This window comes from Vulpes lagopus, chromosome 2, assembly GCF_018345385.1.
Source record: "Vulpes lagopus strain Blue_001 chromosome 2, ASM1834538v1, whole genome shotgun sequence".
In the NCBI taxonomy this organism is placed as follows: domain Eukaryota; kingdom Metazoa; phylum Chordata; class Mammalia; order Carnivora; family Canidae; genus Vulpes; species Vulpes lagopus.
The window spans coordinates 8,619,593-8,741,488 of NC_054825.1; the positions used below are offsets into that span (position 1 = coordinate 8,619,593).

The 121,896-nt window shown below is 43.1% G+C and overlaps 4 protein-coding genes across 13 annotated transcripts; 2 read left to right on the forward strand and 2 right to left on the reverse strand.

The window, feature by feature from the left end:
* Positions 1-21,152: 21,152 nt before the first annotated feature.
* ACADSB (acyl-CoA dehydrogenase short/branched chain) lies at positions 21,153-63,825 on the reverse strand. 3 transcript variants are annotated; one of them, XM_041743072.1, is made up of 11 exons: positions 63,694-63,823; positions 40,568-40,727; positions 40,251-40,351; positions 37,594-37,800; positions 37,003-37,173; positions 35,741-35,866; positions 34,096-34,188; positions 31,498-31,587; positions 27,744-27,881; positions 25,334-25,433; positions 21,153-24,639 (listed from the first exon to the last, which is right to left on the reverse strand). In XM_041743072.1, exons 2-11 carry the CDS (start codon positions 40,602-40,604, stop codon positions 24,569-24,571), a joined length of 1,134 nt encoding a protein of 377 aa, XP_041599006.1. In that variant the 5' UTR covers positions 40,605-40,727; positions 63,694-63,823; the 3' UTR covers positions 21,153-24,568. The 3 variants fall into 3 exon arrangements, with proteins under 3 accessions (XP_041599006.1, XP_041599005.1, XP_041599007.1); XM_041743071.1 differs by lacking the exon at positions 63,694-63,823 and adding an exon at positions 62,830-62,978; XM_041743073.1 differs by lacking the exon at positions 40,251-40,351 and having other exon boundaries at positions 63,694-63,825.
* Positions 63,826-68,478: 4,653 nt separating this feature from the next.
* On the forward strand, positions 68,479-85,704 carry IKZF5 (IKAROS family zinc finger 5). 6 transcript variants are annotated; one of them, XM_041742584.1, is made up of 5 exons: positions 68,479-68,610; positions 70,118-70,266; positions 78,293-78,493; positions 80,225-80,407; positions 81,612-85,704. In XM_041742584.1, the coding sequence occupies exons 3-5, from the start codon at positions 78,361-78,363 to the stop codon at positions 82,553-82,555; spliced, it is 1,260 nt and encodes a 419-aa protein (XP_041598518.1). In that variant the 5' UTR covers positions 68,479-68,610; positions 70,118-70,266; positions 78,293-78,360; the 3' UTR covers positions 82,556-85,704. The 6 variants fall into 6 exon arrangements, with proteins under 6 accessions (XP_041598518.1, XP_041598520.1, XP_041598521.1 ...); XM_041742586.1 differs by having other exon boundaries at positions 78,308-78,493; XM_041742585.1 differs by lacking the exon at positions 68,479-68,610 and adding an exon at positions 69,397-69,527.
* A 484-nt stretch (positions 85,705-86,188) lies between these two features.
* PSTK (phosphoseryl-tRNA kinase) lies at positions 86,189-104,220 on the reverse strand. Of its 3 annotated transcripts, XM_041742593.1 has the most exons (7): positions 104,144-104,220; positions 103,597-103,807; positions 93,426-93,717; positions 92,981-93,179; positions 90,187-90,262; positions 89,631-89,724; positions 86,189-86,401 (listed from the first exon to the last, which is right to left on the reverse strand). In XM_041742593.1, exons 2-7 carry the CDS (start codon positions 103,639-103,641, stop codon positions 86,202-86,204), a joined length of 906 nt encoding a protein of 301 aa, XP_041598527.1. In that variant the 5' UTR covers positions 103,642-103,807; positions 104,144-104,220; the 3' UTR covers positions 86,189-86,201. The 3 variants fall into 3 exon arrangements, with proteins under 3 accessions (XP_041598527.1, XP_041598526.1, XP_041598525.1); XM_041742592.1 differs by lacking the exon at positions 104,144-104,220 and having other exon boundaries at positions 103,597-104,021; XM_041742591.1 differs by lacking the exons at positions 103,597-103,807; positions 104,144-104,220 and adding an exon at positions 96,770-97,850.
* Positions 104,221-104,296: 76 nt separating this feature from the next.
* Positions 104,297-121,535, forward strand: C2H10orf88 (chromosome 2 C10orf88 homolog). Its single transcript, XM_041742582.1, has 6 exons — positions 104,297-104,569; positions 105,280-105,483; positions 106,809-106,881; positions 109,445-109,651; positions 114,900-115,354; positions 120,384-121,535. Exons 1-6 carry the CDS (start codon positions 104,424-104,426, stop codon positions 120,616-120,618), a joined length of 1,320 nt encoding a protein of 439 aa, XP_041598516.1. The 5' UTR covers positions 104,297-104,423; the 3' UTR covers positions 120,619-121,535.
* Positions 121,536-121,896: the final 361 nt, after the last annotated feature.

The following is a 121,896-nucleotide window of genomic DNA, read 5'->3' on the forward strand; positions in this document are numbered from 1 at the left end:
CCACAGTGACTGTGACTCCCCATTTCCTCTCCACCCTCAGCCCTAGAGAACCACAGATCTACTTTTTGTCTCTGAAGATTTGCACATTCTGGATATTTCTCGTAAATGGGATCAAACAATGGGGCAGCCCGGGTGGCTCAGCGGTTTGGCGCCGCCTTGAGCCCAGGGCCTGATCCTGGAGACCTGGGATCGAGTCCCGCATCGGGCTCCCTCTGCCTCTGTCTCTGCCTCTCTCTCTCTCTCTGTCTCTGTGTGTCTCTCGAGAATAAATAAATAAAATAGTTTTAAAAAAATGGGATCAAACAATATGCAGTCCTTTGTGACCGGTCCCTTTCACTGAGCATGTTTCCAAGGTTCATCCGTGTCATAGCATGTGTCCCTATTTTATTCCTTTTTTATGGCTGAATGATGTTCTATTGCCTGGGTAGACCACATTGTATTTACCCATTCATTAGTTGATGGACCAGAGTGCCCCCCAAGCTTCCTTCCCTCGATTCCTCGCAGCTGGCCCGCTGTGTGCCAGAGTGCAGCAAAGCCTGGGTTTATCCACGGCTTTGAGTTCTTGCGACATACACCAGGCACCCCACCAGGTACCATTAGCTCCTGGTTCTTTGACCAAAGCATCTCCAGCCAAGGGAACTGCCTCCTCATCCGACCTGGGGCAGCAGCTCTGAAAGGGACTTTCTATTCAAGGATCGTTCTTCCACACAGGGGCTGATATGCCCTGAGCGGGGGCAGCCTGGTGACCTGGGAGATGTCAGACTTAGGGAGGGGGGGAGGACGGTGGGCTGCTTGTTCTTCAGAAAGGTGGCCTCAGGGGACCCCAGGGCTAAGTGCCCCGCAGAGGTCATGCAGGGTGAACAAGCTGCAGGATGCTCAGATTTGGGGTTCAGCAGGGCTCCTCTCAATACCCACCCTTGGGTGAGGGGCTGGCTGTGACTCCGTCACCATTCTAAGGGTAGAAATCCCATCAGAGGCCAACGGAGACCAAGGAAGGGCTGGTTCTGACAAGGAAGCAAAGCAGAGATTTGGGTACTGCGGCCCTTGCTTCTCTGTGTGCTGCACGGAGGGGGCTGAGAAACCGTGTCCTGGGCAAAGCCTGTGCGTTCCTGTCTGACGTCCATTCTCCCCTTCATCCTCTTCAGCAAAACCCTGACTACATCCAGGCATCAGGATGCCGGCTCAGAGACTACATTTCTGTGCGGGCTGGTCAGCGAGCAAACACAAAAGTTGGCAAGGACCACCAGAACCAAACTTTCATTATGAAAATCTTCCAGCATGAAGATAGAGGAAGGACCCTGGCTGGCTCAGTCCATGGAGTCTGTGAACCTTTGGTCTCGGGGTTATGACTTTGAGCCCCATGTTGGGTGCAGAGATTACCACAAAGATTAAGATTTATTTTAAAGAAATAAATCTTAAAAGAAAAGAAAGAATAGTAGAGGGACTAGGGTAATGGGCATCCATATATACCCATTACCCAGATTCAATAGGTGCTAATAGTTTGCTATATTTGCCTTTTTTTTTTTCTTAAAGTGATTAAAAATAATTATAGACATGGAGCACCTGGCTGGCAGGTGGAGCATGCAGCTCTTGATCTTGGGGGTGTGAGTTCAAGCTCCACGTTGGGTGTAAAGCCTACTTAAAAAATTATAGACCCCAATGACACTTTACATGCAAATATTTTAGGATGCATCTCCAAAAAAGGATATTTTCTTCTTTTTTTTTTTTTTTGGATATTTTCTTATATAACCACAATAACCACAATACCACATCTAGTAAAATAAACAATGATTCCTTGTTATCATCAAGGAATCAGCCCATATTTCAGTTAGGATATCTATTTAAAAGAGGCTGACTCTGATGGGAGACAGGTGTCCTTTTGATCCTTCTCCCTCTATCTTTCTGCTTTTCTAAGTCCCAACCATGAAGGCTGGCGCTCCAGCAGCCATCTTGTGACTCTGAAGTCAACTGGAGGAGAAGCCAGGGGTAAAGTACCACAAAGTAGAAGGAGGAAAGGGTAGATTGCCAGATTAGCAAAACCAAACAAAAAACAAAAGCAAAGGAACAAGCAAATACACTAGCAAAAACCTATAAAATACCAGTTTAATTTGAATTATTTATTGTTTATCTGAAATTCAAATTTAACTGGGCAGGCATCCTGCATTTTGTATGGCTACTGCGTAACAGACCTGTGTTCTTGGTGCCTATAGAGCTGCCACAAAAGCACTGGACTGTTGACCTTCTTGTCCTTGCATCTTATCTAATTAATTAATTTAATGAGCATCTATTTAAGCCTCTAGGATGCGCTAGGTCTCAGGCAAAACCCTGTGGACACAGGCAACTGAGCACACAGGACTCACAATCTAGTGCGTAATACAGATATTAAGGCAAATGCCCAGGTACCATGAGATGAGCAATAAAAAGGGGGCGTGGGATTCTCTCCTCCCCCATACTCATCCATACTGATTACTCCCAGGTCCCTGGTTTGTTTCCCACCTCTGGCTTCTGCCCCTCATTCTGGGATGTTCTCTTTCCATACAGCTGCTCCTTTCACTTCATTCATTCATTCATTCGGCAAACTGATGAAGCACCTGCTGTACCATGTTCTGGGAAACAGAGGGCCCTGGCCTCTGGGGCTCACAGGCTGAAGGCCCGTTGACAGTCTTCCACTGAGGTACGATGAGGCCAAGCAGACGAGGTCACCGCACCCTGTGACTGGTCCAGCCACGGCCCCTCCTCTCCTCTCCGTGGGGAACCGGCCAGATCCAGGAGGTTTTCAGGTCTCCCCAGGGTACACAGAGCCCTGCCAGGGAACCAGACACCGTTTGCCTGCCTCTGGTTACACCACAGTCACATCCTGAACCTGCTTGAGCAAAAGCCTAAATCTGGGCGTGTGAGTCACCTGGTTGAGTGTTGTTGGCCCACTACGTAATTCTCTGCAAAATGAGGCTGGAAGGCCCTGAGTTGGCACATTCTCCAGTCTCCTCTGCCATTTTTGGAGCCTTCCAGGCCGATGCTGGAAGGGATCTTCGCTGTGATCTGGTTCAACCACCTATTTAACTGATGAATAAACAGAGCCAAAACGGGAAAGAATTTGCCCAAGGTCACATCCTGCAGCCTGGTCCAGCTCAGCTCTGCAGGAGCCCAATTTCCCTGTCTTCCCATATCCCCGCACACAGGTCCTTCCGATGGGATCTATGACAGAAATTAGACCCAGTGAGCCATATATATATATATTTAAAGATACCATCCATTTATGAGAGAGAAAGAGAGAGCGAGAGAGCCCACAAGCAGGGTGGGGAGGGGTAGAGGGAGAAGGAGAAACAGGCTCCCCGCTGAGCAGGGAGCCTGGATACTCTAGGATCATGACCCAAGCCAAAGGCAGAGGCTTAGCTGACTGAGCCCCCCAGGAATCCCCCACCGCCCTGTGAGCATTGCAGCCCACTGTTTGGGGCACCCCATCAGCAGTCGAGTCCCCTTACGCACGGCCAGCCCTCTCAGGCAGCTCAGCGTGGTGACTGTCCGGAAGCACCTGCCACCTTAGAGGACGCGGGCTGTGGCTCCGGAGCTGGCTGACTATAGGAGGGGCCCCTGGCAGAGAGCCAGGGCATCCTTGACCCCTGCCCCCGGGGCCGGGGAAGAAGCCCTTTCCAGCCTTATCTTCCTTTCCTTCCCCTGGGACTTGTCCTCCAACCCAGCTGTGGCTACGGCCAGAGACACCCCGCAGCCGGCCGGGCCATCGGAGGCGGCCCGTCTTCCCCGGCGGCGGGGCATTACCCTTCATGGACTCAAAGGTTAGGTGCCGATTCCACCTTGCGGCGGGTGATGAAGAACACGGAAGACAAATGGAAGCTGCTCCCACTCCCAGGATGCTAATCCCGCTAACCAGTGGACCAGGAAATGGCCGGTCATCTGCGCCGGCAGGACTCCGGAGGCCGCCTCCAAGCGCACTTGTCTTTAACAAGCAGGGCCCCCGCCCAGGGTCCCCGGAGCCCCTCTGCAGAGCCGCGGCAGGAGGCCCGGGCCGAGTGACCTCAGTGTGGACCTTCGAAGGGACCCCAGGTGGCCCTGGGCCCCCACATAGCCCCCCTGCTCCTGTGCCCCTGTGCCCCCCTCCCAGGGCGGTGGCTGGGACCAGGGGGCCAGGGGGTGACGGGGCTGCATCCAGGGCTGCGAGGCTCCTGGAAAAGACCAGAATTGCCATTGCCTAGCCTCGGCCCAGCGGTGGCCCCTGTCACCAGCTCCGGGGGCAGCAAGGCCACCCGGTCCTTGCAGATCTGTTTTCAGACAGTGCCGTGTGCCTGACACCGAGTGGCTCCATTCACTGTCCCCGCTGCCCCAGGACTGTGGGCTCGAGCCCAGTCCTTCTGGGCCCCTTCCCTCCTCTTCCTCCTCCTCCTCCTCCTCCTCCTCCTCCTCCTTCTTCTTCTTCTTCTTCTTTTTAAGATTTTATTTATTTATTAGAAAGAGTGAGCAAGCAGAGTGGGGTGGGGGTGGAGGGCAGAGGGAGAAGCAGGCTCCTTGCTGAGTGGGAAGCCTAGACACGGGGCTCGATCCCTGGACCCTGAGATCATGACCTGAGCTGAAGTCAGATGCTTGGCTGACAGAGCCACCCTGGCGCCCGTCTTCCCTTCTGACCCTGTCACAGAGGTTTGCGCTGAGCCACCCGTGGGAGGCCCCCCAGGCTGGGAAAGCCCTCCCTGCCAAGCCCGCACGGCCCGCAGAGCCTGCCCCCCGGGACCCTGGGGACGAAAGCTCGGGGTGCTGGTTCTGCTGTGTGTGCTTCCCCGATCACTCTGGGCAGAGGCACGTCGAGAAAGGAGCTCTGCAGCTCCTGATGTGAGAATGTACGCCTCTTGTCCGGGGATCCCGAGGGATCACCCGGGGTGCGCGAGGGCCATGTCATCTTAGGAAAATTGGTGCTCGAAAGAGGCAATCTTGAATGGAGCTGCTTCAAACCAGGAACTCCTTTCCTGGCAATCGTGGTAACAAAAGAGGCTTGGAGGTGGAATTCATCTTAAAAACTTGAATATAAGATTTAAAATTTGTATGATGACTTATTAAAATAAATGTATCTTGTTTTTCAAATCCGGGCTGTAATTGCATCTATAATCTTAGACGGAGCAAAGAATGAACCCAATGTCGATTGGGGGATGTACATTTTCAGCACAAAATTGTGTGATGCCTTACTCTGTACGCCTTTCTTTGTGGGTGATTTTCACAGCGTGGTCTTACAAAGGGTCGTTTTTGCGAAATTATCCAAAGGCTTCATGCATCTTCATGAGCGCATGTCTTAATCCCTGACACTCAGATCGTTCTTCTTGGGCTGTGCCCACACCCTTGCCTATTTTTCTCTTCAAATCAAGAATGGCTAGATCCTCCTCCGCCAAGGGCCTTGCATTCGAAAGCTTCCCCGGCACCGTTTTCACGACTCCATGAAATCCTGCAACATCGTCACAGGTTGCAATCGACTTATACTTTGCAATTAATTGATAGATGCAGGTTTGCACAGGTGAGCAAAGGTGGACACTCGAGCTCAGCGGGAGGGGAGGTGTGGCACGGGTGGGCACGACTTTTACAGGTGGTCAGTTCCTTAGTGAACAGTGTGGTGATCACTTCCACTGCCCCAAGGAAGCTATGTGACCTAGAGAGAGACTCAGGTACCGAATCCTAGGATAATGAGGACCTATGCGTGGTGGTTCTCCTTTTCTGTATCCAGATCCTTTTCCAGACAAGAGGTAAGGGGTGGGGGCAACATGCTTCATCCTGTCTTATCTCTGCTGGTCCTTTATGGACCATATCTGAGATGCATCCTGGGAGAGGATAGGATCGTGCCTCTGAAAAGGGTCAGGCCAGGGCTAAACAGCAGAGCTCTATCAAAGAGAGCTCCACACCTGACTGGGACCTCCTCCAATTGGGTTCCGGCAGTCTTCTCACCCTTGGACAGGGCATAGGCCTCCATCTGAGATGATGCTTCCTGCGTCATTGTCCGGGGGCGACAGGTGGCGGGACTCAAGGGCTCGAGGAGGCGATGAGGAGTACTTTGGGAAACTCCCTTCCCTTAACACCAGTGGTCTTCCAGGCCATAAGTAATAATAGCAATAAATAAAATTTACTGAGTGCGTACTATGTGCCAGGTACTGCAGTAACCACTTTGCAAGTTTTATCTTAGTTAACACTAACTATACATTCAGTCGCACCCCTATTTTACAGTGGAGCAGAGAGAGAGGATTTTTTTTTTCCAGGTCACACGAGTGGTAAATTGCAAATTGAGGTTTGAACCCAGGCAGTCTGACTCTCGATCTCATACTCTTGGCTAACATCGTAGTGGGAAGTAACTCTGCTCTTCTCTTCTGCATTTGAATAATGTGGGGTGGGGGGCAGAACTGAGGTGTTGGGATTGTCTAGCCCTGCACCCTCATTTGATAAACGCAGCCTCCGACACCCAGAGCAAAGTGCAAATAAAAACCCAGGGTCTCCTGAACTAGTAAGTGTACTTTATATTTAATCATGAATCCATTTTGAAAAGTCTATGCGCAAGTCAAGAAACAGTCTGTCTGTCTTTTAGGAAAGGCGCCCCCAGAAAAGCTATTGTCGCCCAGTCTCAACAGGCATGGGAAATATTTTCTTGATGCCTCGTTTCTGGAAACTAATAAAATAATTGGGTTGAACATGCTCCATGCAGGCTTTCCCCTACCAGCGAGCTCTTTCACAGCCACTGAAAAGTCACTTTTTGGGGGGCTCATTATCCCTCAAGATCTCGTGCTGCTCATTTGCATATGAAAGAGGAAGTTCATAAAAGCCCTTTCTTATTTTCTAACACGAGTTCAAATCAGGGGCCATTATCACCCTATAGAAAGACCCAAATGGCATATGGATCATTCTAGAGAAGGGTGAGCTCCTTTTAAGAGAATTGTTTTAGTTTTTGCAGGAAATTAATCAGAGGGATGGGCTTTGTGGAGCGGGAGCAAATCTAATCTGTCCTTTGTTCGAATTTGCCTTGCTCCAATTCCTAGCAATTGTAGACAACATGCTCTTTTGTTCAGGAGACACTTGTTACATGCATAATTAGAGACTGCAGTAGCTGTGTTTAAAGAAAAACTGTTTTCCAATGTAATGTGTGATCTTGATAATAGTATTTTCATCAAAGGTAGCAATTACATTCATTAAGCTGGGACTGGCGTGGCGGCAAGGAAATTAAGTGGAAAGCGAATAGAAAGCTCCCCTCCCCCCTTTGTTATCTCCTTCTCTTTATAAGTTGAAATGCACCATGGTGAGCTGGGACTGAGAAATACATAGTGAATATAAAAAAATAAAGTCCTCCTTAACCTTTCTGAATAATGACCCTGCAGATATCCTAGGGACGGCAACTGTAGATGCACTTTTCAAATTAAAGGGCTTTATTCTACCTTAATTTCCTATGCAAGTTTTAAACGAGCTCAACATATGATTCAGGTCTTCAAAGGCTGCAGGGCTCTTTAGGATTAATTCACTGTTCTTTGCACCCATAAATTAATAGTTTTGTGTTCTCGAAAAACCCACAACAGGGCATACATCAACCAGTTTAGGAAAGAAACAGGGCCATTTGCCTATTTTTAATTAACTATTCATTTAGGCTTCCTTACACTTTACTTTTAAGGATTGCTGTAAATGAAGTCCACATATCGAGGTGGGACGCACGGCAGGGGAAGGGAGCCCCCCAGCCAGGTTCCAGAATCTCACTGTATTGCTGCGAGAAATTTATTCGGCAAAAGACCAAAAAAAAAAAAAATGTGCGTGTGTTTGAGTGCGTGTATGTGTGTGTGTCTCCACAGATGCTCTGTGTCCTTCCCCCCCCCAACCCATCCCCGATTAAAAGTCCTGCTTGAAAAATGTCCTTGCAATGCCTCAAAGGGCTTTGATGATTTCAATTTTATTCAACAGAGCACAATGATAGCCAGACATTTCTGGGCAAAAGTAGATGGAAATATGCCACCTCCTATCAGCACCCCAGCTCTGGCCAATGTTTGACCTGAAAAGCTTTCTGAGAAAATGAAACCAGTCCACAAAAATCAATTGGGGACCCCTATTTCTTGTGATTGGACACGCACAGCTCTGCGGCAAGAATCATTATCTCTAAATTGATTGACCCAAATGTCATGCAGATCATCTTGGAGCGGAAGCCAAAGTGCTTGAACAGGCTCCGCATTTTCTGCTGGCTGCACAGCCAGATGCGGCAGTGGCCTTCATGCCCAACCTCTAACCAAGCGGGTCAGGGTACTTCATCCTTGGCTGAGGGACTTGCTATAATTTGGGAGAAAGTGGGACTTCAGAAGTTTTCAACTCTACTTTCTGACCCGTTAGCAGCTGGTTTGACTTTATGGGGCAGGAGGAGCCAGGAGACCGGCTCGCGTTCCAGCTAACCTTTTGCAGAATGGCCTGCTATACGCCGGCCGCTGGGCTAGGGGCTAGGGGCTTACGTGCACTGTATACCTTCTTCCTGACAGCAAGCTTTCGAGCATAATTTCCATTTTGCTGCTCAGAAAACAAAACGTTAAAAAAGAAAAAAGAAAGAAAGAAAACAAAACATTAGGGGAGTCAACTAAGCCGTCCCAGTTGTACAATTAAGTTGGGGAGCAACATCCATACCCCGCCAGGCTGCTATCAGAGTCCGAGCTCTTGGTCATCCCTGAGCGATCACGGGAGCACAGGCCTTCACCTACCCCTCTGGGCTCAGGTCCCCTTGATGTGAACGAGAGGGGAATCACTGCCACATCCCCAGCATCCCAAGTAGCAGCTTAAGACTACAAGATTTTTCAGAAGTGTGCATCTCTGTGCACCTGCACAGGTGAGCAAGAAGGAAATCGTGCATCCCATTTGTTTTGATTAGGACGAGCTTCTTGAGTTGCAGCATTCGGGGATCTTTTCTAATAATCATTCCCAATGACCCTGGACCCAAGACCTCGCTTCCGCCAGGGCGGCAGCTCTCCTGACAACAGTAGATCTCAGCTCAGTATGAGAGCGTCTTAGTCACTTTAGGTTCATTGAACAGCTGGGTTCACTTACGGCTTAGCTCTTGCTCACTTAGAAACCACAATCTTGTGTCTATTTTGTGCCGTGAACTTCAGCACTGGCCATGCCTGTCTGTGGCTCTAGCAGCTTGGGGGGGCGTGTGTGTGTGTGTGTGTGTGTGTGTGTGGTGGAGCAGAGAGAGTGCAGGGTGTCTTTTGACTTTTTCCTTTCCTCATCCGGTGCTGGGGTTGGTTGTGGTGTCGTGGAGGAGTGGGGTTGGGGAGGTGGTGGACAGACACGTCTTCCCGTGGCCGGGCAGAGTGTCATCCCTCACCCACCTTGCTGGGCCAGGGCTTTCTCTGTGCACGGGTCATGAACACGTGTTGGCTACAGCAAATCCTGCTATCAAGGGGACTTGTTTTCTGGGCCCTGGGCGGGGGGTGTCTCTCATGAGAGTGGCTACACTTTACTGCTGGCTGTATGCTTTCCTCTTCTGTGCAGACCTCTCTGTCCTCAAGATAAATGTTCCAGGAAGATGGTGGCGCACAATTGCATCTACCTCCGGAACTCTCAGGCCTGCAGGCACAGGCAGAACCCATCTGCCTTCACTTTTTGGAACCAGGCGCTCAAGATAGGACATTCCTGGCTCTCTCTGAGGGTTCTTTCACCGTGCAATTGTTTCTCTCCTGCTCTCAGGGGAAAAATCAACACTCCACTGGCGAAGCAAGGCACCCAACTGTGGGCAGGCTGCCTTCCTTGTGTGGACCTTCAACCTTGGCTTTGGGGAGGGAAAGCACCTGCCCTCCCGTCAGCCTGTGCTTCCCTACATTGATGATGGCTTCTGGAGCTGAGGCTTCTCCGAGGCCTAGGAGGTGGTTTTCTGAACTTAGAATATGAGGTATGTAGGTATGTGAACTTCTAATTTATTGCCCAAACTGGGAGGCCCTTTTGAAACTGAAAGATGGCCCGTGGATAATTATTCTGAGATGACGGGAATCAACTGGGACTGCCTGGGGAGACTGAGACACGTGGTTCCCCCGTCCTGAGCACCTCTAGACTCCAGGTCTGCAGAAGGGAAAACCCACACCCCATACCCTGTGTGCCACCAATCGGTGTGATGTCAGCTCTGAGTTCCATCCCAGCAATTTCAGGGGGGGTATCCCCAGAGTTCCATCTGGGTTCTGGGGTTTCCCGCAGTGACAAATGCTTCTGTCCTCTACCTCACTGCCTGCCTCCACCAGAGAGGTCTATCTCCTGGCCCTGGGCACTTTCTCGGGTGGCTTCTCTGCTTTGTCTAGGACATGCTTGAGATCAAGGCCAGACAGAGGTCTCTGCCTGGGACCCAGTCTCCCTGCATCCCTTACACTTGTCCTGTGGCACACACAGTCCCAGGGTGCTGGTCTAGGCTACATGTGGGACATGAAGACCTCTTTCTTCTCCCAACCTGGGAAATTGCTCTTTAGTTGGAGGCAAATTCCCCTCCCCTCAAGCCTTATTCTCCACATTGGATTTAGGTACCCTCTTGCCTTCAAACTCCGTTTCCACTGAAAACAGGAACAAAAGTCAGGAAGTGCTGCTACCTGCCTTATGCGAGGCAAGGAGCATAGAGCCTATTTGAGTGAGGAGAGAAAGGAGAAAATACTAAAACAAAAACAAAAACAAAAAAAAAACTCTGAAAATTAATCTTGCCATACTGCTTCAAAGTCAAAAGTTCTTGGAAAATAACAGTGTTTGCTTAGGCAGTCTGGACATCATTTGCTCTTTTTCTTTTTTTTAAGATTTGTTTATTTACTTTAGAGAGAGTGTATGCATGTGTCAGCAGGGGTGGGGGAGAGAGAATCTCAAGCAGACTCCACGCTGAGCACAGAGCCCTACGTAGGGCTTGATCTTATGACCCCGAGATCATGATCTGAGCTGAAATCAAGAGTCGGACGGCTAACCAACGGTGCCACCCAGGTGCCCCTCGGTTATTCTTTTGAGGGAGCAGCTGCTGCATCTTCTAGAGCAGCCCAGATCTATAGAACTTTCTGCGATACTGGAAACGCTCTGTATCTGTGCTGCCCAGTGTGGTGTGAAACCACAAACTCCAAGTGAGTGCTTGGAACATGGCTAGTGCTACTGAGGAATCAAATTTTAAGTTTTATTTATTTTTAACTAATTTAAATTTAAGTAGCCATTTGTGGCTAGTAGCTATCATATGGGACAGCACAGTTCTAGAAAAATCATTAACAGGAGAGACATAACCCAATTTACATTTAGAAGATTGTCTCAGGTCGATTGGTGGAAAATAGGCTGGACACTGGGAAGAGAGGAAGCAGAGAGCTAGTTAGCAGGCACTGTTCCCAGATGGAGGTCACACCCTGGATCGGACTAAAGTGTTAGGAGATGGGAAGATGTATAGATGAAGAATTGTTTTGGAAGCAGAACCAGTGAAGGAGGCCCACTGGTGGCTAGGCTTCCTCAGGCCACTCTGAGGACCACATTTGCAGCTAAACAGATCCACTCTCTAGAGAAATCACTCTAGAACCATGCATTAGTCATCACAGAGGCCCTGGACACATGACAGGTGTCAGTGGCAGACATGGCTGGTTACCACATGTACCAATTTGAATAGTATCTCCCAAAATCCAGCTCCACAGAGAACCTATGAGTGTGAGCAACCTTATAAAGAAATGAGGTCTTTGAAGATGTCATCAAGATGAGATCATTGTGGGTTAGGGTGGGCTCCAAATCCAACAGGACTGGTGTCCTTAGAGGAGGAAGGAAATTTGGACACAGACATTCACTTGGAAGGAAGATAGCCATGTGACAATGAGGCCTAGGTTGGAGCTGTGCTGCCATGAGCCAAGGAACCCAAGGATAACTGGCAGCCCCTGGAAGCTAGAAAAAGCAAGAAGGATTCTCTCCTAGAGCCTCCAGAGGGAATATGAACCTGCCAACACCCTCATTTCACACTTGTGACCTCTGAACCATGAATGTATTTCTGTTCTTTTTAGTCACCTATTTTACGGCATTTAGTTACGGCAGCCCTAGGACATAGATGCACTGAGCCAGCATCCACTCCCTGTTTTCTTCCCAGCAGATTTTATTCTGGCAACTACCCCTCCCCCAGTAGCCATGGACCTGAGGAAGCTGACCTTTCCTGGGTGGGTGCCATTGACCTAGAGGTAGTCCTTCCTTCTTGCCAGGGATGATTTTGGAGTAGGCATGTGACCCAACATTGGCCAGGAGTATATGAAGAGGAGTCTGTAGAGGCCATCTGCTTCCATTGGTTCTAAGTCTTCTTCCCTTGGACATGATTGTGTCGTTGGGCAACACCACTAGCTGCTGCAGCAAGCCAGGTACCAGCCTGAGGATGATGTCCATGGAAGGGTGGCAGAGCATAGAAATGGGAAGAGCCTGCGCCTATTGACCTCAGTAAGCTCCTGAATTAACTGGCCCTGAGTCCTGGGCTTACACCTACATGGTGTAACCCACATGAGGCTCCTCTCTCCTTCATCCAACTGGTTTATCAAAGTACAAACCCAAAGAGTATTGGCAAATACCATTGTCCCCATCTGGCTGTTTCTCCAAATGATGTTTTAGCATCTCCAGCAATTCCCAGCTGGTAATATCCACCTCCTGAGTGGAAACAATGAGTAAAAAGAAAGGAGAAATATTCACTAAGCTGCTACTCTTTAAAAAAAAAAAAAAAAAAAAACCACTAACGAGGGGCACCGGGGTGGTTCAGTTGGTTAAGTCCAACTCTGGATTTCAGCTCAGATCATAATCTCAGGGTCACGAGATTAAGCCCCATATCCAGCCCCACATGGGGCTGGATGTGGAGCCTTCTTTTCAGAGTTTTGGTTCCTCCCTTATGTCCCTGGCTATCCCCAAATTTTCTCTCATTCAGAGGGAAAAGAATGCATCCCGTAATTTCAGAAGACTTCACAAACCACCTGACTTTTAATTCCGCCAACTTATTTTGATGTATCTCTCCACTTTTTCTCCTAAGAAGAGGCACTCATTTGTCCCTCAGGCTACATGAGCCCAGCAACCTCACAAATTCAGGCTCAGCTGCAGACACGCAGATCATTGCCTGGAGTCTGCCTTGGACTCTGCCCTGGAGACTATGATGCTTCCCCAGAGCCCGGACTGCTGGAGGCCTTCCCTCTACATGTGCTGCTCCCTTGTCACCTCCACAGTCAGCATCTCGGGGCATCACCTCAGGCTGCCTCCTTGTTTGTTCTTAAGATTTGGGCTTCCCTTTCACCCCGTACTTGAAAGCCACTTCTCAGATACTGCTTCAGAGGTAAGGAGGATTTTCTTGGGAAAAAGACAAATTCACTGACTTGTCAAGTCCTTCCTCTCAGGTCACAAGAGTGCAATGCATTCTTGGCAAGGCCAGTGGTCACTTCCCAAAGCACTGAGCTTCCCCTTTCTGGCTCCTCTGTGTTCCCATGAGCAGTTCCAGAATTTTCCATCAATCGGCATGGCTTTCTAACAGTTCTACGTGGTGGCTGACGTTATATAATGTTAATAATTCACATGACTCTTAACTTTGATTATTTATGTAGGTCTAGATACTTGTATGGCACGTGATACCGATTCATTACATTAGCCGACAGCAATTGGATGCTAGAATTGTGAAGGGCCTTTTCTATAAAAAGTATTTAATAAATAATTAAAATTTCAAAAATTAAAATTAAAGTCTTATAGTTAGAATTTTATTTTGCCTTTTTATATTAATGACTTTAAATACTTTAAAAATAACTTGTGAAGACAGATAAAAATAATTTAATTGAAACATTTTCCATTACCTTTAATTTGCATTTTTTATGAAAATACATTCCACTTTTGTACGCGGTGAATAAAATTATTTTTTAAAAAATCCTGTGGCTCATGAGTACCTATAAGATCATAGTAAGAATAGAACATGCAAACCTAAAAGTCAGAAAACACAAGAGCTAGAAAGAAATGAGAGAAAATCTTCATAGAGTTGCTCCACTTAATAATAACTCATAATAATCAAGTGAGCACAAACATTACACATTCCTTTTTGTTTTTTAAAAGATTTTATTTTTAAGTAATCTCTCCACCCAAGGTGGGGTTCGCACTTAAAACCCCAAGATCAAGAGTCGCACGCTCTACCAACTAAACCAGTCAGGCACCCCTTACATATTCTTTATTTAATGAAGATTTATTACCGATCAGAACAATGAAAATGTATATGAAAAACATTTTCAGCGGATTCACCTGAGAAAAAGGAAATCCCTGCAATTTTACCCTCTTCGTTAGTTAAAAATGTAATTACTGATCAAAACAATAAGACCACAGCTGGGTTTCCATTTGTAGGCTAGCTCCAGGCCCAGGAACACCCAAGACTGGTCTGCTCAACCTTCAGAGGGTATTTGCAGAGATGCTGAGGGGTCCTGAAATTTTACCTTTATTAGCAAGAGATTTAATGAAGAAACTACTGATTAGATTACCTTAGATTCAGTACTTTAATTCTAACAATTTTTCTTAGAGAGAAATGGATTTTTTTTTTCCTTTTGGAGATGTAAACTAACAAAGTAGGGCATGCTGAAATTGCCATGGGGTCTCAGAGGGCAAACCCAGGGTGAGGTAGTAGCAAAAATGGTAGAGGAATAGAGGCCAAAACTGTCAGAAGTTAAGGGCCTAGGACAATTCCCGAAAAATACAAGAGAAATGAGTCTTGAGACAAATTACATAGAAGCCTTAAAACTAACCAGCCAACCAACGAACCCACCCTGAAATTGTGTTGTTTTTTAATCTAATGAGTTTTTTAAAAGATTTCATTTATTTATTCATAAGAGACAGAGAGAGAGGCAGAGACACAGGCAGAGGGAGAAGCAGGCTCCAGGCAGGGAGCTCGATGTGGGACTCGATTCCAGGACCCCAGGGCATGCAGAGGCAGACACTCAACCACTGAGCCACCCAGGCGTCTCAAGAGCATGTTCTTCTGCTGGGGATTAACAAGGAAGTGTGAGGATTTTCTTTCAGGAGAAACTCCTTTTAGATGTCTGTGGAACAGTCTGGCATTTGCATAATAAGGTGCAATTCTTCGAATGCCACAGTCTTTGATTTAGATTCAGGCTCTTTTTCATCTATACTCTTAGAGGTGATGAAGCAAACTTTTTGGAAATTTTTATTCTTCTGGAAAATTACCCTGAGTTGCTGAGGCCCAGTACAAATTTCAGATCAAAAAAATCAGCTGGCATGAGACAAACATCTCTCTAAACTTGGGGTCACCTGAGGCGAGAAGTGTTAACCCAAAGACAGCATGAACGTCCATACCCAATGAGACCTGTCTTGCAAGAACAAGACCAGATGAACAGAGCCGAAATTTCTTTTTACGTGATGTTAAAAGGAAGAAGAAGAAAAAAACCCAACCCACAGTTTTCTGTATCTGGCAACTGTTTGAACATTGGTGCATTTCAATCCGAGTAATTCCCAAGACTTGCCCACTGGGTAAGTGCAGGGTTGTCTCAGTCTCAAAATGCTCTTTATTATAAAATACACTTAAAATGAGCGTAGTGGCAATCAATAAGCATATCCTTAGCCTTTGTCTACTTGGAAAAATCAATTGGGTTGATCAGATGGAGTATTAACATGTGAAGGAACCATACATACGTTATATAGGAATAGGGTTCTGTTACATGACCGGGTGCAAAATAATGCAAGACTCAAAGAAACTGTCCACTCACACAGATATACTCCCTCGGGGCTCCCTGACCCTCCAAAGGTGCAAAATCTTACAACTCCGGAATTACTTTGTTAGTTTACATCTCCAAGAGGAAGATGAAAAAAAAATATCCATTTTTCTCTAAGAAAAATTATTAGATTTAAAGCACTGAACCTAAGGTCATTTATCCGTAGTTTCTTCATTAACTCTTTTGCTAATAAAGGTAAAATTTCATTAAAGCCAGCCCCCGCCGAGCCTCCTATTTTGGGGTGAGAGAATTGTGATGAACACATTGACCTAAATTGCTTTTGGTTCCACAGAACTAGGAAAACAGCTGGTGCATAGCTTCTCAATAGCACATTAGGAGAGAGAATGGGCGAACTGTAATGAGCCAGTCACCTCTGAACTCAGGAGGGTGAAGGGGAAGGTGCCCTGTCAGCTCCACCTTCTGCTTCTCTGTCCTTCTAAGCAGGTGGGGGTTTAGGCAGTTCTGGAGTTTCGTTGGGTGGTTCTGCTCTCCTGGGGGCACTGGGAAGTCGGAAAGGAACATAGACTCTGGGGCTGGAATCACCAGAACCCTCAACGTTTAGTGTGCAATGAAAAATCCCGAGGGATTCTGGAACAGCTAGAGTCTAGGCCCAATGATCTGACTGGTAGATCAGGATCTCAGTTGACTTGAGGGCGCAAAAGGCCCATGAAACGTCTGTTCCACTGTCCCTGAGGACTTCATCAGTCTTCATACCATTATGAACTCTGCAAGACCCCCAAATCTGTACCTCCCACCCAAATCCTTCTCAGGTGTTTTAGACCTGAATCTCCAAAAGCCTGCTGGGCATCCTGCCGGGGTAGATCTGAAAAGAAACACCAGACCTAAAGGGCCAGCAAATTCTGGGGATGGCCTGCCACAGTCTGCACTTTTAAGATTCTCCAAGTTATCCTACAACTCAGCGAGGGCACTGGAACACTGGAACTTACTATTGTAAGAGGTACAATGGTAGGGTCTTGATAAATGGTAGAGTTTCCATTTATGAGAAAAGAAACCAGTAGAGTCAGTCAAAATTTGGTGTTCTGTCAAAAAAGCAAAGGAAGTAGAGCCTTAGAAGGCTTTGGTTTGGAATGGATATAATAAGTCACCAGTTAAGGGTAAAAAGGTTACTTTTTAAAAAGATTTTGAGAGCGACCAAGAGAGTGAGCACAATGGGAGGCGCAGAGGGAGGAGAGGGAATCTCAAGCAGACTCCCCGCTGAGCACCGAGCCAGATGCAGGGCTCGATCTCATGACCCGGAGTGCATGACCTGAGCCAAAATCAAGAGTCAGACACTTACCCGACTAAACCACGCAGGTGCCCCAAAAAGAGAACTTCTGAGAGCATCGTCTAAAACTGGTGACAAACATGAACAGCAGGTAAGAAGAGATGAAAGGAGCAGATCCTGAGAGGAGGGGTGGCTGAGGTTGGCGACCTGTCAGCGCTGTGGGGCTAGTGGCCACAGGGAGTTCTATTCTTTAAGGACAGGAGACTGGAACCCTGTTGTAGATTGAAGGAGGGAGCCAATGGGTCCACATAGGCTACAAATGAAATTGAGTGAAAAATGTTCCTCAAGTTCCTAGTTACGTTGTATCTTCCTTTATTATTATTATTCCTAGGTACGTTGTATCTTCCTTTATTATTATTATTATTATTATTATTATTATTATTATTTTGGTGTTTTCCAAACAAGTTCCTAGGTACGTTGTATCTTCCTTTATTATTATTATTATTATTATTATTATTATTATTATTATTTTGGTGTTTTCCAAACAGCCTAACTGACCGACCTTCTCAGTAGAATCTGATTTAAGAGGCAATAATTTAATCAGGGGCTGGCGAACGTTTTCCTAAGGGCCAGACAGTAAATATTTTATGGGCAAGAGGCAAAACTGAGGATATTATGTACATATTTATATGTCATTTAACATGAAAAAAATTTTTCATTTGCAGGTCATAAATATTATATTTGGAGATCTCAGGTCAAATCCCCTCAAATCTAATTATGACAAAAGACAAGATGCTAATCCCAAGGCCAGCACAGATGGCCCAGTCTCTACCTGAACGTGAGAAGCCATCCCGGTAAAGTCGTGCTCATCAGAGCAAGACACACAAGGCTCGTGCAGGACAACTGTTTACACTGGGTCACTGTGAACTGCCCACAGAGGCCAATCCTTCAAGGGACCAGGTTTTAGATCCCTTTTGGGCCTCTTGTGTCAGTCCAGTGTCCTGCGTGGCTGGATGGAGCTGCCTACTTGGCTGTGGCTAGTTGAGAAAAGCAGGAAAATCAGTGAAAGGTAAGACGATGCACACAAGTGAAAATTTTCAGCAACCCTACAAGTAGCTTTAATCTTATTTTCAATGACACAAGTATATTTATTTAATTACAATTATACAAGTATTATTATACCCCTGTTATAAAAATTCCAACAGTATGGAGGATTGCCAATGACCTCCAGGGCCACCTTCTTCTTCTTCTTCTTTTTTTTTTTTTCAGGGCCACCTTCTTGACCCCCATGCCAGCACCAGCCCCGCACACCCTCAAGGCAGTTATCAGAGTGGCCACTACACTTGCTGAGTTTATTCTAAAGATTTCTATACATGCTTGGACTTACAGAAATATGTAGATTGGTACCGGTGTGCAAAAATATTTGATGTTATTTTTTTAAACAAAAAATTTGGTGAGTATTTAAACTCAGTATATGGATTTTATTTTATTTTTTTTAACATTTTATTTATTCATGAGAGACACACAGGGAGAGGCACAGACATAGGCAGAGGGAGAAGAAGGCTCCCTGTGAGGAGCCTGATAAGGGACTTGATCCCGGGATCCCAGGATCACGACCTGAGCTGAAGGCAGATGCTCAACCACTGAGCCACCCAGGTGGCCCTGGATCTTAATCTTTTAAACTCCCACATGGGATGTAGAGTGTGTAGTTCCATCATTTATTTATTCTCTTAAGCATTTCTAATTTTTCACTATTACAAACTTTGCTGCCTTAAAGTCTAGGACACGCCTTCTTGTCTGTCATTACATAAGTGCTGCCCCAAGACAGCTGGGCTTCCCACACCTTTGTTGACAATCCGTAATCTCTATTTTTATGTTTGAATTATCCAAGTTATTTATTTATTTATTTATTTTTATTTTTATTTATTTATTTTTTTATCCAAGTTATTTAAAGGTATAGTTAGCTTCTTTGCATCCTACCTTTTGCTATGTATTTACTTTCCACTGTGTACAGTGAATGTTGCCTATAAAATTTCATGTATCTTGGGGGAATTTGTAGAAATTTCCAAGGGCCGTTCATTTGCATTTGGAAATAACGTTCTCCCCCTAAGACCTCAAACTTGCTAATTATGCTGTCCCAACCCTCCGTGTCCTGCTTACCTGTTTCCACTAGGTTTGTTGATTTCTGAGTCAGCGCCCCCGATGATGGCTTTGTCAATGTTTTTCATCGTATTTCTATTTGTTTTGCTCTATATAGTTCCAAGTTATGTTGTTAGAGACATAAAGTTCATGACTACCGGGCCTTCTTGGTGAAATCTTCCTGTTTGCTCGTGGATATCCTTTACAACTACCTGTGTCCTTCATTCAGCGCCGGCCCTTGAAGCAGTCCTATGATCTTCCTCGTTCCTTTCAACTCTCCCATGCTGCTGGGTTTTGGTGTTTTTAACTGTATGTAGCTCGGATTTATATTTTCCCTTTGTCCCACCTTAACATCTTTTTCATAGGTGAGTTTAACCCATTAATACCTCTAAGCACTGCTATGTTGGGCTGTCGTCCTACCTTATTTTGTTTCCTACTTACCACAATTTCTTTAAAACCAAGTAACTTTTGTTTTTGTTTTTCTAAGATTTTATTTATTTGACAGACAGAGTGTGAGCACAAGCAGGGGGAGTGGCAGGCTGAGGGAGAGGGAGAAGCAGACTCTCTGCTGAGCAGGGGGCCCGACACGAGGCTCGATCCCAGCGCCCTGGGATCATGACCTGAGCAGAAGGTAGACGCTTAACTAACTGACTGAGCCACCTGGGTGTCCAACAAGTAGCTTTTGTAAAGTTAGCTTTTTCCCTTTATATTGCAACTATCCGTACAAATAACTGCAGATTGAACATCCTGTACCACCCACTCAGCTTTTATCCTGCTCATTCTTCCTGCATCATGGTAACTTCCAGACCACTTCAGAGCAGAGGGGAGGACATTTTCTGGTCCTGCTTCAGTGCCCTTTTTGGTACTTTGCTCTCCTTCTAGCTGCATCTTTCCTTTGACCTACCCCCGCCGCCTCCAGTCTTTCTTCCAAACACACGGCTCCCACCACCCCTACTGATTTGTCTTGCAGGTCCTCTTCCCAGCTAGCTTCTCTGTTTGAAAAGATCATGGTGGCACCTTCCTGGAAGCCTCCTGAAGGTTAACAAACGCATAAGACCAGAGGAACGAACCTGGGGGCCCTCATCAGCCAGACTGCTCAAGTTTGCATCATTACTCTCATGTGCCAACAAGCATCTTATTTAACCTCTCCATACCTCAGTCTCTCACCCTGCAAAATGGGCTAACAGGAGAGCGCCTACTGTATAGTGTTTTTGTGAGAATAAGAGTCAAGAGTATAGACTTACTATGCACCATAACAGCCGGCACATGGTAAGAGCTAAGAGAGGTAATGCTCAGTGTCATCATTCTCAAGGATCTAAAGAAATAGCTTTGTATAGGGTTGTCCTTGGTACTTTTCTATTCAATCCCTGTGTGAGGATGTACTAATGAGAATAGAAAAATGACACCTGAGATTAACAACACACTTCAGTAGGTATCTAGGCTTTCTCGTCTCCGTATTACACTTTAGACCCTTGGACCCTGTGAATGCTCGGCCCATGCCACTGAAAGACAAAAGAAGAAAGGGACTGATATCTAGATTTCTAAACTAATGTAGGAAATAATGGGGAACAGATAGGCTGAATTCTCCGATGGCGTGAGCCATAGTGTATCGCTGGGTAAAAGGCACAATAATAGAAAATTTCCAAAAGTAGTAGTATAAAACACAGGCATAAACATCAGCTAGATAAAATCTATACTGTGGAGATGTGCTCAAAAGAAGTGGCCTCTCTACTGAAGAGCTGCTTTATTTTGCTTTTTTTAAAAAAAAGGGTCCTCCAGTAAAATTTTCTTTAGCATCAGAATTTAAACTTGGTCTATATTGTACGACCTCTTCTCTGAAAACAAATGAAATTGGCTTACATGAGAGGCAAGCCATCAGCACGGGAAACGAAGGTGTTATCTGTTTTGTAGGAAGATTACATGATTTTGTTACTTCATCTGTATGTGTAGCAAACAACTTTGCTTTGTCAGAGTAGCAAGGATCTCTAGTTAACTTAGTGCTGTATTTTTTATTCTCCATAGAATATTGATTTTGTAACACTGAATAACATTAAAATGAAACTTGCACATCAGGAAAGATCAGCAAGGATATAAACTAGTACATTTATTAATATATGTCATAATCAAAAACCCCAATCATACACGGAAATCTTCACATCTGACATGCCAGCTTTAACCTATGAGAACTAGTGTCTTTGTCAGGTGATAAATATATAAGCAATGACAGTGGTCAATCGCGACACTTTTGAAATGTTAACTCTTTGTCAGTTAAGCATAAAATAAATCTACAAGAATACTGAAATCTAACAAGAATGAAATCCAAAAATCTGTTGAACAGAGATGATGTCAAGTAGGAGGAAGAGCACTGAATTGGGATCCTGTACATTTAGATTCTTGCCTTGTTTTGTCCCTGGTAGATGACCGTGGTCAAATATTCTAGGCTATGAATCCTTCACTTTTAAAATGAGAGTTGGCTGGATAATTCTTTAAGGTCTTTCTAGGTTTAACTTTCCATGATTCTAAAATCTCTGACACTGATTCATTTTCTGTTGTATAATAAATCTCTAACAATCCTGACTTGGCACTTGGGCTGAATCCAGCTCCACCCACACAAAGACAGCCAAGTGTTTCCTTGGTGTTTGGGTTCACCAAGAATCACGGAGGCCTGAACCTCAAATTAACAAGGAAAAATGACAGTCTTCAGGAGGTGAACAAGCTCATCCTGCACTAGACACTAATTCAGCATAGACAGTTTTAAAGACCCCAAAGTCATGCTTATTAAGAAAAGATATAAGGGTTGGGTGAGTGGGTGGCTCAGTTGGTTAACCAACTCTTTTTTTTTTTTAAGATTTATTTATCTGAGAGAGTGAGCAGGGGGAGGGGCAGAGGAAGAGAATCTCAGGTAGATTCCCTGCTGAGAGTGGAGCCCCCCACATGGGGCCTGATCTTGTGACACTGAGACGCGACCTGAGCTGAAATTAAAAGTCAGACACTCAACTGACTGAGACACAAGGGTGCCCCAAGGGTCTAAACTCTTGATCTCAGCTCAGGTCTTGATCATGCTAGCCACAGAACCTACTTAAAAATATAAAAAAGGAAAACCCCACAACATCCTCTTTGGCAAAAGGTAAAATAATGATGATTCATTAATAATAGTAGGTAGATACATTAACTATAACATATAATTAATTTTTAAACTGGCTTTTGTGAACATGCACCACATATATACAGACCATTAGATTTTTATCAATACTGAATATACATTCAAGGTCTGGATATACACAGGAGTTTCTCCAATGCTACTAATTTGAACACAAGGTTTATTCTAGTTTCACATGTTTATAATTCCACAGGAACCAGCTGGGATTTTTTTCTTATTGATGTTGGCTTCTACTGCATTACTTGTAAAGCCCACCTCTTTTTTATATAATCACAGACATTAAAGATGTCCAGCTCCATTTTAGGGCAATTCGTCTATTCCCCTACTTTCCTTATTTAAATATTCATCATTCATTCGAGGTGGGGGGAGAGAAAGAGCATGCATAAGCTGGGGGGAGACGCAGAGCCTGATGCGGACTCGATCCCAGGACCCCAGAATCATGACCTGAGCTGAAGGCAGACACTTAACTGAGCCACTCAGGTGCCCCTCCCCTACTTTCCTTATCTAATCACACTGTCTTTTTGTTTGGAAAGACTGAATGAATGAGTTTCTATCATCTCCCTATTTGAAAGTCAAGTAGACTTTATCTCTTTTGATCCAAGGTCTAAATCTGTCTTTATTTCTTCCTGATATTTTAAAGTAATCCTAGCTCTTTGTATTTACCAATTCTGAATATTTAACTGTGATTTGTGTTATAGAAATTAAGCCAATTCAAGAAACATCAATGTTCAAACCAAAATTACTTTTAAAATGTCAAGTTTTCTTAATAAACATGATCCTTTCATTTACGTACTAAAATGCTTCCCATTTGCACTGAACCTTGAAACATTTTTTAACATCTCTAACCCATGACACTTTTTCAGAAAATATAAAACTCTAACCACTCTCTTGTCCACTTCCCTGGGTGGGAGGGCCAGGGTCCTCTTCTCCTGATTGAGAATCCCCAATACCGAAGAAATGGCTTCACCAGCTATATGTTTTGTTGAGCTTTGCCCTTCTATAATTTGTACTGTGAGACAATAGATTAATTTTTGCCTTCCTAGATATAAAATAATTTCTCTCTTATTTTTTACACCACAGAATATGCTTTTTCAAACTCTATAGGCCCCGTCTCTCTCTCATTCCTTATAAGACTTTGATATACTTCTTTATAGGAACAAGACTTCTCTCTCTCTCTTTTTTTTTTAATTTTTATTTATTTATTCATGAGAGACACAGAGAGAGAGAGAGAGAGAGAGAGGCAGAGACACAGGCAGAGGGAGAAGCAGGCTCCATGCAGGGAGACCAATGTGGGACTCGATCCCAGGTCATGCCCTGGGCTTAAGGTGGCGCTAAACCGCTGAGCTACCTGGGCTGCCAAGACTTCTCCCTCTTGAGAGTCACTGAACCAAAACATAATTTCTGCCTTACTTTATCAGGCCCAGTAACTAAGTTTGATGAATCATTATTCAATTCAAATATGGAAAGAAATGATGTTGAAAAATAACAGAATAAAATACTATAATATTGAATATGTTCTGATTATGAAACCGAGTTGTTTAAGCTTTATGTGCGAAAACTATTAGACTTGCTTATAATTTTTTTTAAGTGAGCTTTCTGCCCAACGTGGGGCTCGAACTCACAGCCTTGAGATCAAAAGTCACATGCTGCTATACTGACTGAGCCAACCAGGTGCCCCGAGAGACTTGTTTTTAAAATGATCTGCTGAAATCATCATGAAATGCATCTTTTATGCAGGTCAGTTATAGTAAATTATATTGCTTCATTTTGTCAAAATAATACTTTGATCATATGATCCTCAGAACGATACACTTATTTTCCACCTACTTCCAGATATTTAGAACTTGAACTTTCAGATTTTTTTAATTCAATTTTCTTTAGGTTCTTCTAAATGCATTTTCAGTTTCTACCTAGTTTAGAAACTTAGAACTGATCTGTAGAATTGCCAACTATGACAAAAGCTCCTCTGATTCCAAGACATAAAGATGTAACAGGAACATAAAATAGCCACGTCTGTAAGTAATACTCCAAATGTATTTTTCCAAATGCTGACAGAGTGAAACTTCTGTCTTACCCGAAGCTAGAATGTGTATGCAACTTTAAAAACAGTTCTAGAGAAAATATGGATGCATTTCTTCCCAAATTTGCAAAATGATTTCCTGTGCCTATTTAATGCAGACTGGAAAAACAGATAAGAGAGTAAAGGTCTTCCCCAAGAATCAGGAATAAAGGGCTTCAACAGAATACTTCAGTGCTGCAGAGGTTTACTTCCCCAACAAGGCACGATAGTTTAGAATTTTATACCAGCAACAAGGGGGAGAGGCCTCATGCCTGAGGGCGTCAGTATTCCCCGTCAATGCACTTCGCGATGGTGTTCAGCTGGATATTTGAAGTTCCTTCATATATTGTGCCTTAAATAAAAGGGAACAAAAAGAACAATGAGAAGAGCACCCAGAACTAGCGTCTACATAAGAAATCGCTCTTACACGTTACCTCTGTAGTCGTTGTAACACTGTCACCAGTGACATCTTTCAACGTCCCTGAATGTGGGGCTATGCGACAGTCATTCTAAGAGATGAGAAGATTCCATTTGGAAATTGGATTCTGATTCCAGAATCAGTATGAAACAGCTGACATCTCTCATTCCTAAACTATCAATGCATAAGCTTTTCAAAGCCCCTCGTTTTGGTCTTCCTATCTGGCAGTGGAGCACCAGACGCTCAGGCTTGACAAGGCACGAGGCTTCTGAAACTAGAACTTCCAAGGAAGCTAAGATTCGCCATTTGATGACTCAAATATATTAACGTTTTTAGTAAAAGAAAAATTACAACAGTTACTCTTGTTGCACCTTTACTAAAAATCTGTTGAGGCACCGAACAAGGCAGTTTGAGGTTTTAAAAAGATATAATCCATCTTTTTCTTGGAGGAAGAGGTAGGGGGCAAAATATAGCCATCGAAAAGGAGAAAGCCAATAAACACAACACTGAAGAGATTAAAATTGCCTTTGCCTAAGTACAGTAATATAAACCCAAACACATACAGCAGCCCAAACAGCTACAGAGGCAAATAAAAGAAAGCAAAATAAAACATACAAAATCTATTTACCAATTTTTGCATCTCGAAAGTATTTTTCCACAGGGTAATCTTTGGTGTAGCCAACTCCTCCCATCCACTCGATGCACTTACTAGTTGTGAGGCCCGCAACCTGCCAAAACCAAGCACCAAATAACACGCTGAAACCAAGTAACTCATGCACCCTAAATGCTCCCGCAGAATATTTTAATAACATTTTAATTCACTGCTGTTGGCAAGTGAAAGGACTGAAGTTACTTGGTAAGATAGCATCGTCACCTTATCTACATCATTTATACAAACTGTCCTATTATTTCACAACATTCCTGTTTTCTGAAGAAAATCAGGGTATTGCTAAGACACAGTCACATGCCACCAGGCACCATCTATTCAGCAAATATTTATCAAGGGCCTTCCTTCTATCACACATTCTGTCAGCGTGGGGTAAGCCATGGCAGGTGGCCACCACCCCATGGTGGCCAGTCACTGCCCTTCTGGTTCACATGTCGAGCCAACAGTTACAGAAACAGATCAACTCTATGGTGCAACAGGAGAGCTGGCTAGAAAAGTGGATGGACTTCAGAGGTGGGGGAGGGGGGCATGCGAGGAGATGACAGCTTCGCTGAGGCCCAAGGACAAGTTAGGGAACATTTCAAGTTGGGGAACACATGGGAGAGCTTCAAGGGGAAGATGGGTTTATCGACCTCAGGGACTGAGGGGGCAGTGGGCTGGGGTCCAGGCAAACTGTGAAGAGAATGGAGAGGCAGGCGGGCCTCACTGGGGCAGGCAGGCTCAATACTGTAAAGGCCCCCCAAAATGTCCATGTGCTAGTCTCCACAAACTGTAGTGTTTGTTACCTTACATGACCATGAGACCACAGATGTGGTAAGTTGAGGGCTTTGAGATAAGAGATGGTCCTGAATAGCCTGGGTGTGCCCAATAGCATCACAAGGTTCCTCATAAAGGAAAGAGGGAAGTGGGGAGGGGGCTAGGGTCAAATTTGAACACACTGCCCCGTGGGCCTTGAAGGCAGAGGACAAGACCATGAGTCGAGGAATGTGAGCAGCCTCTGGAAGTGGGGAGAGTGAGGAAATAGATTCTCCCCAGAGCCTCCGAAAGGCAGCTTTGCTAACACTAAGATTCGATCCCAGTGATAATTCATTTCAGACTTCTGACCTCCAGAGCCAGGAGGTAATAAAATTGCATTGTTTTAGGCCGCTCGAGTTTTGGTAATTTGTTAAAAGTAGCAACGGGAAACGAATACAAATATTGTTCCCTTTGCTGTGAGAAGCCATGAAGGTTAAGCTGGAGCGACATGGCCACCCGGATGTTCTGAAAAGGGAAGGCTGGACCAGAGGAAGCAACAGGGACCTATGAAGCAGCAGGGACCTATGGAGCAGCAGGGAGATGGGTGCGTCGTCTGGTCAAGAGATGGGACAGCTAGGACAACAGGAGGCAGTGGAAAGGGAGAAAAATATATTATATATTATAAAGTATTATAGTATTATAAAGTATTATAAAGTATAAATATATTTATATATAATATACTTGGGGCAGAAGCCTCAGCAACTGATGGTGAGTTCAAGGTGGGGACGAGGGTGAAGAAGGTGACAGGATGGCTCAGGCTCTCACAGGTATAATCGAGTGGGCAGGTGGCGCAGACACTGGATCTATTAGTCTGGACCTCAGAAGGGAGGCTGAGGCAGGTGATCGAATTTGGGGGCTGAGAGGCTAAGGGGCTATTCCTTTTTTTTTTTTTTCTTAAATCTTTATTTATTTATGATAGTCACAGAGAGAGAGAGAGAGAGAGAGAGGCAGACACAGGCAGAGGGAGAAGCAGGCTCCATGCACTGGGAGCCCGATGTGGGACTCGATCCCGGGTCTCCAGGATCATGCCCAGGGCCAAAGGCAGGTGCGAAACCGCTGCGCCACCCAGGGATCCCCCTAAGGGGCTATTCCAAGCTATGGAATGACCAAGGCAAACTGCAAAGGTGGGGACGCAGCAGCCAGTGATTTGGCAAAGTTTTCCAGCCAAAGTCTACTGGGTTAAACAGAAATATCAACAGGAAACATTCAATGAAAACATCAACAACCTCTTCTTGGGGTTTTCATTTCACATGATCTCCCTGGTATTCACTGTGCCCCAGCCGGAAACCAGGGGTGGGATGCTATCACTCAGATGAGGCTCACCCAGGGACTCATGAAGAGTGTTCTATCTGAATTGGGTGACTCAGTTTCCACTGAAGAGCCTGTGATAGCACTGAGACCCCACAGAATTAAAGCACTTTCCTCCAGAAGCTTTTCTGTTGTAGGAACTAGAAAGTCTCCTATTTTATTTGAAAAACAAATGTTTAATCAATACACCTGAGAGAAAAGGTTAATACATACATAATCAGGGGGTTGGGGGAAGAAGGCTGAACTACATATTTTGTTTGTGTTTTACCTCTGCGGCATAGTATTTGGCCATAGATGCTTCTTTTATGATTGGCTTCCCGATTTCCAAAAGCCTAGCAGTGTTGTATGTCAGCAATCTTGCAGCTTCCAGCTGGGTGGCCACGTGAGCCACTTGGTGTTGGAGTCCCTGTAACATTCAGGCCGACGTTAGAGAATGATGATTTCTGGAAATGCAACTTATCCTCCAAGTCTTGCCTGGAGATGGACCACTGACAGAACAAAAATATACCCCCTAAATGGAATTTACATTCGTTTTGTAGAAACACTTGAAAATCCCAATACTGCAATCCAAAATGAAATTTTTAGAAAACTCAAAGTTCATGTAATTCTTTGTAATTGGCAAGATCTAAAAAAATAATCACAGAATTAGGTTTAAAAATTTGTAGTATTTAATAATTAATTTAAACCTGTTTTATGATCAAAATTAAGGTAAAACTAAGTGTTGGCAAAGCAAAAGTATGAATATGGTTTTTATTCACTTGAATTCACAAAGTTTTGATTCTGCATACAGCCTCAGAGCATCAAGGAGATGTTGTTAGCTACAAAGTAGTGAAGGAATATATGAAGCTCCAATTATCTTTAAGTAACTTCACTGAAGTAACGCTGCTGCAATATCCTGGAGCAGGTACCAGTCAGGGTTACAGAAACAGAATAATAATTAAAAAAAAAAAAACCCCAAAACACCCTGAAAAAATTACTACTACTCTGAAATTTTAGAGGGTAACGGACCACACACTAAATGTTAATCAAATAAAGAAGTGAGTTGGTGAGTGAGGGTATGAATATTATTTACTTTTTTTTAATTTTAATTTTTAAAATATTTTATTTATTTATTCTTTCATGAGAGACAGAGAGAGAGAGAGAGAGAGAGAAAGGCAGAGACAGAAGCAGGCTCCATGCAGGGAGCCCGACATGGGACCTGATTCTGGGACTCCAGGATCACAACCTGGGCCAAAAGCAAATGCTAAACTGCTGAGCCACCCAGCAGTTTAGAATTGTAAACAATTTTCTGGAAATATGGGCAGAGATACATTTATTACAAAAGGATGTGTTTCCCACGCCTGGTGGCTCTGTACACTCAGGTACAGAGTGAGCACCACTATATGCCAGGCACTGTGCTGAGCACTACAGATACCACACTGAACAAGGCAGAGTTCCTTGCGCTCATGACTTAGCCCAGCAGGGAGAACAGACAGTTAAAACAGTATTGTTTGCAAATACCCTACAAATTGTCCTTCTCCTTCTATAATACTTGATATGCACAAAAAAACCCTGTGACATGTACACAGTTTATGAAGCATAACAATAAACTGAACACCCACGAACCTATGCGTAGAGCGAATATCATCTGATTTGTCTTTTTACTTCATGGTATGTTTTGAGGAAAAGAAACTGGGTAAATGCAGCATTACTATTATTTTCCTACAATGAGGTCACAAAAATATTCTATGTTTTCTCCTAAAACTTATAATTTTTGCTTTTTATATCTTTAGCATATCTGAAATCTATTTTCCAGGTATGGTGTGAGGTAGGGATCCAGGCTCATTTTTTAAATTTTCTTCCACAAGGAAAGAACAGTCCTACTCTGTGATCTACAATGCTATCTTTATCCTGTATCAAGTTTCCATACATGAATCAATCTATTTCTGACCGTTCTGTTTTGTCCCATCAGTCGATCTGCCTATTTTGATGCCAGTATCAGTTTTAGAATTGTGTATGCAGAATGCAGAGATTCTAATTATTTTTGAAAAGTACATTCAGTTCAAATAAACCAACAATCGCCATCCAGGTTGTCTACTCCAATGACATGGAGTAGGCATAAACAGGTACCATGAGAGGCATAAAAGTGACTCTGGCATGTCTCTTGCTCTAAGAAAACTAAGCACTGCTGGATCCTGCTTCCCTGACTACATTATGAACACAGGGCCTGGCATAGAGAACATTCTCAATGAATCTATGCTAAATAAATGACTGGGAGAAATAAAGATGAAGAGGCCTGATCTCTGCCCAAGGAGCTTGTAGTCTAGAGAAAGACATAAATGAGTATATGCAAAACAAAAACCAAATCATTCTAATGAGATGAAAGCAGTTAGGGAAAACTAATAAAAGCTTCAGATATATGTTATATAAAATGAATAACACTGCTTTTTAAGATAAAATTTCTAACAGTTTTCTTTTAATCACTCACATCAGGCATCTTTAGAAGAGTCGGGATTATACCTATTAGTTCACCTGATCCCGTATCCCTCCCTCGCTAACTCCAGACACAGAAATGCTGTTTCCTGTGTACAAAGGAGATCTCCCACAAACCGTCTTCATATTCTGTCCCTTTCCTTGTAATCTATGTGGCTCTGAGAAAGTACTCTAGTGGGGGCGTCTGGGCAGCTCAGTCAGTTTAGCGTTTGCTAAACTGGGTCCTGGGATCAAGTCCCGCATTGGGCTCCCTGCTCAGCGGGGAGTCTGCTTCTCCCTCTGCCTCCACCCCTCTCTCCTGTTCAGGCTCTCAAAATCAATAAAAAAAAAGTCTTTAGAAAAGGAAGAAAGTACTCTAGTATAATGAAATGAAAACCAGACCTGAAGCCAAGATAAAACACCTATCATTTGACACATGACTCCCTGCATGTCTTTGGGAACTCAATCTCTAGAAACTTCTGTCTCCCACGTGTAAGATACCCTGACAGCACGGGTTGGGGGAGGCCCTGGCCAGGCCTGACATGCTTGTTCTTTCCAGGCTTTAAACTGATTGCACACATTCATTGCACTGAACTGGGTGCACCCAGGCCAGAACTTGCTATGCCTCGAAATATCTACGCACATGCAATCTGTGTGTGCCTGTGTGAGGCCACGTCCTTATTATACCACCTGAAGACAATGCAGCACAACAGAGCTGGCGATGTAACGAGAAACTGTTCTTGGAGCCTAGAGCTGCTTACAGGGAGGTTTTGCCAACATGTAAAGTAATTACTCTGGATTTTTTAGGTAAAGGGCTTGAGTAAATCTGGTAAGCTGCCACTCTGGGCCTTCCCTAACCTGGTGAGGCCTCAACATGGACTGAAGATGCCATTGCCACCAACGGTCCCCTTATCTGGGGAGCCTGAAAAGACACATCCTTAGACCAGGCCAGTATCTTTCTCAGCGCTTGGCTGAGAACACCTCACTTGTACTCACTGCAGTGAACTATACCTTCTATAGGCAAGAAGTGTCAAAGTGTAGTCTTTGGAGGATTACTGTGTGGCTCTGGCCTGCACAGGGGACTCTGGATAAATGTCAGCATTTACCAAGCACTCATTACACTCAGGCAACGTGGTAAATACTCTACACGTCTACCCGATGCAAAGTCACCCTCATATATCTTTAGAGATATAGCAGTTGGGGCTTGGGGGGCAGCGGGTAACTTGCCCATGGCTGACAGCTGCTAAGACAGGGAGCTGGGATTTGAGCCCTGGAAGCCTGACTGCAGACGCCATGCCCCAGAACTTAGGAAACAGGGCAAAGACAACTCTGAAATGCTCACCAGGAAATCTGGAGTCATGCTACAGGTGGCCCTCAAGGACTGCTTTCTGTCCTTGGAGAAGGTCAAGGCATTCACAGGTATGTACCCGGAGACCTATTCCTTCCTCCTTTCTACCTCTCCCATTAAAATCCCCCTGAGGAGGCCCCCTCCACAGCTTTATGACACAGCTCTTCATTAACAGGAAGCCACGAGAGTACAGTTTGGTACAAAGAAGCTAATAATGATATACCTGAAAATCAAATATCCTTTTGCCAAATTGCATCCTTTCTTTCAAATATGGAACAGTATAGTCAAAACACCCTTGAGCCAGTCCCAGCATCTGTTAAAAAAAAAAAAGGGACAATTTCTTATTTTGTTATAAGTTTACATTTTTAATTATTCACGGTATAAATTCCTTTTATAGGCATATTGAAGAGCTGGGGTTAGGGGCAGAACTGGAGGCATAAAAGGGGCAGAACTGGAGGCATACCTTCGCCCACTGCATCTGTAGAACTTAACTTCCAGTGACTGGGAGAAGATTTGAGCTATTTCATATAAATAGGAATGTATTTAATTCTAGCAGAGGTAAATCCTCTGGCTTGACTGTGCTCATACAACCAGGTTACTTCTAAGGAAGCTTCTAGTTTAAGCTCTGAGTCTCTAGGCACAGAGCGAGCCATGGCAATGTTGCTCTCAACTGGCCTCAAAGACTGTAGAGAAACTCCCTCTAGTCCTTCTAGAAGGCCAGCATGGAAGGTCACTTGCTAACCTTCTATCTTCTTGTCCATTTTGCATATTATCAGGATTAATAAGAGCTTCAGGGGAAAGGGCATTGAACATAAAAGAGCAGTGTTTCTCAACCCTGGCTGCACATTAGGACCATCTGTGGGAACTTGATTTAAAAAAAAAAAAAAAAAAGCACGATGTGAGGTCTAAAGAGTGGAGGGCGCGGGTGGCCTGGACCTTAGCATTTTCAAACCTTCATGGTTTCCTGCAGGGCTACAGTGAGAGCATATGGTAAAATCACAGATTTATGCATTGGAACAAGTAAGGCCATGGTGGCAATCTCAGCCGAACTATCTCACTGCTAACCACCTTTTTGAATCAGCTTGAAGGATTCAAGCTTGGAAACGGTTTCTAAATTCCAACACTAGGTGGCCATTAAAGTCAGGATCTCATTATGTCAAACTATGTGGGTTTTACAAAAAGGAAAACGAAATCAATAATGAAAGCTTTGGGGGAAATGCCCACAAACGTATCAATATTTCATTAGTGTTCATTCACATTTTCCTTCAGCCTTTTATTTTGCATTTTCTGGAGAAGAGAATTTTGTGCTAAAAGTTAAAGGACACCACCCCCAAAGACCCCCAAACAGGGGGCAGCAACCCCCTGCACTTTTGGCTGAGATAAGATGATGTCACCAAACTCTTATGACTAAAGTTTATAGCTGATAATATCCTACGTTGACGTGAAAATTAATATGACCAGCTGTCAACCACAACAGGCTTTTTCATCTCTGCAAAATGTTTTCACTATCAATACTGGAAAGCTAAATGGTCTTCGGCTGCAGTTTTGAGGATAGATGCCTTCAGTTCACTGTTCTATGTGACTCTTTCTCTACAAGGCATCCACAATGTTAACCAAGAAATAACTCCCTGACCTTAACTTTTAATTAGGTTATAAGATAACTTGTAGTAATTAGACAAAAGCCCAGGCTGTGTATTTTACTGCCAGAACATGTATATTATTTATACGTCTGAGAACAAGGAGAGCCAGTATTATGGTTTTTAATGCCACAGCTGATGAAGTTGCATCACAGAAAAACATTAAAAAGAACAGATAGGCCATTTCTCTCATTATCTCGCTTTGTGAGAAATATGGGTTAAGTCTTCATCTAAGAACATTGTTAGCAAATTAACAGCAGCAAAAAAAAAAATTTTTTTTTAAATCTAGAGGAATAGTATAGTACAACATTTAACTATTCCAATAGCTAATATGTGTGTAACATCTTCAAAATATAAATGCTGCAAGTTTTTTAATTTGGGATATTCATTGATTAAAAATAAATAAATATATTCAAAATGACATTTAAAAAAAAAAGATTTTACGTTTAAGTAATCTCTACAGTCAACATGGGGCTCAAATTCATAACTCCAAGATCAAGAATCATATGCCTCATAGACTGAGCCAGCCAGGCGACCCCAAAATGACATTGATAAGAAAACCAAAGATGCTATTCATTTTGTTAATCAAGAAAACAACTGATTTCACTTCACAGGAAAATGTAATGTGCATTAAAAAGGGCAAATTTGGTTTAAAAAAATGGAATAGTTCTCATATGTATCCACTTAATTGTGGCTATTTTATTTCAAGCACCACACCCATACAATTGCCTGATTTTCACATGCAAAACACTAAGCAACAAATCTTTCATTCTTTACAGATTACAGGCCCTTACTGTATGGAATATTAGGTATTCTTAGTTGAAAAAAATTTCTTCTAGAATGAACTTCAAAAATTGAAAAGGTGATTTTTTTTTAAAAGTCATATTTAATTTACAATATATTTGAGAAGTTATCGATCTAGGTATTGGATAATACTTAACGTTCTCAAAGCAGAAAAAAGCGTCACCACTAAGCCATTGTTTGGTTCTCGGGGCATTACATAATTGACTAAAGTGGGATCTGAAAGAAATGAGAAGCCATTCTTTCACTGCACGGAAGGGAAGGGCGCCATCTTGTGTTCACAAGCTTCCAATACTCATCACTTTTATGTATTTTTTTTCTTTCTTTCTACTTTTTATCAACCCACACTGTGAGTCAAGCAAAATGGCTACAATGTGACCAACCTGTGCAGCAACTCCTATTCTGCCTTCATTAAGAATCCCTATGGCATGCTTATAGCCGTGTCCAATTTGTCCCAGGATATTGCTTTCTGGAACCTGAAAGGAAAAACGTGCAGTGATTTCTACTTTTAATTTTATACAACTCATTTTGATTATATAGTTTTATATATACAACATTTCCAATTTGTGTGACAGGACTCTAGCCCAGGACTTGGTAAACTCCAAGGTGACTCCTCGCCTCCGTCTCCCTCTCCACGGCTTTCCTCACAGCTCTGGGAGAGGACAGGACTCACGGCAGTGCTGCTTGCTATGGCTTCCGCTAGCACCCAGCACAGCCATGTGTGGAATGAATGAATGAATCTATAAGAAGGGAATCTCATATCGATGACAAGTGAATAACAATTTTCCCCAATTCTTGCCTATATGTTCTAGTATGAGACAGAACATACTGGGAGTTACATGAAACATGTAAGTACTTGGGTAAATCAAGGGCGTCAAACCTTTCTTCTGTTGAGACTATTATTTATGGAGACATAAATATCAACAGAGGTATGTGCACATACACGCATGAGCATACAAGGGAGGGGCGGAAGGAGAGAAGAAACAGATTAAAACGTTTATTTGTAGTTAAAATAATCTCGACTAGCAACAATAAAATAATACATTTAGCCTTATAACCTTAGGAGAGGGAGTGGGCAGACCAGAGAAAGAAAGGGCCGGGGGCATTAGTGAGGCTTGAATATCTACCTGCAAAGTCCCCCATGGGCACACACATGTGTCACTCACGAACCCATGAACTAAAAGATCAAGTTGTAATACGAGTGGTAAGAAACCTGTCACAACCTGTTCCATCTGTGTCAAGTTCTAAAACATTCTGGCTGTCTTCTCTTCCTCATGTTTTTTTTTTTTTTTTTTTTTTTTGGTTTTAAATTCAATCTAATTAGCATATATTGCATTTAGTTTCAAAGGCAGGGTTCAGTGATTCATCAGTTGCATGTAACACCCAGGGCTCATCATATCACATGCCCTCCTTAATGCCCGTCACTCCACCTCCCCTCCAGCAACCCTGCTGGTTTCCTAGAATTAAGAGCCTCTTACGGCTTGCCTCCCTCTCTGATTTCGTCTTATTTCTCTTCCTCACTTTTAACAGATTCCACTCTAAACTGTGGGGCACTGCCTGATGGTTTCTCAGGCTCACTGGGCAACATCCCCACCTTGTGGCCTTTGGTATGTCCACAACACATGTCCATCTCCGAAGTCCGTATCAATAAAGTATAAATGGTTCCTAAGCATGTAAATTTAAAAGTATAAATGGGATTAATTCTCAGCATTGGCTCTGAGGTCACCTGCTGGTCAGCAAGGTTTCCACTCTGCCTAAACTTGTGAAAAGTACATTTAGTCAAGATCTTACTCGAGAACACCATCAAAGTTTTACAAAATATTCTCCTCTGCATGCTCAATATTGTGACACTTTTTTTTAATAAATTTATTTTTTATTGGTATTCAATTTGCCAACATATAGAATAACACCCAACATATAGAATAACACTTGCTCATCCCGTCAAGTGCCCATCTCAGTGTTGTGACACTTTTCTTGTGTAAAGCTTATTTCATGCCAGTCTTCTGCTGGAAAACCTAAGATACCCACCTTGACGTTTTCAAATGTTAATGCACAGGTGGAAGAGGCTCGGATTCCCATTTTGTTTTCTGATTTCCCTATGTGAAGGCCTTCAGTGTCACGATCGACCACGAAGCAGGTAAGGCCTTTATACCCCTAAAAAGAGGATTTGAAATGCTAAGAAAAAAATGCTATTACCACATTTGAACTGGTAAGATCCCTTGTTTCCAAGAGTTGAAAGTTACAGAACACTAAAATTGAACGTTAGTATTAATATTAGTTGGCTCAGAGCTGCCATGTGTGCATTAGGAAAAAAGAAATAATTGGAAAACATTAGATTCACAATTAAGAAGTCTGTAATTTCTATTACTTGTTCAGAAACCATTATGACTATTAAAATTATTAAGATACCCTAAAGTATTATTCTGTGATCATGAGCATTCCATGTTTTAAATTTAATTTTGTTCAATACAAAGTTTCAAAATTTAATTCAGTGTATGTCAGAGAAAAGACAAAAGAGAAAATGTATTTACCTTTTTGCCATGTATCTATTTTCCAACTAAACAAAAAATTTCTTAAAAATGAATGTACTATGTAGGTACTTAATTCATTCCTAAATAGAAAATGTGAAATCCTACAAAATGAAAGATCAACTTCCTATATAATTAATAATGGCAATACATGAACCTCCAAATAATTACTAATCACATCAACTGCATATATTTGAGGAGATGAGTAAAGAAGACATTGAAAAGATGTCAATCATCTAACATTTCAGTATTGAGGAGAATAAGGAATTTAAGACAAAGCTTCATCTACAAAGGAAATGCAGGAGTGCATGAGTGGCTCAGTCAGTTAAGCGTCTTCCTTGGGCTCAGGTCATGATCCAGGAGTCCCGGGATTGGGCTGAGTCGGGCTCCTTGCTTGGCTGGGAGTCTGCTTCTCCCTGTCCCTTATTCCACTCATGCTGCCTCTCTCTCTCTCAAATAAATAAATTTTTTAAAAAATAAAAAGGAGGGGATCCCTGGGTGGCTCAGCGGTTTGGCGCCTGCCTTTGGCCCAGGGCACAATCCTGGGGTCCCGGGATCAAGTCCCGTGTCGGGCTCCTGGCATGGAGCCTGCTTCTCCTTCTTCCTGTGTCCCTGCCTCTCTCTCTCTCTGTCTATCATAAATAAATGTATCTTTTTTAAAAATAATAAAAAATAAAAAAATAAAAAGGAAATGTAAACAGGAAAGAGATATGAAGAGAAAAGGTGAGGGGGGTAAGGAAGAAATTCTGCTTTCAGACTTACAAGGTCAGGGTTGACGTTCGCCATCACCAGGAAGAGTCCTGCATACTCCGCATTGCTGATCCACATCTTCGACCCATTGATGACATAATAATTTCCCTTTTTATCAGCTCTGGTCTTCAAAGCGAATAAATCACTACCTGCTCCAGCTTCTGAAAGGCAGACACTTCCTACCTGCAAGTGCAAACAAAAAAATTCCAAGTTAATAACGGCATTTGTAGTCTCTGTAGCAAAGATTTATGGTAAAGTAAACATGTCGCTTAAGGCTTTGGTCACTTTTAAAACCCTGTACTTATCAAAATAGTAATGGTCTTTCCACAGCATTATTTTATAAAATATACCCTACTACTTGTCTAAGACAGATTTAAAGACTTAAGCACACATAGTCAATGTTAACTTTAATTAAATTAATTCTAATAATTGCAGTTTTCTAGACATCGCACTGTAAATGAAACCAGCAACAAAAGTATTAATATAATTGGGGCCAAAAAAAGGATTTTTGTGTCTGATGATTATTCTTTGAATTTCCAAGCAGAAATGATGTCGTAAGTTCAGAAGAGATCAGATCTATTTCAACAACTCCTATCAACTCACTTTTTCTGTTGCGAGCTTGGTCAAATACATAGCCTTTTGTTCTTCTGTTCCATATTTTCTCATCAGATTGTTAATCACTGTGTTCTGGATGTCACAAACCAACGCGACAGATGCATCGACTTTGGCTAATTCCTCTATCACAAGGATAGAGGAAAAAAAGGAAGCTCCTGTTCCTCCGTATTTTGTTTCAATTTCAATACCCATCAACTAAAAGGAAAAACAAGGAAACATAGATTAAGAAGGCTCATTTCTATATGGGAAAATTTCTTGCAAGAACTTCAAAATTAAATCTTAACCATATAAATTCCTGATTTTAAAACTGTGTACGTATATTTCATTTTAACTTGGTATGGTTATTGTACGATCCTCTAAGTAGGAAAAACAATAGCAGACACTCTATATATTTGAGAAGGAAGTAGTTGCAGGCAAGAACTGTCATTTGTTTCCTCATGGAACCTAAAAACACAGAAATCAGTAAAATGCTTTGCAGGAGGATGGAATGGAATCATGAGAAAGTGTCTCAAATGGTGAGGAAACGGAGGAAGGCAGTGGGGCACAATCTCTTCTAGGCGGGCTCCTCGCCTGGACTCATTCAGCCAAGATAATAACTGAAGGACCATTAATTCTGGGGCATTCTAACAAGTCCCCGTGGTTGGCAGACATCTGGTGGTGTTTCCTGGAACCACCACAGACAAGGCAGAGGTGCCTGGTAAACACGACCAGATGCTGGCCAAGCTCTCCCATGACTGTCTCATTGTTCGGCCAATTCTCCTAAGTCGAGAACATGAAACTCCCATAGTTCTCCATTTTTAAGGGTCCTCATCTCAGAGAATGTGTGTACCTGTAATTCAAGACCCAAAGCTGCTAACAGGTAAAAGGATAATGCTCCTCTCTCTTCTGCCCAGACACTTCTGGAATTGCAGTGTGCTATGGCCTGGGTTTCGGCTGTTATGTTTCAGCTGATGGGAAGCTTAGCGGATATGCAGGTAGAACCACAAAGTGGGGGGAAGACTTAGAAGGTGAGATCCAGAAATGCTGTTCCACCAGGAAAAACTGAAGGATTCGGGCGTGGCTTAAGTCTGAAGAGGGCGTGATAACTGATACAGTATCTTGAACAGTTGTCAGAGACAACTGCTTCTCCCAAAAAGTCACCGATTTTTTTCTGCGTGGGAAGTACCATTTTTGTCAGCTATTGCTATGGCAGGTGACCGCAGAAGAGGGACAAGAGGAGCCTCAGAATAGCTGGTGTAGGATGTGCAACCAAGCAGATGCTCCAGGTGGTGCTACGCCTCCTAAGCAAGGCCAGGTGGTGGGGCTTCAGAGAACCCTGCCTGCAAGAACCACCCCATCAGGGGAGTGATGCTCCCAGCCTGGAAGCCCAAGACTTCTCAGAGCAGCCCAGGGACTCTGCCAACAATGCAGATGAAGCCTGCCTGGAAAATGGGACTCCTAGATGCCCTCTGACCCACGGGGGGGCTTCATGGAAGATTCTATGTTCCTAAGCAGTTCATCGCTTTAAAAAAAAAAGAAACAAGTGGAAAAATCACTAGTAGGTATGGTATTAAAAAAAAAAAAAAAAGCTGGTCTCTTTACAAGGGGAAGAAGTAAAGACTATTAGGTTCAGTGGAAAAGGCAATTTTTCCAGCACGGTAACAGACAAGATTTTAGCCAATGGCTCTGAATAGGAGCTACTAGTTCTGGGATATCCCTAGTATTCAAAATAAAAAGTAAACATCACTTCACACCTATGGAGAGGAAGAGATGATGAGTAAGTGCAGTGATTTTGAAAATGTTCTCCTTGGAGCCCCCATGCTGACAACGTAGAGCTGGAACAGTTCTACTTTTGTCTATTTTGTATACTGGGCTCCTATCAAAGGGCTATGTGATTTAGGAAGTTGCAAATTGGTTTCCCTGGTTAGTGTGGAGCTCAGATGTCGCCTCAGCTTCTAAGTTTGCCACGTGCAGAGGGACTCAGGTAGAAAGCATGGTCTGCTCTGAGGTTTCACTAACTGAAGTACGCTTCTTAATCCTGGTGGTGCTGAGCGGGATCATTCTTTGTTGGTGCCGGTCCCGTACACTGTAGGCTGTTTAGCAGCATCCCTGACCTCTATTCCCCTAGATGCCAGGGTCACCCACAGTTGTGACAACCAAAAATGTCTTCAGAGACTGCCAAAAGGGACAAAATAGCCTCCAGTTGAGGATCACAGATCTAAAGAAATCATTCTCTTGCTTCTGAGCCCTTTTCTTAAAAAGCAGCATATTTTTTAACTTAAAATGCCCAATCAATTTAAAGGAAATCTGTGACTAGGATCTCAGTCTAAAAGAGAAAACAGAGGGGTTCCTGGGTGGCTCAGCTAGTTAAACATCTGTCTGAGGCTCAGGTCATGATCCTGGGGTTCTGGGATCAAGCCCCACATCTGGTTCCATGCTCAGCAGGGAGTCTGCTTCTCCCTCTTCTCCTCCCTCCTCCCTGCTCATGCTCTCTCCCCCAGGTAAAAATACAAAATAAAAATCTTTACAAGAGAACACAGCTAATTTTGACTAGGAAATGAAGAGTTCATTATGCCATCATTACAGTTCCTGAATTTAAAAGTATGCATACATTTTAACACTGGACAGTATTTATGAAAGAATGAGAAGAATTGTAAAGTATATACCCCTTGTTGAAATAATTCTTCTATTATTGATGGATCCATTTTTGAATTTTCATCCATCGTTGACACCAGAGGAGCAACCCGTTCTTGGGCAAATTTTTTAACTGTAGGGGGGAAAAAATACTGATCTGTCTTTATTCTCTTAATATGACAGGCTTTACTTTTTTTCAAAAAAAAAAAAAGTTTTAAATTAGTGTAAAAAAAAATTCCATTTACAAACTGAGGTGGACATACCCCCCAAACATGTCATGGAACTTCACACTGTCGATCCAGCTGGTAATCAGAGGGATCTGGATGTGACACTGAGCCAGTCTACTCACCGGTGTTCTTTATCATCATCTCCTCAGCTGTAAACATCTGCAGGGGGGCACCGGGCAGCCCGGCATTTGTTAGACCAAGGGCAGCTTCTGACTGGGAAGACTTTAGGACGCGGGGAGGAGTCTTCCAAGAAGACAGGCAGGTTGGGAAGCTTCGTCTGAGCTGTAGGAACAGTCCCATTGAAGAGGGGAAACACACACACACACAAAAGATAAAGAGAAGTATCTCAACATCGGTTTCTTTGGGAATAACTTTTTAACCCCTTTCTTGCCTCTTGTGTCACCAAAAAAGAGGAGCAGGAGACTGGCATGTTTGAAAATTCACTGTCTTGTGAACAAAAACACAAACTTGTTTAACTTTATGTCCTTTATCCAAGCAGTGAGCTCTTCTAATTTTTTTTTTTTTTTTTGGCTGGGTACAGTATACTTTATTGATGGTACATGACAAGGTAGAGCTCCCCAAGCCTCTCCCCTTCCTCAGGGTCTAGGATGTAAATTGGAGGTCAGGAGATTCTCAGTGTGTTGGGGGATTAAGTTGGGGCAGGGACTCCCCAGCAGCTGAGGGCCTCTCTCTTCCTCTTGTTCTTGCTGGGGCTGGTGGTCCAGGAGGCTCTTACTCCTTGGAGGCCATGTGGACCATGAGGTCCACCACCCGGTTGCTGTAGCTGAATTCATTGTCATACCAGGAAATGGAGCTCTTCTAATTAAACGAAACTTTCCCAGATGATTAGCTTTTACCTTTAAGAAAATACTTCTAGATGGACATTCTAGATGTAATTCATTTTTTTTTTAAGATTTATCTATTTTTGGGGGGGGAGCAGAGTGAGAGAAAAATCTCAAGCAGACTCTGTGCTGAGCACAGAGCCCAACTTGGGGCTCAATCCCATGACTTGAGCCGAAACCAAGTCAGACACATTCCACCACCGTGTCACCCAGGTTCCCCAAAATTCATTCTTAAAATGTCACATTTCATGGACTTCTTCAAAGGGGAAACCTGAATATAAATAACACTACTGGGTGACCACTGCAAAGAGCATTCTTGAGGAGGGTGGGAATAGGTGAGGGTGCGGGGACAACAAGGATGAGAGCCCCCTCTCCTGCCCTGCCCTGGTGGCTGTAGATAGCAGTTCTCTTTTGGTTCTCCTGGCTAATCCTGTTTTTTAGCTTCTCCTTAGTCAGACTCGGAGCAGCATTAGGGTTAAGAAAACAGACTCTGCAGTCTGAAAGAACTGGTTTCAAATCTGGCATCTGGGATTTATAAGCCACGTGATCTTGGACAAGTGATTTCAAACTTAACAGTTAAGATCTCTTGATCTGTTTCTTTCTCTGAAACATGCAGATAATAATCTCGAGTTTTCTAAGGATTAACATCATAACCCACCTGAAGGGTTTAGCATGCCATCTGCCATACAGTAGGAGCTCAATAAGCAGTAATGGCTATCTCTACTCCGACCCCAAAGGACACAGTGGTGGTGGTCCTAACCGAGCAAGTGCCAGCAGTAGTGACAGTTAAACCACATTGCCATTAGTGTGTCTCCCTGAAGCAGTGTCCCAGATCCTTCAAATGTGCCAATTTCTACTCAAACAATGGATTTGCTCCAAGTCTGTTGAAAAGAAACCTTCCAATTTGAAATGCTTGCTAGAGCTTTCCGATTTCATTTTGTAGAATTTTATTACAGGGGAAACAAATAAGTTATTAGTCTTTTAGTGAACCTACAAACATGCTAAGTGAAAAAAGCCAGCTACAAAAGATCACATATTATAGGATTCTATCCATATGAAATCTCCAGAAGAGGCAAATTCAGAGTCAGAAGCTAGTGTAGTGGTTGCCTGAGGGTGGGGGTGATGGAAATGTTCTCAATTGGATGTGGTGACGATCCTACAACTCTGTAAATTTCCTGAAATTCATTGCACTATACACTTTAAAGAGTGAGTTTTATGGTAAGTTATACTTCAACAAAGCTGTTTCAAAAAAAGAAGTAGTGTTTTCCTTTTATTCAGCAAGATTCAAAACGAATGTTCTGAGCATCTGACAATTGTCTGAGAGCACAGGGTACCAAGGGGAACATTGTAAGGTTCACAGAATAGGCAAAAAACAAAGTCAAGTTCTGCAGGATTAAAATGCATATGTGGTGGGGGCGCCTGGGTGGCTCAGTTGGTAAACATCTGCCTTCAGCTCAGGTCATGATACCGGCGTCCTGGGAGGCGTCCTGGGTTGAGCAGCATCAGGCTCCCTGCCCAGCGGGGAGTCTGCCTCCCTCTGCTTGCGTGCTCTGTCAAATAAATAAAAATCTTTTTTTTTTTAAAGTGTGTGTGGTGTTAAAAAAAAAAAAACAAATGTGTTAGACCCATGGAGGGGATGTGGCACGCCCGACGGAAGGGCCATGCTCAGCACTCTTCCCTTTTATGTCTATCTCGGGTACCACAGAGATCGCAGGCTAAATCCCACCTGTGGAGGAGGGGAATACTTCTATTGTAAAAATTGGGGGTGCGAGACTACGGGGGACACAGGATGGGAGGCCCTCCTCCTCCTGGGATTACACCACTGTCAAGGCTAACTATACTCACCCGCGGTTACCAGGAACTCTGCAACACTACCGCCCCGATTTTAGGGACTGACTCTTACCTGGAGCCCCAGCCGGGAACTTGGTGGGCATGCAACAAAGTCCTCACCCACTGTGTGTCACCTAAGGTTCTAAATAGCTCAAACGACTTCTGTGTCATGGTGCAGATCATACCCAGGGTGTTCTATCACCCTGCTGAAACTCTAGAAAATCAGTATGATGAACATCCCACCCGTTTTCAGCGCGAACCTGTCTCCCTAACCCTAGTCGTTATGTTGGGACTAGGGGTCGCTACTGGAGTGGGTACTGGCGCGGCTGCTCTGATCCAGGGCTCACGATGTTATATAGAACTCCAGGCAGCTGTAGATGAGGATCTACGGGCACTAGAGCAGTCCGTTTCTAAGTTAGAACAGTCCCTCACCTCACTTTCAGAAGTAGGACTTCAAAACAGGAGAGGCTTGGATTTACTACTCCTGAAAGAGGGAGGACTGTGTGCAGCCCTAGGAGAAAAATGCTGTTTCTATGCAGGCCATTCTGGAGTCATCAGGGACTCCATGGCCAAACTCAGGGATAGGCTAAATAAAAGACAAAGGGACCGGGAGGCCCAGCAGGGCTGGTTTGAAAGCTGGTTCAATCAGTCTCCCTGGTTGACCACCCTAATCTCTACCATTATGGGCCCTCTAGTTATCCTGCTCCTGCTGCTAACTTTCGGCCCCTGCGTCCTCAACCGGCTGCTCCAGTTCATCCGAGAAAGATTGTTTATTACCCAAGCTCTGGTATTAACTCAGCAATGTCGGGCCCTCCAAACTGAAGAAATAAATGTTCCCTAAGATTTTAAGGTTAAAATCAGCCCAAACAAGAGGAGGGAATGAAGAAACCTCCCCCCTTGTAAGTAGGGCCAGCCCTAATCCAGAGGCAGCCCATCCAGGCGCCTTCCTGAAATTTTAGCAACTAAAAGCATTCTGTTTACAATAAGAAAACCATTTCCCCCCACACCCTGATTGGAACGTCCCTGAATAGGTTCATGTTGACCCTCTGTGAAATCAATAACCTGAATGCTATGCGACTCCTGAGGTTCTTTTGTCTTTAAGCGGTTTTTTTTTCCTTTTACCTTTAAAAGATACCTGTAATTGCTAATCGGGGCTCTCTTCCTCTTCGGAGGGGAGAGCCCGTTTGCGCAAACGTCCAATAAACCCTCTTGCTAATTGCAAAAAAAAAAAAAAAAAAAAAAAAACCAAAAAAACAAAAAAACAAATGTAGTAATATATTGCAATATATTTTTTTCTCAATAGTTTTGATTACACATGGAAAAGCTTATTGATGAAAAGAGAACAAACCAACCATGAATTAATCTGTTAATCTTTCCCAGATTTGGGTCAATCTTTGTAGTTAATGTCCCCAGGAGTAGATGTACTCTGCTCTAGGTTGGGGTGGGGATGTGGGGGGGGGGGGGTAGACAAACATTGGCAGTTAGAAGAAAGACACCTATCTCTCAATTTTGTAATTAACTCTGTTTTGTTTTTATTCGTAGGAGGCGGACAGTTTAGGGCAAAGTTGCATGGAACATTCTTTCCTTGTTAAAAGACCTCACGGGGACAGGAAGACTTTAGACCAGAATGAAGGAAGGGGTGAGGGCATGCACATGAGGTAATAATGTCTTCTCCCTGATGAAACAGATGGAAGAACTGAGGACAAGAAGAAAGGAGGTTAGAAATGGAGATGCACAAGGGCTTCAAGAGGGGAGCCATGGTGCCAAGAAACGCAAGGACAGAGTGATCATTAGCAGCAAGCACCAAGGACCCGCAGGGCCTGGGAGAAAGGATGGGATGATGGAGAAGGAAGAGAGGGACATGTGGCATGCGTTCTGCTCAGTGGTTGGTGGGGGGAGTCCTGCACAGGACCCCTCAATAGACTTAGGATTTAAATGAGAGAATGAGCCAACTAATCTTCTCCACAAAATGATCAGGAAACCTGCCTGTTGTTATTTTAAAACTCCAACACATGGCCCAGGATTCCTCTTTCTAGGGGAGATTATTTACTTCACTAGACCCCCCTACAGAGTTCTTTGTGCCTCTGAGTCAATGTATCACCTTTGTGCTGGAGGTTAACAGAAAGCCCACCACTGAGAGACTTAAGGAGCCAGCAGGTATTACAATAATACCCATTTTTTTTTTTCCTGCTTGACACAATTGTGATCCACTTAGTCTCAAAATTGCTACTGACAAAGTGTACGGCTGTTCAACACATAACAATTATTTTATTTCGTTATTTAAAAATCTCATCTATTCATTTAGAGAGAGAGAGAGGCAGAGGGAGGGAGAGGTAGAGGGAAAATCCTAAGCAGACTCCAAATTGAGCGCAGAGCTCGACTCAGGACTCAATCTCACGACCCCCAGCTCATGTCCGGAGCTGAAATCAAGAGTCTGATGCTTGACCAACTGAGCCACGCTGGTGCCCCGGACACATAACCATTATTTTGGATTCACAAGACCACAGGGACAAATGTGCTTTACAAAGGAAGTAGCTGCATACAAAGGTAGGGCGAGCTTACTCAAGATGCCATCATAAAACACGGTGGGTACATGCTAAGTGGATGGAATCCCTTTCTAACCAAAGCACTGTTACTACCGATCCTTTTGGGCAGAAAAACATGGTCCTTTTAATAGGACAATCTTTAATAAAGAAAACATTTCCCTGCCTTGCCTTTAAACGTGAGGCCCGAGGTTTCGATGATGCTTTTCAACTGTCCCCTGCCCTTTGGTGTTGACCTCAGCCTCTGCAGCTTTGGTGTCCGCTCCATCAAAATGATTTTCCACAGTTATAACCCATTGCACCACATCATCACATTTTTTTGTATAGAGCAGCAGTCACTACTTGCGTGGAATAATAGTTATTTATGCCTTGCCAAATGCTTTCCGTAGCCTGAGTCTCATCTGTTTTCTACTCAACGGATCAGAGCTCTGTTGCCCTCAGAAGTAGTGGTGATCAGACCTGGGGTCTGCAGACTCCCGTGGGCAGAGCAATAAAGTCCATGAACTCAGGTGGGGGCAACTACATCTTTGTTTCACTAACCTCTAACTGAAATAAAGCATTTCCTCCAATTATGAAATGTAGGCAAACAAGTTAAAGTTATCTGTGACTGCCACGGAAAGAAATTAGGTATTTTTATATCAAATAACAGCAAGCATCTTGATGTTCAGCACTACTTCAAAACTGTAGATCTTATTTAAGCAACATATATTACCATGATCACAATTAAAATTATTCTTACGACTTTTATTTCCTCTGTCGTCTTGCATATTTTGCGTATTTTAAAACATTTTGAGAAAGGGTCTGCTAAAGCTCACCATACTGCTGTATACTTGTCATCCATGGCATAAAAAAGGGGTGAAGGACCCCCTGACTGCTGAAATGTTCCGGTAGTTTTGCTAAACCCATTAAGTTTAGCTGTTACATAGTCATAACCCTTCTCCATTACGTTCCAGCATAGCGAAATATCATTACAAACATTTTTAGAGTGGTTCAAGCCTACAGGCTCTTACAATGTTTGGAAGGTAAAAAGAAGACAAGAAGTTTGCTAACCTGCGAAGTTCTTCTTAGGCTTTCCCAAAGGAAATGTTTTTACGGAACATGGAGGGCTTCACCTTAAATGCCTATATTCAGGGGTTCCCACTAAATGTGCCCCAACTCCTGGTTGTCCCTCCTACATGTGTGCATGAAGCTGTATATTTTTCCTTGTGTCTCCATTCCGGCACCCCAGAGTTCTGATCGTCCAGTCTTCTTTTCTTACTGGTAACTTCTTTCTGACAGTGAGAAACCTGGCTCTCATGATCTAGGAGGACTCACTTGTTCGAACCTAGTGCACATTGATAGTTTTTTTTTTTTTTTCTCAATCAATGGCAAGCTTTTATTTAAAATATAGAAATCTATTGTTTCATTTGAATATTTCCAAAGAATCAAACTCATCCTGGGCAGACCACATGGTGGCTATCCAGAGCACTGAAAAGGGATCCATTTGGTCACCATGATCCAGCAGTAAATTCTTCGAGCGGGGTTAGGTTTTAAGTTCTTCATGCTGCTCTTGATCAATCAGCAACTGTGACTGGGGTTCAGAAACCAACCTTAACTCATCTCCAGATGGATTCTAGAATTGCTAACCCATACCACTGTGAGAAACCAGTGTATCCCTTCTAGTGTGGTGCTTGGTTACAGTTCTTTTCATCTTTGGCCTTAAAGGTACTCAATCAGAACACGGTTTCTGCAACTTCTTCTTTCCCTTCCCCACCCCCTTTGTGTGGTGATGTGATTCTCTGGTAATAATTCTGGGACCAAGTCAAACATATGGGTTTTTTCCCCCACACCAGCTGCCTGTCCTACCATTCAACTCAATTTTGACTCTATCTGCCTAGAGATGGCATCGATCCCAAAGGTCAAAGGGGCCCAGTCCCATAAGATGGGCCCCCGGCCCCCATCCACACAACAGTGGCAAGCCCAGGCTGTCCCCCATGCTTCAGACCCATGGGTTATCAACTGCAGGTTCCTAGCACTTGCTCCGTGGGGGCAGTCTTGTTTAGTCTTCAAGAGCAGCTCACAGAACTGAGAGGAATATTTTACTTACTGGATTACTGGTTTATTATTAAAGAATAGAACTAAGGAACCATCACGTGAAGAGATGCACAGGGCAAGGTTGGGGGAAGGTGTGGAGCTTCCATGCTCTCTACTCAGGGGCTCCTCTCCCAACACCTCCCTGTGCTCATCATCCAAGAAGCTCTGGGAACCCTGTCCTTGTGGGTCCTAGGCTTCATTACGTAGGCCAGATTGATTAATTCATTGGCTACTGGAGCCTAATTCAACCTTCAGCTCCCTCTTCCTTCCCAGGAGGCTAGGGGCTCAAACAGAAAGGCCCAACCCCATAATCATGAGGTTGGCTCCCAGCCCCTAGCCCCCACACCCTTAGCTGCAATCCTGAAGTCACCTCATTAATATAAATTCAGGTGCAGATAGAAGGGGGTCTGGTATGAATAACAAGGCACCCATTTCACCTTTGGGGCTCTCAGAGGATTTCAGGAACTGCAAACAAGAGACCAAATATTTCAACCAAAGATGCTCTTTGCTCTTAACTGCCTAGGAAACTCCCAAGGCTTTGGGAGCTGTGAGCCAGGAACCCTGAAGGAAGACTCAATAGATATTTATTATAAATCTCAGTATTGCAACGTGTAATACAGTTAGATTCATCTGCCACAGCAGCATTCCATCTTCCCCTTCTATCTAGTTCGATTTTACTTTTATATATAAGATAAAACTATTTGTGGCATACAGTTTAAAGGGTTTTGACAGACATGTATGCCCACCACCACCACCACCACCACCACTGGCCACCCGGCACCTCCATCACTCCCAAATTCCTCGCGCTGGCCTCGGTGCCATCCACTTTTCCCCCAATCTGTCTCACGGCACTTCTGATTACAACTCTCACTGTGACCGCATCCAGGGCACAGTGAGGAGACACAGACATGCATGTGGCCTCATTTAACTACAAGTTCATAGTCACCAACCTCCACTTGGACCCTTACCCATTCTCTGAAACGATTATGGGATCTCAACGCCCACCCCACCCCCCAGCCCCGCCAAGCTCCACCCCTTACTGTTAGCCGATGAGTCACCTTCTACCAGAAAAAAATGTCAACAAATGGGGACAACCTCAACCTGCTGCCACCAAACCCACCTGGTGTCCTGCGTTTGCACCGCTCATCCTTCTTCCCTCCTAGTGCAATGGACATGATTTTCCTCCTCTTAAGAAAGGCCTGTCCCTCTCTCTCTGGGTCCCACCTCTCCCACCTTCCCAGGATCCTCAGCCATCCCTTTGGTCTTCTCACATCTTTCCATTTTTTCCCCTGCTCGAATTTTTAGCATGACAACCATCCTTGAACCATGCATCCATCTTGCTAGCACCCTCTCTCCCCTTCCCTGCACAGCCAAATACTGCTGAAGGTGTGCTTTACTTGCCCTCTTTGCTTCCTTAGGACCTCCACCACTCACCAGCACCCCTCCTCAATAGGGTCTCCACAAACATCTCCATGTTCTTCAGGCTCCAACTTCTTGCTCTTAGCAGATGCAGTTCAGGTAGGCACACCCCCCTCCTTCCAAATGCTCTCCTCTTGTTTCTTCCCTCTCCTGCCAGTCTTTCTGCCTCTTGCTCTAGCTTCACTCCCACCACCTGACCCTCAAGTGTTGAAGATGTTTGACAAAGACTCTCTCCTTAACCAAATGAGGGTCAGCTCCTCTGTGTCTCTCTAACTAGGCCCTGACCTTGGGCACTGCCCTTGGTCCACCTAGTCCAGTTTTAGCAAGGATCCTACTGCGTCAGGTTAATGAAAACCCCCACCCTTGGTATCTGATCACTCTGGCCAGCCTCTAGCAAGAATCCTGGTGAGTCTGAATCTGGTGAGTGTTGGCATGGGAGAATTTTTTTCTACTCTTCAGGGACCTTTTACTTCGCCTACGAATCAAATTGAGAAGAGACAGATTAACAAGAGAAAATCAAATGTAATAGTGTAGACACAGGGAATCCACGCAGACATGGAGACTGTAAAGATTGGCAACATGATGCTTCTATGAGCTGGGGAGGGGGTGGATGTCTGAAGGTACACAGGGAGAAGACCATTTGCAGGAAGGTGAAAGATGTTTGGAAAACAAAAGACAGCCTCTTTTTTGTGTGTGTGAGCTCTACACCCAATGCAGGGCCCAAACTCGACCCCAAGACCAAGAGTCACATGTTCTATCAACTGAGCCAGCCAGGCACCCCAAGGGTTCTTCCCCTACTATACGGTGAAGTTTCTTGAGTCCAGAGAAATCTCTGTTAATAGCTCTCTTCCCAGTATAAGCAGGCAGGTGAGGGGGAGGTACAGAGCTTTTCCTGAACTTGCTGGGTTTGGGATGCTTTGAGTTCATGGCCAAAATGGTCCCTGGTGGGGTGGCCTGCACCCAGCCCCCCCCCCCCCCCCCCCCCCCGCCAAGAATCCCGCTTAGCCCTCATGTTTTTTCTCAGTGATTTTCTGTCCACTGACTCTGACCCGACTTGCTGGCTATAAATCTCCACTTGTCATTGTGGTACCTGGAATTGAGCTTGATCTCACCTCCCTACCACAAAATCCCAATGCAGTAGTTCCTTCTTGAATAAAGTTTTCTTTACCGTCTTTAACAAGGGTCATGAACAATTTTTCTTTAAGTGGGAAGAAACCCTTCCATTCTGTAGTTGAGGGTAAAAACAGGTGTAATCACGATTTAAGCAAAAGTAAAGATAAAGACATAACACCAAAGCCCAGCAATTCCACTTAAGTTCCTACACCTGAGTACATGCTTTGCAAGCAGGGCAGTGAGACTTATAAAGGTGAAAAATTAAAAAGCCAATGATCTGTCAACAAAAGAATGGGGGGTAAGTTGTAGTATGCTGATTCTGAAGGGGAGAAGAATTCGCCAAGGCAAAAATGTCTCTTTGACATAAGGATTTTCTCGAGCTGGCAATTTTTAAGAAACAGCAGACAGAGAAGTTCTGAAAACTGAGAAGACATTTATCCTTTTTTTTTTTTTAAGATTTTATTTATTTATTCATGAGAGACACAGAGACAGAGAGAGAGAGGCAGAGACACAGGCAGAGGGAGAAGCAGGCCCCATGCAGGGAGCCTGATGTGGGACTAGATCCAGGTCTCCAGGATCATGCCCCTGGGCCGAAGGCGGCGCTAAACCACTGAGCCACACTGGCTGCCTGACATTTACCCTTTTATAGGAGACACTGATCTACAAGCATAGGAGAAATTTCCCCACAAACCAGGAAGAGATGACTAAGTCCCCAGAAACTTATCAATGGAAAAAGCAAGGTATTAAATTTGCATAACCACCCCACTCTTGTTTACTATGCTTTTCCTGCCAACCTCCCATAATTGCACCCCTCGATCTTGCCCCCCATCTTTTGTATTTAGCTGGTAACAGTATTTAAGGGGATGGTGGCTTGGGCCGTTTCAGGGTCACTCAGTTTTCCTGGGTTTCTCCCATTTATACAGAAGGTACACAAGTTATTAAATTTCTGTTTGTATTTTACCCCCTGTTAATCTGTTGTTATGGAAGGATCTCAGCCAAGAACCAGGAGGGTAGAGTGCAAAATATTTTTTCCTCCCCTATAATTCAATGGGATATTTTATAGCGGTTAAAGTAAACTAGGGAGCTACATATATCAACATGGATAAACCCTGAAAATATAATACTGAGTTAAAAAAGCAATTTGCAAAAGGATTTGTTTCGGATGATAGCATTTATATACACTTTAAAAACACACCAAATGATAGTATATATTCTTATGGAGACACATAGATGCAGTAAAAGTTTAAACACATGAACAAGAAGCATACACATCAGCGTCAGGATTATGGTTTCCTCTGCAGAAGAGCTAGAAATGCGGGGTTTCTGTAGTGTTTTATTTCCTTTTTTTTTTTTTTTTTTAGATTTTATTTATTTATTCATGAGAGACACACAGAGAGGCAGAGACACAGGCAGAGGGAGAAGCAGGCTCCATGCAGGGAGCCCGACTTGGGACTAGATCCTGGGTCTCCAGGATCACGCCCTGGGCCCAAGGCAGGAGCTCAACCGCTGAGCCACCCAGGGATCCCTGTAGTGTTTTATTTCTTTAAAAAAAAGTAAACAAACCCAAAACTATAGCAAAAGTGGGTGGTGGGTATAGGGTGCCAGTTATATTGTTTTCTGCACTTTCTATGAGAAATATTTTCTAATAATATTTAATGTTTTGGCTTTTTAAAAGTACGTGCAATGGTTTGAACCATGTATGCTCTGGATTTTCGAAGTAGGCTTGCCTTTAAAATGCAAAATGTAGGTTTTAGATAATGTGCTCAGCATTATACTGCAGAACCATTTTATGGATTTCTTAAGAACCTGTCAAATGTAGTTACACATAATTAAACTAAAGAAAATGGTTTACTCTGGAACATGTGCCAACTCTACTGGGATCTTGGAAACAAGTGCTCCTGAGATTTAAATCAGGGGTTGCCATTCTTGGTTACATACCAGATCACTTGGGGAGCTTACAGCAAAGGAGAGTACAGCCCTACCAATTAAGACTGATTCAACAGACTCCGGATGAAGCCCAGGCCTCTGTATTTCTCAAAAGCTCCTCAAGATGATGCTAATTGTAGCCTGGGCTGGCATCTGGTTTATATGCATGATTTGGAAAGTAAAAACTCAACCCCTCCTACAGCAAATATTCAAAAGCCACACCATTCATTTGTCTACAGAAATGATTCATGAATGTGCACCCCTGCTCTCTCCCCTTGCCCACCCTCACCCCCAAAGCGTCTGGCTTTAAAATGTTTTTGTGTTGGGGGAATCCCTGGGTGGCTCAGCAGTTAAGCGCCTGCCTTCGGCCCAGGGCGTGATCCTGGAGCCCCGGGATTGAGTCCCACGTCAGGCTCCCTGCATGGAGCCTGCTTCTCCCTCTGCCTGTGTCTCTGCCTGTGTCTCTCTCTCTCTGTGTCTCTCATGAATAAATAAAGTCTTTAAAAAAAAATGTTTTTGTGTTGAATACGTAACAAGTCTCAAAAAGACCGTTGCCCCCACATACCTGGAAAAAAGCTGTTACCCCATCCCCATCCAGCCCACTTCTCAACCTCTCTCACAGGTGACCACTCTGATCAGCTTATGTATATCTTTATATATTTTTTATATACAAATCTAAGCAAATAGGAATAGACTTCCTTATTCTCCTCCCTGCCCTTTCTAAAAGGTAGCATACTATGTACCCTATTCTGTGCCTTTTATTCATGTGGCAATATATTCTGGAGAGGTTTCTGCTTTAGGACTTAGAGAATACCTTCATTCCCTTTTTTTTATAGTTGCAAAATAGTCCATTGTGTACAAGATCACTCTTGTTTTTATTTAAACCAGGGCTGCTTTAGGGAGCCAAAGAAACTAATCAAAGGGCAGAGATGGGAAAGTGCAACCAAAATCTCTTTTAGTATTATGAATAATGCCCAATGAGGGGAACTCAGGGTCACTGTGTCAATCCATATCTCCACTGCGGACAAGGTTACACAAATCTGCAAGTGAAAAAAACCCAGATCTATACATATATAGTGCATTTCTTGGCAAGAAAACTTTCCTCTACCCACAGGAAGGGTGGGGTAGAGGGGTGGGGAGGGTGCAGCTGAGAACTGTCAATAAACAGATTAACAGGAAAAAGTTTCTTTATCCACACTAATGTTTGTTTAAGATTTTATTTATTTATTCATGATAGACATAGAGAGAGAGAGAGAGAAAGAGGCAGAGACACAGGCAGAGGGAGAAGCAGGCTCCCTGTGGGGAACCTGATGTGGGATTCTATCCCAGGGCTCCGGGGAGCATGACTCAAGCCAAACAGAGGTAGATGCTTAACTACTGAGCCACCCAGGTGCCCCACTTACACTTGTTTTGCGTTGTCATGGAGAAGTCTGTGATTTTTATGTTGCCCAAATTATTACTTTTCTTTGGGGGATGATATCTGGCTTTTAATTATAATGATCTTCCTTACTCTAAGATAATAAAGGAATCTGCTCATGTTCAGTTTTAGTATTTTATAGATTTTCTAATTTATGTGCATTTTAATACTGCCTAGTAACAACAGAATGCATGAATAGATTTTATTTTTTCCAGTTTTTTTTTTTTAATGAGCTCTATGCCCAGTGTGAGGCTTGAACTCATGATCCTGAGATCAGGAGTGGCATGTTCTAGTAACTGAGCCAGCCAGGTGCCCCCTAAGACCTTTTGACCTACAGGCAATAAAAATCAAGATAATGATTCTACAGCTAGGTAGAGTGCTCACCCGCGGTAAACAGATTTTGATGGTATTTTTCATGTCCTTCTGCACTGTTAAAGAACAAAACTTAACCAAGTAAATTTGAAGATCTAATTGCTTGTATTAAACAATTCACGAATTGGGCAGCATCCCATCCAGCAAGCAGAGGGGACCTCCACTGAGCTAAATAAAGAAAGGTTTTCAAAGGCAGGGAGGGCATTAGAAAAAAAGAAGAAAGTAATTTATTATCAAGGAATGCACTGTTTAAGCAAGGTGGCCCTCCTTCCTAAGGGGAGCTGAATGGGTCTATCAGTACATTTCCTAGCTGGACCAGGAAATTCCAAGTTGATCCGTGAAAGGTTACATTCCTGAGGGGTTGAAACTATTTAAGTTAGGCATTAAGTTTTGGTCTCCTGCCTTGGGGCCCTTAATCTAAACAACACCATTTTGGGCCTCCGTTTTCTCTTTCACAGTACTCATTCAACTTCACAGACCCAGAAAAGGTAAAATGATATTATTTTATGATACAATTAAATATGTAGAATACATGAAAGAAGGATCTTTGAACCATCAACACACTAGAATCTCTTCTGATCCTGTTGGAAACTAAAAAATATTTCAAAAGCAAACCAACGCAGTGAGATATGATCAGAATGGTTAAAAGTAAAAAAAAAAAAAAAAAAAAAAATCACAGTGACAATGCCGACTGCTGGCAAATGGGGCAAAACAGGCTCTCTGACACACCATCACCTGGAAACCTGTTCTCCTAAAAACCCATGCCTTTTCTAATAGAACCCTATTGGTTTTCCCTTAGAATCAGTTTCTGCCCCTTCCCTTTTCCCAACCAGGATATGTAAGCATTTAAGTTCAACCTCTGAAAGAGCCAGCTACACTTCTTTTGTTGGATCCGCTAGACAGATGAAACAGACCTTTCCCTTGAGTTAATGCTTTTTGTCAGTTGAATTTCCAGATTCTGGCTCCTGAACCCAAGAGGGCAGAGAAGATTTTCCTTCTCTATAAAGGAATATTGCTCAGCAGTAAAACAAACAAACAAACAAAAAAAAAAACCAAACTACTGATCTGAGCAACAACTTGTTCAAACCTCTGGAGAATTATGCTGAATGCAAAAGCTAATCCCAAAGGTTACGGAGCTAGGATTTCATTTATCTAACATTCTTGAGATGATACAATTATACAGAGGGAGAAGAGAACCACTAGGTTACTAGGCCTTATGTCATGTGGTTAAACAAGAGTGACCCAAGAGACCTTTATGAGGATGGAACCGTCCTGTAGCTGGATTGTGGTGGTGGATACATAAACATACACGTGATAAAACTGCGCAGCACTAAATATATAAATTTACACATGAAACTGGAGAAATCTGAGTAAGTCCTATGGATGGTTTCTATATCAGAACTTGGTTGTGACACTGTACTGTAGTTTTTATAAGTGTCACCACGAAGGCGGATTGGACAGAGTACCCAGGATTCTCTCTGTGTTACTTCTGACAACTGCATGAGGATCTACGATTATCTCCTGAAAATAGTTTAAAAAAAAAATCTATGGGGATCCTTGGGTGGCGCAGTGGTATAGCGCCTGCCTTTGCCCAGGGTGCGATCCTGGACACCCAGGATCGAATCCCACGTCGGGCTCCCGGTACATGGAGCCTGCTTCTCCCTCTGCCTGTGTCTCTGCCTCTCTCTCTGTGACTATCATAAATAAATAAAAATTAAAAAAAAAAATCTATGGCACCTCCTCCTCACCAAGTTAAATTAACCAGGTTATGTTAAAATTAGAGAAACCAAATTTTATAGCTTTACCATTACAGAAATTCATACGGTTTATGAGAGTTATATCAACAATTTAGAGGACTGAATGAATAAAAACTTAAACATTCTATCTCTTATAAATTTGTACCTGTTTCTAAAACATGTAAATTTAAGAAGTATTCCAGCAGGAAGCAGTGGCCAAGAGGGGCAGGTCCTCTGCGCCAAGATTTCATATAATAAACACAAGGCAAGGTTAAATGCCAAACTGCTTAATTATGCTCACTGCTTGTTATTGCTTTAGCTTAATTAACCTAATCAAATGAAAACAGTGATTTTTTTGGTAATGCTTTTATGCTCCTTGGGATATAAGGATCAATATAGCATGTAAATAGTTCTGCAGGTTTATAGGACAATATTTATTTAGTGCCTTATTATATAATCAGCTGGCCACATTTTTCTTCTACTGCCTTAGGCTCTGTGGTTGGCTAAGGCAGATTCCTGCCAAGACAGCCAGTTTCCCTTACAGCAAAGCAAAAAGAGGAGGAGGCAGAGGTAAGAGGATATACTTCTTAATGCTACTTTATTGATCATGGTTTATACATTCTTTGGTATAGTAGCTAATACATTGTTCCTTTCCCACTCTCTTAGAGAGGATTCCCATCTTCTTCTAGACAGATCTTTCAATGAATTCTCACTAAATCCAAGATACCATTTTAAGATCAGATTTAGGTATTGCATATCTCACATTAAATTTTAAGTCGATCCTTCCTCTGCTTTCATATCCTTGAGCCAAAACTCCTACACCAGAACCCCTCTGACCTCTGCTTGCTTTCTCCATAAACAGTAGCTTCTGTTCTAGGTATTCTCTGGAACTACTAAAAAGGTAGCCCTTCCCTTCCACCAGTCTCAGGCTACTCCTTCCAATAGTACTGGAAGTAGTATTACTGGTAGTACTACTGGTTCCTTTTTGTTTTTTTTTTAAGATTTTATTTATTTATTCATGATAGACATAGAGAGAGAGAGAGGGGAGCAGAGACACAGGCAGAGGGAGAAGCAGGCTCCATGCAGGGAGCCCGAAGCGGGACTTGATCCCGGGACTCCAGGACGGTGCCCTGGGCCAAAGGCAGGCGCTTTCATTCCAGGCTGCTCCCTATGGGGTCTTTTCTTTACTCTATCTGGCACAAGGTCTGCTGGTACTTTTGCTCTTAAGACTGGACTTAAATATCCTTTTCCTTCTTTTGCTCCAGTTCTGAATATAAAGCCTGTTTGTCACAAATGCTCCTCGAAGGGATATCCTATGTTAATTCTCCTCTTTGCTTTGCCTGTCTCCAACATTCCCCCAAGATGGTCTGTAATATGCTCCAAAGGCTCAGCCCTGTATCTCTAGCTCCGATATTTCTCCTAGTTTCCAGATCCCTTTTCTGCTCGGCTTCCAAAATGCTTTCAGTTGACACTTTTAGAAGCCTGGAATCTAAAGCAGAATGAATGCTTTTCCTTTCTGTTCCCGCAAACTGTCTTCCCCCAGACAATCTCTGCATATCACTCAGCTAACTCCATTCAAAAATGTGGTGTCCATCTAATTCCTCCATTTTTAGATAATGACCAAATCTTCTCAAGTTTTCCTTTGTGAATGCGTCTGCCTTTCTAGCCAGCAGTAGTATCACCCTAGCTGAGGGCTTGTGTCACCACAGGTGAACTTCTGAAGTGGTCTAAGTGGTCACCTATCCCTTTGGGTTCCTTCTGCAAGCTATTAACCTTTTTTTCTGTTTGCCTTTGGCAAACAGCAGCTCAGAATCTCAATGGCTCCGGTTGAAATCTGGAAAATCAATTCCTATAGTCAACAAACTGAGTGTGGCAAGTAGTAGTATGATAGTTTTCCACCAGCCTATGAGGAGAAAGGCCACATTCCACCTCCACCCCCCCTAAGAACACAGGGGCAGCACAACAGGTCTATACCAGTAGTTCTCAACAAGGGGCATTGTTGTTTTGCCCCCAGGGAATATCCGGCAATGTCTGGAGACATTTTCAGTTGTGTGGGGGTGGGGTGCTCACCATCCTGTAATGCACAGGACAGCCTCCCCACCACAGGGAATCATTTGGCCTCCAGATCATTCTGGACAGGCACTGACCGACAGTGCCAAAGTCAAAGCAATGTAAGCCCAAGAGCAGGCTGGTATGAAAGGATCCTGAAAGAAAGGAGAAAGCATTTTATGGCAGCCAGAGAAGACTGTTTTGGTTACTTAGTCTTCTTGGCACCAGAGAAAAAGAAGGGTTTGGAAACAAAGACCTATTTGCATTTGCAAAAACAAAACAAAAAGAAAACCCACAAAACAAAACACAACCGCTGCCATTTCTGTACTGATAAGTAGTAACATTATGAATCCTTGCATTTTAGTCAACAAAAAAGTGCTGTTATCTGGAACTGTGGGCAACCCTAATGAACCAAGACTCACTGCTGCACGAACAAGTGTGGACCTAACCATTGAACGTTATAGACACCTGTCATTTAAACTCATTCTGTCGGGCAGCCCGGGTAGCTCAGCGGTTTAGCCTTCAGCCCAGGGCCTGATCCTGGAGACCAGGGATGGAGTCCCACGTTGTCGGGCTCCCTGCATGGAGCCTGCTTCTCCTTCTGCCTGTGTCCCTGCCTCTCTCTCTCTGTGTCTCATGAATAAATAAAAATAAAATCTTAATAAATAAATAAATAAACTCACTCTGTCAACCTGCAAACATCACATCAGCAATCCTAGAATAATTATTTCTCAGACAAGCGCAGTACAGTCCTACATCTACACTGTGGTTCACGCATCTCCTTGGCCCATAATGTCCACCAATCTGTTGCTTTACCTAAATCTAAGCCATCCCCTTTTATGATGCACAGTTCCAACCTCTCCTTCCATAAGCCCATCTGTCCAGGCTATTTATTTTAACGCTGGCAATAAATAAAATCTTCTACTGTTCCTACTGGCACTTCTTAACACATCTACCTTGTCTCTCCAATTAAAAATGTAATTTCCTTGAGGCCAAAGACCCTGATGTAAACTTGCACACCCCTGAGACTGATCAGAGAGCTCTCTGCATAGAGCAAAATCACCCCACCCCGTCCTCCCAGTTACTGGTAATGGATGCTGCCTGTATTAACAGTGAGCCTTTGCTGAGTATTACCTATGTGCCAAGAGCTGTGTTAAGCGCTTGACATCTAACATCTCCCTCAATACTCCTGTTCTCCCCACTTTGTAGTAAAGGAGACAGAAGTACAGAATGGGGCAGCAGCCTGTCTTAAGGTTGTCCAGCTAAGAGGTGGCAGAGAGGATTCAAACTCAAGCACTCTGGCTCCAGGGACCCGGCTATGGCACATGAACAATTTCTGTTTTTGTTTTTTAAAGATTTTATTAATTTATTCACAAAAGACACACACACACACAGAGAGAGAGAGAGAGAGAGAGAGAGAGGCACAGACAGAGGCAGAGAGAGAAGCAGGCTCCATGCAGGGAGCCCGACATGGGACAAGATCCTGGGTCTCCCAAGATCACACCCTGTGTTGAAGTCAGCGCTAAACCGCTGAGCCACCTGGGCTGCCCACGTGAACAATTTCTGCTTCTGCATGTACTAAGCTCTCACCGTCCAGAGGCCACATATGTCCAAAAAAAAAAAAAAGACCTTTATAGGATTAACTGAATAATATTACATCAAGAATATTTTTTATGAAGAATATTTTTTATGAAGAGTATTTTTTAAAAAATGATCCCTTGCAAAATATCAAGTGGCTTAAAATGTTTTGGAACAAAAGGTGGCCCGGTCAATTCCTCACAAATTTGGTTGCCCAATCAAAATGGACAGGTTAGTTCTAATGCATTTGCAGGGACAACTGAATCCTTCTGAGAAGGCAAGCGTGGTCGAGCGCCCAAGCAGTGGCCTGACTCCCGGGTGACACAGAGCATGCCTACCACCGCCTCCCAGGTCCTCATCTGTGAAATGAAGCCACTGACTCCTGCTTAATAAGAGTCTATCGGGTGGATATAAAATGCTTTCCCTGGTCTTTTGTAAATCCTCAGTAAATTCTTCCTTTTCATTGATCTTTTTTTTTTCTTTAAGATTTTGTTTACTTGAGAAAGTGAGAGAGCACAAGCATGGGCGACAGGGAGAAAAAGCCTCTCCCCAAAGAGCAGGGAGCCTGGCTCGGAGCCTGATCCCAGGGTGACCTAAGCCCAAGGCAGACACTTAACCCACTGAGCCACCCAGTCGCCCTCCATTTATCTTTGAGAGGAACCAAAATTAGCCCTACTGTGGAATTCTCTACCCTCCATACCACCTGCTGTGACAGCAATAAAACTAGATCATAGCTGACTGCTTAGCTACAAGACTCAAAACCTTCAATGGCTTTTGACAATCCAAAGGATAAACTCCAACACTCCTTAAAACTCCCAGTCTCCTTTTGTTACCGTGTTTTCCCTATTCTCTTCTCCTAAAACCTAAACCCAGCTCCTGAAGAACCTCTCTCCCCCCAATGGTCCTGATCATTGTTCCTTCCTCTGAACCTACAGGCAGACTGTGAAACCCCTGGGGTTTGTACCACACCTACATAATATCAGATTTGTTGGATATAGTTCTAAACTCTCCATTAAAAGAGAAACTTCTATGGGATGCTTGGGTGGCTCAACGGTTTGGCACATGCCTTAGGCCCAGGACGTGATCCTGGGGTCTCGGGATTGAGTCCCACATCAGGCTCCCTGCATGGAGGCTGCTTCTCCCTCTGCCTGTGTCTCTGCCTCTCTCTCTCTGTCTCTCATAAATAGATAAACAAAATCTTAAAAAAAAAAGGTAAAAGGTAACTGTTCAAAGTCCTTATTATATCTGCCATATCAGAAGATGCCTCATGCATGGCAATAAGAACTAACATTTAATGACAACTGACCTTTCATCAGGCACGATTTTTAAGATTTTATTTATTTATTCATGATATATATATATATAGAGAGAGAGAGAGAGAGAAAGAGAGAGAGAGGCAGAGACACAGGCAGAAGGAGAAGCAGGCTCCATGCAGGGAGCTCGATGTGAGACTCGATCCCGGGACTCCAGGATCACACCCTGGGCCAAAGGCAGGCGCTGAACCACTGAGCCACCCAGGGATCCCCTCATCAGGCATGATTTTAAGTGTCTCACATCCCCCTATAGCTAGGGGCTATTGGTCTCCCCATTTTATAGATTAAGAAACTAAGAGCCACAGAGATTAAGTAACCTGTCCAAGATTATACTGCTAGTAAGTGACAGAGCCTGTATTCAAACCCAAGTATTCAGGCTGCAAAACCCACATTCCTAACCTGGGTGCTATAGTCAACAACCCATCAATTACATCAGCTAATTAATGTAAACGAGCTTTAAAAACTATGAAGGACAATAAGCCCCTATTAATAAACTAACCAATCCATATAAAATAGGTCTCCACTATCTCCAAAGAAGGGGAGGCAGTAGTGCATTAAGGTTAGCATCAAACTGGAATTTGAATGCCAGCTCTATCACTTTCCAGCTGAGTGATGCTGAGCAAGTTACCTGATCTTCTACAGCATCAGCCTCTGCAGCCAACAGATTAGCTGACATTGTGTAAGTGGCAGTAAGAAATTAAGTGGGTGGCTCAGTGGGTTAAGCCTCTGCCTTATCACTTGACGGATGAGCACTGGGTGTGATTCTGTATGTTGGCAAATTGAACAGCAATAAAAAATAAATTTATTATTAAAAAAAAAAAAGCGTCTGCCTTAGGCTCAGGTCATGATAGAGTCCTGGGATAGAGGCCCCCACGTTGGGCTCCCCGCTCAGCGGGGAGTCTGCTTCTCCCTCTTCCTCTGCCTCTCCCGTCACTTGTGCCCTTTCTCGCTCACTCTCTCTCAAATAAACAAACGAAATCTTTAAAAAAAAAAAAAAAAAAAGGAATTAAACGAGATGACACAGGTAGAGCACCAAAAACATCTGCCACATAGCACGTGATCAGTATAACTGCTGGCTCTAAAACAAGAGTCAAATTGTGAAGCCCTGGTAATTATCTTTGCTCAACTCATAAAAAAAAAAAAATCATAAAACAGTACTAATACCAAAAAGACTCACTTCTTTGCAACAATATACTAATTACGACTTCAGTAATTTTCTTAATAGCTCAAGCCTGTAAAGCAATCAAATAACATTAATTACCTCTAATTAAACAAAAAACAAAACAAAACAAAAAAAGAGTCCTGCCTCTGGGCACAGCACTCACTGAAACTGTAGTCTGAAGGGCCTTTTAACTCCTCTGAGCAGTTACGAAGGAGGTAAAAGTTCACAGCTAAGCAGAGGTCAAGTTGCTAAAGAAGTGGAGCGTATGGAAGGGTGTGAGGGTGTTCGGGAAAGCAAGCTCAACAGTGGAGATCCTGACAGAACCCATCAAAGGTTTTGTCTGCGCTTTTGGGGCAGCCGGGAGTGCAGAATTAGGTGCAACAGGTGACTACTCCCGGGAGGCAGGTGTCATCTCAAGTGCAAGGACGCTCGCTGCTCGGGGAATGCGCGCCCCCGAGCTGGGGTGAGCTCGCCCACGGGAGATGCTGGGCCCGCGGGCAGCAGACACGGGGCAGAGGGGTCCCCATCCCCGGACGGGCCGGTAGGTCTGACCATCTCCAGGGGCGCTTCCTAACGTTGGAGCAGGGGCTGCAGGAGAGAGGACAGGGCAGGGCAGCAAACGCTCTGCTCGGAGAGCCCGTGCCTGCGTTTCGACTGCCTTTTTAGATAAAATTGGGAGGTGGGGGTGAAATGGGATAGCGGGGGGCACGTGGCATCGGAGGGGACACGTCTCTGCACAATGCCCCCAAAGACCCCGGGCTCCGGGGCTCCCAGGGCCCGACGGCTCGCGGAGAACTCAGGGCGCGCGCGGGTCTCCGACGCCACCCAGGGCTGCGGCTCCGGCTCCGGCTCCGGCTGCGGCTCCGAAGCTTCTAGAACAGCTCCCACCCCCCTTCTCGCCAGCTGCCCGCACTCCGCACAGGAGCGGGGACCTGCTCCGCCAGAGGCCTGGAGGGAGCTCGGGGGCCCCCGGGTCCCGTTAGGAGAAGCCCCCGCCGCCAGCGCACTCACCAGCGCGCCTCCGCGCAGCAGCCGCGCCGCCGCCGCCTCCATGACCCCAAGCGGCCCTGCCAACCCGCGAAGTCGCTGCTCCGCGCCTCCGGGCCCGGCGCCAGCGCGCGGGGGCGGAGCCAGAGCCCGGCCCCGCCCCTTCCCGCCCCCCAACACGCCTCCCGGCCCCGCCCCTTCCCGCCTACGGAACCCCAAGAGAGACACACAGCCCCCTCTCCGCCTTTGCCCTACGTCCTGCTCACGCGAGACTTGGAGGAGGCAGCGGGGGCGGGAAGAGAGTCGGAGACACAACAAACATGGCGGCGGCGGCGGCGGCGGTGGTGACGAAGGCGGCGGCGGCGGCGGCGGCGGCGGCGACGGCAGCGGCGTTAAACAAGGCGGTGGGAGTTACTCGGTGCGGTGGTCCGGTGGTAAGTAGCGGGCTTCCGGCTCGGGCGGCAGCGACACAGAAGAAGGAGCGGCAGGAGGAGGGGAGAGCCGGGGTTCGGGGCCGGGAGTCAGTCTCGGCGGAGGGTTGGGCGTGGCCGGCCGGCCGGCGGGTCGGCAGGGTCACGACCCGGGATGTTCCCGGCCCGAGCGCGGAGTGTGCTGTCGGTCGGTTCCGGGAGCCCCGAGGGAGCGGCGCCTGTGGGCAGGGGCTGGAGACGCCCGCGTAGGGACTGCCTCTCGCTCTGACAGGTGGTCGTGGGGGGGTGGGGGCGGGGGTGGGGTCCCCCCGGGGTCGCGTCTTCGCCCGGCCCCGGGTCCTGGGGCTCGGCGGAGGCGCGGGGCTCCTGGGTGCTCCGAATGCTGATGAGGATGCTGCCCCGACGCCAGTCTTGGGCTGCTCCTCGGGAGGACTTTTTAAAATCTCCGTTTGTTTACCTGATGGTCCCGCCTGGGTTAGCTTCTGCTGTTGGTGCCCCCTCCAATTCCGCGGAGATGTGAGGTCTGGGGAGGGCTTCGCAGCAAACACCTCTTCGGGCTCATAAACCAGGAGTGCGGGTAGCCAAGCCGCGCACCCACCAAGGGCTCTGCAACTGTGAATTTGAAATGAAGTCAAAAACCAGTTCTAGCTACTGCTAACCAACCACGTGGCCCGTTTAGTGTGTGTCCCCCCCACCCCCACCCCCGCCTCGTGTGCGGTTCAGGAACCCCAGCGAGGAGTGACGAGCGGGAGGAGGAGGAGAAACGGGCGCTTTAAATTGTGACTTCTAATGGAATTTCATGTTCAGGAGAGACAGAACTTACTTGGAAACAAAATGGAAAAACGTCCGGACTGACGGTCTGAAATTCCACTTAATTTCCATTTATGATGTGCCTTCCACACAGCTAACAGGTTATTGTTGGGAAATCGTTCCAGGGAATGGAAATGTTTTGTATTTTTAACCCCCCCCCCCCGGGGGGGGGGAGCTCAGACTGGTTCCTGGAAGACCCTGTGTTTGGGATTGCGATAGAAAGCATAATAAAGATGGGAATCAAATGTTCCCTTGTGGGGGATGCCCAGAGGTTTTCTTTTTAAGCCTTTCCCACAAGTGTTTCCCTGCAAGGCTAGCACGTTGTTTTAATGCAATTCTAGTTGGGCAGTACTGAGGCTGACCCTTGTGAGTGTACGATATTGTGCACAAATGAGATTAATAACTTGAATTAAGAAAGATACTAAGAGCTTGCCAAAAGTGAAATCTTCACAGATCCACCAGAAGAGGGGAGGGGAGTCAGATTGGTGCGTGTTATTATTTTTTGGTGATGCTTCGGGACTTTTGATGACGTGAACCTGTTGCTCTGTTCTCCAATCACCTGTTATATTAGTTTTCTTTTCTGGTAATGGTAAAATTGGTAGAAGTTCTTTTCTTAGCTTGTTAAACCTGTAGATGCGAATTAACTTTTTCTCATAAAGGTTTTGATTCGTGGTGTGCTTTTCTTTGCAGACCTCTGTATGGCTTTTCAATTTTAGTTGAAATTCCCTCCATGGCCTTTTGGAGTCCCTTGGTGTGTCTCCAGAGTAAATTTCGATTACTCTACATTTCATCAATGTTGGAGTGGCAAGAAAAAGGAGGAACTGATTTGGGGTGAAAAGGTTAGAATGTGTAGCTTCTGTTTTGGATATCTTCTGACTTTGTATTTTACTTCTGTGTTATGTTTTCTGATTTCTCAAAGCCTCATAATGTCCCTTTTTGCGTTCAAGGAATTTTTTTTTTTTTTTTTTGGACAGTTCTGTAATCAGAGAAATGTGTTCTAATTGTCTTTGAAGGACCATGTTGCTCTTTATACTAATCAGTCCTCATTTATCAGGCTTTTCCATTGACGTGTATTCTATGGCAGAGTAAATCTTTGAGTGACCATAATTATTGGGCTATAAATTAAGCACACCTATTGAACTGCAGTCGCTTTATTTGTAGAGGCCTACCTAACGGCCAAATTAAGTTATTACATAAGTTAGTTGCTTAGTGTTCTACCTTATGGTTAGTAACCCTCAAATGGTAGGTGAATAAAATAGATCTTCTATTCCCTAATCATGTTCTCAGAATTCTCCCATAGCTTTTAAAAAAGATCGACGTTGGGAAGAAAGTAGGTTATAGAGAATTCCTGTGTCACTGCTCTTTCATAGTTGTGGCTGTCTTCTAATTCACATCACAATGCCTGTTTTGTTAGTTCCTGGTTAAGAGGGTATGTGTGTGTGTGTCAGCAACTTCCCATTTATAATGTGAGATTGAAGAAGTAGTGTCAGAAGACTTCATTACAAATAAATCCTTTATCAGAAACCAAGGAAAGTCAGAGAATAGTTTTAAGTTCTGTGGCTCAGTGGTTGAATGTCTGCCTTTGGCTCAGGTCATGATCATGGGGTCTGGGATCGAGTCCTGCATCAGGCTCCTTGTGGGGAGCCTGGCTCTCCCTCTGCCTGTGTCTGCCTCTCTGTGTCTCTCATGAATAAATAAATAAAATCTTTAAAAAAAAAAAAAAAAGTGGGCATCCCGGGTGGCTCAGTGGTTTAGCGCTGCCTTCAGCCCAGGTTGTGATCCTGGAGACCTGGGATCTAGTCCCACGTCAGGCTCCCTGCATGGAGCCTGTTTCTCCCTCTGCCTGTGTCTCTGCCTCTCTCTCTCTCTCTTCTCTCTCTCAAGGTAAAAGGTAACTGTTCAAAGTCCTTATTATATCTGCCATATCAGAAGATGCCTCATGCATGGCAATAAGAACTAACATTTAATGACAACTGACCTTTCATCAGGCACGATTTTTAAGATTTTATTTATTTATTCATGATATATATATATATATAGAGAGAGAGAGAGAGAGAAAGAGAGAGAGAGGCAGAGACACAGGCAGAAGGAGAAGCAGGCTCCATGCAGGGAGCTCGATGTGAGACTCGATCCCGGGACTCCAGGATCACACCCTGGGCCAAAGGCAGGCGCTGAACCACTGAGCCACCCAGGGATCCCCTCATCAGGCATGATTTTAAGTGTCTCACATCCCCCTATAGCTAGGGGCTATTGGTCTCCCCCATTTTATAGATTAAGAAACTAAGAGCCACAGAGATTAAGTAACCTGTCCAAGATTATACTGCTAGTAAGTGACAGAGCCTGTATTCAAACCCAAGTATTCAGGCTGCAAAACCCACATTCCTAACCTGGGTGCTATAGTCAACAACCCATCAATTACATCAGCTAATTAATGTAAACGAGCTTTAAAAACTATGAAGGACAATAAGCCCCTATTAATAAACTAACCAATCCATATAAAATAGGTCTCCACTATCTCCAAAGAAGGGGAGGCAGTAGTGCATTAAGGTTAGCATCAAACTGGAATTTGAACTGCCAGCTCTATCACTTTCCAGCTGAGTGATGCTGAGCAAGTTACCTGATCTTCTACAGCATCAGCCTCTGCAGCCAACAGATTAGCTGACATTGTGTAAGTGGCAGTAAGAAATTAAGTGGGTGGCTCAGTGGGTTAAGCCTCTGCCTTATCACTTGACGGATGAGCACTGGGTGTGATTCTGTATGTTGGCAAATTGAACAGCAATAAAAAATAAATTTATTATTAAAAAAAAAAAAGCGTCTGCCTTAGGCTCAGGTCATGATAGAGTCCTGGGATAGAGGCCCCCACGTTGGGCTCCCCGCTCAGCGGGGAGTCTGCTTCTCCCTCTTCCTCTGCCTCTCCCGTCACTTGTGCCCTTTCTCGCTCACTCTCTCTCAAATAAACAAACGAAATCTTTAAAAAAAAAAAAAAAAAAGGAATTAAACGAGATGACACAGGTAGAGCACCAAAAACATCTGCCACATAGCACGTGATCAGTATAACTGCTGGCTCTAAAACAAGAGTCAAATTGTGAAGCCCTGGTAATTATCTTTGCTCAACTCATAAAAAAAAAAAATCATAAAACAGTACTAATACCAAAAAGACTCACTTCTTTGCAACAATATACTAATTACGACTTCAGTAATTTTCTTAATAGCTCAAGCCTGTAAAGCAATCAAATAACATTAATTACCTCTAATTAAACAAAAAACAAAACAAAAAAAGAGTCCTGCCTCTGGGCACAGCACTCACTGAAACTGTAGTCTGAAGGGCCTTTTAACTCCTCTGAGCAGTTACGAAGGAGGTAAAAGTTCACAGCTAAGCAGAGGTCAAGTTGCTAAAGAAGTGGAGCGTATGGAAGGGTGTGAGGGTGTTCGGGAAAGCAAGCTCAACAGTGGAGATCCTGACAGAACCCATCAAAGGTTTTGTCTGCGCTTTTGGGGCAGCCGGGAGTGCAGAATTAGGTGCAACAGGTGACTACTCCCGGGAGGCAGGTGTCATCTCAAGTGCAAGGACGCTCGCTGCTCGGGGAATGCGCGCCCCCGAGCTGGGGTGAGCTCGCCCACGGGAGATGCTGGGCCCGCGGGCAGCAGACACGGGGCAGAGGGGTCCCCATCCCCGGACGGGCCGGTAGGTCTGACCATCTCCAGGGGCGCTTCCTAACGTTGGAGCAGGGGCTGCAGGAGAGAGGACAGGGCAGGGCAGCAAACGCTCTGCTCGGAGAGCCCGTGCCTGCGTTTCGACTGCCTTTTTAGATAAAATTGGGAGGTGGGGGTGAAATGGGATAGCGGGGGGCACGTGGCATCGGAGGGGACACGTCTCTGCACAATGCCCCCAAAGACCCCGGGCTCCGGGGCTCCCAGGGCCCGACGGCTCGCGGAGAACTCAGGGCGCGCGCGGGTCTCCGACGCCACCCAGGGCTGCGGCTCCGGCTCCGGCTCCGGCTGCGGCTCCGAAGCTTCTAGAACAGCTCCCACCCCCCTTCTCGCCAGCTGCCCGCACTCCGCACAGGAGCGGGGACCTGCTCCGCCAGAGGCCTGGAGGGAGCTCGGGGGCCCCCGGGTCCCGTTAGGAGAAGCCCCCGCCGCCAGCGCACTCACCAGCGCGCCTCCGCGCAGCAGCCGCGCCGCCGCCGCCTCCATGACCCCAAGCGGCCCTGCCAACCCGCGAAGTCGCTGCTCCGCGCCTCCGGGCCCGGCGCCAGCGCGCGGGGGCGGAGCCAGAGCCCGGCCCCGCCCCTTCCCGCCCCCCAACACGCCTCCCGGCCCCGCCCCTTCCCGCCTACGGAACCCCAAGAGAGACACACAGCCCCCTCTCCGCCTTTGCCCTACGTCCTGCTCACGCGAGACTTGGAGGAGGCAGCGGGGCGGGAAGAGAGTCGGAGACACAACAAACATGGCGGCGGCGGCGGCGGCGGTGGTGACGAAGGCGGCGGCGGCGGCGGCGGCGGCGGCGACGGCAGCGGCGTTAAACAAGGCGGTGGGAGTTACTCGGTGCGGTGGTCCGGTGGTAAGTAGCGGGCTTCCGGCTCGGGCGGCAGCGACACAGAAGAAGGAGCGGCAGGAGGAGGGGAGAGCCGGGGTTCGGGGCCGGGAGTCAGTCTCGGCGGAGGGTTGGGCGTGGCCGGCCGGCCGGCGGGTCGGCAGGGTCACGACCCGGGATGTCCCCGGCCCGAGCGCGGAGTGTGCTGTCGGTCGGTTCCGGGAGCCCCGAGGGAGCGGCGCCTGTGGGCAGGGGCTGGAGACGCCCGCGTAGGGACTGCCTCTCGCTCTGACAGGTGGTCGTGGGGGGGTGGGGGCGGGGGTGGGGTCCCCCCGGGGTCGCCTCTTCGCCCGGCCCCGGGTCTTGGGGCTCGGCGGAGGCGCGGGGCTCCTGGGTGCTCCGAATGCTGATGAGGATGCTGCCCCGACGCCAGTCTTGGGCTGCTCCTCGGGAGGACTTTTTAAAATCTCCGTTTGTTTACCTGATGGTCCCGCCTGGGTTAGCTTCTGCTGTTGGTGCCCCCTCCAATTCCGCGGAGATGTGAGGTCTGGGGAGGGCTTCGCAGCAAACACCTCTTCGGGCTCATAAACCAGGAGTGCGGGTAGCCAAGCCGCGCACCCACCAAGGGCTCTGCAACTGTGAATTTGAAATGAAGTTAAAAACCAGTTCTAGTTACTGCTAACCAACCACGTGGCCCGTTTAGTGTGTGTCCCCCCCCCCCCCCCCCCCCCCCCCACCCCCGCCTCGTGTGCGGTTCAGGAACCCCAGCGAGGAGTGACGAGCGGGAGGAGGAGAAACGGGCGCTTTAAATTGTGACTTCTAATGGAATTTCATGTTCAGGAGAGACAGAACTTACTTGGAAACAAAATGGAAAAACGTCCGGACTGACGGTCTGAAATTCCACTTAATTTCCATTTATGATGTGCCTTCCACACAGCTAACAGGTTATTGTTGGGAAATCGTTCCAGGGAATGGAAATGTTTTGTATTTTTAACCCCCCCCCCCCCGGGGGGGGGGAGCTCAGACTGGTTCCTGGAAGACCCTGTGTTTGGGATTGCGATAGAAAGCATAATAAAGATGGGAATCAAATGTTCCCTTGTGGGGGATGCCCAGAGGTTTTCTTTTTAAGCCTTTCCCACAAGTGTTTCCCTGCAAGGCTAGCACGTTGTTTTAATGCAATTCTAGTTGGGCAGTACTGAGGCTGACCCTTGTGAGTGTACGATATTGTGCACAAATGAGATTAATAACTTGAATTAAGAAAGATACTAAGAGCTTGCCAAAAGTGAAATCTTCACAGATCCACCAGAAGAGGGGAGGGGAGTCAGATTTGTGCGTGTTATTATTCTTTGGTGATGCTTCGGGACTTTTGATGACGTGAACCTGTTGCTCTGTTCTCCAATCACCTGTTATATTAGTTTTCTTTTCTGGTAATGGTAAAATTGGTAGAAGTTCTTTTCTTAGCTTGTTAAACCTGTAGATGCGAATTAACTTTTTCTCATAAAGGTTTTGATTCGTGGTGTGCTTTTCTTTGCAGACCTCTGTATGGCTTTTCAATTTTAGTTGAAATTCCCTCCATGGCCTTTTGGAGTCCCTTGGTGTGTCTCCAGAGTAAATTTCGATTACTCTACATTTCATCAATGTTGGAGTGGCAAGAAAAAGGAGGAACTGATTTGGGGTGAAAAGGTTAGAATGTGTAGCTTCTGTTTTGGATATCTTCTGACTTTGTATTTTACTTCTGTGTTATGTTTTCTGATTTCTCAAAGCCTCATAATGTCCCTTTTTGCGTTCAAGGAATTTTTTTTTTTTTTTTTTTGGACAGTTCTGTAATCAGAGAAATGTGTTCTAATTGTCTTTGAAGGACCATGTTGCTCTTTATACTAATCAGTCCTCATTTATCAGGCTTTTCCATTGACGTGTATTCTATGGCAGAGTAAATCTTTGAGTGACCATAATTATTGGGCTATAAATTAAGCACACCTATTGAACTGCAGTCGCTTTATTTGTAGAGGCCTACCTAACGGCCAAATTAAGTTATTACATAAGTTAGTTGCTTAGTGTTCTACCTTATGGTTAGTAACCCTCAAATGGTAGGTGAATAAAATAGATCTTCTATTCCCTAATCATGTTCTCAGAATTCTCCCATAGCTTTTAAAAAAGATCGACGTTGGGAAGAAAGTAGGTTATAGAGAATTCCTGTGTCACTGCTCTTTCATAGTTGTGGCTGTCTTCTAATTCACATCACAATGCCTGTTTTGTTAGTTCCTGGTTAAGAGGGTATGTGTGTGTGTGTCAGCAACTTCCCATTTATAATGTGAGATTGAAGAAGTAGTGTCAGAAGACTTCATTACAAATAAATCCTTTATCAGAAACCAAGGAAAGTCAGAGAATAGTTTTAAGTTCTGTGGCTCAGTGGTTGAATGTCTGCCTTTGGCTCAGGTCATGATCATGGGGTCTGGGATCGAGTCCTGCATCAGGCTCCTTGTGGGGAGCCTGGCTCTCCCTCTGCCTGTGTCTGCCTCTCTGTGTCTCTCATGAATAAATAAATAAAATCTTTAAAAAAAAAAAAAAAGTGGGCATCCCGGGTGGCTCAGTGGTTTAGCGCTGCCTTCAGCCCAGGTTGTGATCCTGGAGACCTGGGATCTAGTCCCACGTCAGGCTCCCTGCATGGAGCCTGTTTCTCCCTCTGCCTGTGTCTCTGCCTCTCTCTCTCTCTCTCTCTTTCTCTCTCTGTTTCGCTCTGTGTCTCTAATGAATAAATAAATAAAATCTTTATTTTTTTTAAAGATTTATTTATTTATGATAAACATAGAGACAGAGACAGAGACACAGAAGGAGGGAGAAGCAGGCTCCATGCCGGGAGCCGGACGTGGGACTCGTTCCCGGGACTCCAGGATCGCGCCCTGGGCCAAAGGCAGGCCATAAACCACTGAGCCACCCAGGGATCCCCAATAAAATCTTTAAAAAAAAAAGAAAGAGCTGCTCAAAGATAAAGAGGTTTCCATGTTCTTCTGGGATATCATGGCTTCCTTTTTATTTTTTTTAAAGATTGATTTGTTTATTGGAGAGAGAGAGTGGGAGAGAGAGAGCATGAGCAATGGGGAGAGGACAAGCAGACTCTTCACTGAGCCGGGAGCCCAACATGGGGCTTGATCCCAGGACCTCAGGATCATGACCTGAGCCGAAGTCAGATGCTTAACCAACTGAGGCACCCAGGAGCCCCTCAAAGCTTATTTCTTAAGTACTTCTTTCCTTCACTAGTGTGGGTAGCCCCTGGTTGTTTTGTGAGAACCTTATTTTTGAGCCTTGAATGGATAATTTAGGAGAAACTATTGGTATAAAGATAGTTCGGGTACATTCTACCCAGTTTATACAGACATGGCCCTACATCCCATGGAATCCCATACTAGACCCACCTTAACTTTAATCAGAGTAATCACAGGGAGGACTCAGAAATTTTGCCATAGCAAAAGGAATGATAATCATAGAGTATAGGAATAATTCTCTGGTTGGTATAATTAGATATCATTTAGTAGAAAGAGTAGATCAGGCTAGGAATATACCACCCAAATCTGCAGTAAAGTTGGGAGAACTCACATATGTTTCTTTTTCTGATGATATGATCTTAACATATTGAAATTCTATGTGAGTTATTTTTTGGCTAACAGGCTCCAAGATGTTGAATTTGTGGCTCTTGGAAAAGATATCTTTAGTAAAAACATTATAGTTTGCTGAAGTCCCAAAGTAGATTTTTATGGTATGTTTGTAAAGGTTTTTAAACTTATCAGTGTTTTAGGGGCATCTCTGGATTTCAGTTAATTTGTGGAATTCTTAGATTAAATTCTCAGAGACTAATGATTACTTCAATAAGGACAGGAAGATGGCTTGTATATAAAACCTTTATTTTCTTTTGATATTAGGAAGTCTTATATAGTTCCACAGTTATTGTTCTTTTTCTACTTATTGTTGCTTGAAAATAGTGACTTGAGGTGGAGATAGCTGGATTTTGAACCAAAGACTATTCAGATTCAGGTAAGGGCCTGTCGCGAGGTGTGTGTGTGTGTGTGTGTGTGTGTGTGTAAAAGAGATTATGTGAGAGAGATGTGATGAAGGTCAAGTGAGCACAAAAAATGCTTAGGGATGGAATGATGCTTATTTTTTAAACTGCAGAATATCTGAGGTTGAAAACCATTTCAATATATTTAAAACTCTTAATTTAAGAACAGATTGTTTTATGTTTACAATATTATCTTCCCTTTTCTCATTGGCATTCTTTATTTTGTTGTTGTTTTTTTAAAGTCCTTCATGCATTGTGATTGAAAATCACCGCACAATTTATGGCAGAGAACGCAGTGAAATTTATAATGTGACAATGTGATAATAGCCAAGACTGTCAAAATATGCCAGCCATCCTCTGTAATTAGGCTCATTTGTGTTCTTAAAACTTGAGATGCATGTATAAAAATACCATTTTCTTCTGCTTGCTTACTGGCAATCTCCTGCATTTTTTCTGCACTATCACATGTTTCACCATAGCAGTCTTAGGCTTTCTAATCAGGAGTTGGTCAGATTTATCTTGTATTGAAGCCTACCAGAGTATATTCAGATATTTTCCAGTGGAAGCATATCTCAATTTTCTTATAGATTAGCAAGAAGTGATGCTAAGTTGCAATGTAAATACCAGGAGTTCTTTCTTAATTATAACTTTCATAATTAGGACACAATCTATAGGGCCCAATCCTCATACCATTTATTTTCTTTTTTCCTTTTATTGTGGAGGCCTCTTCCTCTAGTATTATATTAAGTAGCAGTAGTAATAGCAATCATCCTGGTCTTGTTCTTGATTCTAAAGGGAATGCAACTAAATTTTCTCCATTAATTGGTGTAGATTTTCTAAAGATAGCCTTTATCGGCTTGAGGAAGTTTAAACATTCCAATTTGAATAAATGATTAGTCTATTATTTTCTAACACTAATTAGCCTAGTGTTGCCTTTGGCACTCAGATATCATTCTGATTGTTTTTCTTATGTGAGTGGACTGCCTTTTTTTTTTTTTTCTCTAGGGAGTTTTATATTCTTTTTGTGTTCTTTGAGATTTTAAAATATCAAATGTGTAAGTGGTTTTCTTATATTCTGTTTTGCATTTTATGATCCTTTTCCATCTGAAAGGGATCTTTAATTTTGGAAATTTCTTGATTGTTACTTTTTAAAAAAATGATTTCACTTTTGTTTACATTTCTTTTTTTCTGGAACTCATTTTATAACTCTATACCTTTAATGTATATTTTTGCATTGTTTCCCACCTGTGTGTGTTTTGTTGTCCTTCTTTCCTTTCCCTTTTGTTGAGATATGATCTTATAGATTAATGTTAATCTTTTTCTTCTACAGATTATTGTTGATCTTATTCTTAATAATATTTTTCTTTGAAGCTGACTGGCTCACTTTTTCCCCCACTAACCAGAGGGCAAATTTTAAAGGACAAATGAACAGAATCAACAGTAGTCACAGAACAAATAGTAATAAACTGATTAGGAAGCAGAGAGTGAGTTCAGATAAGCCTGGTAAGATGAGAAAAAGCAACGGAAAAAAATCTGTTCAGAAACCAAAAATAATCCTTAAGATTAAGAAGTTTGAGCCAGCCCAAAGCAAGTGATTTAAAAGATGGTACCTAGAAGAGTCAAATAAGATATGAGTTTGGGAAATTGCAATTTGTACTACATGGATTAATGAGACAAGGTAGACCACGTTCATTTCATTGTAACTAAAGAACATTAAAACGATCTTTTACCATGCTCAGTTGATGAGTTTGTTGATAGAAAAAAGGGAAAATACTGAATCTGGGACAGAGGAATGTTTTGACCTGAGGTATAACTATTTTTGCTGCAAAAATAGCTGAGAACATGCCATATGTTACAGGTATTGGGAAATACTTTACATACAGATACTTGTAAAACTTAAACCAGCCACTGCCCATTGGTATTATTATTCTATTTTACCAAGTAAGAAATTACAGCGAGAGAGGTTTCTATTCAGAGTCTTCAAGCTAGTAAGTTTGGCATAATACTGTGATACTCTGTTCATTCCAATGATAGACTTTCGGTGGCCTCAGCTTTCTAGAAAACAGTGAAAAGAGGTAATAATAATAATACCTTTTAAAAACCCCTAGACATCTTCCAAGAAGGGAAGAAAAGAACTATTCACAAATGTTGCGTTAAGAACAATGAAAATTTGCTCTCTGCACATTCTTATTTCGATAAATATGTTCAGAATAAAGAACAAGTTAACTGTGAACAGAGAGGAAGACAAGAAATACAGAAATTAAATCAACCTGGGGCCAGTAAACAAGAGAAATAAAAAACAGCCCTGTGTCCTTCATTAGTTGCTAAAATATCACTGCATTGTTGTACAGTACCGCATTCTCTAGGAGGAACATAGTCAGGGTTAGTATATATCTAGAAGAGTACAGTTAGTTGAGGCAGAAGTTTTGGTCTTAAAACATTGGTCAAGGGATCCCTGGGTGGCACAGCGGTTTAGCGCCTGCCTTTAGCCCAGGGCGCGATCCTGGAGTCCCGGGATCGAATCCCACGTCAGGCTCCTGGGACATGGGGCCTGCTTCTCCCTCTGCCTATGTCTCTGCCTCTCTCGTCTCTCTCTCTGTGTGACTATCATAAATAAATAAAAATTAAAAAAAAAAAAAACATTGGTCAAGCTACTGCTGTCAGTTGGTAAATGTGCCATCAGTGGAGCCCTCTCATTTCTCAACTCTACAACACTTTCTTTGGAAAACAGGCTGAAAAGTACCCAGAGTAGTCCAAATATTCTCAAAGAAGAAAAATTTAATGGGTAGACTTAAACGACTGAGATATTAAAATTTTTATTATTGGGTACATGTAATATTAGTGTGAGAGTACACAAAAATAGACCAGTGGAACAATAGAGAATCTAGAAATAGGGTGACATATCTATAATCACCTGATTTAGGAAAGGAAGGTGGTAATAGAGTCTAATGGAGAAGTGCATGTTGCTAGGACAGTTGGCTCTCTCTGGAAAAAAGTATATTTTGACTCTTATCTCACACTGTACATACACAAAGCTCAATTCCAGATGAAAATATGAAAGGTAGGGACGCCTGGATGGTTCAGTGGTTGAGCGTCTGTCTTCGGCTCAGGTTGTGCTCAGGTCTTGATCCTGGGGTCCGGGATCGAGTCCCACATCAGGCTCCCTGCGAGGAGCCCACTTTTCCCTCCGCCCATGTCTCTGCCTCTCTCTCTCTCTCTCTCTCTCTCTCTGTGTCTCTCATGAATAAATAAATAAAATCTTTAAAAAAAAAGAATCAAATATGAAAGGTAAAAAATAGTAAAGCTCTTAGAAGAAACTGCGGAAGAGAATTTCAAGAAAGATATTGGCAAGGACACAACTCAATGTAAAGGAAAGAAATGGGTAAATTGGACTATGTTAAGAACTTCTATTTATCAGATTATCTTTAGGAAAGTGAAAAGGCAACCAAAGAGTGAGAGAAGACACTGAAAAAATATATATCTAATAAACAACTCATATCCAGAATATTATAAAGAACTGTTACATATTAATTAGAAAAAAGAAAGCCTAATAGAAAAATGAGCAGAAGACTTTAACAGATACTGAAAATAGAGGGTAGCTCCATGACTAACATAAAAAGTAAACAACTTCATTATTTATCAAAGAATAGAAATGGGGCAGCTCGGCTGGCTGGCTCAATGGTTTAGAGCTGCCTTTAGCCCCAGACGTGATCCTGGAGACCTGGGATCAAGTTCCACATCAGGCTCCCTGCATGGAGCCTGCTTCTCCCCCTGCCTGTGTCTCTGCCTCTCTCTCTCTCATGAATAAATTAAAAAAAAAAAAAAGAAATGAAGACCAGTGTGATACTAACTTCCACCCTCTGGAGTGGGTTCAATGAAGAAGACAAAAACTACGCGTGTTAGCAAGGGTGTGGAAGAACAAAGTTCTTATTCATTGCGGGCAGGAGTGTAAATTGGCATAAGCACTTTGAAAAACCATTTTGCGTTGTCTAAAGCTGAATGTATTGCAAGTCCTGTGACATAGGAATATCATAAGTCAGGGTAGCAGAGCCCTTGCCCTGGCTCTAGGGGACAGTACTGGAAGGGTCCACCAGGGGGCTCCTGGAATGCTAGTGACCTGTTCCCATCGTGGGTCAGACTTCATGGATACAGTTCACTTTGTGACACTAGTTGAGCTCTCCCTGTACAATTGATGTGCTCTTCTGTGTGTGTGCTGTGCTTTGAGAAAAAGTTAAGCATAAATGTTGAGAAGTGACTAATCTTTAGCTTTAGATTCACTCTACTGGCTTTTAAAGATGAGAACTTTTTAAGATAGAAATTACTCATGAGGGGATCCCTGGGTGGCGCAGCGGTTTGGCGCCTGCCTTTGGCCCAGGGCGCGATCCTGGAGACCCGGGATCGAATCCCACGTGGGGCTCCCGGTGCATGGAGCCTGCTTCTCCCTCTGCCTGCGTCTCTGCCTCTCTCTCTCTCTCTCTGTCTCTCATGAATGAATAAATAAAATCTTAAAAAAAAAAAAAAAGAAATTACTCATGAAATAGTTGGAATTTAGGGAAAAAATAGCAGAAGACATATTTAGGAAGACCTTATACATTTGCATAAAAATATTTCTACTGGAAGAAATTTGTCTCCTAAGTGCTAGACTTTTTTTTTTAATCTTGTTCTGACTAAACAACTTTTTGGTTATTTGATTTCTGAATTCCATAATATGGGAGGGTGAATTTAGTTTCTGATTATAATATTTCATATGAGACTTTCCTCTACATTAGCATCAGAATTTTTTTGTTTTCTTTCTTCATTACCCCCCCCCCCCCAACCCATTCTCAGAGTGAATAGGATCATGGGTAGTGGCAGAGGTGGTGATTTGGGTTTCTAAGGCAGAGGTCCATAAACTATGGCCTATAGACCAGTCTGGCCCAAGGCCTGCCTTATGCTCAATTTGTTTATACATTATTTGTGCCTGCTTTTAGCTATAATGACAGAGTTGAATAGTTGCAACCAGAGACCTCATCACCTGCAGAACCTAAAATACTGTCTGGCCTTTTTATGGAGAAGGTTTGCCACTCCCTTTTCTAGAGCACCTATTTCTAGAGTAGTCATTCATGTGAACCCTATGATTTGAGGGCCTTGCTGCCTGAAATCATAATCACTAGCTATATATAGCTATTTCTATTTAAATCAATTGAATAAGACAAAAAAAACTCAGGTCATTTGTATTAGCCACCTTTGAAGTGCTTGTTGTTATGTGTGGCTAGTAGAACTCTGCTGGACAACAGAGACATGTAACAAACATGTCTATCTTTCAGAAAATTTTGTCTGACCCTGACTGAGCCTTTTTTTTTTTTTTTAACTGTCTCCTTTATTGATAATCCCTGCTGCTATGCCTGTTTCTTTCATACAGACTTTCTTTTTTTTCAGTCTTTGTAATTTTGTCCATCCTCTTATGACTGAGTTTAAGTCCTAGTTTATTTAAATATTAAATATATTGAAAATTTTATGTCTGTGTTCCCTAGTTCACCAAGAAGATGATAAGATAGTTCAAGGCAGGTACTATATATACTCTGTTGCTTTGTATATTGTCTTGCACATAGTAATCTTTGTCACTGTTGTTTTAATACGTACCAGATCTCCCTAAGTAGTGTGAAATTATTTCAGTTTTATTCCCCCTAGGCATAACAAACTAAACTTCAAAAGAAAAAAGAAGAAAAAAAAACAAAGCAAAGATGGGTGAAAAGAAACCAGAGCCTTTGGACTTCGTGAAAGATTTCCAAGAATATCTGACTCAACAGACTCATCATGTGAACATGATTTCTGGATCAGTTAGTGGGGACAAAGAAGCAGAGGCTCTTCAGGGAGGTAGACTCATTTTAATACTATTAAAAAATTGATTTCTTACAAATATATTAATGCTTGTGTATAATTTTCCATACAGTGAAGACCACTATTCACTTATGTGAATCATTCCATTCTTACTTAGAAATAGGACAATTTGTTTTCCTTCTGAAACATGTCAGATTTTTGTTGAGGGAGAATGAAACTTCTCAAGGGCCTAACCTGATCTAGGGAGGCATTATGGTCCTGTTGGAAGGTTAGGAGTTCTAAATATCCTTCCCATAGTCTAAGTTCTGTGAGCTAACGGTAGACACAAGGAGCCCACAGAGGGCAGAGCATCAGCTTCACTACACAAAGGATTTGGCCATTAGGAAATCTGGATTAGATTAAATCAGAAACCAGAGACACAATAGGAGTTTTTGTTTCTTCTCTTGAAATGAAAGGGCTGACCACATTTCCTTCTCTAGACAGAGGACCAGAATAGAGAAAGCAGAGACCCACTTGGAGCCTGCTACAGAGAGACTTTTGTCTGGTTTACTTACCACACAGACTATTACTCTATTTCTGAATGTATCTCAGGGGTCAACAGACTACTCCCTATGGGTCCAGTTTGGACTGCTAATCATTTTTGTATGACCTGCAAATTAAAAGTGATTTCTACATTTTAAAATGGTTGGGGAAAAAAAATCAATACTATATTATGGGGGGAAAAAGAGTAATATGTACGAATTATATGAAATTCAGACTGCAGCATCCATAAATAAAGTTTTAGTAAAACGTAGCTACACTTACTTGTTTACATATTTTCTGTAACTGTTTTTGTGCTGTAATAGTGGACCTGAGTAGTTGTGATAGAGAACAGATGGCCCACAAAGCCTAAAGTACTTAGTATCTGATCCTTAATGGGAGAAGTTTGCTGACCCCTGACATAGATAGTCTATAGCCTTGTTGTCCAGGGACTAGCAGCAGAGAGCAGGCATCACCTGGAAGGTTGTTAGAGGTGTAAAATGTCAGTCCCCACTACAGATTCTACTGAATAAGAATCTGTGTTTTAATACCAGGGATGTAGTACCCACTGCTTGGCTGCTTTTCTTGGTTATGAGCACTTGCCCCTTCAGTTTCTTTATATGGATAAAGAAGTAGTTGGGTTAAATTAAAAACAAAGGACTAGACAGACATCTTTTAGTTTTCAGATTCTTACAGTTCTAACATTCAGAGGTATCAGATACAGTATCTTCCTTTTACACGCTGTTAGAATTTTAAGATCTTAAATGCATCCCAGAATCTAGAACATGTGTATAAACCAAATGAAACAGTGCAAAGCTCAACATTAATTGCTTTAGACTACAGTAAACTGAGTTAGGATTTGGGGAAATTATCTTGACTGCTAATTATAATACTTGTAGAAGTGGCTAGAATCTTAAACGTTTATAGTTTTGCCATTACTATTTGTCATTACTGCCCTATGTTTTCTACACCTGTCAAATGAGGATAATACCCTCTTCTCTTCTTCAAAAGCATGTTGAGGTCTGATAAAATTTATGTGTAATTGGAGGTTCCCCTATAAAAGGTTCTCAACGGAATACTGCTTTGGTATGAAATTAACCTCTGTTCAGAAAATCTGTATTTTCTGAGCTTAGCTTTTGTGTTAAATTATCAATTTATGAAATATTTTCTCAAGACCACTCAAGACTAAAATGCTAAATGGAGTTGATTCTGCAATGCATAATTTCTTTTGCTATACTTTGTTTATAGCTGGAACAGATGGTGATCAAAATGGACTCGATCACCCATCTGTTGAAGTTTCCCTGGATGAAAACTCAGGAATGTTAGTAGACGGGTTTGAAAGGACCTTTGATGGGAAGCTCAAGTGTCGGTACTGCAACTATGCCAGCAAAGGAACAGCCCGGCTTATTGAACATATTAGAATCCACACAGGTAATGGAAAAATGGCTGGAGAAGGCATTTCTTTGGGGGCAGGAGAGGGGCCAAGGAATGCAGGTTGATCTGATGTATAAATAGTTCTGATAGTTTAAAATTGAAGGTTGATAGAAGGTATGATTAAATGGGGAAGTTACTCCATTTTTTCAAAATAGTGCCGTAACAACATACAAATAGGAATTAAGGCGCCTTCTGGAACTTCCTCTTCCTTAGCCATCTTCTTGATCCACATGATCTTTCAATATCTGTCTGCTTCTTTGTTAATGCTGAAGGTAGTGTGAAGTGAGAAAATGTTTTTATCTTTATCCTTACTAAGTATATTTCAGTTGTCCACCAGGGATGAAGCTTTTATACAGCTGCTAATCCCCAGCGCTCATTTTTTAGCCATCTCCCCTTCTGAGAAACCCTCCTAACTACTCCCTGCTCTGGCCCAGGACCTGATCAGTCCTACCTGTGTGCCCTTTGGGTTTTCATGCTGTGTCGTGGTGGCCTGAAAACATTTGAGGACAGGGCTTGTGTCAGGGCCATGTTTGTGCCCATAGACCCTAACAGAGCATCTGACCCATAGTAAGTACTCAGTACTTATTTGTTACATTAATGACTCCAGATCTCCTATTCCAAATACTTACATTACATGTGTGCCATTTTCAGCTAATGGCACTAAAATTGTCCCTTTCGGCAACTGAAGAGGAGAGAAGGTAGAGGTGAAGCACTAGCCATTTTGAAGGGACACTTTGCATAATTCATACTTGGACTGGGAAGTTCATTTCCATTTTGAGCTTTCTATTTAATAGAAGAACTTTTTAGAAAACGTTTTTGTATTTTTCCCTGAGGAAGGGGTATTTGTGTTTGTGTGTGAATACGTATGAAGAAGTGTTTCATGTATGGATGTGTACATAAATACATAAGTGAGGCATGCTTTATATAGTCATTATTATGTAGGGAATATTGTCAGTTTTGCTGTTCTTTCCCCAAATGCCAGTTGAAGCCATAACAATTTTTATATTATTGACTAATAGAGTATATCTTGTATCTGTATATCTCATATTGTTGCTGATGAGTTCTTAAGCTGTATTTAAGGTGACAGGTTTCTTTGCAAAGAAATCTGATCAATATCTAAGTCTAATGAATGGATGAAACGTGAAACTTTCCATAAATGAACTACTCTTGCAGTTTCTCCCCTGTTTTTCTTTTTAAACAGGTGAGAAACCTCATAGATGTCACTTATGTCCATTTGCATCTGCTTACGAGCGTCATCTGGAAGCCCACATGCGTTCCCATACAGGAGAAAAACCATACAAATGTGAATTATGTTCCTTCCGCTGCAGTGATCGAAGTAACCTATCCCATCATCGAAGGCGCAAGCATAAAATGGTACCAATTAAAGGTACTAGGTCTTCCTTAAGCAGCAAGAAAATGTGGGGAGTTTTACAGAAGAAAACAAGCAATCTGGGCTATAGCAGAAGAGCATTAATCAACTTAAGTCCACCTTCCATGGTGGTTCAGAAGCCAGACTACCTTAACGATTTTACCCATGAAATCCCAAATATCCAGACTGACTCCTATGAAAGTATGGCAAAACCCACATCAACTGGTGGCCTACCAAGAGACCCCCAAGAACTCATGGTTGACAACCCCTTAAATCAGCTCTCAACCCTGGCAGGACAGTTGTCTAGTTTGCCACCGGAAAACCAAAACCCTGCATCTCCTGATGTAGTTCCCTGCCCCGACGAGAAGCCTTTCATGATGCAGCAGCCGTCTGCCCAAGCAGTGGTTGCTGCCGTGTCAGCGAGTATTCCTCAGAGCTCCTCTCCCACAAGCCCTGAGCCTCGGCCGTCACATAGTCAGAGGAACTATAGTCCAGTGGCAGGTCCGAGCAGTGAACCAAGTGCCCACACGAGTACTCCCAGCATAGGGAACAGCCAGCCGAGCACCCCGGCTCCGACCCTGCCTGTCCAGGATCCGCAGCTTCTACACCACTGCCAGCACTGTGATATGTACTTTGCCGACAATATCCTTTACACCATTCACATGGGATGCCATGGGTATGAAAATCCTTTTCAGTGTAACATATGTGGTTGCAAATGTAAAAACAAGTATGATTTTGCCTGTCATTTTGCAAGGGGACAACATAACCAACACTGAGAATAATCACATTATGCTTTACTTGGTTTTACCTTTTGGTGTTTTATAGTTTTGTTTATTGTTTTTTTTTGGGGGGGGGGGTGGGGCTTATTCCTAATTAGGTGACTGCTAATTTAAAGTCAGTATATTTATAGAATATAAGTTTGACGGTGGAAACGATTTTTTTTTTCCATAAAAATCTGGTCAGGCTCATTTATGTATTAGAGCAGTGAGACACATTGGTGTCTGTTTTTCCCTTTCACTTAGTTGAGAATTGGAGTGCAATCATAATCCCAACAGGTATTCATTTAAATTTCCCATATTTATGGTCCACAAAAGCTTCAGAGCTTACTGATACTCTTGGTATTTCAACATATACATTGCAGCTAGATATTATTTCTGCCATATTTCAGCATGGTGGAATAACTGTCTCTTACAAAGTCTGTTAGCAGTTTATTTCAGTGTTTCGTAGAATTGCCTTTAACCTCATTCTTTGTCGGCGTGCTGTTTCATTCACATTGCTGAGCGTTCGCAGCACTTTCATTTCACCTGATAGTCACAGAGCTATTTATTGTAGCAGATCCTTCTTTTTTTTCCTCCCATACGGGGAAATGTAAAACAGGTCATTCTTTTTAAAGTTACAAAAATATGAGGTAAAAGTTTTGAAAAGAAATGAAAACGAAATTGAAAAAGTGGCTTAATACTTAAAATACCTGTTTATTCAATTTCTAGTTTAAATATGTGTCAGTTTTCTATTGGGTTCTTTTTATTCTGGTTTATTGTAAAAAACCACATGAGAATGCTAGAAATATCAGAGGATTATCTAGAAAGATGCCTTTTTTTTTTTTTTTTGAACCTTTCATTTAAATTCTTCACTCTGACATCATTTGTGTCAGGTGAGGTTGATAAGTATACTGAGAATCTGTTCTTCCTCCTATTCCTTTGATGACCAAAGAGGTACACTGGGAGTCCTCCATCTTACTCCTCGGAAATGCAGTCCTTCAAAAGAAAAACAAAAATCTCTGAAGTTTCCATTTCCTGCCTTCTATCTATTTACTACCTGTAATTTCCAAGAAGAGGTGGTTATAGAAACACATGGGAAAATAGAATGGTGAAGTGTAACACTTAAAAAAATGAAAATGAGAATGTGTCCAAAACAAATCCTGGTTTTCCCTCTAGAATTGGCCATTTAAAATATTTTCTGTGAATTCAATTTGTAATGCTTATTTGCAGCTGTCAGTTTTTCATGTACAGAACTATGTGGAGACTGAATCATCGCCTTAGTAGGAAAGGGTACAAAAGTGGGAAAATAGATATAAAATGCATTTAAATGTGATATTTAATTTGTTTACAAAAATAAGACTTGCTAAATCTAGAATAATTTTGAATAGGAGGCTATTGTTTTTATATTGTGTAATAACTAGCTTACTCTAAAGAGAGCTTGGTCAAACAATAAAATATATTGTTACTAACTGTTGGTTTCTGTGTACTTTACAAAATTTTCATTTTTAATTTGGTTCAAATCTTGAAAGTGTTACTAATTGGCTTCTTAAAGAGAATATTCTAACTATGAAGCATTTATTAAGCAAAAAAGAACTTCACTCAGTTCAATGCTGAAATAACTGTATCTAGTGTGTAGTTCCTATTGTGAATGGAAAGGTAGGCGTCTGCAAAACCCCCATGTGCCAACTTAATGGAGCTCCTGCCCTCTCTTCCAAATGCTAGAAAGCCATTAAAATGAGTTCTTTGTTTAATATCAATCGAAACTAACCTCAACAGCATTGTTCAAAGAGCAGCAAGGAGTCTGTCCAAACTATAAATAACTCTTCCTTGTCAAATCTGAGGCTTCTGAATCTACCGTTGTTTCTCTTGTTGCTTAAATCACTCATTGCTCAGATCAGCTTGAATGCAACCATTTCCAAATGTGGAACTTGGCTCTAGTATTTATTTATTGCCAGAAAGAAACAGGTTGCTGTCATTTGGAAGCTTTTGTAATTATTTTCTTCCTTCTTTTATTCTTCACATAAAAGCAATACCCGAAGATAGAAAATGAAAGCTTTCATTAAAGAGAAAGAACCCTCTTGTTAAAACCAGTTTATTAACTCTATATTCTGAGCCAAATAGTGACAAACACTTTTTTTTCTGGCAACTAAAGACAGATGTTTGAAGGTACATTTTTAATTTAAACAAAATCTCTTTTTTCGTAATTATAAACTAGAATGTATAATTCTAATTTTCCTATGACTTAAAAGAGCACAGTTGGTATTCCAAAGGTGGCAATGCTTGAGAGCTACAATTAATTCTAAATGCACTAAAGTCTTTGAATCAAATCTACCTTATAAACTTTTTTAGTAGTGTATTTTTAAAAAGATTTTAGGATTTTATTTAAATTTTCTGTGAGTTAAATTTTATACATGGAAAGATACTATCTTCCATTAAGTGTTGAATATGTTTCTCCCATTTTATTTTTAATCAAATATTTTATAGAAATGAGCTGCTAGGAAAAGTTGAACATGAACTATTTATAGTACTTTGCTGTTAACAGGCAATGTTCTGAAACTAAATGTATTTTTGTTCAGTGAACATAAGTTTAGATTTTTAAAGTTGGTAGATAATTTATCTCCACTAATATTTTTTTAAGAAACTGTGAAGAGATTAACAGGGAATAATTTCATTTCAGATTTTACTAATATAGTATGTAGCTGCAACTTCTTGAAATTCAAGTAAAGGCTAGACTTTTACTTTGAATATTTTCCAGTGCTATTTCATTTTAGAAATAAGTGTTTGCCATTCATCTGCAGAATTATTTGACAAAGGGAATATTACTTTAAAAATGTTGAGATAAACCTCATTTTAAGTTCTACAAAAATATTTATCAAGTGGATGTATTATTTAAAAAAAAAAAATTCCCTGCTAAGGACTTTTTCATTATATAGTCTTAGAGGGTATATGATTTTTAGAACTTGTTTTTGTTAATATGTACTTTGATGTAAAGAACATATTTTGTATGCAAAACCTAAAACTCGAGTATGGTTGCAAAACACTATATTGTTTAGGGATTCCAGAGAGCAGTTCAATGCTGAAATAACTATATCTAGTCTGTCGTTCCTATTGTGAATGAAGCTTTGCTTTTGTAATACATAAATAAAAAAAATAACACTTTCTGTTGATCTCGATTTTTCTTCTTTGAAAGCTAGGATCCAATTTTTAAGTAATTTTCCAGTATGTAAACTGCTAATAATAATAATTTAAAAAGCAGGTTTTATGGCTACATTGGTTTGAATTTGTAGAACGCTTTACCCATGAGAATACCGGTCACATGAGTTAAAAACAAAAACGGTTCCTTGCATCCACATCTTGTCTCCTTCCTACTTTCTGCTTTCCTGAGGATCCACTCAACAAGACCCCTGTCCCCACCAGCCCTACCCTGAGGGTTCTGACACACATGAGGAAGCCTGTTTCTGATGCCTAATTACCCATGTCACGTCTGCCAAGTGACTGAGGTAATTTCTGTTATGACAAATCTTTAGGGTGGAAGGTTACTTTTTTTTTTAATAAGTCTTTGGCAATTCATGTCATTGGGTGAGAAACCACCTAGTAGCCCAAAACAATTTTAGTTCACATAATCTTAACCAAAATTGGACATTTGATTGGAAGTTCAGAAGTTTTAATGTGGCTTTGAAAAATATTTCCGGACAATGTTATCTTTCTCATAATGAAAAAAAGAAATAATATCTGGTATGTGGACGGTTTCTTGAGAGCACAGGTATTTTTTGTTTCCATGTTTTAGATCTTCCAAAAATTCTGCTTTGAGCTTGTTGAGTTCTTCTGCTAGAAGCTTCAAGTTGAAAGGAAGCACTTGTTCATCTAAAATGAAAAGATACTCAAATTATTTGTGTAAGCAAGTTGGGCTGTCTAGTAACATCAGGAAATGAATTTGAATACTTCAGACAAACCAATCAGCTTATTATGTTAATAATCACAGTCAAGTAGAGGTACTATAGAGCTATAGAGACAGGGTCACACTGACGTGACAACCAATCTTTCCAATACCTGGCTATGAAATGCATGAGCAGAAAAGAAGCCGGAAAAGGATTTTTGTTGTTGTCTGACAAGATAGTTGATTTAGAATCTTCTTGAACTAACAGGTAGGCAAAAAAGGAGAACTGAAAGATGACAATTTGTTTTGAAACTGATAAATAACCTCTAGAGCAGTTGTCCCATCTATAACTTTCTACAATGATGAAAATGTTCTGCCCCTAGTCAAGCCAGCAGCCACGAGTCATGTGGGTAATGTGATTGATTTATTACAGCTTTATTGAGATGAAAGTTGCATACCATACACTTTACTCCTCTAAAGTATGATTCAGTATACCTGCAGATACGTGCAGCTATCCCCACATCCATCTGGGAACACCTCATTGTCTCAGAACCCTGCATTAGCTCCCACCCTCCCACCCTGTCCCCCACCCTACCCCAAATCCCTAAGCAACCACTAATGTACTAGCGTGGCTCTCGATTTCACATGACCGACTCAAGCAATAATATGTGGCCATTTGTGATGGCTTCTTTCACTTTGCGTACTGTTTTAAAGGTTCATCCTGGCTACCGGGAATAATGCTGACATAAATATTTGTGTACATATTTTTATATGAACATATGTTTTCAATTCTCTCAAGCAGATAACCTAGGAGTGGGATTGCTGGGTCCCAGGGTAACTATGTTTAATCGTGTGAAGATCTGCTTGGCTGTTTGCCAAAGCAAGTACCCACTTTCCATCCCCACCAGTCCTGTACAAGGGTTTGCATTTCTCCACATTCTCACCACCACTTGCACTTTTTGATTCTGGCTGGCCTGGTGGATGGGCACTAGCATCTCATCATGGTTTTGATTTGCATTTCCCTGAGGACTACTGATGTCAAATGTGTTTTCTTGTGGTTTGGCCATTTGTGTATCTTCCCTGGCGAAATATCTATTTAGACCCTTTGCCCATTTTTAAAATTGGGGTGTCTTGAACCCTGGGTGGCGCAGCAGTTTAGCGCCTGCCTTTGGCCCAGGGCGCGATCCTGGAGACCCGGGATCGAATCCCACGTCGGGCTCCCGGTGCATGGAGTCTGCTTCTCCCTCTGCCTATGTCTCTGCCTCTCTCTCTGTGTGTGTGTGTGTGTGTGTGTGTGACTATCATAAATAAATAAAAATTTAAAAAAATTTTTAAAATAAAATTGGGGTGTCTTTATTGAGTGGTGCGAGTCTTTTACCTATTTTGGATACAAGTCTATGAGACACATGATCTGCAAGTATTTTTCCCAATCTGTGGGTTATCTTCACTTTCTTGATGGTAAGGGAACTCATTTTCTACTTTAAGGATAGATCTAGAAGCTAGTAGCACCTCCTTCACACACACACACACACACACACACACACACAAGTTTTTTAACGGGCGGAAAGTGAGTCAAGATACTCACTGAGTCAAGCTCATAATCCTAGTCCCTTCCCCCTTCTCCCCCTCTCTTCATTTTATTCAGAAGACAAGAAAGGCAAATGGTTGAGAGAGAACTCCTACAACTGTTTTTGTTTCCAATCTAATTGTGTTGCTGTTTCTGTTCCAGGCCTCTAGTTTTCAAGCTTTGGACCGTAACCTACAAGCGAGATGCAGGTTGCAAGCAGTGTTTTTCTAAAATGAAATCAAATGGAATTCAGTAGAGCTCACTACACATGTGAGGGTTTTGTGAAACTTGTTGCTACACATGCATGTGGTCATATACTGGGCTACACACTAGGGTACAAGATAAGATCTGCTTATGGATACAAGATAAAATCTGCTTATGGATCGTGATAAAAAAAAAACGTATAAAAACCACTGTATGGTTAGGGTTCTGTTTCCTTTTTCAACATTCTAAACTTTTGTAAAGGTATTAAGTCAATGCTAGAAAGGTGCCTGGGTGGCTCAGTTGGTTAAGGATCTGCCTTCTCAGGTCATGATCCCAGGATCCTGGGATCAAGGCCCACAATGGGCTCCCTAATCAGCGGAAAGTCTGCTCCTTGCTCTCCCTCTGCCCCTCCCCTGACTTGTGCTCTGCTCTCTCTTGCTCAGTGTCTCAAATAAAGTCTTTAAAAAATACATAATCAATGCTGGTGACGTGGGAACCATAAGAGAAAGCACTCACTAAAGTCAGCCTTGACTCTGAACCCAGGCTGTCCAAGTATCTTCAGCCTTTGGCAAGTTACTTGATCCTCCCAGAACCTTCATGTCCCCATCTGTAAAATTACACTCACCTCATGGGGCTGTAAAGACTGGCAATAGGATGTATAAGACACCTGGCATATAAAAGCTCAAGAAATGTTAAGCTGATGTTAGGTTTTGAATCAAAATTTAAATATAGCAAGAGTTCAATATTTAAAACCTAAAGGTTATTTTCTAGAACTAGCCCATCCTGCATCCAAGATCAGACTGATGGTATGCTAAGCTTGCCAATTTGACGTGTGGTCCCTGACCACCTCTTCTGGTTCCTTCGTCCGACTCAATAGCTTCTGTTCTGCTCTAGAACATACTAAACAACTTCACCTCTGGACTTCTGCATTTGTGTCCACTGCCTGGAATGATCTGCCACCAGATAACTATGCTTGCCCTTTCGGTTCATTCATCTCTCGGCTTACAGGTCATCGCTGAGAAGCCTTCCTCACTACTCTTTAAAAAAGATCTTAAGCCAGTAGGGAAGAATGATGAAATGATTTGGAAGCTACCTTCTACTTCTCCCATCACTCTCTGCTACCTTACCCTACTCTATTTTCCTGCAGGGCATCAGCAGATACTCCAGTATTTGGCTGTCTGCTTAGTATAACGTGCTGTTCCCTGCTGATGCCCCGGTATCTAGAATAAAGTCTCACACAGAGTAGCCACTCAACAAAAACGTACTGAATGAATACTTTGTTTTAGGGGTAGAATTTTTAGTTTTATATAACCAGGCTGCATACTGAAGCTGAAAACATGATAAAAACATTAGGACGGAAAACTAATAAGCCACCCAAAGGGTCAAGAGAACAGGACCAGCAGCAGAGTGGTATCAACTACACCCCATGCGAATATGCAACATACCTTTTGCTTCCTTCATTGTCTGAGAGACAATCCTTCGGAGCATCTGATCAGCTTGATGCAGAACATTAGTTGAGCAAATGATCCTGTCCGCTTTCTATGTGATACAGACATTGTATAGGAAGTTTTATAAAAGAGATGGCTAACGGGTGACACGTATTGGATAAGACTAAAGGGGGAGCTAAGGTGGCTTTTCTGTTCCAGTTGTCCCTCCCTAGGAGATGGTCCCATCTGGGGAGAGGGTGCTGGTAAATGTCTACTAACGGGCTCTCCAGAAACAACAGCAACACAACCCGTTTCCAGTGTTTGTCAATATCTGTGGTGCAAATGTTCCTGTCCTTGCCCGTTTCAAGTTACCAACTCCACCATAATGTCAATCGGCTCTGACCAGCTGGTACACCACTGCAGGCAGGTGTCAGAAGCTGAATGCTGCTGAGATGCCAAGGCAGTGACAAAGCATTTTTCACATTTTACTCATATTTTACACTCCGCTCAAAAAGACCTTCCTTCAAAAAGTCATGCCTTCCCGTTTATACTAAATCTATACTGGAAGATTTACCTTTTGTTCCACATTGTCCTCAATATATGTTACTGGATTTTCCAAAGCAGTAAGCAATAAGTCAGTCAACTTCAGGCTATAAGAGAAGGTGAGATAAAATAAATCCTTGTATCAAACCTTTTTTTTTTTTTTAAACTTGTATTTTTGAATACTAAATAGCATTCTAGAAGAATAAACGTGCTATAACCCAAAGGTCTTAAGCCAAGAGGGAAGAACGAAATGATTTGGAAGCTACCTTCTACATGCAAAATCTAAATGCAGAAGCTTAAAACAAATTATAAGGCAAAAGATTCTCCTTATTTAAAATATACGAATTTCCTAAGACTCCTTTCAATAAGCTTTCAAAAGACATTGTTTTCCCTCATTAAGTGCTAAACTCTAGGCTACTACAGGTCTATTTTAGTCCCTACGGAAGGATACTGTCTGTACTTTCTGGCCTTTGCTTGTTTACTGGATGTAGAGTAGCCACGTTCCTTACTGGTCAAGGAGCCACAGAGCATTGAGGTAGAATTCATCCCTTCATTTGATGAGACTTTATTCAGTATCTTCTTATATGAAAAATATACAACCAGGTATATGAGACTATGTGCTAGGCTGGGGGAACAGCAAAATCCCTACCCTAAGCCTAGTAATGATTACATTATTGGTCTCAATAATTAAGAAAAAACTGTAATTTCAGACAGTGACAAGTGGATGAGTGAAGAAAATAAACAAAATGTTGGTATTAAAGGAGTGACGGATTAGTCCAACGAACACTCTTCACGTTGGTTACGATGGTTGGGAAAGTCAATCATAAATAGGTGGGAAGGGTAGGGGGAATCCCAGGTACAAAGGCCCTGAGGCAAGATAAACCTCCTCACATTCATGGAATAAAGGCCAGTCTGGCTGAAAAATAGCAAGGGCGGGATGTAGTAGGATGTGAGGTTGGAAAGTTAACTGGGGTCAGAGCATGTTATTTATGGTAATGAGTACGGATTCTACTCAGAGTGTAGAGGGTGGCATTGAAATAATTTAGGCCAGCCTGAGTGATGAGTAAACACAGTTAAATCTCAACCTCAAGATGATCTTTCTCACGCTGAAAAGGGACTGCATGGGGCCCAAACCTTGGGTCTGCCACCTACTCCCTGGATGTGTTATCTTACTTGGGCTGGTTATCGCATCCCTAAAATGGGGATAATTCTATTTATCTTCAAGAGTTGTTTTGTTAGGATTGAATGAGATTATACATAGGAAGTGTTCAGAACATGCCCAATACGCAGTATCTGCTGAACAGCTGTTGCTGTGAGCAGCAACACTACTAGCAGTAATGGTGGTTAAGTAGGAGCATTTCATAAAGGCCCAGAAAAGGTACATTTGTCAGATCATCTTTCAATTTCTAATGCAGGGCCACCAGACTTGCAACCACCCCTTCACTGATGCTGTGACTATTCTGGATATGTGAGAACAGGTAGCCGGGTTCCGAAGACTCAAGACAAAACAGATTATGCTAAGTGTGGGCAATAGCATGGGAGAAACTCACACCCTTTCTTGCTTTTGGCAAGAACTGGCCCTCTTGGTCTCAAAGCATTGGTAACAGTAGGACATTCTCATGGGACAGATATCTCGATGTCTCAGCCGGCCAATCACTTCCAAAGGAGAAAATGTTAAGTATTCCAGAATGAGTGGCAATCAGCTGTTATGTGCCCGCTCAAAGGTTCAGGATAAGTCAAAATTAGAAACCTTAGCAGTAGCTTATTTCATAATCCTTATAAACTATGGTTACTTATATCTACCTTTTTCTTAGTACGTTCAAGTATATGTTTGAAGCCCATGGAAACTATCCTGGGAACTGAATTTTGACGAATGAATTTTTAAAATGAGCCTTTTAAAAACTGCTGATCCCCTGTGGACAACACTTAGGCAGGGGCGAAGGAAACGTGGGCAATACAGCTCTAGAATTCTGCTCTCTGATACAAGAGCCAACAAGCCACAAGAGGCTATTTAAGTGGGAAGCAATTAAAATAAAGTTTACAATTTGGCTGTCAGAGGCACTGGCTATGTTTCAAGTTCTCAATAGTCGCATGTGGCCAGCAGCTACCACGCTGGATAGCACAAATACAGAACATTTCCATTACCCCTGAAAATTCCATTAGAAATGCGCTGCTGCAGAACTCCCAAAACATAGATTGTGAGTGAAAGCATTAGCACTGCAGCCTACCAGCCTCACATGTACACAGGGGATATCAACAGGGAGGTTTAAGGCAAAATTCGGACTCCACCACTTCTACTCTTTTTCTTTCTGTAGCAAAGTTACCAGACAACCTTTTTAGACTGTGCTACTTTAGCAAGAGTTTCAAAAATGCTTCCTACTCTGCATCCCCTGCTCTGATCTCTGTGACAACACAGTCTTAACAAGAGTACATGTGGGCCGCCCGGGTGGCTCAGCAGTTTAGTGCTGCATTCAGCCCAGGGTGTGATCCTGGAGTCCCGGGATCAAGTCCCACGTCGGGCTCCCTGCATGGAGCCTGCTTCTCCCTCTGCCTGTGTCTCTGCCTCTCTCTGTGTGTCTCTCATGAATAAATAAATAAAATCTTATTAAAAAAAAACCAAGAGTACACGTCTCAGCTGCCACATGCTCGATGACGTGGGGCAAACTAACTTTCTTACTTAGTGGCCTCTTCTCTGTAAGGGAAAGAAGATAACAGTCTCTCTCCCAGACTTGTGTAAAGATTAACCAAGTGGATATGAGTCAAGCAATGAACACAATGGCTGGCTCAGGTAGGCACACAGCAAAGGTTGGCTTTGTGTGGGATACCTGGCCTCGGAAGAACATGTTGTACTTGGAATTATGAGGCTGTTGTGCTCCCAAGCATTTTTCTCAGGGTTGGGCTTTTCTATCTTTCCTTCCATCAGGTGGATGGTCTCGGCAGGCAGGGCCTGGGGTCTCTGGCCATTCCTCTGTAAACAGGTCTCAAGAGAACAATCTAAAAAGAGCTGGCAAAAACCTAATGAATCTGAAAACAATATTAAACCACAAAATTACTGGTGTGCTGTTTTTTTTCCCAAAGTGTGACATAAACAAATTAGACAAATTATCCTGGTGGCAGCAGAAAAACCATTTGCAACGCTGAACATCTAGCTTTGAAAATTAAGTACATTTATACTCCCTTCCTGATCCAATTACATTCTCATTAAAAACAGTAGTGATTTTGACATGCAAACAAATGTCTGTGTGTAAGGAAACAAAATATTTTAATTACATTTCCGAGCCAGTTGATAGACTTCGTATCTCATACTTTGGTAATAAAAGTTGTCATCTAGAATCAAAAACAAAGGTCTAGAAACCGCAGTCTTCGTTAAGAGGTAGCAAGACTGGGTTTCCAGCGTAGCAGAGGATACCAGATCTTGGTGCTTCAAGCAAGTTATAAAATCCTCCCACATGGCTGCAGTCCTGTTGGGTGGGGCAGACACCTGACACCCATTAATGACAGCCATCAAGAAGCATTCTAGGTACTTCAACAGTTCTTGTCGAAGCAATTTCCATTGGGATGGCTAGAAAAGATGGAAGAAGTACAAGTTATATTAGGCTTTGGCCAGTAAGGTGGTCATGCTTATTGCCACCCACCCCGCATGAACATTTCAGCTCACGGTGCCACACTATTTGGAATTCTCTGAGCACAACCTGTTTTGCCATGTCTCCATATCTCCGCCTATACTGTTTCCTCTGCCCCGAAACTCCTACTCATTGATGTTAGACCTCTGCAATCTCCTCAGACTCAACCACATAGGAGGCAGCTCAGACTCTCCTTTGTCTACAGGATATCCTGGGTCTCCACTCAGGAGGGTGTTTAGGTATTTGTTTGCACATCTCTCTCTCTCTCTCTCTTTCTCTCTCTCTCGGCTAGGTCAATAGTCCACTGTATACCCAGCCTCCAGCAGAGGGTCAGAAACCTAACAGGAGCTCCAGAAATGTAAATGAAATGAATAAGTGACTAGATCAAAGAGTGAAAAACTGTGACCATCCAGGAGAAATAAAAAGCCAGAATCAATATCCTGCCAAAATAAAATAGTCTGTCTTAGATATAGCTATGCTCATTTGCCCTTGAAATGAGAAAAGTTGTGGACAGAAAAGGTCAGCTGAAAGGTGTTTGGGGACTTCAGGCTAACAACAGAGTTGAAATGGGATGGGGAAAGATAGAGAAAGTAAACTGAAGGAAGAGACTGATAGGAAAGTAGACTGAAGGGAAGTTATCTCTAAATAACTTGAGAATACAGGTAATCTTATGCTGCTCAAGGGCTATGGGCAGCAGGGACAGAGTTATGAGGTCCAGGCCGGAGAGAAAACAGGAACATGAGATAAGGATCCCTATCCCACCTGTCCATCCCTACCGCATCACTGAGATTACAGCACATATAACAAATACATCAGCTAAACCTACTAAAAAGGAAACATGATCACTTCCTAGAAGGTTAAGATTTCCTACCCATGGTGACTGGAAGAGTCCCATGGCCTTTGTCTCTAGGGGAGAGTGGAAAAAATGTAACAATAAAAGTGAGTGAAAAAGCCCAGCAAATATAACGATCCTTCTCAACAACGTCCAGCATTCACTCAAGTGGTGAAAATACTATCATCCAACTAAATCTAGTGCCACCAGGGACTTGATGCTGTATTTATCCCGAAATTAAACAAGAATAGGAAAGTATGGGCAGCTCGGGTGGCTCAGCAGTTTAGTGCTGCCTTCAGCCCAGGATGTGGTCCTGGAGACCAGGGATTGAGTCCCTCATCAGGCTCCCTGCCATGCAGCCTGCTTCTCCCTCTGCCTGTGTCTGTGCCTCTCTCTCTCATGAATCAATAAATAAAATCTTAAAAAAAAAAAAAAGAATAGGAAAGCATATATAAATTTTGCTGGAGCAGTCCCCAATTTTCCATCCACCACATGTACTATATTTATGCATATATATTTACAGAGTGGAATCACATCACATTTACATGTTATTTAGGTGCGTCCATCTGCACTGGGATATTAAGCCACAAATATTTAAAATTTTCAGAATCTGTTAAAGAGGATTTGCTCTGGAGTGGGAATGAGATGGGAGACATGAATCTATTCTTCCCTGAGAGTTCTGTTTCCATGTGCTCCTCCAAAGGAGGAGCCGGGCTCAGCGTGATTTGAAGGATTAAAGAGAAATATCCTTGGAACACGTTGGTCACTACACACAGGCCCACTACCTTGTCTGGTGGTCACCTAGGAAACGACCACTTTCTCTTGACTGGCAGATGCAGATTTACCCTGAGATAAATGAGGAGTGAGCTCCAGAAGCCAGGCCCTTCGTTGGCACAGCTTTCTACTGTCGTGGGAGGGACCCTGAGAATTTTGTTATTTAAAAATTCTGTATCCTTTTTCTTAAAAAAAAATTTCCCCGAATTGTATGAACTTGGAAGACCCACAAAGATTCGCACATGGCCAAAAAGACATGAACAGAAATCTCACAGAGGAAGACACAGATGTGGCCAACAAGCACATGAGAACATACTCTGCATCACTTGCCATCAGGGAAATACAAATCAAAACCACAATGAGATACCACCTCACACCAGCGAGAATGGGGGAAATTAAGAAGACAGGAAACCACAAATGTTGGAGAGGATGTGGAGAAAGGGGAACCCTCTTGCACTGTTGGTGGGAATGTGAACTGGTGCAGCCACTCTGGAAAACTGTGTGGAGGTTCCTCAAAGAGTTAAAACTAGACCTGCCCTGCGACCCAGCAATTGCACTGCTGGGGATTTACCCCAAAGATGCAGATACAGTGAAACGCCGGGACACCTGCACCCCGATGTTTCTAGCAGCAATGTCCACAATAGCCAAACTGTGGAAGGAGCCTCGGTGTCCATCGAAAGATGATGGATAAAGGAGATGTGGTCTATGTATACAATGGAATATTCCTCAGCCATTAGAAACGATGAATACCCACCATTTGCTTCAACGTGGATGGAACTGGAGGGAAATAAGTCAATCGGAGAAGGACAAACATTATATGGTCTCATTCATTTGGGGAATATAAATAATAGTGAAAGGGAATAAAGGGGAAAGGAGAGAAAATGAGTGGGAAATATCAGGGAGGGAGACGGAACATGAGAGACTCCTAACTCTGGGAAATGAACTAGGGGTGGTGGGAGGGGAGGAGGGCGGGGGGTGGGGGTGACTGGGTGGCGGGCACCGAGCGGGGCACTTGGCGGGATGCGCACTGGGTGTTATGGTCTATGTTGGCAAATCGAACTCCAATAATAAAAACAAAAGGTTCGCCCACGGCGGGATGTTCGGCCGGCTGTGCTGGAGCTTCCCGCCCGCGGCTGCGGGATTTTCCCAGGACCCCCACCCCCACCCCCCCGCGCGCTGCCGAACCCCACGCCGCCCTCAGCCTCAGGACAGACCGCGCAACGCACACGTGCCCCAAGGAGGCTCGCGAGCCTCTACAGAGAATGACTGACTCCAGGGCGGAGTCACAGGCCCCACGCCCGGCGCGGCCCCCCACGCCCGGCGCGGCGCCTCCGTCCCCCTCCGCGCAGGCGCCGCGGCCCAGGCCCCGCCCACTCCGTCCTGACCAATGGCCGCGCGCTCGCTTCCTCCAGGAACGCGTCCGGCATGACGTCATCGTAGGCGACGACGCCGACGGCCCAGCCCTGCTCCTGGCGCAGCCGGTGGCGGAGGGCCCGCGCCAAGGTTGACTTTCCTGCTGCCGGCAGGCCGCAGAGGAGACAGAGGCCTATCCTCTGCGGCCGCTCGCCGCGCGCTCCCTTGGCGTCCTGGGCGGTCTTCATGCTGTCGCGGGAGACGGCAGGCGGCTGGCAGCGTCGTCCCCGGCACCGCCCGCCCAGCGCGCACGCGCAGTCTGGCTGCTGCGCCGCCGGGTGGGGAGGCCGGGCGGCGCTCCCAAGGCCGGCGCGGTGCGCGGCCCGCTGTCCCCGCGGCGTCCCCGAGGTCCGCGGAGCCGCCGCCGCTGCCGCCGACCGCTTGGGGGGCCGAGTCCTCGATGGCGGGGACACCTTGGCGATGCACTTCCTGACCCCTGGACATCTCCCAACGGGTCGACACTTGGACTAAGTGCTCAGTTAGACTTAGCTCAGCCTCCCTGCTGCAAACTTGCAGGTCTTCGAAAGGTCAGTTGGGGTCAGAATGTGAGGCTGCCGCTGCCTGCCCGACCCCGTGCTCGGCGGCCCCTGCTGCACGTGACGGGCGGAAGGACAAAGTGAACCCACACTTGCAGCGAGTGTGAGAAGCGGGGGCAGGATGGCAACATCCCGAGACCTGCGTTCCAGTGCATTCACTCAGAGGATAGTATTTTGGTGTTAAAAGAGAAATACCAAGCTGGGGAGAGGTATAAAATTCCTTGTATGGGGTTGTGATGTAGAGAAGTTGAATTCATGTTCTGACTTTCACCTTAAAGGGGATTCTTAGTCATAAAGTGGTGAGTTCAAAATGTGTGCAAACGAGGTAGAATGGAGGGGGGGGGGCGGGCAAAATGCAATCAGTAACGCGGTGTGAAATCTGACCTAATTGGACCGCTGAGCACGTCCACCTACATGTTCTCTGGAAGGTGAGCCACGAGTTACACATACTCCTGATATTCGGTCGTTGGTCCCGTGCAAGAACAAGTAAGGAATGTTATGACAACGGAGCAGCAAGCCCAAGGTCTCCCAGCTGCAAGGCAGTGTGGGGGGTGGTTGCTGAGTGCCCAAAGCCCAAATAAATGACGTCAGCAACAAAGATACAGAACTTTGGACAGAAATCTAGTCCATTTATTGAACCTCAGCAGGCAGCTTCTTGGAACTTAAAAAGCTTTGCATACTGACAATGCGTGTCTACCGTTTACTTCCCTTCCCACCTCTGTTGACTTAAGGAAAAAGATGAGAATACTAACAACTTGGGGGAGGGAAAGGACCCAAACTTTCATTGCTGTTAGATTCTAGTATCCGTACCAGACGGATCTAATCTTTAGCGTCACTGCAGTATTACAGGGGCAATAGGCGGGACCAAAAAACAACCCCATCCCCAACGGACGTTTGTGGCCCATTTTACCTCCCTACAAACCTATGATCTGAAGGGGCACAGGTCACTTGTACTTGGGATGTTAAACTTGGTTTAAAACGCTCTTAGATTGGTGGTCACCGTGACTAAGTGCAGCCTCAGCTGTCATCGTTCTGTCCCGTCTAGTCCTCAGACGCAAGGAGGTTGGCCAGTACCCCTTCATGCTGGAGCAGTCACTCTACTCTGAGCTTGGGGGGAGACGGCTTGACAGACCTCACCTTCCTAGTTGTCATTTCTGCCCCTCAGAGCCATAGGCATTGCCCGGGACCTTCGCCTTGCCTACGTCTCCTGACTACCACGCAGGTTTTAGGAGGTGCCCGACACTCAATGCCAACTTTTGCTTGGCTAAATTGTCCCATGTTGGAGGCTGTTCAATTAGTTTCTTCTCAGGAGAGTTTTCAGTTCACTTTGATTCAGCTGCCTGTTCCAAATACGTTAATTGTCCTTAGGGGGAACTGGGACCAAGTGAACACAGAACTATGTGTGACACCTGGGTTTGTCTCCTGATCCGTATAATGAGTGAAGTCCTCAAAAGGGCACTTGAGAAAATCTGAGATTCCACCTTCTGTCACCTTCAGGATCTTCAGAAGCAGGATTCCTCCTCTGGTGACTTTAACATTGTTTTTTTTGCCAACTCAGGACTTGAGTTCTTCAGCTGCTAACACACCACTAACAGTCTAGCTTGCCAAAGCGCAGATTTCCTTAATCACAGCAACAGTAGTTAAACCTCACCCCTCACCTCTAGCCAATTTCTTTTTGCTTTACTAATTCATAGAGCAAAACCTGGAACCTCTTTCTAGTCAGATTTTTAAAAATACCTTGACCTGGGCACCTGGGTGGCTCAGTTTGTTAAGTGTCAGACTCTTAATTTTGGCTCAAGTCATGATCTCGGGGTCAGGGCCTGAGACCCATGGGGTTCCTTGCTCAGCAGGGAGTCTGCTTTACGATTCTCCCTCTGCCTCTCCCCCCCCCCCACGAATAAATAAATCTTTACAAAAAAAACTTTGAGGTGCTTTACCTTATTAACCCAAACATGGCATTGCTAGCATGGTGTTCATGACTTGTCCAAACTCTATCCCTTCAGCTGCCACGTCTCCATGGGCCTGTGAAAATGAACTGCCTTTCTTTGCTTTCCAGTGAGGTGTTTATTCATACCCGTTTAAAAAAATCCTGTAAATTTCAGACCAGGGTAAAACTTGTGAGCTTACTGGCTCCTTTTCTATACTAAATATTTACAGTTGGATCATCGTCAAGTCACCAATCATCTTCTTGGGTTTTTTAAAAACCTAACAAAGGTATCCTAAAATGTGAGCCAGATAGTGAAATGTTACCAGATCTTGAAGTAATTTTACAATATGTACTGTTTCTGATTTCGCAAAGACCACTCTGCCCTTAGTATTGTAAGGTGAGGAAATGTGGTATTGTAAGAACAAGTAAATGACATACTATGCTGAAAGTAGGTAGTTAGACCCAGAATACTCTTATTAACTCTCATTAATGACCACCAAAGTGGCTGAAAAAGACCACAGGTACAGGAAGCAGTTTCTTCTAAGGAGGATCTGGGCCAACCTCTGATTTCAATGTCTTGGGTTTCTTAACAAACTTTCAAAACTCTTGGAAGAAAACACTTCCTAGAGATTTCCAATGAGCTTTCTCATTGTGTCCTTACTTCCTACCACTATTATATATTTAAAATAGTTAAAAAGATGTTTTAACAATCTCAACAGTCTAATAAATGAGCAATATTTTAACGCTGTAGAAGTTACTCAATGTTCATTTGGTACCAGATACTGTGTTATGCTGGGTATCCACCCATAAATAAAGACATCTACTGTTAAAAAAAACAAAAAAACCCTCATACTTTGAGAAAATTAAAAATGTCCACAGCATATAAATATAGCCACTATTTCAGAAAATTTGGCTGTTCACATTATATTTCATATAAAAGTACAGCTGTCAAAGGTGAAACTGGTATAGTTTCCCTTACCTGAAATCCATTATAATAACATATCCCTGGAGGAACATTAATAAATATATCTCAAAATTCTGTAATTTTGCATAAACATGGGCAATTTTTATAGGAAGCATGCAATATTCAAAATGAATTAAGAGCATATTATGTAGAAATTTTGATGGGTTACTTCTTCAGAATGTTACAAGTGTCAAACAACAAAAGATAACAAAATACATTTTATGGTTCATTTAGCTCAGATGCTACTTTCCTTCATTATAAATTTACCAAAATTTATCAAGAAGAGTTGGTTTACCCAGACCTTAAAATTCTAGGTAAACAAGTCACCACTGAGTTCCGAAAAATGTGGACTAAAACAATCCTATGAAATGGATGCATTATGAAAGTTTATTTAAAGCCAGGTATTTTGAAGCCTGGAGTTGATTTTTCCATACATACCATGTTACCCCATGCTGGTTACCTTTTCAATATATTTTACTGGATCATTCACATCTGTGTACATTACTGCAGCTCCAAGCAGAATATGTTGTTAATTTTTTTTTAATTATCAAGGTAAAACATACAAAATCTCCTCGCAGTTTTCAATAATTTAAGGGAATAAAAGAGTTCTAATATCAAAATGTTTAAGAAGGGCAATGTTGTAGGGCACACACAGCAACAAGACAGTTACATGATTCCTATCTACCTCATTCCCTAATACCTCTATTTGTATTTTTAAAGAAATCTTTTCCCCTAAATTTAAATTATTCTCTTTAAGACTCTAGGGTAGTGATGGTGGGCAGAGGTAGGGAAGAAAAGCATGTAACAATAGCATGGGTTCTTTTTAAAAGCCACATACACTATCTGCTAATAAAACTCTACAGGGGCACCTGGGTGGCTCAGCCAGTTAAGTATCCGACTCTTGACTTTGGCTCAGTTCATGATCTCAGAGTCATGGAATCGAGGCCTGCTAAGCACAGAACAGGCTCATGCTTTCTCTCCAAAATAAATAAAATCTTAAAAACAAACAAAACCCACCTTTACAACTCTCCCTACTTAGAATTTAAATGGTGTTACTAATGGAAGACTATATATCAGACTATATACTGATGACCACAGGTGTGTTGTGGTCGCCATGGCCACCCTGATTCAGTGATTTACTAGAAAGACTCAGAAAAGCTTTAGACTCGCGGTGATGAGATATAACCATGTCTTGTTGCTGTGTGTGCCTTAGACTCTTAAACATGAAAGGATGCAGGTTAAAACTAGAAAAGTGGGGATCCCTGGATCGAGTCCCACATCAGGCCCCCTGCATAGAGCCTGTTTCTCTCTCTGCCTCTCCCTCTCTGTTCCTCTCATGAATAAAATCTCTTTTTCTCTTAAAAAAAAAAAAAACTAGAAAAGCAAAGCTACATAGGGCAGAATCCAGGGGAGACCAGATGTCTTCCAGTTGTCTTCTCCAGTGGAGTTGTACTGACAGCACTTAATTTTCCTAGCAACGACGTGTGACGACATGTGCAGAATACTGAGTAGTGTCAACCAGGAAGCTCCTCTGAATCTTGGTATCCAAGGTTTTTATTGGGGGGTCATGCAGGCGTGGAGCACCCATGTGTTGACAGTTACTTAGTCTTCAACCCTTCAGAAGTCAAACTAATAGAATGTGGCCCTTCATTATAAATCCTGTTCAGCATGACCTAGAGATGGTGGAACCCAAGGCCCCTAGTTAAAAGACAATGTGATCTAGCAGGATAGTCCAACAGCTTAGAGGATATTCCCAGGACCTTGGCAAGCATCAGGTTTTTGGGAATGTGCAAGTTCTGAGCAAGTTAATCATTTTACTGAACAAAACAACTTCAGAATAAGATGTCACATAGTTGATATCATGGATGTGGCCACAGATCCACCTCTAGATCAAGAGCTTCCCCATCATTTCCACATTTCCTTGCAAAGCTTGATGCCAGGCTGTATTGAAAACTGTACAGAGTACAGTAATGTTGCTAACCAGAATAGAGATTATAAATGAGATGGCGCGGGAAGCACCTGTAAATGAGGGTTGGGGGAAAAAGAGTAGGGAAGTCACTCTTTCCTCCACCTTCCATATTATAGGTCCAGCTGGAGGCAGGGTGAGAAGAAGGAATTCCTGTCAACTGTAGGATATTCCAAAAGTCAGAATCAGAAGGGAGGTGAAGCCCAAGTGGTGGTGCTTCCTGGCAGGTAGTATCCCCCAGGTGCTGTCTCATCATCCCTCTGTTTCATCAGCAAAAATCCCATTAATCTGGTTTAGCCAGAACTCCCCTGACCCCTGGTGATTCCTCTCAGTAATTTTCCACCACAGACTCCCTACCCTGCTACTTGGGCATGAATTCCCCTTTGTCCATGCTATATTCAGACTGGAGCCTGGTTCTATATGGATGTCTTTCTCCTACCGCAATAGTTCTGAGTAAAATCTGCTTTTACCACCCAGCTCTGGTTTTTTGGACATACTTAGAAAGGGCAAGTGTAGTACAGAGAAATTAGTCTAATTCTATAGGAAAGTGGTATCTGTCTGGTTTTGAATCATAAACTGGGTGCTTTCTACTGCCCCAAAAGGGGCATTCCAGGTCAAGGGGAAAATATGTGCGGGGGGGGGGGGGCGGGAGACAGTAGTAGGTGGGAAGAGGCAGGCAAGAGTCACTGTACAAAGGACTTTGTATGTCATGCTAAGCACTAAAGATGATGATGATGTGAAGCACCAGAAGGAGCAGAGGACTGAATGGAGGTCATGAGAGTGAAGGCTTCTGACAGTAAAGAAACCCTGGGAATTGTCCAGATGAAAGCTAGCGCTTGAAAACAGAAGACCCAGAGATGAAGAAAGATGAGAAAGGTTTCCTTTAAGAAAAACCAAGACCTGCTGATGTACTGAATGATGGGAAGGAAAGAAGGGTAAACCATAAGTCTTTAGTTTCTTGCCTCCTAGTCATTCATCCTATTTAAGGAAGTAAAAATCCAGTTGATAACATTGTTCTCCCTCTTTATTTTATTTTTTAAAATTTTTATTTATTTATGATAGTCACACACAGAGGGAGAAGCAGGCCTCATGCACCGGGAGCCTGACGTGGGATTCGATCCAGGGTCTCCAGGATCGCGCCCAGGACCAAAGGCAGGCGCCAAACCGCTGCGCCACCCAGGGATCCCTGTTCTCCCTCTTTAAATTGAAGATCGCTGTTTTTGAAGAAAAGTGTATTTTCCTTTGGACTCCCCCAAAATGTTACCTTGAACAAAATGGAATTTATGACCACAGAAGCAAGATATATAGGTAGAAATACTGGTGTAGACGACTTAGAATGAACCTGGAGTACTGAAAATCTTTGCAAACGTCCTAGGCCCTTCACATTTAAGGACTCTGGAACTTACCTGTGGACTGTTTTCCTTTTTTCTGTCAAAAGATGAAAAACTCATCTGCACAAGCCTTTCCAGGAAGAGAGTCGGTGGAGGTGGTGGGAGGCACCTCTTCAGGCCACGTCGGGTTAGGAAAGCTGTTTTTTTTCCGAGAACCCTCTACTTTCGGGACGAGGCAGATCTGTATTCCCGGGAGGTACATATCCTCACGTAACTCAAATAAGACCTTAAGAAACACAAAATAAAAGCTATTTGGCACCGAAAACAGAAGTCCCAGAAAAGCAAATCCTAAAACAAAAGTAACAGGAGACAGAGCGAGATTTCTATTCTCCAGAGAGGCTGCTGTCAGCCCAAATCTGAGGAACCCTCACGTTCCCATTTTATTTATTTTATTTGAACGCCATTATCCAGTTTTCTCAAGGTGATGGGTGACAGGAAGAGGCAGGGAGGCACCTGTCACCGCCCCCGGGCCGCCCGGCAACCGTCGCCCACGCCGCCCGCTCGCTCCGCCCGCCCACGTGCTAAAACCGCCCGCGCCCGCCCCCGCGCCGCGCCTGCGCACAGCTCCCTCCGGGCCCACGTGCCGCCGCGCGCATGCTCCGACCCGGGCTCTCCCCCGCCCGCCGGCCGCGGGGCTAGAAGCGCCCGGCCCAGGGCTACCGGCGCGCGCATGCGCGTCTCCGCTACGCGGCTTTCCTCCCCACGGGACCAGGAGCCCGGGCCTGGGGCGTGAAGCCCGCGGCGCCGGAAGTGGCCGTGCTCCTCCGCCTCGCCCCGGCCCTGGCGGAAACTGACGCCCTGGAAGAGAGGTTCCGGGGTTGGCCGGGGCTGGCGGCGGCGGGATGGAGAGCGGGGCCGAGGACCCGGTGCTGGCCTCGTCCTGGGATGCCGCCTGCGGAGCCCTGGCCCAGAGCCTCCGTCTCACCCGCGCTGACCTCGGCGCCCGGGGGCTGGACTGGGACGAGCTGCTGGCGCCGCCTGCCGCGGGGTGCGTGGGGCCGGCGGGGCCTGGGGCGGCGGCTGCCGGTGGTCGTGCCCGTGGGGGAGCGCCCAGGAGGGCAGGTGGGGGCGGAGGGGGAGGGGGGAGCGGGGAGGGCAGGTGGGGAGAGGGGAGGGGGGAGCGGGGAGGGCAAGTGGGGGGAGGGGGAGCGCCCAGGAGGGCAGGTGGGGGCGGAGGGGGAGGGGGGCAGCGGGGAGGGCAGGTGGGGGCGGGGAGGGCAGGTGAGGGGACGGGGAGGGGGAGCGGGGAGGGCAGGTGGGGGCGGGGAGGGGGGAGGGGGGAGGGCAAGTGGGGGGAGGGGGAGCGCCCAGGAGGGCAGGTGGGGGCGGAGGGGGAGGGGGGAGCGGGGAGGGCAGGTGGGGGCGGGGAGGGGGAGCGGGGAGCGCAGGTGGGGGCGGGGAGGGGGAGCGGGGAGGGCAGGTGGGGGCGGGGAGGGGGGAGCGGGGAGGGCAGGTGGGGGAGGGGGAGGGCGGGGTCCGTCTCCGGGGCACACGGAGGGGCCCGGGCACTTGCTGTGTGGAGATGCGGGGCCCGCGGGGTCGCGCCCTGGAGTCCGCGGGTGCTGGGGGCGGGGCGGGGCGGGGCCCCAGGGCTCAGGGGAGCGGGCGCGTCAGGACGACCCGCGGCCTCCGGAGCTCGGAGCTCGGAGCAGTGCGCACGACTGGCCCCAGTAACGCGTTGGGCGCTGTTCTCTGCAGCCGAGATCTGGTGGTTTTGAGGACCAGCCCGAGCAGCCCTGCCGAAAGGCCCTGCTTCCTTCACCTGCGATGTGACCCTGAAGCAGGTGAAGAAATCGCTTCTGTTGGCGTTTTAAGTTCAGCAAGAAACATGGAAGTGTACGCGGCAGAGGAGTACTGTGGCACCAGCAGGGGCAGGAGTGTGTGCGGTGACCTGGACGGCAGGTGGGTGACAGGCCACCTACAGGTGCGGTCCCCAAGCCCTGTGACCGCCCTCAGCTTCGCTGCTAGTCACGACGCCCTGAGCTGATGCCAGACGCCAGGGGGAGAAGATACAAACAGCAGCGGGAGTAGAAGTTTCTGGCTCCTACGGGTCTTTGAGACAGTCTGGGTCAGCTTTCTCCTGGTATAAATGTGCAGACCTGGAGCCGATGGAGGGAGGTGCCTGGGTGGAGGGTCCTACTAGTAAGTGGAGGACTTTGATTAGAATTTAAGTTCTGATTGTGTTAAAAAAAAAAAAAAAGAGTTTAAGTTCTGAGATCAATGTTTTTTGACTGTCTTCTTAACTCAGAAGGGTCTGTTTTCCAAAAATTAATCAGTCTGGAAAGTTGAACACGTGTTCTTGTAGGAAGCCCATTAGGAATAGTGTAGAAGTCCCACACTGTGCCATACCACTATATTTAATGTGAGATTGTTTTTGATTTTTGATTTTTATTTTTCTTTTTGGGGGGAGGAAAGCGGAGGGAGAGAATCTGAAGCAGGCTCCATGCAGGTGTGGTGTCCATGGGATTGGATTTCAAGAGCCTGACATCATGACCAGAGCGAAACCAGGAGTCCAACACTTAACCGAGGAAGCCACCCAGGCACCCCTGATTTTTTTTTTCTGAATTCTTGAGTCTGTCCAAGTCTTTCTTTAATAGAACTCAGAATATGAACTGTTTCATATACCATGTATATGGTATATGGCGCGTTTGGTGGAGGAACAAACTCTTGGTTTGGCTCAAGTCATGATCTCAGGGTTGGGAGATGGAGCCTCACTTCAGCTCTCCTCTCAGCCTGGAGTTGGCTGAAGATTCTCTCTCCCTCTTCCTCTGGCCCCACTGTGCAGTCTCACGCTGCCCCCCCCCCCCGCATAAATCTTAAATATGCCCTGTGCTGCATGATTATACGTATTATCTAACTTAACTTATATAAGTAGTAAGTGACAGATGTAGTCTTTTTACCCAGTGCAATTCAGTTTAAAGCCACAATTCTTTATGCCTCACCAGGAAAACTGAATTCTCAGGATTTATGTATTGTCCTTGAAACCTTCATTTGTTTTTTTTTAAGATTTTATTTATTTATTCGTGATAGACATATATAGAGAGAAGCAGGCTCCATGCCGGGAGCCCGATGTGGGACTCGATCCTGGGACTCCAGGATCACACCCTGGGCCAAAGGCAGGCGCTGAACCGCTGAGCCACCCAGGGATCCCAAAACCTTCATTTTTAAATGTAACTATTAAAAGTGATAATGTATGAAAATTTTAAGAACTTCTTTTTTATTTGCAGTGAAGATGAAAAGATTATTTTGTACAAGAAATACCTAACATTGGAGTCCTCCGTACATTCTTGTAAAATAAAGGTAAGTAATCACTCAATTATAACTAATTTGAAAACTACAGTTATTTTTGTGCTATATAAACTTATCTTCTGATGGTTCAGTAATGCCATACATTCAGTGTGGTCCCTGGTTTTAGTTGAGAAATACTTAGTGAACATGTAAGAAGAAGTTTTCTAAAAAAATCAACATTCTTCTTTTAAAATGTGAACATTTATTAGTTATGGTAATGCCAAGCCATATACTATTGTTCATACAGTATTATTGTACTTTTAAACCTTGGGAAACTGAATTTAAAAACATTTTTTATTTTTATGTAAAACTTAGGTGAAAACCATAAGCAATTTTTGACCCAAAACACCCCAAAAAACACAGAGAAGTTTCAGACAAAGGCACCACACAGTTAAAAGACTTTGGACTTTAGCATGAAAAATATTGTTGAAGTGAACTTTAATGATGTCACCAGAGCCTAGGGAAAGAGTCCTGAGCTGGAAATCATAAGCCTTGACTTTAGGAGCTTTGTTCCTGACTAGCAGGATAGGCATGGGCAAGTTTCTTCACCGCTTCAAACCTACCTTGTAGGTTATGTTAGGAGGCTGAAGACAATACATCTTTGGGTTATTTTCATCCCTAAAATATTTTATCTATGTGCTTGTTATTGCTTAGAGAAAGTCGCAGAACTGTTTGTTCCAAGATGTTTTAGGTAGTAAATGCTAGTTGTATCTAAAGACAGTTAAATAAAGTGATTGATTCATTACCCAGGTACTAAGTGCCATTCAGTCCTATACCCTATAGTAAGTATTTAGGAATTAGCAGTAACAAAATAAATTGGAACAAAGCCCTCACTGTGTTGCTGATATTATAGGGGGCAACACAGATAATATGTAGGTTGCTGATATTATAGGGGGCGACACAGATAATATGTAGGTGCTGATATTATAGGGGGCAACAGATAATATGTAGGTTGCTGATATTATAGGGGGCAACACATAATATGTAGATTCAATATGTACTGTTTGGGAATTAAAAAGCAGAAAAAGGATCATAGGGAGGTGGGCATGTAGATGTATAAATTTAGTGAAATGTTTACTTAATTGCTGAAGACCGTCATATTTGGTGCCACACTGAGTTTTTAGATCATGGATCTGTATTCACCTTTGTCTTTGTGTGATATATGGGATTATGTGTCAGTGAATGTTTTTTTGTAACTGTTCTTTGGAAGTATGTGGGAATGCAAAGTCTTGTTTCATTTAGGGGGTTCTTATAAAGACATCTGGAGCAAGATTATATGAAAGTTAAAAGCTACAGGTGTGGGGCACCTGGGTGGCTTAATTGGTTAAGCAGCTGACTTTAAGCTCAGGTAGTGATCCCAAGATCCAGGGATTTAGCCGTGCATCGGGGTCCCTACTCAGTGAGGAGTCTGCTTCTGCCTCTCGCTCTGCCTGCCGTTCCCTCTGCTTGTGCGCTCTCTCTGTCAAGTAAATAAAATCTTTATTAAAAAAAAAAAGTTACCGGTACATATTTTTGAGTCCTTAATCAGTGATCAGTACTAGAAATTTTAACACATAATCCTCAGAACAACCATGTGAAACATTGTTATCACTCTCCCTCATTTTGTTCCTCACTCAAGTTTTGGCATTTGCCCAAGGTCACATAGGCTATGCATTGTGGCAGCATCATTGTATGCAGGTCTGGCTGATTCTAAATCCTGTGCCTGTTCTACTTTTCTACTTTGTTGCGCATAGCAGGCAGAAAATGTTTTTGGTTCAGAAACGTGGACAAAAATGAGGCAGTGTAAAGCATTGGGAAGACTACTGTGGTCAGACTGGAAGAAAAAGGTTCAAAGCTCGACCTTTATTACTTGGGTGTCCTTTGACAAATTAGAAATCACTCTTGAACTCATTTATTTATTTATTTATTTATTCATTCATTCATTCATTAATTTATTCATTCATTCATGAGAGACAGAGAGAGGCAGAGACACAGGCAGAGGGAGAAGCAGGCTTCATGCAGGGAGCCCGACATGGGACTCGATCCCAAGTCTCCAGGATCATACCCTGCGCTAAAGGCGGCACTAAACCGCTGAGCCACCCGGGCTGCCCTTGAACTCATTTTTTTAATCAGTAAATGATCAAGCTTTATTAGATCATCTTGACATTCCCTTACAGTTCTAACTTCTAAAAGACTGACTTATATGTCAGTAAACACTTAGCATGGGCTCTAGGCAGCCTTATTTTGTATTAAATATATTTATACTGCAAGTTACAGTATGTTAAGGTCTCAGATTGGTACAGTTTATTTTCAATTCCTTAAACGGAGTAAATGTTATTTTATGTTTCCCACCCCCATTTGTTATTTTATGTGTAATCTCTTAGTACTTCTGAGCCTCGTGATAAATTGAATTTTTTTTCTATGACTGTGCTAGAGAAAACTTAAATATAAAAACATTTTTGGTTAATTTTTTGATTCTCGAATGCTTCACTCTTAAGTGATAACAAGAAATGACTTTATTTATTTTAAGAAGTGACTTTAAATGATGGTTGTTTTTAATATCATTATTTTCTGGAACTCTTTTGTTTTGTAATAGTTGCTCTCCTTTGGTGAAAAGCAGTGTGTGTTCATCAGTAAAGTTGTGGTACAGTTGAGGCGGGTTTCAGCAAATTCTTCAACAAGCTCTCCTGCTCTAGGATCAAGGATAGACCTGCAGAGGGTCCAAACTCTCATGGAGGCTATGGGGTCAAAGTTGTCACCTGGCGCTCAGCAATTGATGAATATGGTTCGATTTCAGCAGCAGGTAGGTAAAGTAGGATTCTGTCCAGGTACTGTTAAAAATATCAAAGTGATGAGTTTTTATAAGGACATGTATTGATTTAAGTTTTTTTCTTTGAACTTTTACTGTTGATTAGATTGTTACCTTTATTTGCTTTTGTAAACTAGCATTTTGTAGAATTTCTCTTCTGTAAAATATCTTACTACAGATCTTCACAATTTTCCTTGAATTTACTTATTCGTTCATTCAGCAGGTATTTTTTAAGCACCTTCTCGGTGAATAAGGCACAGTTTTGAGCACTTTAGAGGGTTTTTCTCAAGAAGCTTAGAGATAAAGAGAAAATTAGAAGATAGTTGTGTAAAGGAATATTGGGGAACAGTGGAAGAATTTGCCAAGCTTGTGAAACTTCAGCTGTTTTAAGAGTTTGGGGTGTTTTTTAAAGTACAAGCCACGGAACACCTGTATCAGAATCTTTCCAGTGTTTACAAAATGCATATGCCAGCCACACTTTCTACCTACTCAGTCTTGGAGAGTGGGGTCCAGGAATTAGTACCGTAAATAAGTATGCTAGGTTAATTTTATGCACTCTATGGTTTGAGAATAGCCCTTTCAGTGCAAAGATTCTGTGGAGAAACAGATTGAAGATTTTAAAAAAGGAAGAAATTTTCAAAAGCAAGAAAAAATTTTGGAAATAATCAGAAGAGATGAATGAATTAAATATAACTAGTTCACTGACTGATTTCTATCTTTTAAAGACTTGACTTTGGGTGAAAAAAATGGTGGTAGATTTATTTTGGAGGGGGACATGTCTTTATTAAGGCTCGAGTCCTAAAATACTACGTTTTCTTTGCCATGAATTTGAATGAGTGCCAAATGTATCGAATAAAAAATAAAAGTGTTTTCCCAGCTGTCCTTCTGTTCTCCAGAGGTAAGTGCTGATAACAGTTTGGTGTGTGTATCCTTCTAGAGTTTTCTGCATGTAGAAACAAATGGAAACTGTCCCAGCTACCACTCCTGGGTTAATACGAGAGGCACTATGTTGTAACTTGCTTACAACCAAGTCTTACATGCCAGGAAATTTGGGGAACACCCCAAATTTTGAGAGGTGGTTTGTTCAATCTCCTCTTAAACGTGCTAATGAAAGACTGCCTTTATTCCTTATTTATGGAGTGTATCCTGATTGTCTAGGGTGGATTATTGTTAACAAACCAGGAATCTCTAGATTTCCAAGGCATAGCTTCTTGGAAAAGTCCCTGTGAGCATAAAATGGGGATGTTTCATGACCAGAACTACTCTTTCTGTGGAGGTGATTAACCGCACACATTACTTAGAACCTCCATTAATCTGGATGGGCCTGTCCTGAAGAGGAAGGAAAGGACTTGGGGTACAAGTCCAAGATCTCTCCTTGCTTCACCTGTATCTTGGGATTACTTGTTTTCTTGAAAGTTTCATTAAAGGTTAATACTCTGCGTCATGTGGGTCTTATTTGACAGTACAAACTTCTGCTTTATCACAGTAAACGTTAAAGTTATTCCTCATTCCTTTGTATTTGAAGTTCAGATTTGCTAGCTTTGATTTGGTTTTGCTCTAGTAACTTAGAAATAGCTGAGTGGAATTCTGTATCAAAGTACCTAACATAGCTGTCGCTTAAAGTTATCTGAATGAAAGGATGTGCCCCATTTTCTCAAACATTAAATTGTTCAGGACTTGTACTCTATTACTTTTTCCTCTGTAAAATAAAAATGGCTTTATAATTTTATTTTTTTCTAATTATTAAAGGTAATACATGTTTGAGGTTTCTATAGTAAATAATTGCAGGAAATTCATACTTGTATAATTCCTACCATATATGAAGAGATAAGCTTAATTTTTCAGAAATCTCTGTGTGTGTGTATACATACACATGAATGAAGTTAAACACACATAGCTCTTTATATATTCATTAAATATATGGGCTCAATTTTTTCTAAATGTTTTTATAATGTATATGTTGCTTAGTAACATTTGCATTTAACAGGATATTATGGGCCTCTTCCTAAGCAATAAATGTATATCTCTGTCATTTTCTGGATATTCTGTGGTATGTAATCAGTCCTAGACTCATGGATATTTAAGTTTTTTAGATTTTTTTTTTTTTGGACCTGAGTAGCAGGACACTGAAGAAATTTGAATATCTATTTTTATATACTGGTTCAAATAGCTCTTCAGGGAAAATTCTTTTTTCTTTTTTTCAAGATTTTACTTATTTATTAGAGACAGAGAGGGAAAGAGGGAGCACAAGCTAGAGGATAGGCAGAGGGAGAGGGAGAAGCAGACTCCCCACTGAGCAGGAAACCTGAGGTGGCTGGATGCCAGGACCCTGGGATCATGACCTGAGCTCAAGTCAGACACTTACCCAACTGAGCCACCATGTGCCCCAAGGGTAAATTCTTAGCAGTAGAATTATTTTGGCAAAGACTAAGTCCTTTAAATTATTTAATATGTATTTAGCTGTCCACTTTCAAAAGGAATTGATGTGACTTCAGAACAATTTATGACAGGACAAATAACAAGAATTGAACAAATTCACATAAAAAGCAGAACAATAACCACCAGCACCTGAGGTTTGTTCATTTATTTAGTGGCATGTAAGCTTATCTGTGAATATTTTGATATTTCATACAAAGAAAAAAAAATCACCTGAAGACCTCTTATCTGGAAAAAAAAAAAGACTAAAAATAAGGGATTTTCTTAAAATCAGAATATTAAGATGTGTCAGGAAAGGAAATTTTGCATAGCAAATACCTTTACATTTGGATTTTTCTGTTACATTTTCTGCCTGATGAATGGTCACAATTTTGACATTGACTTTGATGTAAATATCCTTACTGTTAATGCTTACGAGTTTTCTGCTATGCATTTTTTTGAGGTCCAATAGAGAAATAAATGAATTTTTCCATTATGACTGAGTAAAGCTCCTTTCAGCTAAAGGAGAGTTGTCTAAGTCACAATTTTGGAAATATAATTATGTATAATCCATCATGTTCCAGGAGTAATTTCAGGTTCGTTCAAAACTTGGATTCGGTGGAATAAGGTTAAGTTGATAATAGAGTAAATTTCCCTATAAAGAGGCACCTGGGTGGCTCAGACGGTTTAGTGTTCTACTTTTGGTTTTAGCTCAAGTTCTGATCTCAGGGTCGTGGGAATGAGAGCCTCATTGGGCTCCACTCTCAGTGGGGACACACTCTTTCTTTTAATAAGTAAATCTTTTAAAGAGTATGTTTCATTTATTATTTTATTTTTTAAAAAGATTTTACTTATTTATTCATGAGAGACACAGAGAGAGAGGCAGAGACACAAGGCAGAGGGAGTAGAAAGCTCCCCACAGGGAGCCCAATATGGGACTCGATCCCTGGGCCCAGGATCACGCCCTGAGTGGAAGGCAGGCACCCAACCACTGAGCCACCCAGGCATCCCAACAGTATGTTTTAAAGAATAATAAAAAACTAAATATCCTCATAAAGAACATTCCTCCAAAGTGCAATTCACTGAAAGAATTTCTGTGGGGATTTGACATGCACACACACTTCTTTGCCTTCATTATTCCCCCTTTCTGCTTCATTTTTTCCTAAAGTATTTATCACCACCTCCATCCACATGACTTTTTCCTTCCTTTCCTTTCCTTTTCTTCTTTAGTCTCTCCCTATTCCCTTAGCATGTAGGCTCCATGAGGTCAGAATTTTAATCTTTGTTCACTGCCATATTCTTTTTCCAGTGTTTGAAATAGTGTTTAGCACAGAGTTAATTCCTGGTAAATATTGAATAAATGAATGTTGGTTTAGCTCAGTCTAGAAATATTTTTTAGCATATCTAGATATGCTAATATCTAGTTTCTTTAGCTAATCTTAATACTTTCCAAACTGTCTCTCATAAACAATTATTTATGTGTTTATTTTTAAGTAGGCTCCACACCCATCCTGGAGCACAACACGGAGCCTAAACTCACAACCCTAAGATTGACACCAAAATCAAGAGTCAGATGTTTAACTGACTGAGCCACCCAAGCGCTCCTCTCACAAACTATTGAACAGCAGAAACTATGGGATGATATATCCTGATAAGAATCTATAGTACAATTCTGGGGTACCTGACTGGCTCAGTCAGTGGAATGTATGACTCTCAGTTGTGGAGTTGTGGATTTGAGCCCCACACCTGGGCATAGAGATTACTTAAAATCTAAAAATATATATATGTATATATATATATATATATAGAGAGAGAGAGAGAGAGAGAACAATTCTATTGGTTTGATTTTAGGATAGAACCTTATACCTTAACACTTACTTAAGCTAGAGATTGTTTTGCTTTTCTCCTGTGGAAAAAAATTGAAGAGCATAATAGATGATAGCCTTCCCTTCAAAGTAAACCAGAATTTTCTCAGGAACTAATACTGTATGAAAATTCTTATTATCCTGGAAATTCTAAAAGAAACACAGCCAAAAGGTAGCTCATTTTAGTCATTGAAAATGTCACAAATGTACCAAATATACATATAATTTTAAATGACCTGAGTAACCTCCATGAGAAACTCATAGCAAAAGATATGCCTAAGTAAAAATGAGTAGTTTACCATATGTGGAGGGTTGGTGAATGATATTTAATTCTGAAAATCATCAATTACTGTGACTTAATTGAGTATCACATTTTATTACTATAAATTAAGAGGCCTTAAAAAAAAAAGAGGCCTTTGTAGTGGAGACATTAATGCTAATGCAGTTTTACTAAGCATGTTAATATTTAATATTTCCGTTAGGAAAAACTATAGTGAAATCATTAAAAGATAGGCAGCCCGGTGGCTCAGCGGTTTAGCGCCACCTTCAGTTCAGGGTGTGATCCTGGAGACCCGGGATCCAGTCCCACATCATCGGGCTCCCTGCATGGAGCCTGCTTGTCTCTCTGCCCCCCCCTCCCCCCGCCCCCATGAATAAATAAATAAAATCTTAAAAAAAAAAAAAAAAAAGCCTTGACTCTGGAGTTAGGTGGCCTGGGTTCATGTCCCAGTTCTGCCACTTACTAGTTGTGTTACCTTCTTCGCCCGGTTACCTTTAGCCCTTGTTTTACCTTAGCCTTGATCTCCTCAATTTAGGATTAGGGTAGTAATCTAATAGCTTCCTTCCTATGGATGCTTTGAGGATTGGATGAAAGAATGCACCTTGCCTGACTTATAGTAATTACCCCCAGAGTTAGCTGTCATTACTATTAATAGTAATGTGGACTTATTTATCTTGCTTAGAATTGTGTTCCCATTGGAGAGCAGCTTCAGTCAGTTTTGGGAAATCCTGGTTACAAACGTATGATGGACCTGCAGTCGTCATCTGCTTCAGGAACCTTGGACAAGTCACCCTCCACGCCTTTCCCTTTTAGAACTGGATTGACATCCGGATCCGTGGCTGAAGACTTAAAAGCTTATATTGATAAAAGTCTGCAGCCACTTGGTGGAGGAAACATGACAGACCTCAAAGATTATAACGTGGTGCCACAAAACCATTCTCTTCTTGAGAATGACCTCAGAAGTGCAGTTTCTTCTTTCCTACCGAAGAAAGCAAGTGATCGCTCAACTCTACCTAACTCTGAGTTGCCGCCTTTTCTCCAGAATCTGTGTAGTCAAGTTAACCATCTCCGTGTGGGACATAACACCAAGTGGCAGGAAAGCATCACTAAGGCCAGTGAAGGCGTTGTTGGTGCTGGGTAAGTATTTATTTTGAGACAAACATGGTTTAGATTAGGTAGGTTTGAGAACCAACTGAAGGGAAACAGCCTTGTCTCAGTGCATACTACCTGAAAATTTGTTTCCAGAGATAATTTTAGGAGCTTATACATTTTACCACTAACACACTTCTAAGGAATAACTGTTATGCAGAGTAGAATTGGTTGCTTTGAAAGAGGTACCTAAAAGTGGAGGTTTTGAACACTTCTCAGGGATTTTGGGGAAGGTTTATAACCATCAGATAGACTTTGGAGCAGAAAATTATTTGTATGAGTGGAGAGGACTTGTGGCCTCATAAACTTCACATTGTTTTAATTTATGTTTGTATTGTTCTTCCGCTGGGTATGTCTGGCATTTATTATAACAGATTTTCTTTGTAGATCATGTTTGGCCTGGGCTAATTTTAAAATAATCAAAAGTATATTAGGACGGTAATTATTTATAGTATACAGCCCTGATCCCCTAATCTTATAATCTCATGTTTTAGCAGCACGTGTTTGATTAAGAGATAGTTAGGAATGTAGTATGTTCCCTCTCCTTTACATACATGTAATTTGTCAAAATAGTGCATTAGACTGGAATTCAGGACTCAGGTCATACTTTTGGCTTATCTACTTTGTCACAATTTAATTTCCTGTAACTTAGAGTTTTCATTTGAAAATGAGGCAGTTGGAATTAAACAATTTCATACCAACCATCAGAATCTAATTAACATTTGTAGAAGACTCCACCAACAGTACCAGAATACACTTTTTTTTTTCAAGTACCAGTGGAAGAGTCACAAATATAATTTTTTGAGTTACAAAGTAAACCTGACCAAGCACTGAAATCACACAAAGTAAATTCTTTGACCTTAAATGAATCCCACTAGAAATCAATAACACAACAACAACAACAAATTTCCAATCTATGGTTCAAAAAGGAAGTCCCAAGAGAAATTTTAAAAATACTAGAAAATGAATGAAAATACAGTAGATCAAACTGAGATGCAGCTACTAAACAAGTGTTGGGTAGGATATTTATAGCACTAATTTTCACATATGAAAAGACGAAAGGTCTTAATAATGCAAAACTACAACTCAGAGAAGATGAAATAATCAGAATAATCCTATATAACCATTAAAGAAATTGGATTTGTAACTTAGAAGCCTAACAAAATAAATCCAAAGTAAGCAGAAAGAATGAAATGACAAAGAGTGGAAATTAACAAACTTGAAAACAGAAATAGTAAAGAAAACCCATGAAGAAATACAGTGAAATTGATAAAACTTTTCAGAAGACTGGCTAGTAAGAAAGGCAGAGATGAAAAGAGAAGACATAAATCACCAATATAAGGAATGTAACTGGAGATGTCACTAGACATTGTAAGTCCATTTTAAAAAGGGAATAGGGATCCCTGGGTGACGCAGCGGTTTGGCGCCTGCCTTTGGCCCAGGGCGTGATCCTGGAGACCCGGGATCGAGTCCCATATCGGGCTCCCGGTGCATGGAGCCTGCTTCTCCCTCAGCCTGTGTCTCTGCCTCTCTCTCTCTCTGTGACTATCATAAATAAATAAAAATTAAAAAAAAATAAAAGGAATATTGCAAATAACTTTATACTTGTAACTTTAACAATTTGGAAGAAATGAATTAATTCCTCAAAAAAACACACACTACCAAATTCATCAGGTAAAATAAGTAAAATAGTCGTATAATCACTAAAAGTTCTGAATTCATAATTTGCAAGGTAACATAAAAGCAATTTCTATGCCCAGATGATTCCACTGGAGAATTCTTCCAAACCTTTACAAAACAGTTATAAACACTTCCCCAGAAAGAAGAGGAGGGAAGATGTCTCAATTCATTTTATGAAGTCAGTAGGCCCTGAGAACAAAATCTGCCCCAAAGAAAATGAGATACATAAAAATATGTAAGTACATGTAAAATACATAAATCTAAAACTAATTACAAAAACCTAAAAATTTAAATAAGACATATAGGATCTGAATACTGAAAACTATGCTGATCAAAGAAATCAGAGTAGACCAAAATAAATAGGCATACCATGTTCATGAATTTGAAGATTCAAATCCAGAAACCAGAAACAATGTCAGTTTTCCCCAAATTGATCCGTAGGTTTAATGCAATTCCTCCCAAAATTCAAAAACATCTTTTATAAGGGAAGATAAGATTGTTTAAAACGTAGAATTGGAAAGAAAAAACTGGAATAGCTGAAGCAATTTTGAAAAGAGTAAAGTAAGAGAAATCATTACTTCATTTCAAAACCTATTACATAGTTACAGTATTTAAGACCATGATATTGGTAGGGAGACAGACACACAGATTAACAGAATAGAGATGCAGAAATAGCCCTAAACAAGTATAGCCTACTGATTTTGACCAAGGTGCAATAGCAATTCAGTGGAGAAAGGGTAGACTTTTTTAACACATGGTGTTAGAGCACAGGGATATCCAAAAGGCAAAAGGTGAACCATGTCCTAAACACAACTTATCCAAAAATTAACTCAAAATGGATCATACACTTAAAAGTAAATTTGGGGACCTACAGCTAGGAAAAGTGCTCAAATGTTACCAGAATCACAGTAATGGAAATGATAAATTGGATCCTATCAAAATTTAAACTTCCTGTCTGTGAAAGCCCCTGTTAAGAGGATTAAGATACAAATTACAGATTGGGAGAAAATATTTGCAAGTTAACATGTTTATTAAAAAATGACTTCTATTTAATAAATGGCTATCAGAACTCAGAGAAAAAAAGATGGGCAACAGATATTTTACTAGAAATAAGGGTATACAAATAAATGAAAAGATCATTGTTGACTGCATGACTACTAGGGAAATGCATTTTAAAACCATAGCAGGATACCACTGCACAGTAAGTCTAAGGCTAAAATTTCAAAAAATGGTGGCAATACAGAATGCTGATGAGGATGTGGAGAAACTGGATCTCTTCTACATTGCTGGTGGGGGCGTAGAATGCTATAGCCAGTGTAACCAACACTTTGGCAGTTTCTTGAAAACTAAACATAACAGTTAATGTGTGATCCAGCAATCTTACTCTTGAGCCTTTGTCCCAGAAAAAAAAAACTTCTGTCCACACAAGGAACTGCCCAGTTCTTCATGCAAAGCCTTGTTTCAATGTAATAGCCCCAAACTGGAAACAACCAAAATGTCTTAAAATACATGAAGAGTTAAAACAAACTGTGGTATGTCCATATCACGGGATGCTAATCAACAAAAAGGAACGAACCATTGACCCACACAATAATAACTTGGATGGCTCCCAACAACATTATGCTGAATGACCAAAGAGAATCTCAGGTGGTCACATACTATGTGATTGCATTTGCACAACATTCCCAGCTAAAGTGGTAGAGATGGAGACCATTGGTGGTTGCCAGGTGTTAGGGGAGTGGCTGTGACAGGGTGGCAGGAGGGAGATGCTTTTAGGAAAGGAGGAGTTGTGCATCTCAGCTGCGGTGGTGTTCACGTGACTGTGTGTACATGGAAGAGGGTAGCATACACACACTGCCAGCATCAGTTTTCTGGTTTTGTGTTCTACCAGAGTTAGGTGAGGTAGGACCATTGGGACCATTGGGTGAGGGTACTGGGAACTCTAGCATCTTTACAACTTCCTGTGACTCTGTAGTTACTTGGAAAACAGTTAAAAAAAAAAAAACCCTTACATATACTGGAATGAGGCTGTCAAACTTTTTGGTCTTTACACTGAAAAATAATTGAAGCCTCTAAAGAACCTTTATTTATGCAGACTATATAAAGGATTCATTTGTTGAAAAATAAGCCCGTTATATAGGAATGTAACAGTTTTTATGAGAAATATCTTTTCTAGCAGAAGCTTAGGGAGAATGGTATCCTGTGAAATGTATAGACTCGATACTAGCTTCTGGTTGCATTCTCATCTATATTGCCCTCCGCCCCCCTGCGTGTAGCATCAGTAGCTGGGAAGACACAGAAGTGGAGAGAACAAATGGGGTTAATCTCTGAAGAAAAGATTTATACCCTAAGTTTACTACCTTTGGAAAGTCTAAGAAACAGAAGCATACACAACCAAAACTTGTGTTAGTCACCTGAGCAGTGACATTACACCTTGGGTAGCCTCTGGAAAATGTCCCTGTATGTTCTTGAGAATCCCGAGGATGAGAGTTCAGATAACATCTTAGTAGTAGCAGGAGCACATTTGCCACTTCATGGAAGCTGAAAAAGTCATGGCGACCCCAGGGTTGTGTGGACCATACTCAGTCACTGCCCTAGTGTTCATTGGTTGTGAACTTGAGAAACTGAGTGCTTTTTACTTTTTTTTTTTTCAGATTTTATTTATATATGTGCATATGTATGTATGAATGAATGAGAGGGAGCATGAGCTGAGGGAGGGCAGAAGGAGAAGCAGACCCCTCCCCCCCCAGCAGAAACCCTGAGATCATGACTGAGCCAAAGTCAGACACTTACCTGACTGAACCACCCAGGTGCCCCATTCTACTATTTTTATTTCTACTTGCCCATTCCAGTTATATTCAGTTTTAAACGTTTTCATATTAGGTTAGAAAAGAATCATCCAGTTATTAAATGAGGTGGTACAAGTGACAAAAGACAAACCTAGTAATTGTAGAGTTGTTGGGGGAGGTTCTTGGAAGACCTACATGGAGACCTTTAACAACTGGGCGAGATCAGTTTTGAATTGGGGCTCAAAATCCAAAGACCTTTAGTAAAGACTTGTTCTTTGAGCGTAGACATTCTGTCTTCATTGTTACAGTCTCATTTCAGTTGTATGCTGAGATGTTGAAAGAAAGGTACAGAATGCTTTGTGCGCTCAGGTCGTGGTTGCCTGTTGCAGATGTATTTTGGCAGCTGGAAATAGGTCATGCGGGGACGGCACGGTTGCCCAGACTGATTTCCGCACTGTAGGTTGGCTGCTGGTGTTAGTATAGTTGGGCTGTTTGTGTTATGAGATCAGAGATAACTGTTGTACTGGCCTTTGAAAATGTATTTTTAGAATGGAAGAGCAACCTGTGTGTTCCTACTTGGAGAAGATTCTTACTAAAAACTTGGAACTGATGGAAAAGAGACTCGTGGACTACGTCGACCAGCGACTGTGTAAACTCCAAGAGCACATGGACGCCAAGATTGCTCTGTTAATGGGCCTGCTGCAGAGTCCCTACTCCCCACCCCCGGGGACGGCCCTCAGACCCTGTGACTCTGGAGAAAGACTTTCAAATGGAGAAAGATAAGTGCTCAACCTGTACGGTGCGCTACAGATATTTATTACGTATTTATTGCAAAGCCTAAACCCCCAAGGTTCAAACCAAGTATTTCATGTCATTTGAGGATCATCCTCTCCCTTCCATCAAGTGACCTCCGTGTTCATTTGAACTCTACTTGTTACTGTAAATCCAGTACTGTGCACTAGGATTAACGGGATAGGGTCACCTACTATTTTTGTTTGCAATACTGTTTACTCTTACAGAAATTTTTGTGTATTTCTGGGTTAAGTGTTTGAAATGTTTAAGTGTTAAAGATTTTTAATGCAATTCCTAAGTGTGTGTTATAGAATGTGTTTGATAGAAGTACATTTTTTATTTATAAAGAGGTTTATTTTATAGTCTTAGGAGTATGAAAAATAATGCCTAGAGTATGGATAATTTTTCTTTTTGTAATTGATTTTTAATGAAACATTGGATACCTGAGGCTTAAAAACCTTTCACCGAGATCACTAATTTACCTTTTGTATCATTTAATCTCAGATAATGAATAATATGCAATGTTTGAGGTGTGTGTGGACACCAGGGCCACTATTAGTGTCAGTACAGGGTAGCAGTCAGTTGGATAGTAAAAATCAGAACTGACCTAATCCTCATTGGGATTAGTACTTTAGATTTAGTATTTGATGTAAAACGGGAGAATTCAGCTTTTATCTCAGTAAACACAAGTTTAAGGAACACTCCTTTTCCGAGCTGCTACAGGTTCTTTCCAGAGCCCTTCTCTGGTAGGTTTCAAGTGTGAAGTGCTGCGTTGTGCACGGATTGATGAGGGCTGGAAATCAAGATTGCACTTCTCTCCAGCAGGTGTAATTTCCTGAAATTAGAACTATTGTGTATGTGTCAAAGAGTAATCTGTTTGCACTTAATAAACGTATCCACTTTGGAAACCACTTGTCTTAGGTAAATAGAAATGCTTTATTTTCAATGAATCTTAAAATGTTTTATTTTTTATGAAACTAGGGCATTTCACACCCATTTAATGTTTTGAGGAGTTTTTATTCTTTAAGGGCTAATTTAGATACTCTGTCCATGTTTACGAAGCACAGTGCTAATGTTGGTCACGCCCTGCCCGGAACAGCCTGTCACCACGGTCACTCATGAATTTGCATACTACTTTTTCTAGTCTTTTCTAATTCGTGAGATATTCACAGCATATATAGCTGTAGGATAGGACCGTACTTCCTTTGTCATTCGGGAGAAATGTGTCTCACTAGGAAGAGTCCACAACCGCTCACGTTAGCATCACAA

What these genes read in the sequence shown, in the direction of transcription:
- ACADSB (XM_041743071.1), bottom strand. Translation starts at nt 62,871, where the DNA reads ATGGAGGCGGCGGCGGCGCGGCTGCTGCGCGGAGGCGCGCTG. An exon ending in CCAAGCTCGCAACAGAAAAA is followed by an intron (nt 37,174 to 37,593) that starts GTGAGTTGATAG and finishes TTGCACTTGCAG; the next exon opens with GTAGGAAGTGTCTGCCTTTC. An exon ending in CTTTCGAGATGCAAAAATTG is followed by an intron (nt 24,640 to 25,333) that starts GTAAATAGATTT and finishes CTTTTATTTAAG; the next exon opens with GCACAATATATGAAGGAACT.
- IKZF5 (XM_041742584.1), top strand. Translation starts at nt 78,361, where the DNA reads ATGGGTGAAAAGAAACCAGAGCCTTTGGACTTCGTGAAAGATTTCCAA. An exon ending in AGCAGAGGCTCTTCAGGGAG is followed by an intron (nt 78,494 to 80,224) that starts GTAGACTCATTT and finishes CTTTGTTTATAG; the next exon opens with CTGGAACAGATGGTGATCAA. An exon ending in ACATATTAGAATCCACACAG is followed by an intron (nt 80,408 to 81,611) that starts GTAATGGAAAAA and finishes CTTTTTAAACAG; the next exon opens with GTGAGAAACCTCATAGATGT.
- PSTK (XM_041742591.1), bottom strand. Translation starts at nt 96,985, where the DNA reads ATGAAGACCGCCCAGGACGCCAAGGGAGCGCGCGGCGAGCGGCCGCAG. An exon ending in CTATCAACTGGCTCGGAAAT is followed by an intron (nt 93,180 to 93,425) that starts GTAATTAAAATA and finishes TATTGTTTTCAG; the next exon opens with ATTCATTAGGTTTTTGCCAG. An exon ending in ACATGTTCTTCCGAGGCCAG is followed by an intron (nt 90,263 to 92,980) that starts GTATCCCACACA and finishes CTTCTCTTATAG; the next exon opens with CCTGAAGTTGACTGACTTAT.
- C2H10orf88 (XM_041742582.1), top strand. Translation starts at nt 104,424, where the DNA reads ATGGAGAGCGGGGCCGAGGACCCGGTGCTGGCCTCGTCCTGGGATGCC. An exon ending in CTGGCGCCGCCTGCCGCGGG is followed by an intron (nt 104,570 to 105,279) that starts GTGCGTGGGGCC and finishes TGTTCTCTGCAG; the next exon opens with CCGAGATCTGGTGGTTTTGA. An exon ending in GAAGGCGTTGTTGGTGCTGG is followed by an intron (nt 115,355 to 120,383) that starts GTAAGTATTTAT and finishes ATGTATTTTTAG; the next exon opens with AATGGAAGAGCAACCTGTGT.